The 144,179-nt window shown below is 33.4% G+C and overlaps 6 protein-coding genes and 1 pseudogene across 23 annotated transcripts; 3 read left to right on the top strand and 4 right to left on the bottom strand.

Annotated features, from left to right (window-relative positions):
* Positions 1-12,669: 12,669 nt before the first annotated feature.
* On the bottom strand, positions 12,670-15,795 carry LOC147404426 (peroxidase 51-like). The gene is made up of 4 exons (XM_086440365.1): positions 15,477-15,795; positions 15,189-15,389; positions 14,916-15,081; positions 12,670-13,319 (listed from the first exon to the last, which is right to left on the bottom strand). Exons 1-4 carry the CDS (start codon positions 15,699-15,701, stop codon positions 12,913-12,915), a joined length of 999 nt encoding a protein of 332 aa, XP_086296491.1. The 5' UTR covers positions 15,702-15,795; the 3' UTR covers positions 12,670-12,912.
* Positions 15,796-42,818: 27,023 nt separating this feature from the next.
* Positions 42,819-57,506, top strand: LOC147404425 (Protein kinase superfamily protein). The gene is made up of 7 exons (XM_086440364.1): positions 42,819-43,275; positions 43,560-43,787; positions 44,505-44,840; positions 45,428-45,983; positions 46,147-46,333; positions 46,810-47,176; positions 57,098-57,506. The coding sequence occupies exons 1-7, from the start codon at positions 42,919-42,921 to the stop codon at positions 57,224-57,226; spliced, it is 2,160 nt and encodes a 719-aa protein (XP_086296490.1). The 5' UTR covers positions 42,819-42,918; the 3' UTR covers positions 57,227-57,506.
* Positions 57,507-70,425: 12,919 nt separating this feature from the next.
* Positions 70,426-82,368, top strand: LOC147404424 (chaperone protein dnaJ 10-like). Its single transcript, XM_086440363.1, has 10 exons — positions 70,426-70,707; positions 72,315-72,374; positions 73,151-73,233; positions 73,370-73,529; positions 78,900-79,029; positions 79,741-79,899; positions 80,028-80,206; positions 80,288-80,368; positions 80,732-80,917; positions 81,868-82,368. The coding sequence occupies exons 1-10, from the start codon at positions 70,621-70,623 to the stop codon at positions 81,979-81,981; spliced, it is 1,239 nt and encodes a 412-aa protein (XP_086296489.1). The 5' UTR covers positions 70,426-70,620; the 3' UTR covers positions 81,982-82,368.
* A 13,630-nt stretch (positions 82,369-95,998) lies between these two features.
* Positions 95,999-97,043, bottom strand: LOC147404423 (zinc finger protein ZAT10 pseudogene; annotated as a pseudogene).
* A 16,483-nt stretch (positions 97,044-113,526) lies between these two features.
* LOC147404422 (uncharacterized) lies at positions 113,527-127,691 on the bottom strand. Of its 15 annotated transcripts, none has more exons than XR_015177750.1 (13): positions 126,878-127,685; positions 123,435-123,684; positions 123,039-123,094; positions 122,832-122,962; positions 122,631-122,727; positions 122,370-122,540; positions 120,083-120,138; positions 117,707-117,798; positions 117,524-117,627; positions 117,145-117,435; positions 116,317-116,368; positions 115,381-115,459; positions 113,527-113,773 (listed from the first exon to the last, which is right to left on the bottom strand). XR_015177750.1 is itself a non-coding variant. In XM_086440360.1 (8 exons), the coding sequence occupies exons 4-8, from the start codon at positions 122,693-122,695 to the stop codon at positions 117,577-117,579; spliced, it is 435 nt and encodes a 144-aa protein (XP_086296486.1). In that variant the 5' UTR covers positions 122,696-122,727; positions 122,832-123,094; positions 123,501-123,684; positions 126,878-127,684; the 3' UTR covers positions 117,523-117,576. The 15 variants fall into 15 exon arrangements, 2 of the variants coding, with proteins under 2 accessions (XP_086296486.1, XP_086296488.1); XR_015177748.1 differs by having other exon boundaries at positions 123,497-123,684; XR_015177749.1 differs by having other exon boundaries at positions 123,501-123,684.
* A 4,230-nt stretch (positions 127,692-131,921) lies between these two features.
* On the top strand, positions 131,922-134,788 carry LOC147404421 (uncharacterized). 4 transcript variants are annotated; one of them, XM_086440359.1, is made up of 6 exons: positions 131,922-133,208; positions 133,326-133,577; positions 133,668-133,734; positions 133,843-133,921; positions 134,020-134,385; positions 134,510-134,788. In XM_086440359.1, the coding sequence occupies exons 2-4, from the start codon at positions 133,403-133,405 to the stop codon at positions 133,871-133,873; spliced, it is 273 nt and encodes a 90-aa protein (XP_086296485.1). In that variant the 5' UTR covers positions 131,922-133,208; positions 133,326-133,402; the 3' UTR covers positions 133,874-133,921; positions 134,020-134,385; positions 134,510-134,788. The 4 variants fall into 4 exon arrangements, with proteins under 4 accessions (XP_086296485.1, XP_086296484.1, XP_086296483.1 ...); XM_086440358.1 differs by having other exon boundaries at positions 133,322-133,577; XM_086440357.1 differs by having other exon boundaries at positions 133,319-133,577; positions 134,513-134,788.
* A 798-nt stretch (positions 134,789-135,586) lies between these two features.
* LOC147404420 (L10-interacting MYB domain-containing protein-like) lies at positions 135,587-137,539 on the bottom strand. Its single transcript, XM_086440354.1, has 2 exons — positions 136,374-137,539; positions 135,587-136,293 (listed from the first exon to the last, which is right to left on the bottom strand). Exons 1-2 carry the CDS (start codon positions 136,800-136,802, stop codon positions 135,715-135,717), a joined length of 1,008 nt encoding a protein of 335 aa, XP_086296480.1. The 5' UTR covers positions 136,803-137,539; the 3' UTR covers positions 135,587-135,714.
* Positions 137,540-144,179: the final 6,640 nt, after the last annotated feature.

Genomic DNA, 144,179 nt, shown 5'->3' with positions numbered 1-144,179 from the left:
GCGAGGCGCCACACTCTCAACCATATCTACAAGAGGAATGTATAATTATTATTATTTTTTAATGTTATTCTTAGAGGTTCATTGGTTTGGTGATATAAAATCACTAACGTCTTTGATTTCAAATGGATGATGTGTGTTTCCACATTTGTGTTAGGATATTTTTGGTAAGTGATTCAAACAAAAGAACTAAATTGGGAGTTATAAATAGATGTTATTGTTCATGAAAATGAAGTTCTCTCTAAATGCATTACTAAAAAAAAGGGTTACAACGATGGCAACCATGGTTTAAAATTTTGTTTCATTTCGTAATGTTTCGTACAAAATATTTTGATTTCCTAGCATCCTGAGATGAAACGAGATTGTAATATGAAATATTAGATGTTTTGGTGAATTCTCTTTGAAATCAAAGTAAAAGAAGGAAAGGGAGAAGGAAGGAGAGAAGAAGGAAAGGGATATGGAAGGAGAAAAAGACATATTTTTAGGGCACAAGTTGTAGAGAAGAGAGAGAGAGCAGAAGTTTTAGAGAAGAGAGAGGGAGAGTTATCATAAGATTGTAGATTTGATTTCTCTTTGAGCGGTTGGTTCTTCTTCTTCTGTTTTTTTTTTCTTAATTTTTGGAAGAACTTGAAGGAATCTTTTGATTTTTAATGATGATGTGCCCTTGACCTTGGTCTCCTCTAAAAGACTGAGTTATTTAAACTAAAACCACTCGATTTTGATAAATATTTGGGACAATCTGTGTTTTCAAACTGATTACATTCCCCTTGACGATAGTCTTCTATGAAGACTTCTTTTAAAACCTTAAATTAATTTATCGATTGTTTCGAATGTTTCATGAATATTTCGATTTTTGAAAAAATTGAAACCTTGAATCAAAATGAGATTTTAAACCATGATGGCAACAACCCTCACTATAACAAATAAACTCATCGCTAAAGGTTATAAAGATGGTCAAGTAGCCGTCAGAACAAATGTTTTCGTTGTTTTATTCACTGACGACCAAAATTCAAACAATGTTGCTATACAATTTTTTTGTGAGAAATTATTTTCCTTAGAAAAAAAAATTCGATAATGGTATAGCAATGACTAGTGACCATCTCTATAAGGGTTATAAAAGAATTAGAAAACTTTCTGCTACGACAAGTAGTGGCCGTCGCTATGGATATTTTTTATTCAATTAAAAAAAATTTAATAAAAAACAATTATTTAAAATAATTTTGAACCAGATCATTGTCTCCTTGGTCGACGGATTATCTATCATGGAAATTTGTCATAGGAACTGGATTCGAAAAACATGAAGCATAGCCTAAAATAACTGTAAGAGGAAAAAGTAACAAAAGAGCTTCAACCAAAGGACAAAATCTATAAAAGTGTTGCCCATAAACAGAACGATAGGTTACTTCCTTGGTAGCTCAGAATCCTTAGTTGCATCTCCAAGTGCTCTCTGAACTTCTTTCACAGATGGATTTTCCTAATAAACTTCACCGAATTGTGCATTTAGCGTGACAATATAATGAAGTCAAAGGCAATGCACTGTGTAACCAAGTTAAGCCTTTCAAACTTCATATGAGTAATAAGTAACCAAAAAAAAAAAGGGAAATTTCAATATCACATTCAAAATATTTTATGAATTTGACATATAATTTCACAAATTTCTTTTTGTTAAGCATGCAAATTGTATGACTTTTCAAATCATCTGAGAACGTTCAATCATTTGCAAATTATATCATTTGTTTCAATTATTCCAAGTTCAAATAACTTACACATTTTCACGAAAAACTCAATCTCGTATTTGATAGGTAGCATAATAATAGACTCCATTCTACAATGTAAAACATAACCTTCAGAAAACTGTTGATACTTGTTTTCCAAATAATCAATTTGCCTGCTGAAATCTAAGGTAAGTTTCATCAACCATTCTATGTATTTGTGAAAGAAATTTGATTAAAAAGCCAAAGATAAAATTGCAAGCAAGTCCAAAATTAAATCAATCAATAAAAAACATGGTCCGCATATACCAAGTACTAAATTTCAAAAAGTGGAATGAATTCAACCATTCAAATCAATCTTCCCAATGTCAACAATTGTTGCCCAATCCCATATAATGTTCAGTGTTTCTTAGCTTTTTTTTTTTTTTTTCTTTCTCTCTCTTAATAAAAGTTGGTGATTGAAAAGAAATTTTCATTTTGATGGATGAAAGGGTGAAGGTAAAGTGATTTTTTTATTCAATTAGAGTGATAACTAATCGGGCTCAAATACATGCCACATTCACTTCTATTTAATAACTCGAGACAATCCAGGATTTCAAGTAACTCAAATACTTATAGTCCGTTTGTTATAGATTCCAACTTCTACCTCAGGATTATGTGTCTAGGAGAAGTAGAAGCTCAGAATCTAGGATGCTGTGTCTAGGAGAATATTGTTTGTTACAGAAGCTAACGAAAAAGTAGAAGTAGTAAAGAGAGGTTGAATTGATTATATTATTTAATCGATGAGTTAAGAAGATTTCACCCCCATACGTTTTTTGATTTTGGCTTCTTATAGTGGCTCTTGCACAAAAGCAACCCTAACAAATCTTCTCAAAAATGCAGTTTTGGACATCCCGCAAAAGTTATTGAAGTAGAAGCCATTACCAATAAACATGTTTTTCTTACTTTTTCGGCTCAAAACCACCAAAAAAAGCCGTAACAAACAGACCCTTATAACTCTTTTAAGACAAACGAACAAAGTAATGGTTTAGTATTTAGTAGTGGCAGAGAGTAGAGTTTATAAAGGATTACTAATTGATGAAACAAAGAATTAAGTGGAAATTGGGAAAATTGGGAAGGGAATTTTCATCTAATTAACTTGACAAGAAACCCGTTTTCTGCATCCAGTTTTCATTGGTGAAAAAGAATTACAGTTTAAGACGACCTTCTGATATTTATCCAAAGATAAGAAAACCTATAGATTTAGCCATCTCTCAGATGGTCTATACATGTTGAAATAATATCGATGGTTAAAAAATTCAAAAAAAAAAAATAATTGTAAGCTACAATAAATACAATTATATGCTTCAGGCCCGAATTAAGAACCGTTTTTGGATCAACGCATGTATACAACTACATATGTTTGTAGTTCTATCATTACAAAAGAAATGAAAGATGACCTTTTCACCTCATAAAATTGACTACATACTTTCACGAGAAATACATATATACTAATTGAGCTCCCTAGTTGTTTTTGTTGGATATGCATAATTCTATTAGAAATCAAGAGAGAAAATCAAGATGGCCTAACTAGGCAAAGCCAGATTTTAAAGAAAAAAAATCTAACAATATAGGGATCAAAGTTATAGCTATTGTTGTCCTCTTTGCTCCATGTTTACAAACATCTAATAGAACTCCACAACATTTCATGGCTAATAAAAACATGTTTCTATCATAAAGAATAATCTCCAATTTGAATTCGACAAAAATTTCTAAAGGAAACACTTATAATAATTTAAACACATCTATGCCAAAGAAATAATAATAATAATAATACTAATACTACTATTATTATTACTACTACTACTACTACTACTACTACTACTACTACTGCTGCTGCTGCTGCTAATAAGGGTGAATTACCATTTTGTGAATTGAATTTGACAAATTTACAATTCTGGCACACCGTTCATTTTAATTACCAAAACATGAATGGTAACAAATTCAGAGGTTTTAAAGTGCGTATCTTGCAAATTTAACATTGCAATCAAAACGTTAGTTCGTAAAAATTAGAATTGTGTTACGTTCCCAACATTGGTTTGTACAAACTAGTGTTGCGTTACGCTACGAATGTTAGTTCGTACAAACTAGAATTGCTTTATGCTCTTAACATTAGTTCGTACAAACGAGAGATGCGTTAAAATTCAAATGTTAGTGCATACAAAGTAGATTTTCGTTACGTTCATTAGTTCATACAAACAAAAGTTGCGTTATTCTCCAAATGCTTGATCGTACAACCTAGCGTTGCATTTCCGAAAATTATTTCGTACAAACTGGAGTTACGTTATGACCCAAACTTTAATTCATACAAACTAGAGTTGCGCCACACTCCCATAATCTAAAAAAAGCCAAAATTTGACTGCTCAAGGTGGTTCAATTTCATAAAGTTCGATGGACCAAGGGGTCAAAATTTTCATTGTCAATTTTTTTAAAATTTATAATGGGCCAAAACTTTCAAATTAATAAAGGATCAGAGAAATTCGACAACTTTACACCATCAAATATGTGGAACATCAAGAATTTTGACGGCCCTAGACCATCAAAATTTAGTTTCTAAAATTCATGGGCCTTGGCCCATCAACAGCTTGTTTGAGCCGAATAAGTGGTCACTCAAATGTAGTAACAACAACCGGCCATAACATCAAATAAGAACTATAAGATTTCATTCGAGAGTAGTTTAGAATTTCAATGGCCATGCTGAGGCTATTGTATCGGTTTGTTTTTCAATACTCTTATCGATTACAATGCCTTGTTTATATTATGTATCTTTTTATTGTATACCGATAGATGATGTTTTTTTTTTTTTACTTTGAAAACATTATAGAATTGATTATGTTTTTACATGATATGACTAATAGATTAATGCTCACTGTATCTGTTTTATTGTTTTTGTTTCCATTAGTCTTTTCTCCAATCCTATATTATATCAAAACCTACATTAATTAAATTTTAGTATTATTATGCGTAGCGTGTTGTGACTAAATTTTAGAACGATAGATTTTCTGTTGGGTGACTCCCGTTACTCATCCTACCATTAACCATTTTAGATTTTTCAACTGTCAATGAGTCACTTATTGAGGAGGAGATTTATGAGGTATCTAAGGCTGAGTATGTTGATGAACAACCATCTTTATCAGCTTGAGTTTTCATAGAATTTTAGTAGTTGTTTATGTATTTTTATTTCAAGAGACTTGTGTCAGGGCATTCGTTAAAAGCAATCGTGTAACCTGCGAAAGTGAAACTTTTATTTTAAATTTTCTTTACTTTTTCTCGGAACTAGCAAAATCTAGGTTTAGGAATGTGATCAAAACCTAGAAAGTTTTTTTTATGATCATATTTATTGAGTGAATAATACATAAAATCCCATAAATAGACATAATACGTTGATAGTCTATAATTATTATTGTTTTTTAATAAATTATTAATTTTTGGACTGATTATGTTTATCTACGTGCAATAGGTCAAACTCGCGAGATTCAACAGGATAAACCATGACGAATGAAGAAGTACATTGCAATCCAAGACCCAAGACAAGATTACAGACCAAAATCCAAATGCAATGGGTCCACATGCACCGCGGTGGCGTGAACACCTTGGACGGTGCGATAAAGTTGATAAGATATTTCTCGATATTCGTGCACTATTGAGGCAACGTGATGTGTATCGTAACAAGTTAGGTTTTTGAGTCCTTGTAAAGTACAAAAGTATTCTGAATTCAAGAGAGAAACCCTAATCTGACCTCTATAAATAAGAGGCCAGACAAAAGCTTAAAGAAAATCATCGAATATCTATCTTCTATTAGTTCTTTCATAGCTTTTTAGATCTTAGGTTTACTTTCTATTGGAGCTTTGTAAGTAGAAGTATTCTGCCATATTCAATTCAAGATTAATAAAGGGTAATAATTTTCTTCCCTATTCTCTTATCTTTTATTTTTATTCTATTTTTATTATTCTTGCCATGATCTGTAGTTAGTCCTCCGTTAAAAAAGTCAATGAAGTCCAAGCAAGATCATCTTAGATAATTATTTGTTTCAATTATATTTAAATGTTTTATTATGATACCAATTTTTTAAGTAGTGATCATTGGATAGAATGTTTATTCTCATGATTTTAATAGTTTAATCTTAGATAATTTCAAGTTAAACTATGTTTTGTTAAAGATTCAATAGTTTACCTTTGATTTCATCTTATTAAATATTATCATAGAAATTGAGATTAATAGTTGGATTAATAGATTTCATCTTCCAATCCAATGACATTAGCTTTGTTAATTTGATCAAGATAAAAAGTAAATAAATAAATTGATAGGATAACTTGTTATGGTGGATTTGATTGATCTAATTTTTTACCTTGTAATTCCTATTCTTATTTATTTTAGAGTAGTTTTAATTAAGTTTCCTTTAATATTTTAAAAACCATGATTGATTGTTTTAAATCAAAAGAAAAAAAATTGTTGGATCAACGTTGTCTCTGTAGATCGACCTTTTCTTACCAAGATTTTTAGATATTTTTATTGATAATCTGCATCAAACATTGGTGATTCAAAAGAAATTTTCATTTTGATGGATGAAAGGCCCCAATGAGGATAATGTGATTTTTTAATTCAATTAGAGTGACTACTAATTGGGCTCAAATACATGCTACAGTCACTTCCATTTGATAACTTAAAACAATCCATGATTTCTGAGTAACTCAAATACTTAACTCTTTTAAGACAAGCGAAAAAAAAAAATGGTTTAGAATGTAGTGTTGGCAGGGAAGCATAGTGAGATAATTTGAACGTAGAGTTTATAAATGATTACTAATTGATGAAACAAAGTATTAAGAGGAAATTGGGAGGGTTGGGAAGGTCATTTTCATCTAATTAACCTGATAAGAAACCTATTTACTACATCTAGTTCTCATTGGTGACAAGTGATTATAATTTTAAGACGACCTTCTAATATTTATCCTAAGATAAGAAACCTGCAATTTTACGACGACCTTACATATGTTTGTAGTTCGGTCATAAAAAAAATAATTAAAAAATAAAAAATAAAATAATATAAGATTGAAAGACGACCTTTTCATCTCATAAAATTGACTACATACTTTCATGAGAAATCATGCTAATGAGCTCCCTATTTTTTTTTTATATGCATAATTCTATTGGAAATCAAGATGGCCTAACTAGGCAAAGCTAGATTTTAAAGAAAAAAGCTAACAATATAGGGATCAGTGTTACAGCTGTTGTTGTCCTCTTTGCTCCATCTTTACAAACATCTAATTACCATAACGAAAAATATCCAATTTGAATTCAACATTAATTTCAAAAGGAAGCACTTATAATATTTTAAACACATCGATATCTGATCATTGTAAAAACTTGATGTAGATTGCAGAAATAAAAATTAAAATATGGACTTTGGGTAAGTTGAATTCGTTCCACAGGGACAGTTGGGATTCAGTTAAAATTCGAATTGAAAAACAGATTTTGAAAACAGATTGGTTTTAAAAACAAAACAGAATTGTAGCAAAATAGAAAATGAAAATTAGCAATAGAAAAGAGAGATTGAAACTAGTGAAAAAGGGCGTAGAGAGTTCAAGTCTACCATTGCAAGTCATCCATGATGCTGAATTGTTCTAATTATGATTCAATCCACATAGCAAGTCATTGCTCGTGGATCGGAAGATGATTCAATGTAACTATTGATTGTAACCCAAGAGTATCCATGAAGATCTCTGACTTAGACAAGATTATCCGACTTACGCTTCCATTCATCACAGAGCATAAGTGTCCTTGAACTTATCTAAGTAACACTCATCAAAGCTTGAATTAGAAGTATGAGTTAGATGATCTTATCATAAAGAGATTCACAGAATTAACATGTAAAACAGAAATAAAGAATTAAAACAGCATTGGTAGGATGAACTTGCTCCGGCATCTTTACCTTTCTAAGGAGAGTCTAACCACTCATAGCAAGGGTTATGGATACAGCAATAAGAAAATAAGAAGACAATAGATGGAGAGAAGAATGTAAAATAGAGCTACAGCTTGATTCCCTCTTTGATAGTGTCTCAAGAGAATTACAATAAGAACTAAAGGAAGGAAAAATCAACAAAATCACTCTTGATGTTCTCACTACAATCAAGAGCTCTCTCAAAAGAAAATTACAGAGAATTATAGAGAGAAAATGAGAAAATTAAACATCAAGAGAGGGACCCCTTCTTTGAAATCAACCCTCTAATTTATAACAATCGTAATCGGGTTATTAAGTCAACTTTTCGGATGATTTGATTTGAAAGAACCATTCAGTTACAACGACCAAAGTATCTGGAACATCCTATGTGAATCTCGAGGCAAGATGGCTCTGGATCACCATGGAACACTAAGGAGCCACCGCGAAACGGTGACGTAGCAGCTTTTGCTGCTCATCTTCGACGAAGTTTCTCATTTTTGCTCGCACATTGTAATCGATTTTGTTACGTTGTTTGATAACTTCCACGTGCGTTTTATTTATCTGCATTTTAGCAATAAAATTTTATTAGCTTCATTAATTAGAGAAACAATTTAATTTTGTAATTATTTACAAGGACTAACATTTAAAATGTGATAGAATTTGTGAAATTAGAGTCTCAAAATCACATTATTGGGACCTTATCAATATCAAAGAAAAAATAATAATAATAATAAATAAATAAATAAATAAATAAAAGTAGAAAAAGAAGAAGAAGGGTGAATTATCATTTCATGAATTGAATTTGACAAATTTATGATCCTAGCTCACCGTTCATTTTAATTATCAAAATGTGAACAGTAACGAATTCAAAGGTTTTAAAGTGACTATTTCGCAGGTTTAAAGTGACTATCTCGTAGGTTTAGCGTTACAATCAAAATGTTAGATCGTACTGTAGACACCCAAATTTGACCGAGCCCTCGATGCAAAATGCCCCAAAAATTAGAATGGGTCCTAAAAGCCCAAACTTTCAAAAAATTATTTTTTCTTTCAATAAACAGCCCAGGACTTTACTCAATCCAACCCATTACCATTCCTATTCAACCCACCACCCAAGCCCAATGGATTCAAAACCCAACACCATACCCAACAACCAAGGCCCAACTAATCTACCCAAATCCAACCATCCTATCCAAGCCCAATGGATTAAAAACCCAACACCACACCTAACAACCCAAGCCCAACTAATCTACCACACCAAACAACTAAAGCCCAACATCACAACCAATCACCCATGACTATCAAGGTGTGACATATGTCACCACCTCAACTCACCTCCTTCATCAAATTACCCTCCCATCATCTTTTCTCTAAAAAATTACATCAATCTATCACCTTTCCCTTAACCTGCCATCATCATTCTCTACAAATTCATACATTCACATAGCATATCATTATCATTTCCTACAAACTTATACCTCCCTCTAACCTACCATTATTATTCCCTACAAACTCATATCTCCCCCTATCCTACCATCATCATTCCCTACAAACCCACATCCCTCCTCTCAAATCAAACACTAATTCTTTTTCATCAATTCATCTAAAACTCTAATCTCCACACATCTTGACACATGTCACCATCTTTCCCACCCTCCCAAAATCTAATCATTTACCCTCTTACACAACATATTCTTTTAATCAAAATCCACTCCTCTCAACTCATCACATACTCAATCAATCAACCACTATTTTACACCTCCATTCTTTCAACCAAACATCGTTTATTTCATTCACCTAACACTCAACCCAAATGGGTTGAAAGATCCAACCCATTTGGATTACAAATAACCCATTTAACTCTCTTACATAAATGCCTTCCACCACCCTCAATTTACAAATACTTTTTTTCACAATTCCTAAATCATTCTACTTCATTTTATTTTTTCATCCAATCTACCCCTAAAATAACCTCAAAACTCTTATAATACCCCTCATATTTTCAACTCACAAAAACCTAATGAAAAATTAAGAAAAATATTTTATCACTCTCAACCATCTACTCTCAACTCTCAACTCACTACTAAACTCTCAATTCACTCTTAAGTCAGACATCAATCTCAATATCAAACATCATCTTCTCTCAAACTTCTATTTTCCATTGAAGAAAAGTCAAAGAAAACTCATCACTTTGAATGTCAAAGAAGACCTTAAAACTTCAAAGTGGGTCAAAGGAATACACACCCCCCTTCTCTTTATTTACCATCTATATATCCCTCTTCTACTTTCTCATTCATCTCTTTAATTTCTTTTTTGAAAGCTTCTAAGATGTAATGATCTCCTTCCCTTATCTTTAGTAGATCGAACATCGATTTGGTTGAAAGTATAAGGGTTGTAACCACCTTAAAAACAAAATTGGTATTTAAACCCTTCAAACCGTTTTGAGGCAATTGGCATTCGGATTCTTCTCAATATTAGAATGGACCCGTAACCATAACCAACATTTTTTAAACATACGTAGTTTCTTAGACTAAAGGTTTATAAAGATCATCTCTTTCAATGGGATGATTATATAATCGAATCAAAAGCAAATTCCTACTAAGGGTACAAGTTATCTACACATGGCATTTATTTTATTTTGCATTTTTCTTTAAAAAAATGGTCAAGTTGAGTTGAGGTTATCACCACTTGGTGGGGAGAAAAGGCTGCCTAACACCTTCCCTTTTCTCTAATCGAGCCGTTTACCCTGATCTTAAATTGATTAGTACCTTATCCAAACAAGAGTCACTAAACACTAAAAATGACACTTTTTCTAAAAATGTACATCGGGTGACCATTCACACCATTTTGCAAATATGAATAGTGGTGACTCCAAACCTTCGTAAAAGTGGTATTCGTAATCGAGAATCACGCATCTACACGTACGAACTAGAATTGTGTTACAGTCCCAATGTTGGTTTGTATAAACTAGTGTTGTGTTGCATTACGAACGTTAGTTCGTATAAACTAAAGTTGTATTAGGCTATTAACATTAGTTCGTACAAACGAAAGTTGCATTACAATCCACATGGTAGTGCATACAAAGTAGAGTTTCATTACGCTCCAAATGTCAATTCATCCAAACTAGAGTTGCATTATGTTCCAAAGGCTTGATCGTACAACCTAGTGTTGCTTTTACGCTCCAAAAATAAATTTGTACAACCTACGGTTACACTCCGAACGTTAATTCATACAAACTAGAGTTGTGTTACACTCCAAACGTTAGTTTGTACAAGTTTAAAGTTGTGTTATGCTCTATAAGTTAGTTCGTACAAATTGGAGTTGTGTTACGCTCCGAACATTGGTTTGTATAAACAAGAGTTGTGTTACAATCCAAATGTTAATTCGTAAAAACTAGAGTTGTGTTAAATTCCAAAAGTTAGTCTGTACAAACTAGAGTTGCATTATGCTCCAAGCGTTAGTTCATAAAAACTACAGTTGCATTATGCTCCGAACCTTAGTTCGTGCAAATTAGAGTTGTGTTATTCTCCGAACATTAGTTCTTACAAACAAGAGTTGTGTCACGATTAAATTGTTAGTTCATACAAACTACAGCTGCGTTACGTTTTGAATGCTAGTTCATACATACTAGAGTTGCATTACAATCAAAACATTAGTTCATACATACTAGAGTTTAGTTACGCTCCAAACATTAGTTCATACAAGTTAGAGTTTCGTTAATGCTTGGTTGTAGATCAATTGTCCACGAGTGCAAATTTGATTTCAAGTTCGTTATTTTGCTGATTTTCTATCAATCCATTGCCTACAATCCTAAAACCGAATTCAAAATTGGTCATTTTTGTAGTTTTTTGCCAATTGCCCTTAAAGCCTGAAATCAAATTGACAATATTGTGAGTGACCTATTACCATTCGGTTGCTTACACCTTTGAAAAAAGATTCAGATTGATCAAAGGCCAGCATTGTTCCTTGCTTAAGTTGAGATCAGATTTCAAATTATTTAGGAGCATTGGATTAGGTGCAAACCATGATAGCAAACCTCACTTGGAGCTTATCTAATCTTCGCATGTTGCATTATTGAGTTTCCAGACAAAAAGAGAAAAATGTGTTGGTCGGTTGGGTCATCGATTTGAGTGGATTAGCTGGTGTCGTTTGCTATTATTTCATACTCACCAATTGGATTGAGTCAGCTCGTTGTTGGTTTAGTTAACATTCATGGGGTTCACATGGTTATTTTAGGAATATTTATCCAGGATCGAGGTTGAGTCAGGAAAAAAAAAGAAGAAAAATACGAAACAACCTAAATCAACATTTTTATTATCGACATCAACATATGTTTATTATTAAGTTCAACATTTTCTTATTGTCTAACTCAACAATTTTATCATCAAGATGAACATTTTTTTTAATTTTTGATACAAGAATAAAATTGGCGAACTGAACAATAAAAAATGTTGAACTCAATTATAAAAAAAAATATTGAACTCTACAATAAAAAGTGGTGAACTCAACAATAATAAAAAATGTTAAACTTGACAACAAAAATATTTAACTCGAAGATAAAAATGTTTAATTTGACAATATAAAATGTGAACTCAACACTGTGAATGTGATTCAATTTTTTTTTTTTTTTTGGTTTTTTTCAACATCAATACTGGATAGATCTTGTCAAAACACCCAAAATGTGTATATTATATTTGCGAAATGGATGCTTGAATCAAAAGTTAAACCGAAATCTTAAAAAATCGAAAAATACATCTAAATGTTAAAAATTATGTGTATCATTGCCCATCCGTTATTCCCAGTAAAAAAAATGATCCTATGATTGTAACTTGAGCGTTGGAGGGTGTTTAACAGGTACCACACCAGTGCCTCAATTCGACGGACGGATTTACCATTACCGCAAGCATTGAGGTGTTAAAGATGAATTCAGGTAAATACATCTACAATATTATGTATCAAAAAGACCTATGAGAAAGCACAACACACTTCACAAATATAATTCATTAGGCCCTCACAAACAAACAAGATTGGGCAAAGACATTCAAGTTATTTCTGATGGGACTCAATGCATTGGTACAAATAGGAGTCCATCTGAATTATTACACATGACATAAAACATAAGCTTTCCTTTTCTTTATTCTTATTTTCGCAAATAGTAGAAAAATATCTCTAAAATTTTAGAGTGCCCTCATCGAAAGATTCAATTTTTTTTTTCTTTTTCTTTTATGGTTAATTAAGAACTCCACAATTACGTCGAATGTTTCCTTTTGATCCTGTTTTGACACCAACACGGCCAAGCTTGGTCATGGCACTGATGAATGCTTGTTGAAAGGCAGGAGAGTTCGAAGCCCAGGTATTGACAGTGGGCTTGGACCGAGGATCAGTAAAGAGGACCTGGTCTGATGTGAAAAGGCCCATGCCTTGCTGCAGATTCTTGTAGTACATATTGTCAAATTTCCTTGGAGTGTTGGGATCCATATTAATGGCTATCCTAGGGTCCACATTCTTTGGGCACATCGATTGTAGCTGGGTTGCATAGGCCCGGTTGAGTGTAGGGTCCACTGGATTCGAGCTGCTGAAGTTGTATATACGGTTTGAGAACTTGCCACAGTGAGAAAATCCCAATGTGTGTGCAGCTGAAAAAATAAAAAAAATAAATAAAAGGTTTGAATTAATAATATAGGATTATTTTATAATTTACTACTATTTAGGGCCTTTGTTAAAAATTAGGCGGGGACAGGAAAAGGTCTTAATCAATGGTGCTTATAATCAAATCAATAAAATTTGGTGAAATCTGATGGAAAAGTTTATATTAATTAAATTGACTTTTGGTCTAGGAGATCAGATCAACTAGACAATACACATCTGATAATGGGCCCACAACGTGTTTTCGATAATGGGCTACCAACTCTACTGGCCACCGAGTTGAGTCAAGTCAAAAACTGCCGAGTTGGATTGGATAAATCAAATAAAAATTTTGAAAAAAACCTACAGTGCCCTTATCTTCAACTAGTCAATACCATTGATTTTTCACCACTAAATCAGTCTTTAACGATCTATCTCCTTCAACCTTCATACTTAGAAAATAAGATAGGAATTTATGGGAAATTGAAAAATCATTGATTTTTTTATAAAAGGTGATTTTTTTTTAAGAGATTGTAAGTGATGGATTCAAAATGAGGTTGAATAGATTTAAGAGTATGAACGTGATGAATTTTTTGGTATAAAAATTAAGGGTTTTATTTAAGAGTTCAAAGTTGATAGATTGAAGATGAAGCTGAATATATTTAAGAGCTTAGAGATGATGAATAATTTTATAGAAAAATCTAAGATTATTTTCAAGAGATTGAAGTTGATGGATTGAAAATGAAGTTAAATAGGTTAAAGAATCTGAACTTAACAAAAATAAATAAAATTTCAAGAATTTAAAGATGATGGATTTTTGGGAGAAAAATGAGAGTTTTGCAGGTGGTGTTTATCTTAATGACTTGGCGCATTTTCAGCCAAGACTTCTAAGTTTCCAAGTTGACCTTGCAAGTTGCTTCCAATAAGTTATAGGCCGAGTTACCATGAAATTTAATCGATTCGACTCATCCTAGTTTTGAGTATAGTCTCAATATGCATGTTTCAAAACAAAGCTTAGGATTCATGGAGGGTAAAAAAAAATTGCCTATTTAATGATCCTAACCTTCTTCTTTTTACTTTTTTCTTTTTGGAAAATCAAACGTGGGACTGCAGACAATGAGGGCTGGGATCACCTGAATTTCTAGTCTACCTTATGTTGATGTACACACCAAATTGAGCTTTATTGCTGATTTCTAGCCATTGGATTGGGGTAAACCACCTCATCAAATTAATCTTGATTGGTGATTTACAATCATTGGATTAAAAAGTAACCCCCCAAAAGATTAGGTAGAAATAGTAAGTCAAGCTAAATTTAAGTATGTAGGACCACCAGGCCTTAATCTACAAGGTGGTCCACTGCATTAAGTTCAAAAATCATACTAAATTTTGACGACTATGAGTTTGATGAGGTCTCATAATGTCTCCATTATGATTAAAATCAAAATAAAACATTGATCCCGAAAGATTGAATGTGGACCAAAACAATGTCTTGGGACATAATCTTAAATATCTTGATGATTCTTCTCATGGCCAAGACAATGCTTTGAGACAAGATTTTAAACTTCAATTGCAACTAATCTTATTTAATCTTGTATGTATGTATGTACCTGATAGAGCGATCATGTCAGTTTGAGAGAGGCCATTAGCAGCAAACATGGAATTAAGTTGGTTTAGATTAAAAGTTGGCTTAGGTAACTTCCCATTAACACTTGCAGAGGTTGAGCTCAGCCCATCCAATCTCCCTAACTCCACCGCGTACGATGGTCCGCCGGACTGTGAGCCAAAAAAAAAAAGAAAAATTCCAATTGAAACCATTAGCACACCCTTGTGCAACTTAGAATTCTATGTACCCAAAACAAAATAAAGGACATTAAACCAACCAAAGCAATAACATCTCGCGTTGCCATGGTGAGAATATCAGCACAAGATACTTTATTCGTGCAACCAGCGACAGCATCGACTGCAGCTTTAGCCTTGATCACTGTATCGAATCCATCACCAGCTAACGAAAGATTATCCGGGTGGTCCTTCTCTGCTTGATTGTTAGCTGTAGACGCAATTATAACCGATGCATCACAGCCCTACAACATATAAAATCAACCAAAAATTAAAATTGGCCTAAAATTCATAAATGGCTTTGCGTAATTACACCAGTTTTTTTTTCTCACTTGGACAAAACAATCATGGAAAAAGAGGCGAAGAGTCGCTGGAGCAGTAACAAATGTCTGTTTGAACTTAGTATTAACAACCCCTCTAACAATATTTTCGACGTTGGGGCAGACATTAGCATAGAAATTTTGTTTAAGTTGTGCCGAACTTAAATGAGGAAGGAAGCACACATCGAGAACGAGCAACCATAGGAGTAATCGAACATCGATTCGAAATCGCCCCATTTAAGTGGAATCAATTAAGAAGAAAAAATTGATGATAGAGAAATGAAAGAAAGAAGAACGTAGGATGGCTTAGAATGATTGAGAAAAAAGTAAGGATATATGTACATGAGGGAGTTGGTGTGTGCCAGTTGGATTAGAATCTTTTAAAGAAATGAAAGTGACATGAAAGTGAGGGTTGATTTTGAAAGAAAGGGCGATTTATTGTTTGAAGATGGACCGGTCCATGGCGGCCTGTGTCTTCCACAGTACTGCTCCCCTCGTCGCCTTATCTTCATAATTTAAAATAGGAAAATGCTGACATGACACAAACGGATCTGTGCTGATGAGTTGTTTTAAATTTAAATATATAGTTTTTGAAGTTATAAAATAACTACTAACCTAAATTTTAAAGTATAACTTTAAAAAAATACAACAATTGTCCATCTCCTCTGTCATTATCTTAATCCCCCCATAATGAAAGTATCTCGAGGATGATTTAGTGAAAAAGTTATTTTTTATATAAACTTTCTCAACTCCAAATAATGGAGAGAGTGAGCATATATAATGTTATTTAACCGATATAAATTTCTCTCTAAGATGGAATATAATTGTTATATCAAAATATAAAAATATTTCATATAAAATATTCTTAAAGAATGAATAAAGGGATCGTATCTTGGAGAATTCTCTCTTGAATAGAGATTTGGTGATCCTCAATATGTCGTTTCAAGTTAGACGGTCTTTCAAGAATAACTAACTTGTTTTAAAGGGTAAAAAATTGTGGTGAGTTGAGACCCTTGATAAATATATCTGCAATTTGATTTTTAGATGAGATGAATCAAACATCAAAAACCCAACTTGCAATATTTTCAAACACGAAGTGTTAATCAATTTCAATATACTTGGTTCGTGAATAAAAAACTGGATTAGCTATTATGTAAATGATGCCAAGATTGTCACACCACAAGATAGGAGAGACATCTGCAATACCGAGTTCACGTAGAAGAGACTGAATCTAAGTAAGTTCAACCATAGTGATAACAACTCTATATTTGAATTCAATATTAGACTGGGAGATAGTCGTTCGCTTACAGACAATTCAAAAAATAAGATTTGACTTGAGATAAATGCAAAAATTACTAGTAAATCAATGGTTGTTAGGCTACCAGCCTTGTTAACATTAAAAAAACACTCAAGGTAAAGGAACTTGAAGGATGAAATTGAAGATGATAGTTGGTTGTATGTTTGAAGTAGCGCAGGCATTTAACCTCATTCCAATGATCATCAAAGGGAATCTACATGAATTGGTACACTTTATTGATAGAGAAGATAATGTCGGGATGCCTAAGAGTGAGACATGGGTGGATTTACAGTATGGGCACTTGTGAATTTTTCAAAGTCTAAAGTGTTATGAACTATTGTAACAAATAACGGTGATGAACACAAAAATCCGTCACTATTGCCCCAATAAAAAAAATTTACTCTTATTTTCCCCCACAAAAAATTTTCCTCTTAAGTTGCCCCCACGTTGGCAAAATCTTGGCTCCTCTCCTAAAGTGAGGTGCTGCATATAATGCAGGATTAGAGAACGTAGACCCAAAAAGCTTGGACAGTCTCGCTTGGCTACTTATGGGAGTATTGACCAGTTTGGAACCATCCATTTTAGTGTGTCCTATGTACTTCCATTGAGTGTATGAGCGCATCAATTAGTCTCATTACCAATTTTCCATTTCTCTTCTATCACTTTTCAAGAATACTCCCAACTTTAATGCAGGATTTTGAGGCTCTACATCAAACAAACGACTTGAATAAGAAGAAAAACACAAATTTCCTAGAGATCAATAATGATCTTTTAGGGATTAGTACAATTTTCTCTAGGGAGTAGGGATACATTTATTATTTTCCTTATATTTATATATTGTCTATTTTCCAAAATAAAATTTAAATATAACAAAGAAATCGGCCGATTATTAATGACTCAGATATTCTTGGGTGACAACCAATACCGAGTCTATAAATTGGTGAGTTTGTTCCACGTGATTTTATGAAGAATCAACTTAAGATTCGAAATAGCCCAATCAAGTCTACCAGTTTGGAAATATTCTTCTTAAACTTTGAATTTCAAAGCGCGTGATATAAGTAGTAAAACAACCGGATCGAGACAGATCGACAGGGTGGGAGAGAGGACAGAGGGGCAGTTGCTTTAATTTTAAAATACAAACACATTGGAACGTGACATTCACGTCATGACAACTTCCTGTGGGCTCCCAACCTTACATGCAAAAGAAGATTGTGAAAGAAAACAAACCTAATTCAAATTTAGATAAACTTTGTAGGAAAAAAAAAAAAAAAAGCATTGGATGGACAGGATTAATATGATTGGTAATATCAATAGGTCCCTAATTGTAGGCCCCATTAAGTTTGTTGATGTACATTATTATAGGTTGTATATTTAAACAATAGATTGGTGGGGCCTTTTAAGTTTGACTTGGCTATGATTTTGATTAAGAGGACAAACAATATAAGCGTGTATTAAGATGTTAGACTAAAACAAAAGGTTCTTAATCAATTTCAACAAGACATTTTTTTTCTATATTAGATAATAAATGAAAAAAACATGGAAGATGATTAGTATTTTTTTTTTTTTGTCCGACCTGTACATTATAATTCTTGAATAAAGAATATTATTGAAATATTCAAGCCTCGTCATGTAGGATATCGACGTAAACTATGTAGTTCAATTATTTAAAATTGACATCTAACCATCTCTAAGGTGAAGATACACTTTGATATCTCCTTGACACCCATAGTAAAAAAAATTGGATACGGCTATTAATCGGTGAGGGCTTAGTTTATTTAATTCGGAAAATTTTCGAAAAAAAGATTCGAATAAAAAGGATTATTTTTTTTATCTTTACTTTGAAATACATACATTTTTTACATATGTCAAGAATAAAATTCAAATAAAAAAAATATATCATAATAATTAAAATAATTTTTCTATTGTTAATTGTTGTTTATTGATTGTAAGAAGTATGATCATTTGCCTAATTTATTTCAACAATTTGAACCGTCAATCTCAACAATTTTTTATTTTATGGGTACGAAAAGGAAGAAAGATTTTTCTCAGGTGAAAGGGCATTACGAGAAAGAATTTTATGACATCAAGAAAAAAAGGTGAGGGGGCAATAACAAAAAATGATTTTTTACACGTGGAATTAACAAATTTCACCTGTCTCAATTATACACGTGGGAGACGTCATAGTAGAGTAATTTTAAAAGCAGAAGTAATAGACTTTTTATATTAAACGATGAAATTTCATATTAATAGACTATTAATGTATCAACTCGTTAATCGCAGATCAAATCGACTGATTCTATGAACTTTTACGAATTTTTAGAAACATTTGCCAAATTTTGTGACTATGCTGACACTTGCCATTATTAGTTAATTGTTACTCAACATGTTTGCCCCACGTCCTCTTGTGATAACGATACCTTCTAGGATTTTACACTTGGATTTACCTGAATCAAATTTTCAGGCTGGGGTCACGTTAATTTTATCCAAATTGGAATCGACCCTGAAAGTTCAGGTTCGAGTTCTGTTAGGAATTTTTTACGATATCAAAAATAGAAACCGAACCAAACTTGAAAATCTCGGGTTTTCTTCAAGTATGGGTTAAGTTCCAAAAAAAAATAAAAAATCAGATTTTATATATAATAAGTTTATATTTAAAAATAAAATAAAATAATCTTATATTGATATGTGAAGTTTAACAATTTAAAACTCATCTACTTGGGTTTGGGAGTCGTCACCATTCAAAAAGTTCAAGGTGTAAAAAGGCACTATAAAATAAATTTTGAAAATCTATTTTTTAAAGAGTTTGTGACTCAAATCTGGTCTACCTAGAAGTTAGGGTAAAATAGTTTGATTGTGAGATAAAGAATGAATGTATTAAACACCTCATCACACCCATCAAGTTTATGGTTACATTGTATTTGACCAAAAGGGAAGAAAAATTATTTTTTAGATAATAATGAAAAATACATTTAAGCAGGGATGCATAAGATAAAAGAATGTAAGTGGGTGCAAATGTGTTTTGGATGTGTCCCTAAGGGATTTACTAATTTCATAGCGTTTATAAAAAACTATTTTTTAAAAATTATAGCATTTAAAGAATGGTATAGTTTGTTTTACTAGGACTTTAAAACGCCATCAAGTTGAAGTATTTAATAGCGTTTTGCACATGAAAACATATTAATAAATTTAATTTTATGAAAGCTATAGGTTTTATATATATTTCCTACCTACTTGAAATTTCCAAAATCTGTAAATCCATTAAGTTCATCATGTTACACTCATCCCATATGGAAAGTCACTAATCAACATATAGAAAACAGCCAAATCACAAAATATCCAAGTATTTTCTTCCAAACTATGATTCCAAAGTTAAGGAGGACATGATCATACACAAATTAAAGATGAATTGAATTCTTTCTTCTTAATTTACAAGAATAGGTTGGATTGGATGCAACTTGTACTTAAAAATTTAATCTCGGGTGGAGCCCTTGAGAAGGATGCAAGACTTATCCTATGACATCGTGTTTAAGAAAGAATCTGTTACTAGGGTCTATAACAAACAGAACAACGTCCCTAGAAATTGAGTCTGACTTTGAAGCGGCCAGCCCGTTTCAAATTTCAAAGAAACCCTCTCCATTACAAGACACATGGCATTTTATATGTATTTCATGTCTTATATTTCTTTTAAAATTTTAAATATATCCTTGAACTGCCATGTGGAATTCAATGGAGAGGGTTTCTTCGAAGTTTTGAAGCGGCTGTCCACTTCAAAGTTTTTTCCCTTAAAAGATTGGGTAGCTGAGGACTCTTCACTGACCTTGCGTAGCATACTTCACTTCATATAATCTAATTTAATCTTTGGGTGTCAAAGAAAGAGAAGTCATGCCTAAAATGAAATAAAAGAAAATTGACGCTGATGTGAAAATGAACTGCAATCTAAACGACGAGACAAGCACCTAGAATCAAATTCAACCATGCATCTTAACCAAAATATTTAGTTTCTAAAATATACTATTCAAGCAAAAGAATGGAAAAACATAAAGGATTGAAAAGAAATGACCAAGAAGATAGGGAAATGTTCAGCAACAAACATTTTGGCAAAACATTTTTCAAAATATGGGTTAGAGGTTTTGGAATGGGCTGATTTTTGGTGAGGATGATCTCTACGGTGAGGAGATCATTATCACCAAAAATCAGCCCATTCCAAAACCTCTAACCCATGTTTTGAAAAATGTTTTGCCAAAATGTTTGTCAAAATGTTTGTTGCTGAACGCACCCCATATATATAAACAACCACTCCGGAATTCCACAGGTTTTTAATTTCTCTTTTTCAGACATTTTCACTACCATTAACAAAAATGTTTAAAGAATTGTTTTTACATGACTTATCCGTATGATAATGGTAACGGATGCATGTGGTAGAGCAGAAATTTAATTGGCGTAGAGAATGTTGGTACCAAAATAATCACACTCCTAAAAATTAGTAAAGTTACCGAATCAAGTTAATGGGGCCTGGTTCAACTTGAACCAATACAAGTCGGATCAAATATTTAATACATAGGCCCCTAGGCCGATACAATTAATTTGTACCTCAATGCTAGGTCGTTCAGCCAACTGGGCTCTATGCTACGTGGTTTAACAAACTAGACCGCCGGCCCCTCATCTAAACGTGTTTTATGTTAGGTGGTTCAGCCAATTAAGTCAACCCCTCATCAAAATGTGTCCCTTCACACTAGAAGGTTTGGCCAACATGCCCATTGACCCTTAAGGCACCAGTCACATAGAGATATTTGTCTCTTATATTTCTCGATATTGCTTTGCAATTTTTATCAAGTTAAAACTTATGATCGTCGAAGGTTTCTTGGTCGACCAAAAACTTAGAAGCATCATCGGAGAAGATGACCAAAATTTAGAAGTTTCATCAAAGAAGATGATCGAAACTTAGAAGCTTTGTCAGAGAAGAAGACTCAAGTTGATCATTGCAAACATAAAGTAAATAACTTAAAGAGTCAGACTATCTAGGTGCTTAGGTACAAAAATCTAAAAAATGGAAAGGCATGCAAGCCAAAGAAAAAAAAAGGATCAAGAAGAATCCTTAGTATCATAAGCTCCAGGGGTAGTAACAATAGTAACCCTACGCTCTAAATCAACGTCGTCAACAACAAGAGTAGTAGAAGCTTCTAAAATCTTTTCCACCTCCTCTCATTCCTCTTCAACTCCTTGGGAAACTATAATGTTCCCATCCTCTTCAAATCCTAGCTCGGGCAGAACTCGAGCTCTTTTTTCAGCCTGAGCTTTGTGCATTTGCTCATCAAGTTGTTTGCACATACTCTTATAGCTCATCTATGCTTCCCCCTCTTTCTCTACCATACAACTAAACAATTACCTCTCAAGAGAATTTTTGTAAATCTTCATGTTCTTCAACTCATAAATGACAAATTGAAAGGAATTACTCAAAGAAATCCAAACTTGCTTAAAACGAATCTTCTGAAGATGAAGTGTAACTTCTTCTCGTTCAATAGCTGTCAAATGATCAGTAAGTGTGATCATGTGGGAAGAAGTCTACCAAAGACAAAGAAGATAAGTTAGGAGAATATCTAAAGGATAGAAAAAGGTTTAAAGGAGAAAGTTTACTACAAGAAGATGAGAAAAAGAGGCCTTCCTCTCTTGAAGGTTAAAGTAGATTAATCTTAAAATTGAAAATTATGGTAAAAGTTTTACCCAAGAAGTGGAAGATGACTTGTTTTGAGAGAAAATCAAAGCTTTTTGGTTTCAAGTTGAAGACAGGGGGTAATGAGGTCATTTTGCATTAGTGTTTTGCATAAGATTGAGGTCATTGGTGCATGTGCTGCATTTTGGTGAATATTGGGACACCTATTTTTCTAAAAGAGAATTGATATTGGCACACCAACTTTTGCTAACACCACTCCAAAGTGTGCTAATTCTTTAGTGATTTATATTTGAATTGGGGTAGCGTTACCAAAAGTTGGTGTGGCAATAGAATCTTTCTTTTAAACTGACCACATTGCCCCCATGACTTGGGTCTTCTTTCATAGACTAATAAGAAATTATCTAAATGCGCTTTTCTTCAAACTCTAACAAAAAAAATCCTTCAATTTTCTCCCCAAAATCAGTCATTTCCATACTCTACAACATTACAATTAAATATAATCAACCCCTACCCCCCCCCCCCCCCCCCCGCGCCACGGCCACCGCTAAAATTTTTTTTAATAAACAAACACACCTCCAGAAAAAATTTTGCTCCACACCTAGGTTAAAATAGAGATTATTAAAAAAAAAAAAAAAATTCTGTAAAAGCTTGTGGTGCAACTGGCAAGTAGTGGTCTGCAACTAGTCAGTCCTGTAGAATACTAGAAAACTATTTTTTTTTATGACTATAAATTAATATATTTCTATCGGACTCGTTTGAGTCGATTCATGAGTTTTCGACTTGATGTACTTCTAAGTATAGAACAAAATGTGATTCAGCAATAAAAACACGTTGAGAGAGAGAGAGAAAGAGAGAGAGAGAGATGGGGCAGCTCAGCAGCTGTTTCTGGACTAAACATGGAACGTGACGTTCACGTCATGACTGCTTCTTGTGTGGACTTCCGATCTTTAACAGTACATAAGCCTAACATGCAATGATGCAAAGAACAATATGAGAAAGAAATAGACCTTGTTATCATACACTTCAAAGATGGATGTCAATTAATCTGTACCATCCGATCAATTGGCTATATCATAAATGTTGTGATTATATGATAATTACTTTGATGCACCTGATCTACAATCATTGGATGGATAAGATTATTCGATCAGTGTGATCAATTGGATGATTGGTACGTTGAGCCAGATTGATAGGCCCCACTAAGTTAGTAGCTATACAATGTTTAAGGTTGTATGAGACATACTTAGAAGTGAAACCCAATGGATTGGTAGGGAGTTTGTAGTTTGACTTAGGTGCAGCTTTATAATGGTGACAAATAACAACTGTGTATGTCTAATCTCAGAAGAAAACAAAAACTTCTTAATTAATTTCAAAACGATCTTACTCCCCATAGTAAATTGGAATAAAAAAAGAAGATGCCTGTGACCTTGGTGATTAAAGAATTCAAAACTGTGAGACATTATGAATCTTAAACAAGGGATACTGTAAGAATATCTAAGCCTCCTCGTATATGCAATTTTATTATTATTATATCTTTTTTTTATGCCGGGGTTCCAGATCCATAGCCGGAGCATCAGCAAAGCAACTGACTTATAGTGTACCATATCTTGTTCAAATCCTTCCTTCATATACATACAATACCTCACAAATCACACATATCAGGTAAACAAGAATAAAATTATGTGGGTAGCCAAAGAGGGGGTTTGAACTCAAGACCACTCCTTTTTTGGAGGGATGCTTTGACCATTGCGTCCAACCCTCGTTGGTTTTATTTAAGAGTAGGGATCCAAAACGGTGTCCTGTTCCTAACTAAGGTCAGGTGGCAATCCATTTTATGCCACGTGTCATTTTTGAGGACCCACTAATCGTATGAATATGTAGTCTATCTCTTGGTAAACCTACATATAAAAAATCATAGTGTTTGATAACTTGTATCCATTACATCTAAGCTTTTAAAAAAGAGTTTAAATCCAACGATTAGAAATCATTCTTAAGACAATGCCATTCTCAATGAATGCACATCACCAATTAAACTGATCGTTTGTATGTAGATTCACCGAAAGATGGACCACATATCCATATGGTGAGTGGGTCATAAAAAAAAATGCCATGTGGCATAAAATGGGGTGCCACCTGACCTTGGTTAGGAATGGGGCACATGTTCTGGATCCCTACTCTTTATGTAATCTACTTTGACTTTTTAGTTTAAGTATTTAAAAGTGATATCGACTAGGGATGCATTATATATCTTTGGGCACACGTTTTATTGCTATAATTGGATTATACATTTTGACAGCCAAGATTTTTTTTATTATTATTATATTTTTGTGTCATTTTTCTTGATTTGATGTGAATAACTCTTTCAAAATTTCAATTAATTTTGACATACTTCATTTCAAGAATTTGGACTTTTCATTTAAATTAAGAAGAGTGAGAGAGCTAAATCGTGCTACAAAAAAGTGAAGCTACAGAGGATCCGCTGTCTTTTGGGGAGTGGATCCTCGGTAGCTCCATTTTCCTATAGCACTTCTTCTACAGCCCACAAAACATCACTTTAAAAAAATAATAATAACAATTCAGATCTCTTTTACTCATGCTTTAGATCGGATTTGATGAAAAAAGTTTGTTTTTTTAAAGATGATCCATGACTTTGAAAATGGACGGTCATTGAACCTCCAATTTTTACACTTAACAACCATGTATTATAAATTTTTTGTTTAAATCGTGGCACTCTCTTAATCGTGTAAGAGAGCTACAAAACGCTATAGAAAAGTGGAGCTACAGAGGATCCGCTCTCAATATTTTGACCCAAATCCCTTTTAGTTAATTTTTTAAATTACAAAATGCACTTCTATTAAACTAGGTGGAAAATGCAAACAAACGTGTATCAAAAGGGTTTATTTATAATTTAAAATATTAATTAAAAGATTTTTTTAATATTAAATTGTAAAAATGATATTTTTGGAATTTTAAAAACTAACGAACATGATTATTGGTTTGTGGGTGTAATTTTTTTTATTTATTATCGACCATAACCCTAACCATACTAAGTTTGAAAGTCAAGGTAGGAGAATTTTGTGAGATCCAAATTCGTGTAAACATGGGCCACCCACTAGTAGTTAGTAATAGAGTTCTGATAATATGACTCATCAAGGGGGTGTCATACTCAAATGAGTCCATGACATGGACAAATTCAGGAACTGTAGATTTGTCTGCCTCAGGATACATGGTTCCCTCGGGATACACTTTTTTATAGGGAAGGGAAATTGTGTATTATGAGGCGTTCAGATCTACGGTACCCAAACTTGTCACGTCATTGAATCATTTGAGTATGCCACCCAGCGAGTCTTATTATCATGACTCTTAATATATTAAACAACAATTTAGTTTGTGATGGCGATCATGTTGAGAATAATAATGTACAATTGGTTGGTCTAGAACGTTAGACATTGGGTCTTACGGGATAAAAGTACAAACAAGTAGAAGAATGAAGTATAGAGGGACTATATTGTGTTGACATCTAATATTTAGCTAGATCTCATCAGAACTCCACAACTAAATAGATAGTGAAAATATAAATTAGATTCTTGATAATCTAATTGACACCCTTATTGTAACATGTTATGGGAGAGTGTAATTGTGTATCCCGATGAGTACAGATCTATGGTTCCCGAACATGTCAAGATAGAGGTGTCAGTTGAATATGCCACGTAGGTAAGTTATTAGATTTTACACATTTAAAATCCTAAAATATAACTTTAATATACTTTGATTTTTCCCAATAAAATATAATTTATCACATACCTCAAGCATATTATTCATTCAATGTAAATCAAATTGATGGTACATACCTTGTGCCATTATAAAGTCGTTAATTCAAAACGTTAGAGTTGTGCCTTTTGATCCAAGTGTTTCTCGAAACTTTCAAAACCCCAATCAAATTGATCATTTCTTCTAAACTCATCTTCTCCCTTCTCTCTACATGGATCAGCTAGGTACTAATGATTGATAGATATCACTTTACTAGGACTCTCTTTTTTATGCATTTTCCATAATTAGTTCAATCTATATTCATTGTCAATATGGGGTCATTGATCATTTTTTATAGATAAAGGTTGAGGGCTTAAAGTTATCATTTTAGTAAGTTTCCTATCTATGAATGTCTCTTACTAATTTTAAATAATATTAATTATTCTAACGATATTAAGATTCTTTAATATTGATATCTTTTAGATAGAGTTCTTGTGCAATTAAACTATAAAATCGTGAGGTCAATGGGCCACACGATAAGAGTTTTAATATCAGTCAAATTATCATGATTCTATAAATTATAGACGAAATATATAATTATTGCAATCAAGTTCTTTTTTTCAAATCCTACTTTAAGTTTTCATTTTTTCCTAGGACGTTCGAAACTTCATATTAAAAAAACTTAAAAATACATATTTATGAGAAATAATTAAGAACAACTTTTTTTCAAACGAATTTAAGTGGAAAAAGGAAAAAAATTGGGCCAATTATTTGTTTAATTTTTCAGAATAAAGGCAAGAATGTGGGCCCCCAAATGCAGCATACAACAATAATAAATTTGAAGCCAATCATTGGAGAGATGAATTTAGTTGCTACAATAAAAAAATATTAATGCATTAAAAAAATTTAGGGTTATATACACCTCAGCGTTTTGGTAAATATTTGAGATACCCATGTTTACATACTGATGATATGCCCCTTGACCTTAGTCTTCTCTAATAAATCAATAAAAATTGACTTGAATGACATCGATTTCAATCTACTATTTTCAATTTTGGCTTAACCTGCTGTGGAAAATCCTTAACGTGTATGTCTACCTAAAATTACATTGCCTCCTATTTCTCGTAAAATCCTACTTTCGTATTTTACTTCAATTTTAGGCACACACATGCACATGTGCAAACATTCGCACGTCCACTTACATAGTTGCTCCAAACTCTATAATGTTTGCTTACTTCCCCTTCAAAATAGTTTTAACTGATCCAAATCAACTCACAAAGTCCGTACAAAAGATTATTACAAGAGAGACCGATTCATGTTATGCAAATGTCTGATGAAGCATTGCCTAGGCCCTCGCCTTTTGCACCTTCAATAATAGATCTTGAGAGAGTCTCAGAGACGTTATTAAACCTCTAATGGGGAGGTTATAAGATATATATAATATATATATATATATATATATATATATATATAGGGAAATGTTCAGTTACAAACATTTTGGCAAAACATTTTTCAAAACATGGGTTAGAGATTTTGGAATAGGCTGATTTTTGGTGAGGATGATCTCTACGATGAGGAGATCATCATCACAAAAAATCAGCCCATTCCAAAACTTCTAACCCCATAAAAAATGGTTTACAAAAAATGGATGATCCACGATTTTTCAACTTGTAAACATGGGGCTAGAAGTTTTGGAATGGGCTGATTTTTGGTGAGGATGATCTTCTCACCGAGGAGATCGTGAGGAGATCATCCTCACCAAAAATCAGCCCATTCCAAAACCTCTAACCCATGTTTTGAAAAATGTTTTGTCAAAATGTTTGTTGCTAAACAGGACCTATATATATATAATTTGGTATTTTTATTTGTAGTTTCATTAATTGGTGTGATTAAGAAAAGGAAAAATTACTTAAAGGACCATGATTGTGCGATTTATTTATAAATAATCCCTAAGTTTTGTGTAGTAGTTTGATAAGACATTTAATTAACTTTTTATTTCTTAATGATCCCTCACTATTGGCAAACTCACCACTTTTGTATTTCTTGTCAAATTCACCACTAGTAAAAGCCACCCATTTTCAATTTTCTAATTTTTTCGACTAAAATACATGGAAAGATCTACTAAAAACTTGAGATAATGATTTGTTTAGATTATTTCAACCCAAAAGAACCATTTATGATCGATTTTCATCCAAAAACAAATCCTAATTTTTTACATATATGTTCAAAATATTTGAAAAAACCCTTGAAAATGACTTCTTTTTCCTTCTAAAATCCTTTGTGACAGAATGGAGTCTCTGAAAATCGATTGAGATGCCAAAAGTCCAAATTTTTTTGATGAAAACAATGAGTTGAAATAGTTAGGGCATTCAATCATGAGAAATGTGAAAGACGAGGTCAAGGGATGGTTAAGAATAGAAAAGTTTACTAAATGGAGCATTAAGAGACTGCCCAAAACTTGGGGATTATTTAGAAAAAAAAAGTCCCACCACCTAGAGATGTACAATCGGGTGAACCCAAATCAGACTGAACCGAATTTTCAGCTTCGGTCTGGGTTCTAAGTCCAAAGGTTGAAAACGAACCCAAATCGATGCCGAACCTAGACCGAACCGATTATTTTGGGTAAACGTAACTTATAAACTACAAATAACTATACAACTTATATATAGTTATATTAAAATTTTAATTTTGTAATTATATAAAATATAAATTGTATAACTTATAAATATACGCCTAAATAACTTATAAACTACAAATAACTATATAACTTAGATATATTTATATAAATACTATATTTTTGTAATTATATAAAATCTAAACTATATAACTTATAAACTAAAAATAACTATAAAATAAATATTTATATAACTTATATATATAAATATTTATATTACTTATAAATTTGTAATTATATAAATTATATTACTTATAAATAAGTATATAACTTACACTTATAAATATATCACAAAATAAATAAATTAAAAATTAAACATAACTCTTTTATTGATGAAATTGTAAATTATATTGAATGCATTACATTGAGTATAAAAGTAAAATTGTAAAAATTAAACTAATTACAATTCCAAAATAAGGAGGACTGTATCACAATAGTTTGAATACATCCCAACTAGGTTAACGCCTATTCATTCTATCTATCATATGCAAAACTCAACCCAAATAAATAATAAAAAATTAAATTAAATTTACAATTTCTCTAAGGATTGTTCTAATCATATTTCTTCTTCTTGTTGTCGTTGTTGTTTTCCTCTTTCACCTAACTACTAATCTTTCAAATAAATTAAAGATTCTAATATATTCGGAACTAAACTACTTCTATATTGAGAAATAACCCTTCTACTTATACTAAATACTGATTTTGAAATCATAATGATACAGTAATCGTTACTAAATCACGTGTCATTATAGATAACACGCAATAGTGCATTCTATAACTTTTCCACAATTCCAAAACATTATTATAATTCTCATCCCCAATTTCTATGATATCAGAATCTAAATAACATTTTAATTCGGATATTAAATTACTATTGTTATAAGTGTTCTTGATAAAAGGTTAAGAAACGTAATTTTTAAATCAGAAGATGATGATGCGACATTTTGAGACCTACTAGTAGTATTATTATTTAAACCATACTTACTTTTATAAATGTTAAAAAGTTTAAATAAAATTTTTTTAAAACTTTTTTACATTTCAACTTCAACATCAAGATCACTACTTAAATCAAAAATAAATTCTAAAACCTTAATTTTAAACTAGGGTCCATAATTGCAAAAAATGCTAAGTTATGTAGAAAAGTTTTCAATGTTTATAAAATTTATAATTCTTTTGTATAACATTATTGTTATTCAAATTTAAATTTAGAAATTCTTTAATTTAAGCTAATTGCACACAAAATTCGGTGGATGTAACATATTTTATCTCGAAAAGAATTTTGTAATTTCAATAAAATTTTGACAATAATCACAAATATTAGATGTATTATCCCAATCATTTTCTTCTTATTGTATTTCACTATGTATGTCTTTTAAAAATCATTTTATTGGATTTTTATAATGAACCACGTGTTGTAACATGTAATGGGTGGAATTTCATCGATGTGACGCGTCTAATGATAATCTAATGAGTGGTAAGTCAAATAATACATAATATTCATTAAATTATTTTTGTTTAATATGTGATATTCTTATAATACTAATAATTTTTATAGTATTTTTAAAACAATGAATACCATCTTGAACTATTAAATTTAAAATATGTGGAGCACAACGAACATGTAATAATTCTTTTAAAATTGATTCGTCAAATGAAATATTTTTAAGGTAAGTTGCGGTACTATTATTATTACTAGCATTATCTAATGTAATTGCAAATATTTTATTACTAATTTCATAATCTAATAAAACATCTTGAAAATTTTTAAAAATTATTAAACCGGTATGTTTTGCATTTAATAAAGAAAAAGATATAATTTTTTATGTAAATCCCAATTTTCATCTATAAAATGTGTTGTAACACACATATATGGTATATATTGAATTAAAGTTCATAAATCAGAAATTAAGCATATATTTGCTAAATGTATTTTATAATAAATTTTAATTTCTATTTATTTATTTTTAAATATTTTTATTACATCTCTTTTCAATGTATATCTAAAATGGTTTCAAATTAGGAAAACATATTTTTTTTTTAATTTCTTTATAATTTATTTTTTAATTACTAGAAATGACATTTCTTCCGTAATAAAAAATTTAATGATTTCCTATCGCATTCTTTCAGCATCATATGACCATGTGTTTATTTCGTTAGTGGTTGATCAACTAAGTAGATTTTGAGTAATATCGGATTGTTCTTTTCTTAGAAACGTATTTTTTATGTGTTTATTTATTGTGTTTGTTCTAATAGATATACTACAATAAGCTAAAATTTTACCATAACAATTACATTTAACTTTTTCTATTTTACTTTCATCCTAATTTACACTATATCTATTAATGTAAAATGTTGTCATGTCTCAGATCGAAATCTTTTCAATTTTTTTGGGAGATTAGGATTATGATTAGAAGGTTCCGGCTCATTACCCCCCCCCCCCCCGCCCCCCCATAAGTAAATGAATTAAAATCAAAATTTTGAGGAATATCACAATTTTAAAAATTATCAATATTAATATTTTGAGGACCCATTATATAAAAATTAACACTAAAATTAAAATTAATATAGATTGATTAGACTTCACTTGGAAGTAGAGAAAAAAATATAAAAGGAGAGAAGAAACTATTACTAATAATATTAAGAAAAAAAAATTAAAATCATTATAACTTAATGTCAAAAAAATTGATTTTGATTGGTTAATCGGGTCACGTGTCTATTTGATCGATTGATCTTGCTAGGTAGAAAAAAAATTTAATCACTTGATGATGATTTGATCACTTTGATAATGATTTGGTCTTGATCTTGTCATATAAAAGAATATTGGTCACTTGATGATTAAATTAATTGAGAATAAATCTCAATTTAATAGAGACTTTAGAGAATTTACTATAAAATTATGAAAGTAAATTAAAGAGATAGAGAAAATTTAGAGTAGTGAATAATGGAAATGGTTTTGGGTTAGTTAAAGGAAAAAACCTCAATATTTCCTCTTACCCCTCCCAACGGTTTAAAAGCGGTAATAATTTTATTGGAAGGATGGGTAAAAAAATTTCAATTTTTTTTTCTTTCAAAATTTCAATTTTGGGTTGGTTGTTGAAGGAATGGGAATCGTAAAACTTCAAAAAAAAATTGAATTTTTTTTGAAAATTTTGGATTTTCTGTCCGAGTTCGACTTAGGGTCATGGTCCCGAAACTATATTCAATTAGGGTTCAATCTGGCCTAGGGGTAAAATCAAACTCAAATCGATTTTTCGTGGGTTTGATTCGATCTAAACCCAAACGGGTTCGGTCCTCAAATTCAGTCCGGGTTTCAGGTCACGAGTAAAATGTACATCCTTACCACTGCTAGATCCTTTAAGTAATTTTCGCTTAAAATATTGTTTGGATTAAATTATATTTTAAAAAAAAATAAAAATGGTTAAATCAAATATGGTAAGCGAGTTTATTTTTTGTGTTCAAATTGCCATAGTCGTTTGACATGTGGTGCTAAAAGGCAAAGTCAACAGAGAAAAAATTATCTCTCTTGCCAAATCCTTTGTTGAGAAATTTTAATTTTGAGAATTTAAATCTTAAATAGGATAGTAGAGCCCATATAGATTACCACATTAGTAATCTAATGTTGGAAAAATGTATCGTAAAATTCAGATTTGATTCTTAAATAGAACACAAACAGAAATAAATACGATACTATGCACCTTTATCAATTATTTCAACAAGCAATGATTATTGTTAAGTGTTTGAATGAAACATTAATTGTTTTCTTTTATTATATACTAAGTCTACAAGAGAGCTTGGTCAACCTTTGTTTTTAGTTTTGTTTTATATAAAAACTACTTTATATCCTGGATCTTATAATAATTACTTATTCCATAATTGAACTTTTAATAGAGACATTTTATACATGTTAGAAGCATTTTTGTTACACACATGCCTTTTGTTAAGCTTAATTTTCAATATTCTTTGTTCTTATAAAAAAGGTTTTTTAAGGCATCATAAGAAAAATGAAATTAATTTTTCATAGAGAAGCAAAAAAGCTATAATCTATTTTTCCTCTTCTTATATTATACACAAAAAATATCAGCCTCTTTATTTCGAGTTTTTTTAATCGGATTACAAATCATCATAGAGTTCATTGGGATTTTCTACGACTTTGTTGGTCTAACGAAATCAAGTTGTTGAATCTTGAGAGGTGTTTGCTTGAAGTCTATAACAACTACTGATTTAGTAGAGGAGGGCGATAATCCCCTTTAGGATAACGAGCATAGCTCATGCCTCAACTCTTAATCACTAATTTGATAAGTGCATCTTCTTCTCTTAATTTTTAGATTGCTAAACATATTATTGGATTGCTTCTAGGGAGATTTTATTGTGCTCATTTCTTGTTGAATTAATTGAGAAAGGCGTATAGTATCTTACTTACTTCTGTTTGTGTTCTGTTTAAGAATTAAATTTGAAGTTTTAGATACATTTTTCCAAGAATCTAAAGGTAATTATCTCATATAAAATTTTGGATTAATAAAATATGGATACTCACAGTTCAAACAAGTCTAAAAAACCTAAAATATTTGATGGAAATAATTTTAAGAGGCGAATGCAAAAAATGAAATTTTATCTTACTACCTTAAGTGTGTTCAATTATCTTTCTGAAAAAAAAAAACCTTCTTATAATGAGTATGAACCAACAAAGTCAGACTTAGAACAGAAATGAGAATATGGTGACTACTTTTGTAAGAATGTTCAAGCTATAAATGATGATAAAATAAATAACAAAAGAAAACATTGGCAAGTAAGGGTTGAACCATAGAGACAACATTAATCCAAAGTATTTTTTACTTCCAATCCAATTCAAGTTTATATAACCTGTTAAACCCCGAATTTTTAATTCGTATCTCGAGGAAAAATAAATAGTGGAATTTTAAGAAAATCTAATTTTATAATGTTTCTGATCATTTTTAATGGAATCTGACCTCACCATTAAATTCAAAATGATCGAAAAACATAGTTTAGCCTATAAGCACGCTCAAATGCGAGTCCGAATATTAAAGTTACAAAATCATTGATTACCGGGTCGGACCAGGCTAAAATAGTGATTTTTTGTTAGAGAAAGAATTTTTAAAATTTGATCATACCATTGGGTTCGTAACAAAAAATTATTGAACATGGATTATTTATTTGTCATTTTTGGAGATTAGGAAGTCGAATTATCGTCAAAACGAAAACGACATCAAGTTTATAGGTCATCTCAGGCCAAAAATGTAAATTTTTGATGGAGACATAATTTGTAGAAATTGAATATACCATTAGATTCGGAACGAAAAATTAGGCAAAATAGAGTATTAATTTGTCAGTTTTGAAGTCCGGATGGTCAAGTTATCGTCGATTGAAACAATAGGCGAAATACCGATTTCGTCTCAAAATTTATATAAATAAAATTTTATTTTTTATTTTTATTTTTTTAATCACCGTCTTCCCCAACCTGTCCAAAGCCGCGATAATTAACGAATTCTTTTATTTTTTTAACTGATCTTCAACTTCAGATCTCTTGCAAACGGTTCGTCGTCGACGACCGACGCTGAAGGGAGAAACGTTCGCAGCCTCGACATCTATAAAACTCACCAAACCTTTCTTCATTTCACTTTCTATTTCACCCGATATCGTTAAAAATCAGCCGTATTTGTATACGAAAATTTGGAAACTTTGACCCCGGATTTCGTCCGTTTCGGGGTCAAACCGTCTTCCGTTGCAGAAGGGAGAAATGTCCGTAGTCTCATTCTCTACATAACCCACCCAAATTCCTTCCGTTTTCTCGTCTTTTTCACCCCGTATAGTCAAAAAATCAGTCGTATTTTTATACGGAGATTTCGTAACTTCGACCTCGATTTTCATCCGTTTCGGGGTCAAACCGTCATCAGCCGCAGAAGGGAAAAAGGACGATCACATTGAGATCTTCGAAACCACCAGGTTGATTTTAAAAATCAATCGCTTCAAAGTTCGATCCGTCTCGATTTCCGCGCACACGCTTCGATCCTTTCGCCTGGAGATTGTAAGGAACTCTCAATTTCTATTAGTAATCGTAGATTGTGAAAATTACATTTAAGATTTTATCAGAAAAATTTGGATGTATTTCTAAAATATAGAATTCTTTTGTTATTTAAAAATTCACGCCAGAAATTGCATGTTTGATATGTTTAATTGTATTTTTAACAAATTATATGTGGGTAAAGTATTTTAACGGGTTATTTCCATAAATTAGGTCTTGTACACTGCTCGGACCCCGTTTTGATATGAAATTTGTATTTTTTTCAATATTATTGATAGAAATAAATTCTATAATTGAAAAATGTGATTTAATATTCAATGAACTCATATTGAGTTGATGAATATCAGAATATGGATATTTTATGAAGAGATTGAAAACTGTAAAAATCGGAAAAAGGGAAAAAGGGTATGAAATGGTAAAATGTCAGAGTCACACCCGAGGGGTGATGTCTGCATTTTATGTTGTTGTGTTGTGTGCAGGTTGGTGAACAGATATCCAGGTATAATATTGTTGGTTGCATGTTTATTTAAATTTCTGTTAGCGCGAAGCGCTGTTTACATTTCCGTTATGTTATTTATTTTAGGCTGGGTGGCCACACTTGCATGGTAAGAAACTAGATATATATTCTCAACCTTGTATTGTTAATTTCTCTTTTATTTTCAAATGAAAATAATATATATATATATATATATATATATATTATATATATATATATATATATATGTAACTATTTTGTGAGCTGTTAAAGAGTTTGTGAATGCTTGAAGGGATAATGCATCATATCATCTGGAGTGGTGTACTATCCTGGGATGTACGGTAGGGACCACCAAGCTCATACGTGGTATGGGACGCGTATGAGAGTGGAGTCACAACTAGAATCCGGGATATTCCTCTCTATCTTTACCAGTGAACTTGTAATGTAAAGGTGGTCGTATACGAATGGTTTGTATATTTGGGAATCACATGCACGCCTGATAGGCATAAACGAAGATGATTAGTCAGTGATCACTAACAATCTATAGTAGTCGAACGTTCTGACACATCGAAAAGAGACCCATTGCTTACGGTCACGTCAAACGGCCAACCTGAGCCGGATAAATGGTCAACCAAGTGTGGTAAGTGCAACTATCAGCCACAAAATCAGGAACTAAAAGCCAGAGAGAAATTGTAACATCATGTCCCGACTGAGAGCGATCTAGTCGTGAATCTCAACACTCTAATTCCAATACTCCACCATTGTGTATTATGTATCTGTTGTTTATTTTGATATATAAAATGAAATCCATGTTTATTATTTCCATTTGATCAATTAGATTTGTATAAAAAGATAATGTGATAGTGAGTACTGCTGATCGATGTAATGTGAGTTTTAAAATGTTTAGTTGTTCATCCCTGGCTATATGTACCAGTTAATCGTAGTTTATTCTGTAAAACTTTGATTATTTTAAAATGATTCAGTATGCTTATTCGTTCATATTAGGAGGGGTTATTGGCAGAAATTGTTTGTTTCCTTACTGGGTAACCATTGTTACTCACCATTTCCTTCTCCATTTTTTTAGTTTCAGATCCGAAGTTTGACGAGACAGGTATAGAGCACGAGTGAGAATCATCTGGTGGGTCAGATAGACAGCCAGAGTTCGTCACTTGGTGAGTATTGGGGTTATTACCCCTAGTGGTGTCGATTTATCCGAGAGTATTATACATGTTCTGAGTGTTAGGATTTCTGTTAGAGTGAGGAATTTTGTATAATCCTGTATTCTGGTTATTCTTCCGCACTCTGATCTTTTGTACGTTATTAGACTTATATAGGCTTCCGCTAGTATTATATTTTGTATCTGTATGTAGGATTGCATGTCGTTTATCAGGTGCTGATTAAACGCCTTGGAATGTTAACATAAACAGAGGAGACTATGCCGAAATTTCGAGGTGCCACCTAGTACCTCGAGATCTGACATGGGGATTTGTGTTAGTGTTCGGCGGGGCGCCACATAACCAATTAAAAATAATTTTTGAAATAGATTTATCTAGAATTAACTACTGAAATAAAAACTAAAAAAATATGATAGAGAAGTGTAGATCAATTGGATCCACCTTCACAAGCTTTATCAGTGAATTTTGGTTCTCTATTTATCTCGATCCACTAAATAAAACTAATATTTGTGGATCGAAAAATCAAACAATTATAATATAAACAAGATTAAAAATATGCAATAAATTAGGTCGAGATGATTAGATAAACATTAGTTGTTTTCTGTAAAGTATGGTTCTTCTTAAACTTATCAAAGAAAGATACCATTCGAACTTTGAGAAACATTTAATATCTAACCTAATAATAAATACCTAATACTATCATAATAAAACTATGAAGCCATTACAAGAACAGTAAAACACTAATAAATCTTGTTTCAACTTCCTCAACCAATCTAACAGAGATTTAACCAATAGTCATTGAAAGAAGAATAAAGCAAAAAATAAAATAAAGAAAACATGGAAAGAAAAAAATAGATATTAAAAAGAAAAAAAATGTCTTTATTGCTTCTTGACTTGAAATTGATAAAATCTCCTTACAACTTTTGTAAAACTAAGAAATCAAAAATAAAAACTTAAAATTAAAAGAATAAAAAAAAAGTTGATCTCTAAAGATATGAGAGATCCCCCCAGGGAAATTGGAGATCCTATGCCCTTTAGTCTGGTCTCCTATTTATAGAGAAATCGGATTAGAGTTTATTGGATAATTAGGATTTTAAAAACATTCTGTGATTATAAAAATATTAAAATCCTACTTTAATACGAATGTCTTTCAACCGCCAATCTTCAATACGAATTTCGAGGCTTGATTTTTTTCGTTGACAGCGCCGTTGCCTTTGACTGGCACCATGATAAAATTTTGGTCAATTGACTTGAATTTTGGTCTACAGTCTTGTTTTGAATCCTAGATCACAGTGGTAATTTCGGATTTTCTTGATTTACCTTGAAACTTTGCGAATAATTCCTATTATACGTAAATAATAGTAATTAGTTCTGAAATACATAATTTAATTGAAATTAATGATAAATATAGACTAACCATGCATTATGTCTAATGAGGAAAATTAATGTATAATTTATTGATAAAGTCTATGTAATTAGGATTTTAGAAACGACTTTCTAGACTCTGATTAAAGAATTATATTTTAAATTCTTTGGTATTTCCTTTGTATGATGTTTATTGCGTATGCGATACTACTAAAGAGCTTTGGAAAAAATTGAAAAGAAAATATGATATTGAGGATGCAGGATCAAAGAAATTTGTGGTAAGATGATTTTTAGATTTGAAAATGGAAGATGGAATTTCTATCATGCCATAATTTGAAGATTTGCAAATTATCATACATGAAGTATTTTCCAAACGATACAAACTGTGTGAGAATTTTCAAGTTGCCATGATAATTGAGAAATTACCTCAATTTTGGAAGGAATATAAGAATAATTTCAAATATAAAAAGAAGGAAATGTCTTTAGAAAACTTGATTGTTCGCCTTCGAATAGAAGAAAACAACAGGAAAAATGAGCTCAGAGAGATGTTTTTTGAGCTTAGGTCCAAGATTAATTGGATTGAGGGAAAGATGGAAAAGTTGATTTTCAAGTTGAAAAAGAAGATTAATGATAAGAATAAATATTCTAAGAAATCTTTTAAAAAGATCAAAAGAGATTGTTATGTTTGTGGAAAACCTAGGCATATAACTTGGAATTGTAGAATTCGCAAAACTATTTTAAGACAAGGCCCAGCTTAGGAGAATGTGACAAAAGAAGGAAACTTTTCTATAATTATTTTAGAAGTTAATTTCGTATGTAATGTGAATGACTGATGGGTGGCACTAGGGCCATTAGGCACATCTACGAGACAAAAGTGCATTTACCTCCTACGAAAAAATTGAAGAAGGTGAACAATTGTTTATAGACATTAGATATTCATCATAGAATCTTAATACTATGTTATTTGGACTCACCACCATTCTTTTTCGGGAATGAGTGTGAATAGGCACTTGAAATGATTTTGAATTTTTATTATTATTGTAATTACTCTCATTTATGGAAAAATGCATGATTTACCAAAAATCTAAACTGTATCCTTAAAAGGATTTTGATATCAATGTGAGATATTGAGAATATTTTATAGAAAATGATAACTCATATAGTCTACATTATTTTCATGAGTAGAAATGTTGGCTTAGACTTTTCAAAAAGATTTCACAATAGAGTTTCTTTAGTATTATAACCTTAATGCATGTATGCAATGCTAGAAATTTAGTGTTTCAATCCCAACAAGATGATGACACATTTCTTTATCATTGCCAATTATATATGAGTGGGTGCATAGTTTACAATATGATGCATGGAAGACATTATAGGTGAAAAAAAAAGCTTCAACCCCTACCCTTTTGACCGAAACATAGTCCAACCTATCGAATCCGAGTGAGGTTGTGTATTATATCATAAATACTTTCTATAACATAAAATAAATAAAGAGCTAAGCGTAAAAGATGCAAGTATTTGAAATAAAATACCTAATCTACACCTAATTTGTCTATTGGTGTTCTTAAATGATATTGAGTATTGAAATAAAGAACTTGAAGATTGAGAGTTTTAGCTGAGAGTTGGAGTTTAAGAAGATGAGGATTTTTTATTGAGAATTGAGAGATGGATGAAAGTTCATGAGTTGAGAAAGAGTTAAAGATGTTGAATAGAGATTTTGGTAAAGTTTTAGGTTGAGAGATGAGGCTCCAGAGCATATTTTGCTCATAAGAAATGAGGCTATTTATAAAGTTTTAGAGAACTTTTAAGGATAAAGTGGTCCAATCCTAAAAATAAAGAGAAAAAGCATGGGATTTTTATTGTTTCTTTTAAGATTTTCTATCTTTATGAAGGTAGAATTGAAATTTGTGAGATGAAATCCTAAATTTTTTTTTATCTTTGATTTTTAGAAAATAGATATTAGAGAAAAAATGTATTTTTTGGAGGGTAAGTGTGATGCCTCAAAATTCTAATCTACGATCCGACCCATAACTCGTGAGTCAAGATTTAGATCTGAATATTGAAGGTAAAAAAAATTATAAATTATTTAAGATATAAAAAATATGCACTCTTGTACTTGACTGTTAATGAGATGAAAATATTGAGATTTGTACTCTTATTTTCATAAAAAATCAATAAAATCATTTGCAATCTTATTTCACAAATCTCAAAGCAGATTTGTTGAAATTTATTGTCGATAAGAATAATATTGACGCTTGAGAATATAAATTGTGGATGCTACAACATGACCTTATCTTTTAGATGTCCCAAAGTCCTATCGATACCATCCTTACTTGATATAAGTAGATCAATACAAAATGTGAACTAATGGCAAAATAAAATGAACATTTACGTATCAAGATTACAACCAATTTAATAGTCCATATTGGTAACAAATACCTCTACAAATATTCTAAGTCTCATTGAATCTTAGGTTCTTTAATATGCATGTTGGAAATGTATGTCTGTACAAAGCCATTTACCTTATTTATGTAAATTTTATTAATTAATATACAAATATTCCATAATCATGCATAATTCTTACTATGAGATATTTATGTTTATTTTGATGTGATGAAATAATGCCCTTAGGAAACATTATAAGACAATAGGTACAGAAAGGGTTGTGTACAAGAGACTTGATTTTCTAATTTTTTACTAATTTGAAATGATCACTAAGAATAAGACTGTGAACCTCATTTAAATGGTTGGTACATATGGAGTGTCTAAAAGATATGATGTTAATTTGTAGGCAAAAATAAATTATTTCACCTTAAACTCGTATCTCAAGGTTGAATTCTCTCATGTTTCTTGCAAAAAGTCTACAATGTAGAAGGCTTTCCTAGATTAAGACTTGTTAACGATCAAGTTAGTAGAAAACTAGAAGAGCTAAATTTAAAGTACAAGAAAAATTCTTTACCTGTGTGTTGATATCTTTATTTATAGATTTTCGTAATTCTTCTTGTTTTGGTAACTTTCTTCTAGATAATCTTATGTATATTCGCATATCATGCTTAAATTATGATCTTTCTATCTTTATCTTATTGATTCCATGTAGAATTACCATTTTTCTTGTGCTAATCCTCTTCTAATTTGGTCTAATAGTTTCACTCTAACTATGATCCCATAATCCTTAAGAAACCTTTCATCCAAGGTTCATTCTCCTTCTCTTCCTAATTATGCAATCTTTTCTCAATGAACCAATCTCTCGGCCATGGCATATTCAGTGGTTTGGATTTTCACACATGTCACTTAGGTTGAGTCCCTTTAAGGAGTCGGCTAGAGGGAGGAAATGATGTCTCGACTGAACCTCTCTCTCATCGAATGGTCCTATCTACTTCAAGGATGAGACGTGTGTCCCTTGCCTTAACAATGGCCACGTGGAGGCGTCTAATTGGTCCACACCATCAAATGTAATTATTTCCCCACAATGTTATTGAGTCGGTCGTTGAAATAGTTTACTTCAAACTTACATGTGTATGATTTAAAAAAAAATGACTTAGGAAGTCACTTACATAGTTGTACCATCATTTACAAGATACGTAATAAGAGTGAGATTCTTTATGTTATGAGATTAATACCATCATTCATATCATGCACACCAAATGGGTATATGATCTAATTCTATTGATCATAAGATGGTTAATGAGGTATGATACACCGCTAAGGTTCTCATGTTTCTTATAGCTCAAATAATTAAGGACATCTATGAATGAAGTTGGGCAATTCATTTGGATGACTCCCATAGAGTTAACATGTTCTTGTTAGATGATAAGTAGCTGATTTATTCGGGCACTGTAGTAGGAAATAAATAAGTAGCACGATACTTAAGCTTCTTGTTGAAATTTACTATCAATTAGAGAGATTTTCTTCAATAATAAACACAAATCAATAGATTCTCAAACTTGAAGAGTTCAAAGATTACAAATTAACCATCTAATTGTGTTTTAAGTGATTTACAAAAGAATGATCCACAAAATGTTTTGTATTAGATAATGAATGATTTACTCTTCAAAAATAATAAATTTCCAACAAAGAATCCATTTCCATTCTTGTAAGAAACCATCCAAGATTTACCAAAACTCCCTTGTCCTGATGAAAAGAAGCTGTGTTTGACTTGTTGGTGGAGGGTTTAAGTAATGAAACTTGAAGAAGAAGAAGAAGAAAACATCCAAGATTTTTTTACTTTTTTTAAATAGTGCTAAATATTCAAATGTTACACGTGGGATGATTTGATTTGAAATTATTTTAAAAATATTATTTTCATATATAATTTTTTTCAGGTTATAAATGCAAAAAGAAAGATAGGTTGGTAGGCCCCAATGGGTATAGATATCAAATGTTGCGTGTGAAGTCCTCGCACTAACCTCAGCCAGAAATCTGACAATCATTAGCCAATTTTGGTGGAAAAGCTCAACTGCTGTTCACTTCGTGACATCGGGGGTAATTTTGTAAATTTTGAGATGCTTAATACACGCGTGATAATGTGATTGATTGATCCCTATCTTGTGAACGCTGTGATGTGAGCAAGAAATTTCTCACTTTTGGTTAATCCATACAAAGTGAACCCTCAACCCCACCAATCCAACCAACGTAAGTTGGTTTATAGCCAGAAGAAAAGAAATGCATATAGAGTTGCGATCGAGAACAATGTCCTGTTCCTATAACAACGTTAGATATCTACGTGGCAAATTTTTGTTGGACTTCAAATACATCGGGCTGCGTGCATGGCTTGGTTAAGAGTTCTAGGTGTTTTAAAATCCAATAAAAACATGCCATGTAGACACCTTACCATTATTAAAGGAACGGGACAATGTATTAATTGAATCCTCAGTCCTATATAAGTTTACAAATAATTTTTTATTATTAAAAAAAATAAAAAAATTACATCGCTTGGTGTTCCTTCTCTTGTGTTGTCTTGTCTTCCCTTCTTTCTTCGACTTTGCAGAACCAGTTGTTCTTGTTGTGATGATAACTCTTTCATTATCATCATCGTCATCATCTATTATTCAGTCATCAAAATCAACGGTAACGAGCTCTTCAAGGTCTAAGAGTCACCGTTTGAGGCCTCGGGCAGCAGTTGTTGAGACTCGTCCCGTGCCAGCAGTAAGAGAAAGAAGAGGAAATTATGCCATTCAAGTGCTCGACTCGGAAACAGGAAAGCCAGAGAGAGCTGAGTCTCTCTCTGGCCCTGTCCCTTCTTCTTCTTCAAGTTCCAGAGCACTCGATATGCAGGCCGAAGTCAGAGCCATGGCTCGAGCCGCCAACGCTTCTATCTACAACCCTCAATTTCTCTCTCTCAAGTACGGTTCTCGCCCCATCAAGGTTACCTTTTCTTCTTCAATCGATCAGATTCTCTGCTCTCCGTATTTGTGGTTCTTATTAGATTTACTAATTCAAAAAAAAATGTCAAACAATTTGCAGTATGAAGGAGTAATTTGAGTGAAATTGGTTTATCTATGAACCTAGAATCTCTATTGTAGATCAACCCAAATCCATATTTAGAGTCAATTTTGGTTTCAAGATTGCAAAAGTAGGCAAAAATCTTCTTTGTTGTTGTTGTTTTTTTCTTCTTCTAATTTGCTTGTTTCCTTTGATTTTCTAATTAGGTACTAGGAAGGACCTTGGAGGTCTTGATTGGTTTGGGTGGTTTTGCTTTAAGTTTATTATTGGACAAAAGGAACGGGAAGCTTGATCGCAACAAACGGATTCGAGCTGTGGAGCTGAGGAAGATTCTCACTAGATTGGGACCTACTTTTGTCAAAATTGGACAGGGTTTGTCGACCCGACCCGATCTCTGCCCTTCCGAGTACCTCGAGGAGCTCTCTGAACTACAAGTACTGCATTAATTTGTCCAAAATCCTTGTTTTTTGTGAGCGTAGTGTACTCAGATTATTCATAATTATGTGAATTCTGATTTGGAAAATCCTGTAAAATCTTATGCTGCATTGGCTTTTTCTAATATAGAACAATAAGACTTCTTGAGTTCGGATAAATGGGAAATATGAAGCTTTTTAATTTCATTCGTTTGATAAGAACCTAACCTAAACAGGGCTTAAACCCATAGCTTAGCTTGTTTGACACCTTGCAAAGCAACTTTGAGGTTGTGGGTTTAAGTCCAACTTACCCATCCCATTAAATAAAAAAAATAAAAAAAACTAACTAAAACACCAACAACATTTAGGCTTCTATGGCTTTGTAAGTTAAGCCATTATCTATTTCGGGTTGTAAGCCCCCCACGCGTCTCGGTCGACATCAACAGTGGCCACTCTGTAGCATACCGTTTCAACAGGTTACCCTTTTTGAGACTCAAACACGAGACATTGTGGTGGCTCTAGTACCATTTGATAAGAACCTAACCAATATGCCAAAAGCACCTAGGTGTTAATGGAGTGGAAAGTTAAACCCTTACCTCTTTGGGTTTGTAGCATCTTTCTTGTTTCTTTTAGTGTATTGTGGTAAATTTTGATTAATTTCCTCCATTTTAGTGTCGTTGATATCTGTTTTAGATGCAAAGCTAAGGCAAGTTTCAATGCCGTTTATTTATTGAACAGGATGCTTTGCCGACGTTTCCAGATGAAGAGGCACTTTCATGCATCGAGAAAGAGTTGGGACTGCCTCTTGAATCCATTTTCTCATCCATATCTCCGTCTCCAATTGCTGCTGCGAGTTTAGGCCAAGTTTACAAAGCTTGTTTGAAGTATTCTGGACAGGTTGTTGCTGTAAAGGTTCAAAGGCCTGGAATAGAAGAAGCTATAGGTCTCGACTTTTACTTGATAAGGGGTCTGGGGATTTTCATAAATAAATATGTAGACATAATCACTAGTGATGTTGTGGCTCTTATTGATGAATTTGCACGTAGAGTCTATCAAGAGCTCAACTATGTGCAGGTTAGTTTCTTGGAAAGTGATTCACTTCTATTGTCTCAAGCTTGTATTCCAGTTTTCCAACATCTAGTGTTTTTTTTAGAGAGCTGCTATTGGCACCCCAACTAAAAATAAAGAAAATAAGTAAATGACTGACAATAAGTAATAGTTGGGGTGCCAATAGCAACTCTTTGATTTTTTATGCTAAATTTCTATTTTTCAGGTTTAGGATTTTAAATGAGACTAATTATAATTGTGAACCACAACTGAAATTGTTTGAACGAGTGTTATAATGTTTTGTAATGTCGAGATTATAATTTGAGCCAAACTGATGTAATGTTTGAAGAACATGTTTTAATCTTTAATTGGGATGTGATAAATAATTTAAGAAATTCGGGTTTTATAAGTAAAAGTTGGGCTGCCAGTAGCAGCTCTCTCTCTCTTAAATCTTTGATAAATAATTTCTTGTTGTGTGGGACCATTTCTTTTGGCTTGATTTTAGTGACACTTTGGTGCTTCCAAGTAGTTTGGAACAGTTGCGAGTTGTGCATATTTCTATAAGAATACTTTCTTTCCTTGGTTTGGATTTTAATTGTGACAGGTCTATGCAGGAGGGGCAGAATGCACGGAGGTTTAAAAAACTATATGCCGACAAGGCAGATGTCCTTGTACCAGACATCTTTTGGGATTACACGAGTGCAAAAGTATTGACAATGGATTGGGTGGAGGGTGTTAAACTAAATGAACAAGAAGCCATTGAGAGACAAGGATTGAGGGTTTTGGATTTGGTAAATACCGGTATCCAATGCAGCCTTAGACAACTACTTGAGTATGGATATTTTCATGCAGACCCTCATCCTGGTAATCTCTTAGCAACACCTGAGGGAAAGCTTGCTTTTCTTGATTTCGGGATGATGAGTGAAACCCCAGAAGAAGCAAGGCTTGCAATTATCGGTCATGTTGTTCACATGGTAAATCGAGACTATGAAGCTATGGCAAATGATTACTATGCTTTGGATTTCTTATCACCGGATATAGATGTTTCTCCGATTGTACCAGCACTTCGTAACTTCTTTGATGATGCACTTAATTCAACTGTGAGCGAACTCAACTTCAAAACAATTGTGGATGGCTTGGGTGCCGTTTTATATGAATACCCATTTAATGGTGAGTCCAAATTACTTAAGATATGTCTTGAGTCGAGTTTTCATAACTTTATTTTCTTTAAAAACCCAAAAGGGACAATTGTAAAAATTTATGAGAAACTACGGCCTTTCACATTACTTTCTTATGAAGAATGATATTGGATGGCTCTTCACATTGTTTGCAGTCCCAGCATATTATGCCTTGATATTGAGGTCACTTACCGTACTGGAAGGCTTAGCACTTTATGCCGATCCCAATTTTAAGGTGCTAGCTGCTTCGTATCCGTATTTTGCTAAAAGGCTTCTCACTGATCCAAATCCCTATCTCAGAGATGCTCTTATTGAGTTGCTGTTTAAGGATGGAAGATTCAGGCAAGTTTTTGTTATTGCCAGTATATTATTTTTTGAGAAACATTGTCCTTATTAACTTAGTAAGATTTTAAGCCTTACTAAGGGTCGTTTTGCTCAAATGCATTTCCACATCAGCAATCCAACACCTCAGCTCTCTTAAGTTTCTTCGAAAAACTCAGATCCAAAATTTAATTTTTTTTTCTTTCTTTTGAGCTCGATCCAAGGTTTTGAGAATGGACAGGTACCGAACTTCCACATATAACTCCCAAACTTAAAATTGAAATTCAACGATGAAAAATAACTGTTTTTTTCAAAGTTTTGTCCTCTACAACCCTGATGTATTGGATTATGTTTTTGGATGCCATAAGTTGAGACCAAGGACCCTTAGTGAGGGTGAAAGCCTTACATAGTAAGGCTAGTCAGACTCTTATTTTTTTTCCCATCTGTTTGGTTTGATTAATCCATTAACACATCTGTTGCCCTTTGCCTTGGTGCAGGTGGAATAGGCTTGAAAATCTACTTGTTCAGGGACGCATGGATAAAGATTTCTCTGCTAAAGATGCTTTGCAACCTGTTCTCAAGTTATTATTGGGTCCAGAGGGTGAAGAGCTAAGAATCTTAGTCATTAAGGAGGCTGTCCGAGTTACTGAAGCTATTGTGCTAGGCACTGTCATTGATACTTACAATTATGTCCCAGAGTTTATGAGGACTCTAATTTTTAATGGTAACACAACTGGACCTCTTATGTTGAGTAGCAGTGAAAAGGAAAACATGTTGGGACTTCGAGATCAAGTTCTCAGAATATGGGGGCTTCTGAGAACCTCAGAGAATTTCGATCCATCCATTTTCCAGCCTATTGTAGAGGTAAGAGATATTTCTGGGATTAACTTTTTTTTTTTCTTGATATATATAAAATTCATGCAAACTGAAAGTGCTTAGTATTCAAACTGAAAGAAGTTGAAGTGACCTACCCAGAGATGAGTAAAAAAGAAAAAACCAAATCGCTTCCTTTATTTTTCAGGTTCCTGTGGGAGTAATAATGCAAAGATTGATTAGTTTAGGCACTCATAGTTTAGTTCCTCTTCACCCTTCACTTTTTTCAATCATTTTATCTGATAAATGGATAAGCATGTAATTATTATTCACTTATCATGCCTTATTATGTGAGAGGTAATCCTAAGTTCTCATCAACCTCAATTATTATAATATTATGATATATTTTGAGATAACCCTACAAGCATGCAATAGTAAGTTGTCTAAAAATGGTATCTTCGACTCCATAAAGTTGTATTTTTCTACCACCGACTTATCCTTGCTCTTGGAAATTTCAATGGGATAGATCCTCTTTTGGCATAGTGTGAACTATAGTTTGCGGTCAAGCATACACAAAGAAGACCACATTTGGTTTGGAACAAATTTTACTTGGCTTCACTTCCCTGGGAGCCAGGGTGTCACGACCAAATTGGGTCAAGCTACGAGCAGGTTTGGGCTTCCATAAAGCCCAGTATGACTTGTTTCATATTTTGATGTTTCCTTCAGAAGATGGGTAACAGACATAACATCCTCTTTAAGGAGTGGCACTTACCTATCCCCTCCCCATGACCACACAAGCCATCTCATGGGCATATCTTGGTTCAACCTAGGAGCTTGGGGTGATCCTGCAGGGGGTTGTCTTGAGTTCTTGTGTGCGCTAGAGAACGCCTTGAGACAATGTTAATACGGGAGAAGTTACACTACGACTACGTACCCTTGCTATACGTCATACGTGGGTCTCATGCATGGCATCCTCGGAAGCTCCCTATGGGGGATATTGGTTATCCCGGACCATGAGGGACATGTGTGCTTCATTGCGTGTGCTATGACACAGTCTGACAACCTTGGACCCCGATATGATATGCACCTCATGTATTTCCATGTTGCCACTCTTGTGCCAAAACCCAAGGATCGTGTTGTGGATGTGGGGAACCCTCTGTTTATGTTGCATTTGTGCATGCCATAGAAGCAGTAAAGCATCGTGCCACGTTTAGTACACAAAGGCTTGCGTTAGTTGGGCTGCGAACTCTCGCGCCGCACAGCCCCTCCACTGCTGTTCCGCTATGGCCATGAAACATGGACTAGTAGAGGTAGTTTTTTATAATTATTGTGGTGAAAGTTTGGGCTTTCAATTGATTACAAATAGAATTAGGGGACTTGGTGAACACGATTAAATGGTAGAAGTATAGGTTAGTGGAGAATGACAGACATAATTGATCATATTAGGAAGTTGGAGGTGCCACCCACTTTACTTTCATATGCTTAGAGACAGGATTTGAGATGAATTGATGGATAAATGTGCGTAAAAAAATGATATGTTGAGATGGATGAATGGAGACTCAACTGAGATGTTTTGAGCATGTACAACGGAGACTAATGACGGATATAGTGTGAAAAGAATGTTTGGTGAAAGTTAAATTCTTTAAAAGGGTGAGGGGAAGGCCAAAAGTAAAGTGGATTGAAGTAATAAATATTTGAAGGCATATGCCTTAATAGAGATTATTCTAGATAAAACTAAATGGTAAAACATAGGTCAAAATGGTTGGATAAGGCATTGTAAATGGTGACAATGATGATGGAAACCAACGTTGGATTGCAAAGTTACCTTTGTTGATGTGCAAAGTTGTTGAACTCTTCAGTTTCTAGGTCTTAGTTTGATTGACCTGTTAAATATAGGAAGGATTTATTCTTCTTAGCCATCAAGGAATTGTTTCAATTTGAAAGTGGTTTTTAATCTTCAATTTTTTTTAGCACTAGGTTATGACATTTGATTCATGATGCATGATAATGTTAGCCTACTAAGTGTAGGGAATTCATATTCCTGCTAACATCAACTTTCTTTCACTGCATTAAGATCATAAAACCAAGTAGTTGTTTGTTCAAGTGTCCAATTTTACAGCTTTAGGGAAATCTTTACATTGCAGTCTACCTAAATCTGCAAATAAGTTTTGGGATAAATTTCCAAAATTTAGTATGATCCTCATCTCACTCTTAATCTTCAAAATTGGAAAGGAATGACCATTTTGACATATTACTCCTTTATAGATATATAGTTGTTGTCCAATTCAATCCAAGGAGTCTGATTTAAATTGGGTGTTGAAGGAGGTCATTTGCAAAATGTCTAGGTCAACCTTAAAGTGGCATTCGTCACATAAGTTTGATAATTTTCTGATTGAAATGACAAGATATGCATTAAAATTTCCATGAGACCTTTTTATATCTGGTTACCTTCATTTAGGGAACCTAAATGGCAGGTACAAGTTGATCAACGTTTTAGACCATGTATTTGCTGAGTTAGAGATCTCAACATAGTATTGAACTTCAATTTTGACGTCTAATCACTCATCCTAGAAATGGAAATATTTCAGATAGTGTGCAAATCAATAAATGATGGAAATATAAGAGAATGATAGAAATGTTGAAGAAGTTTTCATTGAAAGTGTAGAAAATGATAAAAACATGCATGAAAACAATACGTCATCAAACCACAACAAACAATAATATGATTTTTGGAAATGAAGATCAAATAATCTTTCCTATACGTTGACATAAGTATCTAAGAGTCTGACACCTAAAATAATTATATGCTTCATGTACATAAGAATAATAATGTTGATTAACTACGAATAAATTAATATAAAAATTACATTTCAAAACGAACAAAATAATATTTACTATATTCTTACATTGTTATATATGTTTTTTTATCTTTTAAAGATGTATGAAAAATTTATTAATATGTTTACCAAATTAGCTCACAAAAGATTGTATGTGCATACTTAAATGTCTATTGTGGTAGAACTTTACTATTAACCAAAATATTTTGTGAAATAAATAGTTATTTCCACTAAAATATATACATCAAGAAACTGTTGATTAAATTTCGCATTGGATCTTGTAGAAATTAAAATATTTCAGTATATTTCGTGGAAATATCTCTAGATTTGATACTATGGGTCTAAATAAAAGTGATGTGAATAGTACCCAGACTTAAATCAAATTCCTAAAATAACTTAATAATAAACTTCTAAAACAAATAAGACTCAAAAAAAGATAAAGAAATAGGCCTATAACTAAAGGCTACTAATTAAAATAAAATAAAATCCTAAAACTAAAATATGACCCAAATAAGTTAAACACATGAACTCTTATATCCTCTTCAATTCTCCCCTAGTAGAAGAAACCTTGTCCTTGAGTTTTGAAATGTACAAGGATGATCATAACAATTTGTGGCTTATCTCTTTTGATAAAGATTCGTCCGTGTGTCTTGATGCTGCGTTGAATTATGAATTCCAAATTGATAATAATTTGTGGGTTATCTCTTTTGATAAAGATTTGTCCGTATGTCTTGATGCTGCGTTGAATTATGAATTCCAAATTGCAATCTTCTATCTTTGAAATACATTAACTTTACTCATCTGAGATGATTAATTCAACTTAAGATATTGATAGTATAGGTACATCATGGACATGAGCTATAAATGTCGTCTCCAAAAGATCTTTAAGATCTTTTGACAAGTTGTCCACTTCATGATCTTGTTTTGTGTTGGTTCAAAAATTGTATGTAACAATCTTTTGAAGTTGATGTTTCATTTGTCTTTTTTTCAACCTAGTCTTGGACTAATGGTGCTGTAGGAATTGACTTACAGAGCAATCTTTTGAGTAGATATTGTTTGTATTAGCTTCACATGGAATATCTTGCTCTGCATCAAAAGTAACCTGTTCACGTGAGATCCAACATTGTCCTAGCACGATAGAACATTCCTCCAGAGGGATCACCTTACAATCATCACTATTGATGAACTTTTCTTGACAAAATTGGATAATAAAATCTCCATAATAATATCCACAAAATCTCTTATCTTAACATTTTGTAAGATCTTCTCAACAAAAGTTGTTTAGATTAGGTTCTCTTCATACTAATCACTACACAATACCTTGGAGGACTTCGTGGAAGGTAAAACAAATCTAGTCTTGTCTTTCAATACTATATTTCTAGGTATTACTTTATTTCAGGTTTAGCTCTGATGCCAAAATTGATGCAGGATGGGGAGGATAGAGAGTGAAATATTGGGGTAGGGAATTTGGTTTGGGATTTGGGCTATATGATAGGGTAAACCCAAAAGGGTTTGGGTTGTGGGGTTCAATTTTGAATTTTTGCGATTACGACCACAATCCCAATGATTATATGTTGAAAGGTAAAATGCAAAGTTTTCCAATTAAAATATTTTTAATAAGATAAAGGAAAATGGTTAAAGGTTGAGGTTTGTGGGTTAAATGTTAAGCATTAAGAGAAAAAGAAATGATTAAGGGTTGAAGGAAAGGGATTTCAAGAATTCAAGAAGTAGAAAATTAAAAAAAAATCTAGAATAGAGATAAAATTAGAAGAAAAAGAGAAGGGACAACAATATAGAACCTTGTAACCACCCCAATGATTTCCATGACATCACCAAGTTAAATGCAACATCCAATTAAGAAAAAATAGGAACTTTCTAAATTTTTTTTATTCCATTCATAAATTATTTGAAATCAATTACAATAGCCATATAATAGTTTAGACTAAAAACTTTAATTTAAAATGACTTAAAAATTGACTCTTTTGACTTTGAGAAGTTAATCTTGTGTAAAGTACCCCATCAATGTTTTGGCAATAACTTCATCAAAACTCATCAGGATCGCAAAATCTTGAGCTCGTTGGATAGGTAATTGAGTAACCTTTCAAACGACACAAAAGTCAATTTAATACATAATACGATAAGTTTTGATCTCTCAAAATAAGGTCTAAATAAAAGTGATGTGAATAGTTCCCGAACTTAAAATCAAATTCCTAAAATAACTTGATGAGAAACTTCTAAAACAAATACGACTCAAAAAAACGAAACAAGCCCATAACTAAAGTAAAATCTTAAAACTACAATATGGCCCTAATAGGTTAGGCCCATGAACTTTGATGATGGCCCCATTACTCCTTCTCTTGACTTGGCCTATCTACTCAGGTTTTTGGGACTCACTAATTTCCCTAATCCCATTACATTTTGCAAAGGGTGATTCGTTAAACGATAAATCTAATTATTATCAAAGAATTTTCTCAAAGATTTGGGTTGGCTATACGAATCATGTTTAGCCAAACCCCAAATTTTTGTTGTCATAATTAGTAAATTCAATACTCAACATTATAGAAATAATAATCTATTGTGATATTTTTGTAATATGAGAGAATCTCTCAAGCCTATCTACTTAGGTTTTTGGGAGTCACCAACTTCCCTAATCCCATTACATTTTACAAAGGTGGTTCGTTAAATGATAGATTTGCTTATCATCAAATCTTTATCCCAAAGATTTGGGTTGGCTAAACGAATCTTCTTCCTACATTCCACTTTGTCCAAAATCACATTAGTCGGTGATAATCTCCTCCCAAGCATGGTTTGACCCACCGAACTTTAACATTGTTGGGCTCTCCCCAAAACTAGGAATACTCATAATCACGGCAAGTTTTTTTTGGGGGGGGGGGGGTGTGAAGGATTACGACTAAAATGTTTGGAGAGTTTGTGAATAGCAACGATTTGATAGATCTTCCTTTAGGCGGGGGGAGTTCCACATGGTCAAACCACTAGGAACATCTGATCCTCAATAGGTTGGATCATTTTCTGGTTTTGTCTAGTTGGGAGGAACATTTTGGAGGAATCATTCAAGAGAAAATCCCAAATCCAGTGTTAGACCATTTCCCCATTACACTGGTGGTAGAGGTGATTCCTTTTCGTTTTGAGATATGTGATTGTTGCACCCGGACTCTAAAGAGCTGGTTCATTTTTGTTGGTTGAGTTATCTTTTGAGGGTAAGCTAGGAGTGGAGTGGTGTTTAGACTCAAATTAAAATAAATTAAGGAGAAACTTAAGTGTTGGACCATGGAATCCTTTGAGGGTGTGGCTGTCAAAAAGAAAGAAGAGTTTGTTGAGCTAGATGATCTTGAGATAAGAGAAGGAAAGGGGAGGAAAGAGCACGTCGGGTGAACCTTAAGGCCATTTTTTAGATATTGGCATTTATGGAGGAGATGATTTGGAAGCAAAAATCAAGGATTAAATGGTTGGTAAAAGGGGACAAAAATACAGGATTATTTCATCGCATGGCTAATTATCATAATCGGGTGAATTACATTTCTTAGTTGAAGATTAATAAGGAGTGGAAGCTGGGAGAAGAAGTGGTGGCCAAGGTAGTGGTAGATTTCTACACGGTTTGTACTCGAAAGAGTTTGATAATAAACCAACTCTTGATCAGCTTCCATTTAATTATATTTCGTTGGAGAAGCATAGATGGTTAAATCGATCATTTGAGTATGAAGAAGTGCTAAGAATAGTTAATAGGATAGCTAGTGATAATACTCTGAGACTGAACAACTTTCTAATGTCCTTCAACGTGTGCTGGGATACTATCAAGGATGACCTATTGGTTATGATGGAGGAGTTTTCCAAAGACATTTTCCTTGACCTTAGGTTGAACTGTACCTTTTTGGCTTTAGTCCCTAAGAAGTTTGGTATGGAAGATATTTATGACTTGAGACCAATAGGCTTGACTATGTAAATTGAAAATTTCTAAAGTACTTGTTACATCGTATGGGTTTTGCAGTGAGATAGGTAAGATGGGTTATGAAGTGTATCTTCATTGTGTTGTTCTCCATCCTGGTTAGTGGATTAACTGTTAATTTCTTGAGGAGTTCGAAGGGTTTGAGAGAAGGTGACCTTTAATTCCGTTCCTCTTTATCTTGGTGGTGGAAGCTTGGGTCAGTTGTTGGGGAAGGTCGTGGCACATGGTAACCTTTCGCTTCCAGAGTCAATCTGAGTGGACTATTGATATCTCATTTAGTTTGCAGAAAACATACTTGTATTTTTGGATTATTCGTCGGGTCAAGAGAAGTTCCTTAGTAGGATTTTATGTTGTTTTGAGGTGATTTAGGTATTCTAGTTAATATTTGTAAAAGTAAGTTCTTTGCAATAGGGAAAACTTCATGGGTTGAGTTGATGGTGTCTTTAGTTTGTTTTCAAGTGAGGATTTTTCCTTTTTATTTGGGATTGCCGTTGGGGACACATTGAACAAAAAGATATTTGGGATCTGATTATTGAAAGGGTTGGGAGTGGGCTAAGCTATTGGAAGGCCAGACATCTTTCTAAAGGAGGGAAAATGATTCTAACTGAGAGCTCTTGGCTAGTATCCCTAACTACTTTCTTTCTCTTTTCTCTATGTTGAGGAATGAAGAGATAAAACTTGATAGGATTTGTAGAGACTTTTTCTGGTGTGATAAGAATTGGAAGAGGTTGTATCATTTGGTGAGTTGGCATAAATCTGTGCTTTTAAGATGTGGGGTGGTTGTGGTTTAAAATATTTGGTTTAATGAATTTAGTGTTGTTAGGGAAATGGTTGTGGAGGTTCGGTATAGTGGAGGATATTAAGTGGTGAAGATTTATTGTTGTGAAGCTTGGGTTAAGAACCTTGCGTGGGGGAGTGGGGATGCTAAAGGCCCTTCTGGTAGTGGGGTTTGGAATGGGATTCTGAAGAGGCTACCTCTTTTCAATAAAAAGGTGAACTTCAAGGTAGGGACAAGAAATAGAATTAGATTTTGGGAGGATTGGTGGTGTGGAGATTCCTCGCTTAAGGATCAATTTCCAAACCTTTATGGGGTGTCTTTAAAGAAAGGTTGTCTTTTATGAGTAGGGGGAGTTGGCTTAGGATTTTGGATTTCGAAGAGCTTTTAATGATTTGGAGATGGGATCTTTGATAGTTTGATTTGAGTATCAAGGATTTTTCGTTCAAGGCTGACTCCAAGGATTGTCAAATTTGGGACAAATCTAGGGATGGTTTCTTCTCAATTTGACTAGTGTATCTTGTCGGGTTTACAGATCGCAACCGTTTTCTTCCTCAATCCTTCATATGGGGAGGCAAGGTTCCTTCTAAGGTGTTTACTTGGTTAACAGTTAGTAGTTACCAAACTTGGACCAAATTATTCGGAAGCTCCTAACTTTTGTTGCCTTTGCAAACAAAATGGAGAAGCAGCTATTCACATTCTCGCTTATTGCTCAGTCGTGCAATAGGTCTGGTTTTATTTTACATCTTTGTTTGGAGTGGCAAGCTCTTTCCCATCATCAAATTGCAGGCTTTTTGAGTCTTGGCTTTCTTGGGGCTTTCCGTTTAGGAAGTCTAAACTCATTATTTGGGGGATTCTTCCTTCTTCCATTTATTGGGGCATTTGGAAGGAAAGAAGCAATGATATCTTTGAAGGGAATGAACAAACCCTGCAGGATCTTATCTTTTCAATCTCGACGTTGTTGTTTTTTGGAGTAAATTGTCCAAGGAATTTAAGGGAATCTTTTTTGAAGACTTTCTTGTAAGATGGGACAGGGTTTGTAATCTTAGTCTGTATTTGGCTCCATTTGGCTCCTAGGATGGTCATCTTGACCTCCCTTATTTCTTCTTTCTCAGTAAAATTTATCATTACTTATCCAAAAAGATAAAAGGAATCATATCTTATGTTATTGAAAGTATGTTCATATCTGCTTCACTACCTTCATCCACATTATTTTTGGGTCTTGCTCTCACTCTTTTAGAAATTTTAACTTGAATATTTCTTCTAATTGGTCTGTAATTGAACATGTCAAAACCATCTCAGTCAGCTTTCCTTTATAGGTTTACTTGATTTATCAATTTATGTTCTATTGACTCTGGAAAATTTGTTAGATGAAATAGCTGCTCAAAACAATGGTGGTGATGTGTTTATTAGGTAAACAGAAATGCATAGCCTAAACTGTGCATTTCGGCATGCATTGGAAGGAAGAAAAAAAAAAAAAAAAAAAGATTTTAAGTACACCCAGGTAGAGTTGGTTGCATTAACAAATTTCACTAAACTCCCCACAATCAGGTAATGCACTTCCCTAGGGTTTAAGTTGTCAACCCCCTAGATGCCATCTAATTTCCCATAGAACCATCCACCTTGAACAATTCTATCTCCCAATGTGTTCCATAACTCTTTAGATGGTTTTTTTCAACCCTTCTCTTTGCACACATGCCTCCAAGAAGATAAGGAGGCCTCAAGAAGATTGTGAAAAGTCCAAGCCTCAAGTTGATTATGATGGTTGTCCATGGACTTCCACTACGTTAATTTCTTTTTCTCCATTTGTTCATGTTCTTCGAAGTGCTTAAATGATGTAAATTGGAGAATGTCTAGGGCCACATAACTTTCTTCCTTTTTTTTCATTCTTAAGGATTTCTTTATGAACGATACTTTTTTATTTTTGGAATGGATACAAGCAATGTTTTTTTAAACGCCAAGGTGTGGGGAAGGGTGCTTCACTAGCCTTAAGCCTGACGCCCAACCCTTAAGGTGTTGGCATAAGCCTTGTGAGGTCACCCATGGTACTTTTTCTCCATTCATCCAGCATAGTTATAATCTTTGACATTAAGCAACTTAATACTTTCATGCATTTTCTCACCCCTATATCTGGGATTAGTGCAAAGATGGCTTTGTATACTCTATAGACAAATTTGCTTTTCCATGCCACACAAGCATGTTCAGGTACACTGATTACGAGAAAGAGGAATTCAAATGTTGTTGGCTTTTGGTTATAATGTAGTTTATGATACCCTTCTGTAAGAAAAAGTGGAAGACAAGCGTCGTTAGCTTTTGATATTATTCTACTATCAAAACATATATTAACTTCGACTTCATTACTATGGCAACGCTAATCTCAAGCATGACATGAGCAGGTCCTTCAAGAACCTGAAGCTCGCAATCTTGGGGGACGCGTTATTGGAGGGATTACACAGCGTCTTGCAGCACGCTTGCTACAACAAGTTCTCAGAGCTCCAACTGCAGGTGCTTCTGCAACTTTGTAGAAGCTGTAAATTGACATTTTAAAGGTGTACATGTAACATCATGCTACAACAGGATAGAAGTGTTTTTAGGTCTGCTCAGCATTCTTTGTTCAATTATTTATAAGAAAGCAAAATTGTCACTTTTGAAACATTGGTGCTTCTGCATCAAGAACATTTCATCCATGCCAGTGGTTTGGACCTCCAGATGTTCTTTTTCTGGATTGGTTATATCAGATACTGAAAAAAAATGTTGAATTTTATGTTACACCAACAAATAATACAAAAATATGTTTCGAGTTCATCTTATTGTGTGCAACAACATATTTATAGAATCCCTTTCATGATTTTAAGTTTCATACCATTTCGGAATATTTCGTTCAAGGTATGCCAGTTTTGGCCTAGACTGGGATGAAACATTGATTTTTTTTGGGAATGTCTCTGCTGAGGTTATCTAAGTTTTTCTCCACACTAAAACATTGCCTCGAGACGAAATTTTAAACTTTGTTCCCTTCATGAACGGGATTGGTATGAACATATATAAATGGGAGGCGTTCTTTTGACAAAATCCTAGACAACATTCTAGACAAAGCATTTTGTCTTATATGGGCTAAAAATTTCAGAATGGGCTGATTTTTTGTGAGGATGATCTCTATGGTGAGAAAATCATCCTCACAAAAAATCAGCCAATTCTGAAATTTCTAACCCTAATTTATAAGATGAAGTATCGTGAACCGTCAATTTTTACCGTTAGTTTGTAACCACTTTTCATGGGGTTAGAAGTTTCAGAATTGGCTGATTTTTTGTAAGGATGATCTACTGACTATAGAGATCATCCTGACAAAAAATCAGTCTCATTCCAAAACTTTTTAGTCATATAAGACAAAATTTTGTCTAGGATTTTGTCAATAGAACGCTGCCCTATATATATATATATATAATGGGTTATCTTCTCTTATGAAAGCTCCACACAGAGTTCTATACTCTGTTTAGATGAATTTTTTGATTCAGCAGGATGGTTAGATTACTTGCTTACCGACTGACAACCTTAGGGATTCTAGATAAATTAGCAGATAAACCAATTCAAAGCATGTATACTGACTTGTTGCAATTTGCAAAAGTTCATGGATTGTAGACTGGTCGATGGTAGGGAAGTATAAAATGAGTGTACCAAGGAATACCCAAGTTGTCTGAATAGAGTGAAATAAAATATAATTGATTGAGATGGTTTGGAGTTTGGACATGTCCATTGAATACAGGAGATGTCAGTTAGGACTGCTTTGGTGAATGCTTTGAACGATTTAACACTATGTACGGCCATGACTAACCAAGATTGATTCTCAAAAAAAAAAAAAAAAAATAGTAACTTCATCACCATCTACGCCTCAACTCAAACTACATATTGTGGTGGGAAACATGGTTTCATCATTCGACCATTGTAGCTTGAGAAATAGAAAATGACTGGAACTCTCACTTGGATTTTTGGAAGTTGATTTGCTTCTGTTATGGATCTTCATATTGTTTCTTACTATCCACATCTATGACATATATGTCATTCTTCTAACCGTTTTAGAGCCTTACTTGCACTAAAGCATTCATTCTCATTGATCATACTATTGGTATTCTTTGTATAGGTTGCAACAGTTTTAAATTTAAATTGGTTGTGCTTGGTTGGGTAAGCTTTGCTTATATTTGAATTTGGGCTCTGCCTAATTGTGTTGTGTTGTCCTTTGAATTACTTGGATTGATACCTTTTTGATTAGATAAGTGCTGGGTATCTTTTGAATTGGGCTCCACCCATTTGTACCAAGCTCAGTTTGTTGGATACGCTCAACTTATCCTTAGAATTTGGGGCTTCACCCATCTACGTAATTTACCTGATGTGCATTCAGTCCATTAGGCCTACTTTTCATTTGAGTTCTATTTTTTTTGGCAATTAATTATTGCATTTAGGGTCTAGTTCTAGTCAAGTTTCGTAGTCTGAATAAGTATGGTAGAGTCTTTCGAGTGGAACTAATTGCACACTTTCTGCGTTCATTTGATATTAGGAGGAGATAGAAGCTCTGGCGGTATGGGTTTTCTAGAGAGAGCCATTTTTTTTTTTTCAGGTTTGGTTGTCCTTGTGTTGGGATGGCTGAATCTTCTTCGGGCTTCCCATGGAGGAATTTTTTAAAGAGAGGATAACTTGATTTCATGTGGTTTGGAGCCTATCTTGATGTTTGTGGTAGTATGAGAATAGCAATATCTGAAGATATCATTGAAATGGAAGCGAAGCAGTGGGAGAACATATTGATTGGCTATGTGCTAGGAAAGTGACCTTATTTTTTAGGTCTAAAGGCTGTGGTATCGAAGATGTAGAAAATTTTAGTGTCATGTCATGTAGGCATCGTGTCTATGGACTTTGGGTACTTTCTTTTCAAATTCAACTCAGAGGAGGATATTGAATCGGTGTTTAACCCCGCGATCGGGTCTATAGGGGGTCGGCCTTTAATTCTGAGAAACATGGAACCCGATATGAAGCTTGCTTGAGATTCTTTTTCCTCAATTCCATTTGGATTAATCATCCACAACTTTCGCTGCCATTTTGGGGGATGGAGTGTCTCAGTTTGATTGGGAGTTCTATCAAAATTCCTTTGCTCATGGATGAGGCAATGGCAAAACTGTTGCATATGCTCATATTTTTATTGAGATAGATATAGACCGTCAGTTTCCTGAAGTTATTATATCTTTGGCTGGGGAGGATGGATTGGTGTATGATTAGAGAGTCGTTTATGAATGGAAGCCGACATCGTGCCAGGGTGTGGTACTTTTGATCCCAGATCAGTTCCCTTGTTTGTAAGTTTAAAAACAATTCTCAAAGAAAATCTGGGTTGTGAAATATAGAAGCACAGTTGAAGATGAAGGTGCTGTTGATGGTGAATGGTTCTTCGTCCTTGATGATGGAAGAGTCTTTTATATCAAGCTCTATTGATGATTCTTTCTCCAAAAAGTAATTCACCAAACTCAAACTCAATGAGAGGAGTAAGTGGAAGTCTAGGAAGAGTTATCAAAGAACTATATCTAAATTGGATAGAATGACAAGATTGAAGGGGATTACCTTGAAGTAGGGGCGTGTTTCTAACCATGTTTAATATGACAATTGGTGTGTAGAATGTACGAGGTTTGAATCATTCTAATAGAAGGAGATTGATCAAAGAATTTATCATGGCTGAGAAAATTAGATTGATCGGTTTGTGTGAAATGAGTGTTGAGATTTCTCGTGCAAATTATATTCGGCATGGGCTTCTTAGAAGATGGAGTTTTTTTGGTAACTATGGGTCTGATCCATATGGTTGTACACAGGTGATGTGTGATTCTATTAATTTTCAGATTGCAAAGTAGTTCGAATCATCTCAAATTGGTCACTGTTGTTGTAATAGGCTCAAAGACAGGCTTGGGTTTTTGGTGTGCTTTTGTGTTCAGAATGTCGAAGTTGAAGGTAATCCTATGTTTAGGGTTGTTTGCAAGTTGAATGTTAGAGCAGCTCATTCTTGCTTGGAACAGGGATAAGTTTGGGAGAGTTGACTCTCTGAAGAAAAAGGCAGAGAAGACTCTTCATGATATTCAAAGAAAGATTCACAAATCTCCTCTTGATTCTAATCTTGTTATCCGGGAAAAGGTCGCCACCTATGAGTTAATCAAGGAATTAGATATTGAAGAATCTTTTCTTCGTCAGAAACGGTTGCAATGGTTAAAGGAGGGTGACAGAAATACTAAGTTATTTTATACGTCAATGGCTTCTAATCAAGTGTCTAATGGGGATATATGAGCTTGTGGATGTGAAAGGTTGACTTTGTGATGAAGGTATGATTGGAGATGTAGCTGTGAGATACTCTGAAGTGTTTTCGATGATCTCTTATTCTCCTTTCCCTTTGATTCCTTTTAAAGTTAGGCTATCTGATTTGCAATCCCAGTTTTTTATCGAGTCATGTATCTTAAGCGGAGATAAAGAATGTGGTTTTCAGTTCCCCAAGAAATAAAACTGTAGGTCTGCATGGTTTTTCTTCGGAGTTGGACATTGTGGGTATGAAAATGGGTGGTTGCTACAGAAACCTATTGGGAATAGGATGGAGCAAATTGTTGAAGTAGTGAATAGCCATGTCACTATCCTACTCCTTTGGTTGAGGATGGTATTGTTTGGACTCTTAGTCTGAAAGGTGAGACTTCAATTTTAGAAGTGCTTGGAATGCTATTCGTTCCAAGTTAGAAAAGGTTGTTTGAAAGGTCATTTATTGAAAAAAAAAAAAGAATCCCAAAACATTCTATCATTGCTAGGTTTGTGGTGAATAGTAGTCTGGCCACAATTGAAAATCTTGTGAAAAGGGGTATGTGTCCAGCTTCAAGAAATTATCTTCACAAGAGTGAATCCGAAGATAATGATGATCTTCTCTTTAGGTGCTTCTTTAGTTGTTTGGAGAGGAGGAAGGTTTTTTGGCTTCTTTTTAAATTAGAAAGCTAATGATGGGTTCTAAAAGAGGGGACGTGAGTTTTATTTCTAATTTCTCTTTTCCATTGGAGGTTAAGCAAGTTCTAAATGTTACTTTTTCAACAATGGTTTTCCGCATTCCACGGGAGAGAAATAAAAGGATATTCGACGAATACAAGAACACAAAACATTCATCTTTAGATGAATTATGGAAGACGTTTGGGCAGCATTTGAAGAGGTGGAAGTGTCTACTGAAAATTTCAGCAAATGCAATGATATTTTTGGGCATTAGGCATGTCGTATCCATTGTTTTCATAAAATTCCAAAGGTCATTTTTTTTTGGGCTGCAGCTAAGGAGTGAGTTCTGAAAATTAATAAGGATGGGTCTTGGTGATAAATGGATCTGCTTACGGATATATTGCCTGTGATGATCAAGGAAATTTCATATTTCAAATAATTCTGGATTTTCTGATATTGTTGCTATTGAGATTGGATGCCATTTTGGATTGGATCATATCATGACAATTTGTTCAGATTCTGAGTAAGTGAATGCATAAGAGGAGAAATTATTTCTTTTGTGAAGTATGTGTTCAATCTAGGTTTGCCAAAGTCAAGCTATCAAGGTTCATCAGTTTTTTTTCCTAGTGAGTTATTATCTATTCTTATGGATGACTAGAGTTTTTCTGTGGCTACAGCACTGTCATCCTATTTGGGGGTTAAAGGGGTAAAAGAAGAAAGACAATAAAGTTATAGGTGTATTGTTAAAAAGGAGTAGAAGGGTAAATGCAATAAAGTTGGAGGGGTATTATTAAAAAAATAGAGGAAAGGACAGTGAATAAAGTTGGAAGGGTATTATTGGAAGCTGGTAAAAGAGAAAATGCAATAAAGTTGATGAGTATTTTTGAGAAAAAGAGAGAAAGTTGAGGTCATGGATTCAAGTCCAGCTTACCCATCAAAAAAAAAAAAAAAATAGAAAGAATGGGAATGAAGTTGAAATTATTTCTTGAGATTCATGGTAGGATTAAATCCCAACTCTTACTTATGTAGGGATTAACATTGGGATGAGAACCATTGTATTTTATTATATAGATTTACCATGTAATGACATTCCATTTTAGCTCCTTTTTTTAGGGCGGGTTTCCTTCAATCCTAGCTTATCTATAAAAGAAAAAGTTATAGGAGAGTTTTTTAAGGTACTTTGCTTTGATTAGAACACGAGAAATAATAGTGTTTATTAAAACATGAACTCTGATCAAGATTCATTTTGGGGGTGGCAGATTTTTATACTAATTGCCAACATAATCTTGCTTTATATGGGCTAGGGATTCACAATGCAGTGCAAAGGGGTCATTACCACCCGTTTAATGTGTCAAAAGGGCCATCCATCCCAATGTTGGCTTGGTAACTATTATTGCATGCGAACTCTGCTAATGCCATGTGGTTCTTTTAAAAAACAGATTCCCCCTTTTCGTTTGTCGATCAGTCTGAGGGTGGAAGGTTGTGTTGAACTTCAATGTTGACCCAAAAGTCTTCTTGAAGCGTTGCCAAAACTGAGACTTGAATTAATCTTTTCGATTGGAGATGATCGATATTAGTACCATATGAAGCTTCACTATCATTGTTAGCCAATCTATCGAGTTTGTATTCTTAAATGGTAGGAAATGAGCGAACTTTGTCAATCTATTTACTATCACCCAGATTGAATCCAGCCTATTACTACTCCTTGGCAGTCCACTTATGAAGTCCATCATAACATGCTCTCATTTCCATTTTAGAATAGGAAGTGGTTAGTTACAACATCCCTACTGATCTTCTATGTTCTACTTTAACCCATTGATAGGTCATACATCAACTTACATACTGGGCGTTTTACTTCTTCATACTTGACCATAAAAAAAAATTCCTCATATCATGATACATCATTGTTCATCCAAAATGATGTCATGAGACTTGTTCCCTTCCAGTATTTTCTTCCATAACTACCAATTTCATGGCATCCTTATCTTATCTCTAAATCGAATGCTTGCATCATCAAGTACTCTCCAATGAGATATGTTTCTTAGCCTTCGAAAAGGATGAAGCACTCAATGTGTCAAAGGGAATCATGGTGATAATGAGAGTTGTGAAAGTTGCATATAATCTCTACATACTTTTGGGTAATACAAAATTGCAATCTTCATGGAGAAATTTTTAGCAAAGATGAAACTCAATTTTGACACTTTAGACTTGACAGTGAAAGAACAATGCAAGAATTACATCAACGACAATTGGTTAATGTTATTGGGACATTCAAGTTAGAGTTTTATAAGTTTAGTTACATAAACTAATTTTTCCTACATATATCTCCAATAATTTAACATTTACAAAATGTATAAACTTATAGAATTTACACAAAAAATTAATATCATTTTCATAAAAAAAAAATAAAAAAATCAATCATTAATCCATTTACATAAATTTTTAAAATTGATTCTAGTGAATTTTCATATTTTGAAAGCGTAAAATAAGCATATTATTATTAATGGTAACAAACACATCTTTTTTTAATATAAGTAACCGAGCAATCATCCATCCATTAATTTCTCATTTGTAGGGTGGAGTTAGGATTTTCTTGTAGTGGGGAAAATTATAATTAATGCCTTAATGGTAAAATTAAATGGTTTTGAAGAGAAAATTCAAAAGTTTTTTATTTAGACTATAAAGGTTGAAGAAAATGGTATTTAAGTCATTTCCAGTTAATCCTATAAGAGAAAGCCCAAGTCAAGGGGTAATGTAATCTTCTAAAAATTGATATGTGTGTGCAAGGATATCTCAAATTAAAGTATAAATGCAAGGGGGAAAAAAAATATTTGAGTGGGGGGCAATTGCACCCACCGGCTCCTTACTAGCTCTAGCCCTATTCATTCAGTTATGTAATTGATTCTTTATTATGTTTATTGTTGAAAAAACTCTTTTAACGATTGCAATTTCATTGATAGTATCAAAGTTAGTTTCACGAGTAAATACACCAATTGATATATAATATTTTTTTTTTATCTCAATTAATTTATCTGCAAAGTTATCAATTATTTGAATTTGTAAAAATTCATTGTTAGAGCACACATTCAATATTTAAGTTTCAAGTTGATTATTAAGTACCATGAGCTCCACTTGTGAAAAATTCTGATAGATAAAATTGAGTAAGAGGAATGAACTTATCATTACTAAAAAGTAGAGAATGAATCACTTAGAAGGGCATGAAGCATTAAAAAATAATTCAATGTTTCCCTTTCGTGAAACAATTATTAAACTCTTGAACGTTGACATTATAAGTGTTTGGCGAAAAACCCCAAAAAGTGATTGATCAAATTATTATTATTAAATGAGGTTCGCTGAGGTGTTTACAAACATAATACACTCCAACCCAATTAATTAAGACAAATGACATTTTCACATGACTAAATATTAAATATTATGTTGGATCTCTAAAATCTAAACCCTACATCTCTCCACTCTTCTTATGCGTCAACGTAATCTAACCCATCCAGTTCCCTCCCAAATACTCCTCAACAAGGAATATTAAAATAAGAATAATGATTTTCTAATTAAAAAGTCTTCACTCGGTCATACTCGGCTGATGTGTCATAGACATGGAATCATAAATACATTTTCTTGGGATATACAAATACAAATTCTTATAAAAGATGTGAAATGTGTATCTAGAGAACAAATCTATGTTCCATGTTTATAACACGTCAGCAGAGTATTCACCGAGTGAAGATTTTCTAATTTGAATATTAGCACTCTATTAATATTTAATAAAGAAAACAAAGACGAAGAAAGGTAAACAAGGAAAGAGATGATGTGGCCATGTGGGCTCGACATTAACGTCAGGAAGATGTGTTTAGTTTAGATCAAACCATGGTTTTAAAATTCATCTTATACCCAGACGTATCACTTGAGTTAATTCAGTATCAGAGTTGAATGAGACCAACTCACAAAATCACTTTTTTGATCGAGATTTAAGATTCAAGTTCAATCTTTTAATTTTTTGAACAAGACGTCTCAAACGTATCGAAAAACTCATCCGATGTAACTTGATATCGGGCTGGACGAGACGAGATGCGAAATCGAAGTCTAAAACCATGGGTAAAACCAACTACTATAGTCTTCTAGAAAGGAAAGAGGAAGACTATAGAGCAGGACTTGAGTTCGATCCACCCATGTAGGAGCAAAGTTCTATGTTCTTTCCAATCTTGACTGTCCGACCATTCTTGATGGTGCCACACATCAAACTCCACTTTGGATTGGTGATTTCTAGCCATGCATGGTGGGACCCTTCGCTGATTGGTGGATCCAAATATTCGACAATTATGGATGAGTGGTGGACCAAAATTTGCTTCTCCCTAGGCGCAACAAATAATCAGGAGTGCCAGCTAAGATTCAATTAAACCATTGACTGACTTAAGAGTAGTTTTTATGTCGATGCCAGGAAATGGCAGGAATTGTATTATATGTTTAACTTTTCTAAAGTTCGAATTACACTTCTCCCTCCATTCAATTGCCACTTTCCTTGAACGTTTGATCTAGCCATTATATGAGTATTTTACCTGATTGGAAATGTGGTTTGATTTGAGAATTGTTTCTTGAAAAATGATGACCTGACTTCCTTTGACACTGTGCTGACATGGTAATGTTTTGAGTATCAAAGACTTTTTAATTTTTGTCATTGTATCTCAAGGAAAAAAGATCTATGATTCTCTCAATACTGCCACATCAGTGCAGTGTTGAAGAAAGTCACTTTAGGACTATACTTTTTTCTTACTTGATTTTTAAGATCCAATGATTCAAAATCACTAATAAACTTAAATTTTAGCTGAAGTAGATCATGCATTCATGGTATCATTCAATGGGTGATCGACTAATTGGAATTGAGACAAAATTGATATCAAAACCAAAAGTAAACCACTACTCTCGTTTACTCCCCTCCTCCTAGTTTCAAACGCCCCATACACTCCTTGACCTCGCAGTTATAGAATCATAAATCTTTTTCTTGTGTATTCTAAGGCAAATGATCTACGGTTCTGTGATGACTTCTGAAAAAAAAAAAAAAAGAGCGTTAAATTATCACGACTCATTATTTTATTTCTTATAAGGAAGATGATATCATATGATTTGATTGAAAATATTATTTCCCCACCAAGGATGAGGCCTCTTTTATCTCTATGATTTTTCAAAAGACTTTTTTTTTTTTTTAATTATTATAAAGAAAATCTTTTTCTTTTAAATTCAATTGTTAATTAAATTTTATTTTCCAAGCATATACTTTTCTATTTATTTTTTTCTCTTTGATTTTTTAATTCTAAGCGTCTATTTGATTGCATAGAAAAATCAAATTCCATTGTTTAATTGTATATGAAAAAGGTTGGGGGTAAAAAATCAAAGAAGAAGAATAAGAAGAGAGAGAGAGAGAGAGAGAGAGAGAGAGAGAGAGAGAGAGAGAGAGAGAAGAGAGAGAGGGAGTAAACAAGAACAGTGGTGGTTAGGGATGCACACGGTTCGGGTTAGGGGAAGTATTGGAATTGAACCGAACTTAATCTATTCTACAAATACTGAACCAAAACCGAATTGCGAATAGAACCAATCCAAACCAACCTGAGTTTGGTTTAGTTCTCGGGTCATCAAAAGTTGTATTTCTACCATCATTTTGTCATATTACACCTTGTTTATTACTTCTTGCAAACATGAAACATCCACACTTCCAAGAACAAATTCAAACAAGAATCTTCTATCAAAAGAAACAAATATCTCACAAAAAAATAAAAAATAAATATGACCATCAACGTATGTTTTATCCATGCCAATCTCAAATGAAAATAAAAATTAGAATTCAATCAAGTAAGCCCCTTTCCACTATCTTCCTTCTTATTCCAATCCATAAGACCTAACTATAGAAAATAGACATTATTAATATTGAAGATCTAAAGTTAAATAGAAGAAAATGAATTTGAAGAGGTATTATATGTTAAATATAATATAAATATATTATATTTAATATAATGAATATTGGTTCAATTTTCGGTTTGGTTTGATTCTCAGACACCTTTGAACCGAGAACCGAATTGAATCAATTGGTTCTTCAAATTTTCAACTAAGAACTGAATTGATTGTCTATAAAATTAAATCAAACCAACCCTAATTGCCCAAATTTAATTCAGTTCTCAATTTTGCCTAATCTAATGTGCACCCCTAGTGGTAGTGGTGGAGAGAGAGAGAGAGAAACACACACACACAAGTGCTTAGTCACGACAACGACGTGAATTATGGTGTCTGAAGGTAGCAGAGAAGAAGAGATTAGGATTTTAATTTGGGAGTGAATTTCATTTACCTATAGGGATATGTGAGAATGAAATCTAACCTTTCTTGAATTTTTGCCCATAGTAGAGTTTGCCTATACCTATGCCACATATATTCTTTTTAGGGTTAAGGGTGTAAAAGATGAAAGACAATAAAGTTTGATGAGTATTATAAGAAAAGGTCGGGAAGAAGAAAGACAATAAAAATGAAAGGGTACTATTGAAAAATAAGGAGAATAAGAAGGATAATAAAGTTGGAGGGATACTATTGAAAAAAAGAAAAAAAAAAGAAGAGAAAATGCATTATATAAATTTGAGGGTTATTCTTGAAAAAAGGTTGAAGAGAAAATGCAATAAAATTGGTGATACATCTAGCAAAAGGGAGAAAAGAAAGTGCTATAAAATTTGGGGGTATATTTGGGAGTTGGATTTGAGTCTTATTCCTATGATTCTTTATAATATCTTGAGTTAATTGGATAAGAGTGGTAAAAGGTTCTTGAGGTTGTAACTAGTTTGGGTTTACCTTAAACCCAGATAATCTTAAAAATTAGAAAGTGCAATAAAATCAAAAGTTGTTTTCAAAATATGTTTTGTTGAGAGATAAATTTTATTATTATTATTATTTTTTTGGGGGGGGGGGGGGATTACCCAAATATATTATATAGATAAGAAAAAAAGGGTGAAGAAGACATACTCCTCCATATTTTGGTGAATATTTGAGGTATTCGTGTTTTCAAACTTATGACTTGCCCTTAATTATGATCTTTTCTCATAAATAAATAAAAATAACATAAATGCGCTATCTTCAACTCCTAAAATTTAATTATTTTAAAGCTCTTAAATTTTTATTGTAAATTATTTTTAATCTATTAAACCTCATATTTAGTTCCTTATCTTCAATCTTGCTTTAGTTTTTAACGATAGTCTTTTATTTTTCTATTCAAGTTTCTATCATCTTTTACTTCAAAAATCTGATCTTATTCATGAGGTTAAAAGGTTGAAGTATGATTAAAAAGATAATAATTTTTTCCTCCCAAAGTTTGAATAAATAGAATCTCAAGAAGATTGAAGATTAAGTTAAAATTTTGAATCATGCTAGAGTGACACAAAGGGACATAAGGGTGACAAAAACTTGTGGTGTCGTGCATATCATAGATGCTTTTTCCGCGAGATACAAGTAAAAAGCATCTACGGTTATGTGCGTGCCACCACATCATTTTTGCATCTTTATATATCTGTTTGTGTCATTCCAGCATTTTCCTAAAATTTTTTGGTCATCAAGAGAAGATCGAAGTCAACTCGCAATATCTCAAGCAAGTGTCTCACATATTCATCTAGACAAGGGCGGAGCTAGTAAGGAGCTGGTGGGGGCAATTGCCCCCATAGAACTTTGAGACACCCCTATATTTTCAACTAATTATATGTCTCATTTGTCCCCACTCCCTCACTTCTCTCCTCATTTGCCCCCACACCCCTCATGTCTCTCTAATTTTTGCCCCCACACTCTCACCTCCCTCCATTCAAGTTCTTCAATTATACAACTAATGATAGTTTGCCCCCATTACAAGAAAATCTTGACTCCACCCCTGCATCTAGGAGATGTATGTATAAAAAGTCGTGTTACACTTCTTGTGTTGCGTTGGACACTAAGTCCAACACTAAGTTGACCTGATAATAAATAAGTAATTATAGATTTATTTTCTCAAGATACAAGTTAAAAATTCAACGGTTCTTTATGCATTGCCAGGTGTTAGAACAGTAAAGCATTTTCCATGTTAAAATGACCTTAGTCGTGTTGAAGTGACATTGGATTTATCGGGATTCTTAAATTTCTGATGTGCATTTTCACATAATCGTAGATGTGTTTCCTCAGCATACAAGTAAAAAAGCTTCTACCTTTACGTGTCCACTTCCACGTCAGAAATGTAAAAATCGCATAAAATCCCCCCCCCCCCCCCCCCCAAAAATAAAGACGTTTGGCTAGGTGAGGCGAAGGAATCTGAAATCTGAAATCGGAAGAAAACAAATGAAGATGCCAACTTCCTTCATATAATCACAAGACATCAAACTTTGATATCGCATAACGCCAAAACCCGCCACATGTAAATAAAAAAACAGGGTTGACTTTTTAATTAGAAAGTCTTCACTTGGTTAATATATGTATGACGTGGTATGGATGTAGCATTATAGATTTTTTTTCATCGGGATACGCAACTGTACATGTTTTATGGGGATTGCTGTGGTATCTCTAGAGGAAAAAGATGTACGGTTGCGACGTCAGCCGAGTATTGATAGAGTGAAGACTTTATAGTTAGGAAATCATTATTGATATATTAAAAAAAAAAAAAAAAAAGAGAGCTATCGACTTGTCGTCATATTTTGACTTCATTCAAGAGCATCAATTTTGATGTTTTTCCTCGAAGGAGCCGGAGCGCGTATGATGTATCCAACGCGGAATCTCCAATACTTCTCTTTTATCGGTCTTGGTCTCTCTTCTCATTCTTCTTGTAAATAGTGATCTTTCTTTCTTCTTCTTCTTCTTCTGTTTTTTCTCTGTTAATTAAGAGAAGAACTCGTGATTTTCTTTGAGTCTCAATTGGATTGAAAGAGGCCTCAAAATGGTGAAAGAAACAGAATATTACGATGTTTTAGGGATCAGTCCCACTGCAACCGAAACTGAGATCAAGAAAGCTTATTATGTCAAGGTATATTGTTTTCTTCTACTCCATCATCATTCATTCAAGTAAAAACACTGAGAGAACAAAGTGTTTTTGTATGTGTTTTATTTTTATTTTTAATACTCTTACTCTGAGGGTGATGGTTACTTGTAATCTTCTTTCTAAATATAGATTATGATCAAAGCTTTATAAAAAAAAAAAAAAAAAAATTTGGGTTCGGTTTATTTGTCTAAATCCATGGTCTCTTATGTGCTAATTCAAGTGTGTTCATATTCACTCTCACTACTTCATTTCTTGTTTCTCTATTGGTATTCTTTGCATATTATCAACAAACATGTGGATTGATTTTCCTTTGGTTTATCATGTATTGAGTTACTCTTAATTATTATTATTATTTTTTTTAACAAATACCCTCTTTTCTAATTTTTTTCTTCTTCTAGTTTTTACTACTCTCAATTAACAAACTTCTTGTTTCATGATTGTTTGACAATCATCTCCATAAGGGGCATAGCTTGTTTTTTTTTTTTGGGTAAACTTGACTTGGAGTAATTTGATCGGGATGCGTATATCATTCCTTAAGTATCTTATGATTTGCATCATTTAGAAGAAAAAGAAGAAGCTGTGGGTGGGATTTTATGAATCATACATGTAGTTTATACATTTAGATCAATAAATTTTTGGGTTTTGGATGAGGTAATTTAATGAATGGTGGGTGTTTTTGGAACAGTTAGTTTTGCCCCTCTTCGTTCAATGAATTGAGAAAGGATTTTGGATTTGGAGTCTGTTGGGTCCGCCTAAACATAGTCACCAAATTCTCCGACTTATTCAAAAAGTCATGACTAAATCGTGACTCTTTCCTTAACCGATGCAATGATGATATCTAGATGGGGGTTTGGTGATTTATTATTTTCATTTAATATGAATTTGGTGATATAATATGAGAATACCACCTAGTATGAACAATTACACAGATTTAAGCCTAGTTTGATTTCTTTCCGATTTTTTCCTGATTTTACTGAATTTTTCCCTTGTGGACTTATTCCCGAATGCCTACTTGGTGACTATGCGCCTACATTAATATTTGTTAGTTGTTGTTCCTTGTTTCCTCCTTCCAAGAAAGGTTGGCCGTAATGCAGTTGAGAATAGGACATTTCTTACTGTCAAACAGAACATTAATTATTAAATTGTGGATGGATGGGTGAAGCCCATCAGTACTTCCCAGTCAAAAATTTACCTCGATAGGAAAATTGAGGAATGTTGTGAAAAAAATTAATGGGTTTTCTTATTCAAGAGGGATAATGGACATAGGTCCACTCACTTCTCTCAATCTTGTCTTTTGTTCTTATAAATCTATATTTCTGTTCCTCCAAATGCTCAGTGCTTGAGAATCTATATCAAGTAGTTTCTTTTCAAAACCTGCAATTTTGAGCTTCACTTTTCTTACATTTTTTTATTTTTTCACTAGTGATTTTTTTTTTTCAAGCAATTTTTTTTGGTATCCATTAATTATATATATTCTGTGAATTTAATCTTTACATGAGTATTATACAAATTGTGCTTTCATTTGGAAGATTGATTTGTGTGACTGTTTAGTTCATGGCATCTTACAGATTACTTTCGTTTGTGTCTTGTAGGCACGGCAGGTCCATCCGGATAAAAATCCAAATGATCCTCTAGCAGCACAAAATTTTCAGGCAAGTCTTGCATTTAAATATCATGAACCCTCATCTTTCCTTCTCTCTATTGCCATTGACAAAATGAATATAAGTTTAGGCTTATACTCAACTGGTTAGTTCTTTATATTAAAGCCATGTTCTCATGTATTTTATTGCAAGCTAACCTACCGATAGAGATAACGATATTTATAAAAATTTTATGGACAGCATGAACTTTATTTTAAAAAGTTCAGTTAGTATTTTAATGCTAGGCTCATGCACTCACACTCCATGCAATCATTACTGGTCTCTTGATTTGATGGGACAAACACCCACCCATGCAGTTGGAATATGTGGCACAAAAGGTTCACACTCCTTCTTGCATGACAAATTGCTGCTCCACCCGATCCCAGCCCTCCTCTTGCTTTCTATCACAAAAGTTGAATTTTGTCTTTCTGTCTGAGAGCTCTCTTATCTTTCTGATAAACAATGTTTTTTTTATTATGTATGCTCGAGTATTCCAGGGACACTTCCTTAAACATTTAATGGCATACAAGGCCTTAATTGAGTACTTCATAGCATTTCAATAATGCACTCAAAAGAAAATATTGTTTTTTTAGAGTAGATTATATTTGTGTTGGAAGCATGTGGAATTGATTTCCCTTTACAATCTTGCATACTGCTATCTATAATGCTATGATTGTCCTTCTCTACAAAAATATTTTAGCTATGGATCTTCTTTTTGGGAGTTCTTGGTTTGACAATAATGAGTTTATTTGGGTGTTAAATTATTACTTAATCTAGGATTGTTTCAGGTCTTGGGGGAGGCTTACCAAGTACTGAGTGATCCAGCACAACGACAAGCATATGATGCTTGTGGGAAATCAGGAATTTCAACGCAAGTTTTCTTTTTCGTTACATATGATAATATTTTTTTTAGGAATGGATTGAGGATGTGGTCTCTTTGTCCCATTTAAAATTGAAATCTAGTTTTCATAATTTGACCCTGTTTTGTGTTGCCTGTCATTTTACAGTGATGCAATCATTGAGCCAGCAGCAATCTTTGCAATGCTATTTGGGAGTGAACTTTTTGAGGAATACATTGGCCAGCTTGCAATGGCATCAATGGCCTCATTGGACATTTTTGCAGAAGGGGAACAATTTGATACTAAAAAGTTACAAGACAAAATGAGGGTATGATTTTCGTGTTCAACTTGCAATTGGAAATCTTCAAATAAGCTTTTTTTTTTTTTTTTTTTTTCAATTTGTCCTACATTACCATATTTTATTGCTAAAAAGTGACAAAAAATGAGGGTACAATATTTTGTAATCTGATTCCAATTGGGAATCTTTAAATAAGCATTGATAATTTAAAGTGCCAAATTACCATATTTTATTGCTGCATTTACTTGAGTTCCATTATTTGAAATCCATTATATCTGTTAAGAGGAAGTTAGTCAAGCTTTGTGATGCACTAATTAATAATTATTAATATTGCGTGCCCTTGCAAGCATTTGAGGTGTTAATTATTTAATTAATTAATTTTTGGATTGGTAAGAAATTTTTTAGAATAGGCTTAAAAAAACACAATGAAAGAATAGTCGCACTGGAATAGCCGACTGAAAGGATGGCTCTAATCCCCAATCAACATAATCCCATCTGAGAAGAAGTTCTTGAAACTGTAATACCGATATTCCATAATGTGAGAAATCCACATATGTAAAAGATTTTTGAGCCTCTCATCATTCTCCTCTTTATTTTCTTATTATTCACATCTGGTTATACACCTGAGTTTTTAATTAAAAATAGATTCATTTAGAAACTAATTTTCCTGATTGCTGTTCAGTGGGAATGTTCATGCCCGAAGAAGATTTGGGACAACTTAGTTGTTTGAGAAAGTAAATCTTTCAATGTAAGCTAAGTTTGCTAAGAGTCGGAGATGAAACTCTAATCACCATACACTCCTAGATTAATAAAAGGTAATTTGGGTACAACCTCCCTAAAGTTCCTCACAAGAACACCCAAAATTTCTTATGTGAACTTTAGTCTAAAAGGTAATATTTATATACATTTATTCAAAATATCCCCCCTTACACTGGTTTTGTTACAATTATATATAAGATTTTTTATTTTATTTTTATAAATCTAACTTAAGGGGTGATAGATTAATCTTCCTTATTCGAATAAAATAATATAAATTTTCTAACATGCTACATCAAATGTGACATTCAATTTAGTGTAGCTATGCCACATGAAATGGCTATTGTCTCAAAATCAGGCCCAGAGTTCAATTCCTTTCTTGGCCTTCTTCATTTGGGGTTCAAAGAATCCATCCAATTTTGGTTAGCCTATCTTGACAAGATCCTCACTCTTGATCATCTTATTAGAAGGGATTTCGTGATGCCAAACTTTTTCTTCTTATGCAAGGCCAGTGGTGAATCCATGGACCACATTCTATTGTCTTACCCTCTTGTCTATCCTCTTTGGCATCAGTTGGGTGGATCATAAATCTGTTTCTGCAGTTTTTCAAAGTTGGGATCTCACTGTGTTCTTAGGGAGGAAGAGAATTCTGTGGAATCTTCTCCCAATTTCAATTTGCTGGGGGATTTGGATGGAAACAAATAAAAGGACTTCTTTCCATGATTTATTTTGGAGCAAGGTCTTTGTTGACTTTAAGGGCGTGTTCTTTGAAGATTTTGTATTTGGATGGGAGTCCTTGTGCTCTTCTTAGGTAGTTTTTGTTTTTGGTTTTCTTGGGTGGTCATCTTGACTGTCTTTGTACTTTTCTTTTTTATTTCAATAAAATTTCTACTAATAATAATAATAAAAAAAAGTGTAGCAATGGCGGTTAATATTTTTTGAACTTGTAATCCACTTTTGTTTATGCTTGAAATGTCATAATTGTCACTTTTCGGTTAGCATAATCTTCTTGGTGAGATCATCCTCATAAAGAATCATCCTTTGACTCATCTCCAAGATGGCCCCATGAGCATCTGTCATTCTGTATGTCAAATAACCATCATTTTATCCCAACCCATGTTTATTTCTCCTTTTCAAATTCAAAAAACTAGTTTGTTGGTTGTATCATCTTCAATACTTACTTTGTAAAGCTTATTACTTTCGATGTATTTAACATTGAAAATCCATTTATAATTATTTGCTGTATTAGACACCAATCCCTATTCATGTCTTAGACACATGCCAGCACCACTTTAACCTTTTTTTTTTTTTTTAAATTTATTCAAATATCTTTCTTTTAGCTTTTATGCTGATTTTGTTATGAGCTGTTGATGTAAATCATCATATTGAATCCATTTTCTATATATTTATACACTTGACATGGAGTATTTCAAAAGTTATAAACCACGTGTTTCTTTATTGAAAAAATCACATAATTCCATATGAGTTTGATCGAAAAGTGCAAAACACCGCCGTTCAGTAACTTCTTCCTTCCTCATGCAGAAGTCAGTCAACTATTTTCTTCACTGTGTGTGTGTTGTTGCTTGTTGATGTCCAGAGGTTAAAAAATGTTCATAATCTGGAGAAAAGGATTCGAACCTTTGCATGTTGGTACCAAAAATTGATGCGTTACTACTTGGCTATAATCCATACAGATTCAGTCCCTGGGAAGAGGGGGAAGGGAGAAGTAGGGCACAAAGAACAAGCTAGTGACTACAAGGGAAGTGGCTGACTGCAGCCTCTGAGTCCAGATTGTAGAAAGCCAAAGTGTGATTTGAACCTCCTTCGTTAAGAAAAGAGAGAGAAGGGAAAGATAGATAACAGAAAGCAATCCTTCGAACCAGCCAACCTACAGAGTTGAACACAACACTGAGACAAAAGTGGCTACCCCTTCTTGAAAGTGCAGTAAGGGACTCGTGTGTAGAGAAGGGCTAGATTGGCTTTCCCGCGAATGTGGTTGTTCATGTAGCTGGGCATATCATCCATCTCATCTAGTCGAGAGAGAAGCTTAATAACCAAAGCGGATCTTAGACGAAGCTATGGAATAGTTGCTTGTGCAGGTTAAGATTATGCCGATGTCGACGGCTAATATGAGAGCCAGGGGATCCTGTGACTCGGGGATAAACCCTTCCTGAGGACCGTTCCTAGACGAGTTCACCATCTGGAGACGGCTAAGAATGTATATTAACGGGAGCTCCAGTTGAAGTTGATATAGGAGCAACTCGTATAAATAAAGAACTTGTCTTAGTCACTTTTAGTAAAAAAAAGGTTTTGAACCAGCGAGCGTAGTTTACGGAGCGAGCCAGGGTGCCAAACCTTGCGAGCCACTTGAATATGCATATATGATTAACTAAGTGAATGAGGATCTTAAAGAGAGGTGCTGCGTTCTTTCCTACAAACTTCCTTATGAGGATTGCCGGTGCCCACGGTCTTTCTTATTACTCTTTGTATGTCTGCTTCTTTAGTACATGTTTCGGTTGCAGTGGTGAGATCGAGAAGGTCTATGTCAATTTAGGCAACTAGTACTCTTATTCCAGCACGTACGACAACCACTTATGCACCTAGAGACTCGGGCAATGTTAATCATTGTTCGTTCTTTCCTAGTGTGTGTTACGTGCAAAGTGATTGCTGAAAGCTACCCTACCTTCCAACTTGCCATGAATCCTAATCTAATGGTCTGAACTTGCCCACCAGAGCAACGTACTAACTTCAAGCCCACTTTCCACCGGCAAGCAATGAGTGAAGGGACTGAATGAGGCGTTAAGTGAGCAAGAGTGGCCAAAAGCAGTAAGGTACTTGCGAGCCTGGGAAATAAGGCAAGCACGCTGAACTGGACCCCCAATAGACAAGATCCTATTGGAAATACCTTTTTTCTTATACTATTTTCTCAATATACAATCTCATGTTATGAAAAAAATAGTAAGGGTTTGCTCATATCGAACTCGAAGTGCTATACTATTATACTATAATACTATTATTACTTATGATGTATTTTATTCATATTCCATATGGCAGAGGTGTACTTTTCTTTTTTTCTTTCAAATTCGAATTAACAACTTTTTAGTGTACTTGAAAGCTTCTATCACAAGTGTATTTCACATTAAATAGGGCTAACTGAGATTTTCACCGTTCCCCTTCTTGAGCACATCGCTTCTACGGTCCACGGCTAAAGGAAGAATCGAGAGCTGGTGCCCGGTTCCTCGGAGCTTCTGAACGTGCCATAAACCGTTCGCTATCAGCTGTCTGAGCAACGCGTTGAGCATGAGGTTGGTGAGACCACGAGACGGTTTCTTTCTTTGTCCCTAGAAAGGAGATCCCAATTGGCACTGGTTGGGTAGTAGATGGCATGTGCAAACACACATGTATTACAAAATTTAGGATTTATGCATGATTAAAATTACTATAAAATTTTATTTTTTTAAAGTTTTTAATAGATAATCTTATATTTTAATATTTTATCATTTAACATATTTTTAGGGTCTTTTTTTATTTTAACATATTAATTGAGCCTATTTTGAAGATAACATAATGAAAAGATATTTATATAATTGTAGAAAACTAAAAACTAAAGTAATAGGGTTACAGGGTCTTGGGATTGTAATTTTATTCATTTTGACGAAGATGACCTTTTTAATAATAAGGTTAAATGTCAATGTGGGGGTATTTTTGGTCTTTCTAATTTTGGTGGCAGCAAACACCCATTTAGCCTTCACTCATATAGTACTAAAGATTTGAGAGAGCTGTCAAATTACTTCAATATTTCAGTTACATTGTTTTCATTTTTCTTACATGTTAGTTGTGTTAATTTACAAGCTTACTTAGTAGTTGGTACCTCGGTATTATCTTTGTTATGAAATATTTAAATTATTTTTTTCATGACCTTTACTACATATAAAAAATTGAAACATTGAACCTTTAGAAGACAGCTGGGGTTGTCGATGATCATCCATTTCTCTTGTTTCTCGATCAATTACTATATTTCTGCTTTTTCTATCTATTTAGGGTGATTAATTCTATATTTCTCTTTGTCAAGAACATCATCTTATTAAGATCTCTTAATCTCCTGCTAGTAATTCTTTATGAATTGAGAAAGTCTGCTTTGTTTGTTTAATCTGGCTTCTTGGCTCTTGCGGATCTGAGGACATATGATATGACGGGGCTAAAGGCAGTACTATCAACTGAGATTAGGATGAACTTTGATGAATAAAACAAGAATTGGTATATATTAGCATTGCTCAACCAAATCATTCCTATTTTCAGACAAAATAGACGACTCGACAAACTATAGTGGCTAGAGAGTCCTGAAAATTCCACGTGAAATTGGAAAATGTCAAAGTGAGCTGTAGCTTATAAATAGGAAGATTAGGAGATAATGGTTGAACAATATTCATTAGTGACTGTTATTTTTTGTTTCCTTCTCACTTCAAATCAAACCTATTATTGTTTCCTTGTCAGCATCTATTAGCATTCCTCATGCCTGTTTTATATTTATTTTCTTGAATCCTACATATTCAGCTTTGTTGCCCTATTGTTCAACAATATTGCCTGTTTTGCAATACTTTGAGTTCCCCCCTTCATGCATTAGAACTTATTTCTTTACTGCAGGCTGTTCAAAAGGAAAGAGAAGAAAAGCTTGCAAAAATACTTAAAGATCGACTCAACCAGTATGTGCAAGGAAACAAAGATGGCTTTGTTAGAAATGCAAAAGCCGAGGTATCAAGGCTTTCCAATGCAGGTATTTAATTATATTTTAACTTTTAGCATTTTTCTTAGTCTTTTGTTTGTCTGCTGGCATATATGGATTCCCCAAATATCTATTTAATATTTGGAGTTCTGAACTTTCAGTTTTAGGTATAAAAGCCGAATTAATTGATGCTAGACATGCACCTAAGCTCTTAGTTTGTTTCTAATATGATTTAGAGAGAAATAATTGGAGCCATTGGAACAACTACTACACTTTTCTCAATTTTTTTCATTTCTAATTGTATTTTTCTTCGTCTTACACTCATCTCAACATCCTCATCTTATTCTACGCCAGATTTATTAACATGTTGGTTCTTGACCACCTAACATTCAGATCCAAGGAGCATATTTTGTCTTATTGTCATCTTAGAAAAATTTCCTTTTAATTTGATTGGTAGGAGTCTGTCACATAGCATTTTAGAAGCACACCTCCACTTTAACCATCCAGCTCTGATTCTATGGGCAACATTTTCCTCTTTCTCTCCATCCTTGTGCATAATAGACCTGGATAATGAAAGTGGTTGTTTTGGGGTATTTTTTTTTTTCATGCTAAGAAATTAGGCATTTAAGTATGTGGAGCTTTAGATTGCCTCCAATCTTCTTAGTTATTTCCTACCTATGCTTGCCACAAAAGTAAATCCAAAACCCTCTTTCTTTCTATATATTATCACTTTTCTGATTTAACCTTGCTGTATTTTTTCAGCGTATGGTGTCGATATGTTGAATACAATTGGTTACATATACGTAAGGCAGGCGGCCAAGGAACTAGGGAAGAAGGTAATATATTTAGGAGTGCCATTCATTGCTGAGTGGTTCAGAAACAAAGGCCACTTTATCAAATCCCAAGTTACGGCTGCGACAGGTATCTGTTGCTTTTGGTTTCTAGGTTTCTGGAATGTTTATGCACATATAGTATTACTAAAGTTTATCCTTCTATGTGTTTCTGAATTGGTTGTCGTGTCGTGTCGTGGGTGGCTATGCCAATGTCAGGTGCCATTGCTTTGATCCAACTACAAGAGGACATGAAACGACAACTCAATGCTGAGGGAAATTATAGTGTGGAAGAGCTTGAAGCATACATGCAAAATCACAAAAAGTTGATGGTTGATTCTTTATGGAAACTTAATGTTGCTGATATTGAAGCCACTCTTTCCCGTGTCTGTCTGATGGTATGTATTTCTTATTTTTTCCATCCCTTTTGATGTTCAACACTTTGCACTCTATCATTATATGTTCCTTGTTGATTGTAGGTTCTTCAAGACAGCAGTGTCAAGAGAGAGGAGCTCCGTGCTCGTGCAAGAGGGTTGAAAATTCTTGGGAAAATCTTTCAGGTTTTTTTCTCCCTCATTTCTGTCTTGGCTGCGGTTATGGGCGCCCACCGTATTAATAATGGCACCCATGAACTATAGGAAACTTAAGTTTTACCATGATTAGAGCACCCCACCTATGTCGACATTTTCATGTCAACATTGAAGGAGGCATGTTGACATGCTTCCAAAAGATTTTTTTAGCCTTTGTCGACAGAACAAAAAACCAGTGGCTGAAATTTTTTGGGGTGCTCAAAACATAGAAATAAGTTAAAAGGATGCCTTACTAAGAACTGGGGTGCCTTTAACACAGACCTTTTGTATTTTACATGGTTTCCTTGACAATTAAATTTTAAATACTTAATTGCGAATGTGATATTAATTTAGGAGGTTAAGTCTAATGGGAGTGGAAGTGAAGTTCCATTCAACACATCAGTTCATAAGCTGAATGGAAGCGAACGGATAAATGATGCTAGTTCTCTGGATTCGTCGCCAAAATCTCCACCTCCGGAACAACCAACTGATGCAACTGTACCTACGGAACAACCAACTGATACAGCTGTTTCCCCCAAGGTACTTTCTTCCCACTTATAGGCTTTTCGATGCTCATCTATGCAAATTGGTTTAAAAGCTCATTGGAGGACTCTAAAAGTACACCAAGGGTTAACTCGGTTTCTATAGAAACTTTAATTTTTTTGATAGGTAAATATTTATTTACTAAAAGAAGTCTCCTAATAATACAACCTAAATCATTGGAAAAAAAGGGCAGCAAATAACAAGCAACAAAACACCTAATCAGATCTCACTAGAACAAAAGATCCTCAAAGACGAATTTGTTTGGATTCCTTAAATATTTTTTCCATAAGAATAAGAGTCGTAAGATTGCAGAAAATCTTTTAATGAAGGGTCCTTCACTTTGAACGCCCTGTTATTCTATTCTAACCAAATTCCCCAACAAATGTTTTTAAGGACCAAAGGATTCTTTTTTTATGAAAGAATTCTTTGGGCTGCCAACTCTAAAAAAATGGTTAAGATTGAATACAAAAAACATCAGGAGATTCTGAATAATGAAAGAAAATGTGCACAAACTCTTTTGCAGAAGAGGAATAGATTAGCAGATGATTGATCAATTACCCACTTGGCCTACAAAGAATTTTTTTTTTTTTTTAAAGAGAGATTCTATTGCCACACCAACTTTTCCTAACGCTACCCCAATTCATATGTGAATCACCAAAGAATTAGCACACATTTTGGGGTGGCGTTAGCAAAAGTTGGTGTACCAATATAAGCTCTCAAACGAAAAAAAAGGCTCAATTGTGAATTTGGAAGAAAATAAAGCTAGATTAGTTAGGTTTCAGCATAAGTACTTGAAACTCTTAAAAATTTAATCAGATAATTAAGATTAGTTGAATTCAATCCATTTAGCTTCGAATTTTTAGAATTTTGATACTTTTAGAGCAATATATTGAAATTATTCTGTATTACTGATTTTTGTTTTCTTTTACAATTGGACCTACTACTAGAGCCCATATGTGAAATCTCCCAAGTTTGGAGGCATTCAGTATAATAACAACATCCTGAAGCCGACAGCCCCAACTGGTGCACAGATGCATTCAACATCACCAGGCAGAGAATGAGGGTTGTGGAAGTTTGATCACATTTGTGTGAATTGTCTTTAGTGTAATCTCGCCTTCGTTGTATTGTTGTTATGGCTTATAGGTGGAAGGGGTTGGTGTTGCTTCTTGGGTGCTTGCTTGGATGCGTATTGGGTTGTGGATATTCAGTTGGAATGCCACCCCATCTCCTCCATATGAACATGCATCGTGTAGAGTACATATATTTAAACAAGAAATATATAGTGAAGAAAGGTCACTGGTATTGTTCAAATCTTGTCACTAGTTAGCCAAGTCTAGGATCTGATGTACTAATTGGAATTGTCTCTTTGTTTTTGGGGGTTATAAGGTTTGGATCTTAGGGTCCACGATTGTATATTTGAGTTTACATGGTGCTTGTGCTTTTCATGATTTTGGTTCTTTTCGATTGCTTGATGCTATTGATTTCAAGTACTGTGCCTTATGACCCTTGAGACTTGTATGTGCAATTCATCCTACCTAGACTTGTTCATTCTGAAAGTCATGAGGAAGAAAAGGTTGCCTTTAAGTGCACCCACCATGTTAATAAGGGCACCCATGAACTATTGAAAACTTAAGTTTTACCATGATTAGAGCACCCTGCCCAGAAGAATTTTTTTGGTGTATGTTGATATGTTCATGTCGACATTACTTGGTCAATGTTGACATAAAAAAAAAAAAAAGTGCGGTGCTGAAATCTATTGGGGTGCTCAAATTATAGAAATAAGTTAAAAGGGTGCCCTTATTAAGAATTGGGGTGCCTTCTACACTGGTCCGGAGAAAATGAACTCGTAAATATGGTCAAAGTATACAGTGTATGGGCACGTAACCATGCAATTAATGCACGTCACAATGAGATTTGCTGCAATATGTGATCGGTCTCACATGAGAAATATCCAAGGTTACTCAGTTGGAATAGTTTGCGAAATATGATAAAGACAACCAACCCTCAGTTCAACACTTCATCCATCGATGCGGTTATGCTAAGTTCAGCAGCCCCTGCATCCTAGTTCATCAACCTGTATTCGCTCACCGAGTTAAGACCCCCAAACAAGTCAAACATCTTCAGACTCAATCCCTCTGATGCTGAAATGCTCTACTGCCAACGATTCTCCACCACAAAGTTCTTCCCTTGCCACATTTACTCAGTCCTTAACAATAAAATCAACCTAGGCCCCTTAGTCGTGGTTCCTTCCAACATGCAGGGGCAGATTTAGAGTGGGGGCTGTGGGGGCACTTGACCCACAAGAGTTTTCAAATTCTATGGATTAATGTGCTATTGAGATGGATTTTAGCCGCGGATAAAGAAATCTGTCACTATTGTCCTAACAATTTTTTTTTCCACTCTTAGATGCCCCCACAACTATTTTTTCCGCTCTTAATTGTCCCCACAAATTTTTTTCTATTCTTGGCTGCCCTCACATGAGCAAAATCCTGGCTCCGCCCCTGCCAACATGTGTGGTTCCAATTCATGGCCAGGCATGAACAAGTTCCTCTCTTATCCAACTGAATCGTGGGCGGTCATAAGTGTTTGGAATTGTAAAGAAGAATTTATGTTGGAGATACGAGATGCGTCATTAGTTTGATGGGCACTTGATATATTGACTCAGATGGTGGATTGGGCGTTGCCATGGTTTTGGTTGAGTGGTTCGCTCATAACTTGGCTCAGGCGTTGGGTGCACTACAGTGGTGACTGAGATGTTGAGTTGTTAGGTCAGGGATTCCACATTGGAAGAGGCTACCATGTGCTGAGGATCTTTGGTCCATAACGCAGCTGGGGAAGGATTACAGTAATGGGACTGTCGACGACTGAACCAAGTCTCCACCTTGGTGTCTCAATTTTTGTTAATGTAAGGGAGTTCTAATGGAAAAAATATATATATAATATAATACAACTATAGTTAAAATATATATAAGAGAGGTAAAAAATATATTTTATTATTTTTTTAATTGGGGATAAATGTCCCCTCAACTATAATTTTGTGTTTGGACAAATGTCTTAATCAACCTACACACTTTTTTGTATTTCCTTTTCACTTTGTCTAATTTTAGTATCTCTCATCTTTTACTCATTTTAATGCATTTTATTTTTTTACCTCTTTAATTTTAATTTTTTTAATAACAATGGTAGGGTCCACTTCTATGGGACTCACTTTATTTTATATATTAATTGTTCACTCTTTCTAATTTTACTATATTTTATCATTTACCTATTTTAATTTATTTTATTGTTTTATATCTTTTACCCATTTAATCTTAAAATTATTTAATAATATCCTTCCAACCTTTTTTTTAAAAACTTTTATCCCTTTAACAATTTAATCATCTCATCAAATTATAGTTTTATAGAATCCACTTTATTTCCTATACACTTCACCCGGTATAATTTTTTTTATATTTTTTGTTTTACCCATTTAATGTTAAAGTTTTTCAATAATATATCTATTTTATTTTTTGCACTTTTACCCCTTTAACCTGAAAGAGGATGTCCGTACCGTTGGCTAGTCAAGTAATAAAATAATTTTTTCTTTTTTAGGTTAAAAAAATGAGGACAAAATTTAAGAGAGAAGGGGATCATAAGATTATAAAATTAAATAAAAAACTTTAGCTTGAGCTTGACTATGGTTCTAAAAAGAGTAGTGATAATTGGACTCTTTTTTTAGGTGCTTTTTGTATGCTTCCCTCACAAAATTATAGATCATTTGCTTTAGGATACACAATGATAACGATAAAGATTTATGGTTATGTGAATTGTCAGGTCAAGAACATACAAAAATGAGCATAAGATTCTTTCAAAAATTGTCTGAGACTATGATGACTCTGTATCACCCATGCAATGTGATTATTATTTTTATTATAAAATAATTAATTTAGTATTTAAATAGCATCTTGTTAATGAGCATCTTATGTTCCACTTATTGTATAAAAAATCAATTATACTTTTTTGAATATAAATATATATTAATAAATGAACTTAAATTAAATGATTTATATCCACTTGCATCAAATCTTTAAATAATGGGTTCTGTTAACATGTGTCTTAAGGGCACACATTAAGTGTATTAGATACTCCTTGAAAATAAGCATTTGAGGATATCTTTAGTAACTAAAACGTTTTTTGAGGGCATTTTTTTTTATCCATAAGGCACATGTTAACAAAACCCTTAAATAATGGGGGATTAGAAGGGCCGGAATATGGAGATTTAAATTCATGGCTAGGTTAGAAACCTTATTAAGACTTTTGGGAGTGCCACATGGAAGTAAAGCAGAGGCGAATCCAAAATCCTTAGAAAAGCTGAGAGACTAACTAAATGTTTGTTAGGCTATCCTATTACTTCTGTATTTTTAAATAGTGGGTTTTACTTACCGTAGCTACTTAATTGGAGGATGTCACATCAGCATCTTCAATTTGGTCAATGGGCGCTAAGTGCTGATGATGTTCCATTGATAATCTGGGTTTCCCTCTGTACAAATGTTGGGCTCGTGGTTACAAATGATGGTTGGTCGATAATATCCATAAGAGTGATAGAAGATTTCGATTCCTAGCAAAATCATTAGCGTTTTTTACTTGCAAAAAAAAAAATGCTTTAGGCTTAATATCTCAAAGGGATTGGCTGTTGAGGGTTGGTATTAAATCAACAATTTTTATTTTTATTTTTTTTATAGAGAGATTTATCGGACAAACTTCATTGTCACATTTTTATGACAAAGTCTCTTGGAGTTCTAAACTCTAAGGGAATTAACCATTATCAAGTTTGTTATTTAATAAATATTGAAGGGGGATCCACATCATTTTTAAAAGATCAAATATTTATAATTATCTCATTTCTTTAAATCAAATACTTATTATATCCTATCACCTCTAAACATCAATGTTCTTTGCTAATTTCATAGGTCAAGCTCCAAAATGTTATTTTATTTATTTATTCTTTTAATCTATGTTCTATGATGAAATCTAAAGGAGTTAAGCCGCTTGATTTTCATTGTGGTTGTGTGTGTCCAACAATAGTTTTGGAAGAGTGAATCGATGTTGAGAATAAAGAGAATATAATAGGTATTTGATTTAAAGAACTGGAATAGTATAAATATTTAGTCTTTTAAAATGACGTGGGTTCATTTCAAGGTTTGTTGAATAACAAACTTGATAAAGATTCCCTTGGGAGTTGACAAAACTCCAAAGAAACTTTTGCAAATAAGAATGCAACAAATTGGTCTACCTGATAAATCTCTTGTTATCTTTTATTAAAATTTAGATGGGTCAGTTTGAAAGAAAACATAGACCATTCTAATATCGGTCAAATGCAAGGGACTAGTCACAATTTTGCATTTTAGAAAGTTCAGTGGGGGGTTATAACCCCCACTCGTCCCTACGTGGCTCCACCCCTAGCTAGAGTCAAAGAAGATAAACCCGTTATCTAAGTCAGAATTTCTACCTAACTCTTACTTATAGTTTGGGTTCATCTTAAGATCGACGTAAGCTTATTTAAAGACACTAACATGCTGCTAGAATAACGTTGTGGGGACATAATTATGTTTGATGGTATGGATCAGTATGACACCTCCATATAGCCACTAAGGCAAGGTAAGGTTGAGTAAGTAGGGACAAACATCTCATACTTGAAGTAGGTAGGCCCATTTGACGAGATTGGCATTTAGTTCAAGTTTGAAGTGTTTAATGGATGAGGTTTAATCAATAATTTACGCCAACTTTCTCAAGTTTGATCTTTGATTGACTTTACTTTTGAGAATTGGTATCTAAAGAACTTCAAAACTCAAGATCTATGGAAAAGAACTTGTCACGCCCCTAAATCCAATACAAATTCCAAGGATTCCTCTACTAGATTTCAAAGTATGATTATCTATCCCAATCAATGTAACGTATAATGAATAGACAATAATTTAATCAACAGATAATATAACCAACTGATTAATAAAGAAAGGAAGTTAATAAATAATTATATCTAAGATCCAACATTAAACCTCAAGACATAGACGACATAATAAATAAAACTACAGACAATGCCTTGACATAAGTTTTTTACATAACAAAAAGGGTATTTCAAACTCTAATACACCTCAAACCGGAGGAGACTGCTGCTTATTGATATACTCATCCTCAAGGACGTCTTCATAACACTTTTCTTTATAAAAAAGGTTCTTCAATAACCGAATAATTTTAAATAGTGAATGGTAGGGTAAGTAATGGGGAGTTACTCAGTAGCAAATTAACTATTCTAACATCTAGTCACAATATACAACATAAAATTACGTTGAACATTTAAATAAATGTAAGTTTTATCATAACATAACATTCGAATAAAGATAAAATATAAAAAAAAAAATTATAAACTATTGTAATAGTCATCTATTTATCAGTTTTATCATCAAAATATTCTATCATGTTTCAGAATTTTTTTTGAAAGTAAAACATCTATCAACATTGCATCATAAAATAAAGAAACGAATATATAATATAAACATGGTGGTGTAGTCGATAAAAGTTGAGAAACATGTTGATATAACTACTTCTACTATGGCAAACTGATACCCCAAACTTAGCCTCCGTGTGGAATCCTACCATTCATATATGATTTTGTAGTCGATTGTTGTTACCGTTCTTGGGTGGCCATTTATCTAGCTTAGAATTGGCCATTGACCAAAGCATTAAGAAATGGGCTAATTACATTGGTAATTTTTTGACGACTATAGACTAATAGTGATCACTAACAAGTCTAAGAGTGAATTTTTTGCATTTAAACTTATCAAGAGGCAATATATGTGAATCTCAACTGTCTCTACACTATACCTAGACCACCTTTACACACAATATTCATCAAGAAATAAGATAAGAAATACCCAGATCTAATAAGTTGTATTACGCTCTAAGATATCTCATACTACTAAAAAGTATATAAATTTAAGTGTTATCCTCGATTGACCCACCGATTTTAAAAATATAGCAACGCATAACTTTTTCTAGGCTTTCTGTAATCATTTACTAGTAAACAAAATAATTTGTTTGATTACATATATACAATTATTATTTTTATAAAAAATACAAGCAATGGTATTGCCCTCCAATCATTTATATCAATGCATATATTCATCTATCAATCCATCCATCATATCTCCACGTGGTCATGAGAACGTGTGAGATATTCATTCAGATATCCATCTATCATATCTCTAGAATCATTATCCCATTAAAGTAAGGGAGAACATAAGTTCTCACTATCCATCGATTAATCATTAATTTTCCTAAATATCTATTAAAGTATATATTTTTTATAAAATATTTGTGATTCAAAGATATCAATCAATTTTGTATGATGGTTTTGGTTGAGTAGAAAAGACTCGAAAATCGCAATAAAATAATAAATAGTTAAAACTGTGAAAATTTGACTAAGTGTTAAAAATTTTATTTTTCAAATTTTTTCAAACATAAAACGGATTTTTGGAAATGAAAATCTTAATAAATGAGATGTGGTCTCATATAATTTTCAGAGCTTAAATCAAAGGGAGGTCAAAGAAAACGATGATTGAAATTTTGTTAAGACCATCAAAGTCCGCATTTTATTCTTGAACCTAAAAAAGTAGATTTTAATCATTGAGATTTGATTTTTAAACAATTTCCATTGTTTCCAAATGGGGGAGGGGGGTATTCCTTTATTTTCATTAAATAACTTATAATAAATGAAAAACTCAAATTAAATACGATATTTACTTAAAGTAAGTGGAAACTTATATTAAATGTGACATTTACTTAAAGTAAATATAAAACTAAAAAAAATATAATGATTTTGGCACAAAAAATATAGCAATTTTAAAAATAACAATTTTGACAATAGCTATTTTGGCATAGAAAAATATAACGATTTTGATGTAGACACCCCATTTTTGCATCCGCCTGATTAATCAACTCGTCAACCCGATTGCAATGATTCCCAATGATGGATGCGTATTCCATTGCTTTATTTTGTTACCAGATGTGTTTCAGAAATCCGGATAAGGTATCTCGAATTGACAAAATCTTAGAAACCACACTACGCTAGAAAAATACGACCCTAGAAACATAGAAATCATCATCTTGCAAACCAAAAAGAAGCTTCACGATAAAAATCACTAAAAATGACCAAATTACCCCTAACCTCAAAACAACCCTAGAGCCTACGTTACGCTTAGGAAAACTCTCTCGAACACATAAAATAACAAATCGGAACCAAATAAATCATTTCACTAATTTTAACAAAATTACGAAAATGCCCCTCATAAAGTTCACAACCATTTCACACAAAATTTCATAAATAACAAAAACTAATATTTCCATTGAATTCCTTATGAAAAATTGATTCTAAAACATCCTAGAACATTAAAAACCGACTTAAAATGTGAAAAGTCCTCTCCGGGGGCAAAACGGTAATTTCACAATTTTCATAATTAAAAAATTCGAAATTAATAAATAAAACATTAAATAATTAAAGTGAAACATTAATGAAATTAATTTAAAAATCTGAAACTAAAAAATCGATCAATCGAACTTTTGGGTAAAATTGTTGAAGGTTCGTGGGATATTTCTTTAAGGACCCCTCCATTTGGGGGTCTAAAGAATTAAAGATATTTTAGAGGGGGGTTCTCCAAAAATTAAAAGTAAATCAAGCAAGACTGAAGTCAAGGTATTAAAGTCAATCAAGTAAGACTGAAGTCAAAATTAAAGTCAATTAAGCAAGACTGAAGTCAAGATATTAAAAGTCAATCAATTAAGACTGAAGTCAAAACATTAAAAGTCAATCAAATAAGACCAAAAGTCATAATAGAACTCTAATTAAATAATAATTCTATCTAATAGAGTTCTAACTTAAAAATAATTCTACCTAAAACAAGTCAAACTAAAACACAACTCTAATTAAAAGATCTCTAATTAAACACTAACTCTATCCAAATCAACCCCTAAAAATATCTATAAATAGAGGTGCTTACACCCTATTTTCGTAAAAAAATCAAAAATCCTAAGAGAAGTAGGTCTAGAAGCTCCCCTAGCCCCCCATAAACCCTAGTTTTGGAGCCCCAACTCCTTACCTAACATCCCCCCTTCAATTTTAGTCTAGAAAACCCCTAAAATCCCTCCAAAAACACCCCTAAATCCGCAACAAACTTGAAGAGTTCAGATTCAAAAATAAGGAGATACCTTGATCTAGGAGATCCGAAGTCAAATCCGGAGACAGAACGACGCAAGGGAGTACAGTACAAGGAGCTCTTTTTGTCAGATCTGAGGAAGCAAAATCCTTGCTATCGGAAAGGTATGAAATTTTTTATTTTTATTTTTATCTAGGTTTTTAGCAATGTGATATATTTGGGAAGTTAGTAGAGACCGGCTTTGGCCGGGCGGGGTTGGTGCCTAACACCTTCCAACCCCGTAACATGATCCCCGAATTCAGATTTTTTATGGTAGATTAGTTCTTGTTATCCATGTTAGAGTCAGTTTGGTTCCTAGACCATAATAACTAGGTGGCGACTCCCAAACCTCAAAGGTCAAAAGTGGATCCGCGCACCCCGCGGATCGAGGACGCTTTCATTTGACCATAGCAAATTTGAAAATAACGAATTTGAAATAGCGAGTTTGGCACAAAAATATATCGATTTTATATATAGCGGTTTTGAAAACGCTATATAACAACTAGACCATTATAGCAGTTTCCAAATCGCTATAATAACGAATCCAAGGGGTGAAACACGTGTTCTTTGGGATTTTCTCTTGGATTTTTCTCAAAAATTTTGTCAAAACTTGTTTCATCATATTTTCTTTCTGAAAAACTTATTAGAAAATATTTAAAAAATTATTTAAAATACCAAACATGCATGATTTAAAGTGAGTCAACCCTAAATAAGAAATCCAATCAAAATACTTTTAATAAATCTATGTTTCTTAAAAATCTAGCAATTAAATGATAGAAGGGAAAACTTCATACATGTTTTATGTCTTTTAAAATGAAATTTCACTAAGAACAACTCCTAAAAATGCTCATTGCTTGAAATTCCAACTTTATCTTCGTTCCCAACTCTTCGGTTCAAATCAAGGATCTCGATGAGGTGAAGTTTTTCCTCTTTTTCATGAACCCTTGGTTTTCTCTCATGGGTGGTCAGATCATTGCTTGAAGGTCTAAGGTTTAGGGTGACCTACGTTGGGGGAGAAAGAAGATAAAGAAAGAGAAATATGATTTTCTCTCTTAAGTTTGATATTTATATAATGCTAGGGCATAATAATAATTAATGTAATTATCTTTTTTGGTTAATAACTTAATGCGAAAGACTTTGTTTTTCATAAATTTATAGTCCATTTTGGCTATTTTTTCGATTCAAATCTAAGGTGTACTCAGAATATTTTGAAATATCTTTTATAAAAAAATCATATTTTGATTAACCACTTATGCACTTTTGTCGATACACTTGCTAATATCTCTTAACTCTTCTCTCCAAATATTTATATAAAATAGTTTCTAAACATTTATTACAAATTCCTAGAGATACACATAATATAATAATCGACCACCTCGAGATACTAAATATATATTTAAGACATTACAAAACTTGGCTCTCAAGACCAAACGTTAGATGCACTTTGACATTGGTAACTATGTGTGGGACTAATTTGTAGAAATGTGGAAGATTTCATTGAAATTTGCCTGTCTTGTAGGTTTTTTATTTTATTTTAAAAACTAAAAACAAAATATAAACTTTTGAAAAAACTTCAGTACATACAAGGGGAACCAGGTCAAGGCACAACCCTACAAACTTGAAGTGTACAATTTGCACATCAAGGTTTTGTTCCCTTCCTAACGAGGCAACATCTAGGTGAAGTGATATATATGTTCAACAGAGTTGTTTGTGTCGCTGAATGGGGTAAACCTCAGAGCCATGAATTTGTTAGGCATCTTCGTTGTAAGGATTTCAATGGTAAATTGGGATTTTTTAATGTCTCTTACCGCATAGGCAACAGTTTAACTGACGTCATAGCCTTATGCTATTTATATCTCTCTCTCTCTCTTTTGATCATCTATCTAACTTCTTCATGTGTTGGCTTTGCTACTTGTCATGTTTGTGTCACATAAGTTATGGTTTTAGTAGATTCGTTTATTTCATTAGGGGTCTTTGATTCACTGGACCCTTCTGGAAGATCTTCTCTCATTTCTTTTCTTGTGGTGGTACCAGAGCGTCTCTTTCTCGATGGTGTGTGTGGACATGGGATTTTGCATCATTTTGAAACATCCCTCCACTTTGGGGTGTTTTGGAGTCGCCACAATTCATTTTCGAAAATAGGTGTGAATGGTCACCCGAAGTTTTTTTTTTTGAAAAAAAACATGTCATTTTGACATTTTGATGACTTTCGTATGGATAGAATACGTTTGGTCCAACCTTTAATTCAAGGTAAGGGGGTCCATTTATGAAGTAGGGAAGGTGTTAGGCACCCTACTCCATCCACCATAGGTGGTAACCTCGGATTCGGTCTTTTATAATAAAGAAGAAAATGAAATTGAAAAACAATTCGATGTGTGCCCTCAAGTGTGAGGGACTTTTGATATCGATTCAAATCATTGAGGGCACCCTTATGAAGAAGGGGCCCTTTGGTGATTTAAATCATCGTGGTGTGTGTAAATGTGTAGAGAAGGAGGGTGAGTAAAGGAGGGAAGTTAGAGGAGGTGTCCTTTATTCAAACCCACATTGACCCAATCTTGATCTTCAAAGATGTCTCCTTGATGAGTCTTCTTTTCTTTTCTTGACTTGTTTGATTGAAGGTTGAGATGAGTTGAGAGTAGAGTAAGAATAGAGAGTTGAGGGTTGAGAGTAGTAAGGTGAGTTGTCTTTTTTAGAGATTTTTTGTCAAATTTTCATTAGGTGTTGTAAGGGAAGAATGGAGGATTTTTATAGAAGTTGGGGAGTTATTTTAAGGGTAAAGTTGGGTGAAATGAAGAAAAATGATAGAATGGTTATAATTTTGAGAAAGAAGTAGGTGTAATTTAGAGGAGATTGGAGGGTATTTAGGGAAAGGGGTTAAATGGGTGAGTTTTGACCCAAATGGGTTGGATCCTACCTAACACATGTGGGTGGAGTGTTTGGTGAGGTGAGTTTAAGATGGTGGTTATGATTAAATGGTATTTGATTTAAGAGAATGGATGATTTAAAGAGGTGGTTGATGATAATTTGGGAGGGTGAGGGAGATGATGTCATATGTCAAAGTGGGTGGAAATGAAGGGTTGAGATGAGTTGATGGGAAATGATGAGTGTTTGATTTGAGAGGATGGGTGTAGGTTTAGATTGTAGATGTAGGTTTTGTAGGGAATGATGATGGTAGATTAGGGGGAGGTATAGGTTATAAGTGTTTGATTTGAGAGAATTGATATGATAGGTTAGAGAGTGTAGGTTGTAAGTATGGGTAGATGATATTTAAAGAAAAGTAATGGGATAGTTAAGGTGATGGGGGGTGGTGGTTGGATGAGAGAGGTGAGATGGGGTGATGACATGTGTCATATCTTGATGATGTTGGGTGATTGGTTGTGATGTTGGATTGGGTTGAGTTGGGTTTGGGTTGAATGATTTGGGCTTGGGTAGAGTGTTTGGTTAGGCTTAGGTTGTTGGTTGAATAGGAATGGATTTGGGTTGAGTTGAATAGGTTTGGATAATGGGTTTAGGCTTATGTTGGATTGAGTTGAGGAGTGTAGAAGGATGGAAAGGGATTTGATCCATGGGTCACGTGAGAGGCCTTGGGCCGTTTATTGAAAATAGGATGACAAAATACGTTGTATTTCTGTAGGTTTAGGCCTCGGAGCCCATTCCAATTTTTATAATTTTTGGGGCATTTTGCATCGAGGGCCCGATCAAATTTGGGTGTCTACAGTGTGCTTCTAAGTGTAGTCTCAAGTTTTCATTCTCTTTGTCCATATTTTCTATCTTTTTTTGCATGTCTTCTCATTATGTTAGCTAATTGAGCAACCAGGAAGTTTTCGTGGGAGGTTGCCTTGTTGGTTTGCCCAAATAGACTTTGTTGAAGTCACCATTGTGTCTAACAAAATCTCTCTATAAATTTCCCATGAACAACGCTAAAGATGTAGAAGTATTTACCTAAACGTACCTCAAACACCTCAATGCTAGCTTTAATGGTGAATCTGTTTACTTCCTCTTAGTTAAGGCATCGATGCGGCACCAACTAAATACCCTTTGATGCTCAAGTTAGTACCAAAGTTGCAAAAAGTAATGATTATGAGTTGAACCACCACATGAAAGTCCTTTCTTGTATGGCATCCTTTTCTATTTATAGGTTAATTTATTTCATTGACCTTTTTCCTTAACACATCAACCCTTTCCTTACTTAAGAGGATTCCCGATGATCCTTTTTTAGATCTTCGGGTTTAGTAAGGGAAAGCCTTAGTAAGAAGAAAAATTTATCCATTTGGAAAGAATGTGATTGATACGATCAACCAATCCTAGATTCTTGGGATACTTTCTTAATCCTATCAGAAGCATAGTTGAGCTTGTCCTGATCATCTGTTTTCCTATTTCAAAAATTGGTCAATTTAGCTTAGTCAAGCTGAGCTGATCTAGACTCCAAGTACCCTGGGGGTTGAATCGTGGTGGAATATAATCCTTCTTGTCCATCCAAGCCCTCTTAAATCTTGCTACATTTAAGGCCAAGATTAGTCCAAATTCTATCTTATATAATTTACACTTATATATAATTATCTATTTTATCTAATACTTATATATTTTTTTCTCATTCAAAAAAATAATATCTACCTTAATGGGCAATCAATGATTATTGGATGTTCCAAAAATGCCATACTTGGAGCCAAAAAGTTTTAAAACTATTTTGTCCAACAGCTATAGTTATCTCTTTTCAGGTCACGAGGATGTATTGCCATGATCTTTTAGGTTCATTGGTCCTAATTTTGCCAACTATGAGAATTGATGACTATGGAGGTGATTTCGGGTCTATCAACTTTGCTCTGCAGCCTTGATGGAATGCTCTTCGTTCTTCCTATCAATTGGTAATACCAGTGTGGTACTTGCCAAAACTCCTCCGACAATTAAGTTAGGTTTGCAGAATAAGAAAACATTATTCAATGCTCTTTATTGTGCTCGCTTGAAATCGAAAAAAGAATAACCCCTTTTCTTTCGATCTTGGTTCTATGTATAGGCTTCTCCCTCAATTCTAAGCTCCGGTTCTACTCTTCTTAATTTAAGATCAGATCATGGAAGATCCCATGAACTGAGAATCTCAACTGAAGTAGAAAAATTCCTTTCTTGGTTCCCTGATTTTTTGGGATTTCTCCTTGCTTTTCGGAGATCAAATCCACTAAACCTATCTTGTTTCCCTTGTTTTGATGTCAGAGCATAAACCCAATTCAATTGTGTCCTATAGTCGAGTAGTGTTATGTTGCATGGCTGATCTGGATACCACTTTCTCGGAGTCCTACCTAGCTCATTTTCTTCTAGTTGGGATTTGGGCACTTGCCTGGCTCAAACCTTGTTACAGTTTTTATCCTTTACAAATGACTATTTATCAATGTAATTTTCTAACATCAAATAATGTTCTCCATCAAACCTTCTGTTAATAGTAGAGAAAAAAAAAACATAATTTCTAGAGATCAATTCTAGGATTTTAGGTAGGAGTATATATATATTTTAGGTACAATTTCTTGGGAATCCATAGGAGGATATTCCATCTCAACCATTAGCTTGATTGAGAACCTCAAACTTCATATTTTTCCACCAAGAGTTAGAACTTTATTGACGATTTTAGGTTCTATCCCTGCGAAAGGCAGGATTAACTTTATTTAATAATATTTTATTATGGTGTAAAATTAATCCCATTTTTCAGAGAGTAAACCGAATATTACCAATTTTACAGGAGTATTATTAAAATACCATTTATTTTAACTTGGGTCATGGGATCAACTACTTTCCTCATGCCTTAACCAACTTAACTAGGTGGCACGTTCTACAGAAACAGAGCACTTGAGCGCTATAAAAATAAACAAAGAATTCAACATTTAAATTTCAAATAAGAAAAAGGTCACAAAGAATGAAGGTTTCTCTATACAAAAGATAAGCCCCCAAAAAATAAAATTAATAAAATTAAAATTAAAACAAAAAACAAAAAAAATAGGGAAATCCACACAAAGAAAGAAAGAGCACATCTAAGCCGGAATCAGGAGACGAGGTTTCTTCAGAGGTAGAGGACTCTCCACCTCCTCTTCACCTATAATCTGACTAATTCGTTCACCAACAACCCCAAATCCCGGCAATAATTCCGGCGAAGCAGGCAAATTCAGGTCAAAATAACGTTGACTTTGACTAGAACCCGCACCATCAGACGAGTTAACTCCACTGTTTCCACCATCATAGTGACATCGTTTGTGTCCACCCAAAGCCTGTCCAGACGAGAACGATTTGTGACAAACGGAACACTCGTGGGTTCTACCACTTGGATTAACGGCTGTGATATTAGTTGTAGAAGTACTGGCGGCGGTGGAGATTGATTGGTCGTCGGACGGTCCAGCGAGTTTTCTGTGGCTGGCTTTGTGTCCACCTAAGGCCTGGTATGATGAGAAGGATTTGTTGCAAACGCTACAATTGTAGCTGTGCTTCAGCGTAGTTGATGGTGGTTGTGGTGGGGAAGGGGAGCTGTGAGTGATGGCGCAGCCACCGCCACGGCCACCGCCTCGAGCGAGCATGATGAGACAGAGAGCGAGATACTCTTCTTCGGTTGGAGGGGTTTCAAGACGAGAACGCTTAGAGCGCTTACGCTTCACCCATGGCTCAAGATAGTGGGAGTCCATGTCTTCGTAAGGGAACGAAGGAGTGGTTGTTGAAGGGGAGTTTAGAGCTTCCAGAGCCATTGACTTTGTAGATCGAACGAGTGAAATTGAGATGGGAGAGTGAGAGAAAGAGAGAGAGAGGATGGTTGAGTAGTTGTGTTTGTTGAGTGTGATTTGGGGGTGTTGTTATAAGGAGCTGAAGAGGAGAGGAAGTTGCGTGAGAAATGGTGAGGAGAAGGAGGTGCGTAGGTCAAGTAAGAAATGAGTGTTGTTGTTCGTAGTGTAGTCGGTCAAGAAAATACAAGTGGAGTAGCGATGACTGAACTCTTGAAGACTGTTTCCAAAGCGGCATAGCTCCAAGTCAAAAGTCAAAACAATCGCGGTATTAGACTCGCCCACGCAGCCCTACTTGTTAAACCACATCTCTACCCCCACTCAACTCGCCACTTGTCACGTCATGGAGTCATTTGAGTATGCCGCCACCTAACGAGTCATAGTATCACGACTCATTATATATAGGTTGACTTCCCAAAATACATGTCGAAAATTGTGAAATTCCCCTTTGAAAGCACTATTCATTTTAATTTTAAAAATGATAAATCTTTTATTTTCAAAATTAAACCATTTTACTTAAGTGGGAGAAAATTTACTATTTTATATAGTGGAATTTTTTTTAGTCATTTACTAAAATTAGGGTAAAAAAATATTGATTATTAATAAAATAGTAAAATTCTCTCCCCCCCCCCCTCCGGTTAGGGAAAATATTTTAAATCCAAAAAAGATAAATAAAAATTAGTAGATTTTTATTTTTTTTTGTAATGAAAATGAATAGTACAAAAATGGGAATTTCTCAAAAAAAAAAGAAAAAAATTTGTCATTTTAGGATTCGAGAATTTCCCCTATTATTTTGTAGAGAACAAAATGTTTTATATATTATTTTTTTGATATTTATAAATCTAATATCTTTTTTAATCTATTTGAGTCTACTCAAGTTTTAAACTTGACTCAACCCAATTGACATGCAATTTGAGTCAAGTTTTCGAGTTTTGAACTATGCATTACAACCCACCCACTATCTCAATGTTTAAGTTAGTTAGGTAGCTAGGTTCTTTATTTTGAAAATATAATTCTTTTGGCTTCGTTTATTTTTCATTTTCTTCTTTGTCAGGTCCTTCCAAATATCCAGGAACCTTCATTGAAGCACATATGCAATTTTACTTGAATGAGTCAGAACGTACATGGAGGGCATCAAGGGGAGTTTACTCTTGTATTCTTCTTTGACTCAATCAAAAATAGATTCAATTGGATCGATCTATTGAAAATTTTTGTTAACATTTTAATTCAATCAAATTTATTCTCGTGTGATTTTTCGATCCTTCGTCAATACTTCGAGAACACCAAAGTAAGAAATCATTTCTTCATGTTGTTATCTTCTTCATACACGTCGATGATGTATGCAAAAGTTTCTCCATTAATTAATAATTATTTTAGATGATGAATGATTAAAGATCTTCTAATAAATTTTAATTAATTACATAATTTCTACTATAGTTCAAAAGGATTTAATTTGTTGGGTAAATTATACTTTGACTCCTATAATTTGGTATAATTCCATTTTGACCTTCTGACATTTTTATAATTTCACTTACCTCCCATTTCACTAATAGGATTAAATTTTAGATGTCATTTTACTATTTTACCTTTTTATTTTATGTTATTTTTTATTTAAAAAAAATATTAAAATAATAATTGACGGAAGGGGGTGATTGAACCCCTATGATAGTTATAAGGGAGGTAAGTGTAATTATCAAAATAATAGAGGGTTAAAATGAAATTATACTAAATTATAGGGGATCAAAGTGTAATTTACTCTAATTTATTTGGAGGTTACTTAGATTAGATGGCATTAGTCAAACAGACCTCCAAGGCTACCAATCTGATTTGGAAACCGTCTTTTATATCGAAAGCGTGTGAAGAAATGCAACACGGCTTACTTTTATTAATATCACAAGAAAAAGCATAAGATAGTTCCAGTGATATTATACATAATAATAGTTGTCTATTAATACATCAATGGGAAATAGAGAAGTCGTGTGGAACACTCTTTTAAGGAATAAGGGACAACTGGCCTCATTCATGTTCGCTCCACCTATTATTGATTGTAAATCATAATATGCTTATCGAATCTAGTACAATTTCAATCTCCCTAACTTCCACCTAGTCGATATAATTGACCGTATACTTGCTTTTCTACAGACATGTTAGTAGAAATTTTAATACAGGCTTGAGCTAGGGCCCAGAACCAAAGCATATGAGTCCCTCCTTTGAGCATGTGTAACGTCCGCACATCACATGCACCAGATATGTGAGAGTGTGTCCTCGTTGGTGGTCCCGAGAAAATATTGCTTATATTGGGTATCAAACTCACAACCTACAGACTCTTATCGCTTATTAGATCTGAAATTGCCATTGACAGGTATATCTTTTGAAGTTTCTTGTAAAATTCAAGCTACATTTGAGAGACATGGGCCAACTCAATATTTGATATTATATCACGTATTTAATTGAGAAACATGCTTCTTGTTGTTTTGCACTCTAGGCTCTTAGTCATGAAATGTTGAAATAATTCCATTTTAAATACTTTCGATCAAGATTTATTTCACGAACTCTACGATCAAGAATAACGCTTTCATGGAAGATGTCACTTAGCAAAGTGGTAAAGACCTTGAGGAGAGTTGATCCCATGACCTAGGTTTAAATCTCGTTGAGCCCATTTTCACCTTCATTAACCACTAACCCCGTACTTTGCCTAGCAAGCCAAAAATAAAAATAAAGGGTTAGGCTTTCATGAGACTTAACTGGTTAACATTGATAATGGACCTAGATTCATTTTATTTATTGCCCCCAGAATCAATTCGAGGACAATTTCCATGAAAGAGGTCCTATGACAAAGAAAATGTTTGCATCCAATTGGGCCAAACATCCACTATAAAAAAAAAAAAAAAGAGTCATGATAATTTGATGCCCCCATTACAAAATCGTAGATCATTTGCCTCGGGATACACAAGAAAAGATTTATGATTTTACTTATCTTGAGGCAAATAATCTACGGTTTTGTGTTGAGTGCGTAAGTTAGAGGGGGGCGTCAGAAAATCATTATTTAAAAAAAAAAGCCACTTGGCTTTTTAAAGGGTGTCAATATAAAAATTGCTATGACTTTCACATTGAAGTTCCTTTATTTCATTGTCAATGCTGAAGAGTTATAGTTGATCAAAAAGGGTAAGATGAAGTGATGGGGGACCAGAGAGGACGCGTTGAGGCATGTTGTTTTAGTCTTCATGGACGCGTAACCGTCCTATACACGGCCCGCTATCATCTCCATCTCTTACGTTGCCACATGGCATTTCTTCTCTACAATCTACTCTAAGGTATCCTATGATTCAAGTTATTTGTTCTAACTTCTAATATACGAATAAGAAAAATGGTTTTATAATTGAACTTTCAAACAAACATCCGTATCAATGCTCATCCATCCATGGATCTTAGGACTTTTGGCCCACTCCTTAATAAATTGACGAACTTAAACCGTTTGATTGGTGTTTTCTATTTGTAGCATTTGAGCATTTTCTATATTCATTTTTGTAATAAATTCAGGGATTCCGACGGTGCTTTCACTACATGAAAACTAGAAAATTCTATAGAAAAAATTGACGGGCCCAGGCCCATGAATTTTGATAGTCTAGGACCGTCGAAATTATTGATGTTCCCAAATTTGATGGTTTAGAACTGTCGAATTTCTCTCATCCTTCATTAATTTGACAGATTTGACCCGTCGAAAAAAAATTTGACAATGAAAATTTCGATGCCAATTTGACCTCTTGGTCCGTCGAATTTTATGAAATTTGACGGCCCACGACCGTCAAATTTGGGCTTTTATCAAATTTTGGCTTTTATCACATTGTGTTTTGCCATCAAGACTTTTGTTTCATGGATTACCTACTGAAGATATTTTGATGCTGAAGTCAAATTATAAATAAAGTGGAGAAATTTTTATATATCAAGAACTTTAACACATTTAATCCAATCCTAGGTCCTAAAGCATCAATTTGATACTCTTTTTTTTTTTCCTATTAGACACATCCATCAAAGATACTTTGATGCTCAAATTAGATTATAAATAAAATGGAGGAATTTTTATATATCAATAACTTTAACATATTTAATCCAATCATCTGCTCTAGAGCACTAATTGATACCTTTTATTTTCCTGCTAGGCAAACAACGATTACCAATTGACGTGAAGGTGTGTTTAACGGATTTTGAACCCTCCCTGATTGTGGGACAAACATTCCACACACCCTACCAACTTAACTAAATTGACACGACGTCCTACCTAGTAAAAGAAGTTTTAATGCTTGAAACTAGATTAATAAATCATTTTTTACTTGGAATCACATGTACAACTTCCAATCTAATTGCCTTTCTCCAATATGAGTTTTATTTTCCATAGCATTTTAAATTCTCTTCTTGATTTTCGATGACACTGAATTTTATTCGTCCTTGATTCTTGCTAGGAGGTAAGAGTCAATGTAGAGCTCTCATTCATCTTGTCATACCTTAGTGACCAGGGTGTGGAGAGGATGCGGGTGCGAGAGTGGGAACGCGGTGGGTGCGCCAAGTTCAAAAAAATCTTACAATATAGAGTGCCTCTAGAGCGTTATATAAATAATATACTCAAATATCAATTTTCCTTGCTTCATTTGCTTATTTATTCCATCACCCCTTACTCTCTATTGAAAAAAAAAATGTAAGCATTAGATTGGTTTATCATTCTTATGCTCACATAACTTTAAAATGTTTTATGCAATCAATTATACAGAATTTAAATTACAAAATAAAGAACGATTATGGGATCTGTTTTTTGATTGATCGATATTAACCAACTAATTATCCAAAGGATTTCAATGCTTGTGGATAACTACCCAGAATTGCCACCATTGCCATTGAATCAATATCTTGCAAATAACGAATCCCCTTTGGTGAAGTTCTTTGATCTCTAGACTTACCTTCTCTGCCTTGATCTTCTTTCTATGGATCCTAACCTTCAATCTCCAAGAGCTCAAATACCTTATCACGGCTTGGACGTGTATACCATATGGGAGTTCTTGAAGTTCTAGATTTTCTTAACTGAAAATCACACACATATAGTGGAGTTGAACCATACTTAACTAGATAGGAGTAGAGGGCCTAGATCATCTCTAAATTAGAAACCAACCCATCAAAGAATTCTAATCTTTTCCAAATAGAGGTTTCCAAAAAATAAATAGAAACTCTCAATTATTCCCTATGTAATTGACTTAATACCATTATGAGAAAATCACAGAATATTTAAATATAAAATCGTGGGTTATAGGCTTAATGGGCCACCCAACAGATCGTAGCTCCAACAAAAAAAATACCTCTTTAACAATTTAGAATTGAAAAGTTTAAGAAAATAATTAAGCACATTTATTCAATGAATTTTGTATTGAAAAATACAATCATGGGTTCACTATTGTTTGTAGCTTTCACATTTTCACTTACTCTATGTTCATGGATCAGTTGTATTTTTTGTACTATTAGTGCAACTTAACTAGTATCACCTGTGTTACCCCACCCTAGTTTGTTATAACAACACAATATCAATTAATAATATTATTTATTAGTTATTCAATGATCAATATATGTTTTAATGATTGAAGTTTCTTCCCTAGTAGAATCACGAGAGTTGAGACGCATAGAGGGGCAATCTTGGAAATCAAGTCAGTTCATTAGGCGTAGCACAACAAATTGTTTAAACTAATTTTAGTAAAAGTACTACTTTACAAATTTCCAAGGTTTTCTAAACAATTCTCCAAAATATTGGAGTAAGGTTGGCGGTGGCACCAACAAAATCAGGGTTTTGCCACCGCTAGTCCTTGGAAGGCAACATATCCCATTGATCATGTTTTGACCCCAAAAGGCTAGTTTCATATAAATTTAATAAAATGATGTATTTTCAAAGGGCATAGAGCCCTAAATGGGTTTTTGGAACCTAATTCCAAAATGCATTTTCAAAATAACGAAGTCTGAGGGACTTGAGGTGATCGTCAAAACTAGTTTTCCAGTCAGTATAGGTGTTAGATTTTCTCCAAAGTAGGTTTTCAAAACTTGAGGTTGAACTGTTGTTATGGGTCGGGAGGTGACCCCATTGATTGTAGTACTTGTTGAGTAACCTCATGGTGCTGAGGCTACAATGGTTTTAGGCCACGTAGGTTGAATGATATTTTTTACCTTGGTAGTGCTAAGCAGGTCTACTATATACGATCGACCCAATCAGATCAACTACCCACAATGGACCCCTATGTGGTCAACCACCATCTGATCAACCCTAATTGGGTCTATTACCTTCTTCGACCCTAAAAATGGACATTACCCACAATCAACCAAAAATTGGGATCGCTAACCACAATCTCAGCCCTGTACTGTCGAACCACAACTTCATGCTGACCAACGTCCAATTCCATGCTGACAAACTACATTTCCATGCTGACCAACATCTAGTCACTTGCTGACGAAGCACAGCTCCGTGCTAACCACCATCCGGTTCTGTGCTGATGAACAACCAGCTCTGTGTTGATCAACATCTTACTCTGTGTCAATGAACATCCAGCTCCATACTAACGAACCACAGCCATGTGTTGACTAACATCCGACTCCAGGCCGATGAACATCCAGCTTCGTGCTGGCAACTACAGCTCTGTGCTGACCAACATCCATCTCCAGTTTTGACTTACCTAGGACTCATATGGTGATCTCGCTTTCGTAGACTACGCGTTCAATTACGATTGGCTCGTTACGTGGACTTCACTCACAAACTAAACACTCGCTGGCTTTCTATCTAGAATCGGATACCCCCTTACTACTTTTAGGACTTCTTGTGAAGGTTGGGTCGACAAGATCGACTGAGTCCGGTATGAGTCAAATCAACTGACGAATCCTAGCTCAGTGTTGACCAACATTCAGCTTCATGTCGATGAACATCAAGCTCCGTATTGATGAACCACAACTTCGTGTTGACTAACATCCAACTCTGTGTTGATGCTACTAGCTCCATGCTGATGAACTTTTCCCTATTTTCAAACTTTTCCAGTTCTATGTTGATGCTAGCCCCACATTGATATCAACTCTATGTTGATGAACATTTTTACAAAATCTTCTTTTTTACAAGTTTTTTCAGTCCTGTACTGATGAACTTTTTTCTTTCTTTCAATACATGTCTAGTGCTGCACTCATGCCAACTCCGTACTGATGCTAGCTCAACATTGATGTAACTTGCTTTTTAGAGAACACACAACCCAGCTCCATGCTGATGTAATCTTATTAAAAAAATTTCCAGTTCCGTGCTGATGTTAACTCTGTGTTAATGAACTTTTTACAAAATCTTCTTATTTTACAAAAATTTTCCAACTCCGTGTTGATGAACATTTTTACAAAATTTTATTTTTTACAAGTTTTTCTAGTCCCGTGCTGATGAACTTTTCTCTTTCTTTCAATATATATCCAATTTCTTTCTGATGTCGGCTTCACGTCGATGCTAGCTCTGCGCTGATGTAACTAGCTTTTTCAAGAGCATACAACCCAGCTCCGTGCTAATGTAATCTTATTCAAAAAAAGAAAAACATTTCGAACTCCGTGTTGATGATAGTTCTGTGCTAATGAATTTTTTACAAAATCTTCTCTTTTACAAATTTTTTTACAGCTTCATACTGATAAAATTGTCTCTTTTTCAAATTTTCTCAACTCCGCACTGATGCCAACTCTGTGTTGATGACCTTATTCTTTTTCAAACTTATCCAGTTCCATGTTGATGAAAACTTTATCTTAATGAACATTTTTACAAACTTTTTCAGTCTCGTGGTGATGAACTTTTCTCTTTATTTCAATACATATCTAGATCCGCATTGATGCCAGCTTTGCGTCGATGTCAGCTCTGCGCTGATGTAACCCGCTCTTTCGATAGCACACAACCTAGCTTCGTGTTGATGCCAACTCTATGCTGATGTAATATTTTTAAAAAAGAAAAAAAATAAAAAACATTTACAATTTCGTGTTGATGTTAGTTATGTGCTAATGAACTTTCTACAAAATCTTTTTTTACAAAGTTTTCCAGATCCATATTGATGAATTCGCTCTTTTTCAATTTTCCCAGCTCCATGCTGATGAACTTATTCTTTTTCAAACTTATTCCGCTTTGTGTAATTGCTTTATTAAGCTCTAAGCTACTCCTCCCGAGGGGGTTGGGGGGGGGGAATCGATCTTTGTTAAGGGAAATGGGGGGTCACCCCTTCCCTCACGACCCGGACCGCTATTCATGCTAGCTCCACACTGATGTAACCCGCTCTTTTGAAAGCACACAACCCAGCTCCATGTTAATGCCAGCTATGTGCTAATCTAATATTATTTAAGAAAGAAAAGCCTTTCCAGCTCCGTGTTGATGTTAGCTTTGTGCTAATGAACATTTTACAAAATTTTCTCTTTTACAAGTTTTTCAAGTCCCGTGCTGATGAACTTTTCTCTATCTTTCAATAGATGTCCAGCTCTGCGCTAATGTCAGTTCCATGTTGATATAACCCTTTCTTTTGAGAGTACACAACCCAGTTATGTGTTTGAAATCACCACTACCCTTTTTCACTAAATAGTAAAAAGGAATCTGACTAGAAAATTGAGATTTTTTTGGAATTGAAAGTTGCCACCTAGTTTAGGCATATGAATCAAAATTAACTCCAAAACGGATCCAGATCGGTTTACGGGCAAGAGATATGGGCAAGGGGTCAAGTTATGGGTTTCGGAAGGTGTCAAGCACCGAGCCCTCCCGATCGAGATGATCAGTCTCTACTATGATCCAAGAAAGTCCTAAGGTCAACGGGTGAAGATTAGAGTCAAACTAGGGGTCCAATCATCATTATTTTGACCGAATTAGCAAATCAAATTCGATAGCTATGATTTCCTCAAAAAGGTTTTATCACTTGAATTTCTAAATTCCATGCATTGAAGTGATTGAAAATGCCTTAATCTTCATAATCAATTTTTCCAAGCTTACGTGGCACAAAGTAATAATAGGTATCCCTTACTCCTCAAAATTGAGTTATGTGGCACAAAGGAGTAATGGGTATCCCTTACTCCTTGAAATTGAGCAAATAAATTCATCAATTTCACAAAGAGAAAAAAGTTAAATTGTTTAGTAACTCATGAAAAATCTGAATTTTAAATCTATCATAAATCCATGCGAAATCAGAATTAAAATTATGAACAACCAATGAAAAATTTTGAATTTTGAAAAAACCTGAATCTTCATAATCAATTTTTTCAAGTTACGTGGCACAAAGGAATAATAAGTATTACTTACTCCTCAAAATTAAGTTATGTGGTACACAGGAATAATGGGCATCCCTCACTCCTCAAAATTGAGTGAATCGATTAATCAATTTCATAAAAAGAACAAAGTTCAATTCATTTACTAACTCATGAAAAATCTGAATTTTAAATCAATCATCAATCCATGAGAAATCGGAATTAAAATGATGAACAACCCATGAAAATTTTGAATTTTGATAGGTTCCTCAACCCACAAAATTTTAATGACCTACTTGAGCGAAATTATTTCTCTATTCATGCCACGTAACTTTCTAGTATTGAATCGATTAATTATTGGGGACTATTTAGATAAAAATTTGAACTCACCTTGTTTGAGACAAATCAAAAGAAGAAAATCGTCCCTAATAGATCAAACATAAAAACAAGATGGTTGTTGTGTATTCCTCCAGAAATTTGAAGACATGAGAGAAAGAGCAATTGAGTGGCGATTAGAGCCTAAATCCTGAATAAGTGTGGCAATGAAAATGGAATTGTGGCTAGACTTGGAGTGTGGATTTCTCTTGAAACCCTCTCCTCCCTTTTCCTTATTCGCTTGAATTCTTCGTGTTCTTATTGATTGTGTATTTGTGTTAGATTTTTAGAGAATGGAAGAGAGAATTGAGGTGAATAATGATTTTAGGTTGAAGGGGTTTGAGATTGTGTTTTTGCATAAGAGTTTGAGAGAGATGATTTGAGAGGTTGATAGTGTGTTTGGGGAGGAGAAGGTGTGTTTGGATTTGTGAGAAGATGGGGTATATATACTCTTCTTCAGTTTGAGGGGTTTCAAGATGAGAATGCTTGGAGCGCTTACACTTCACCCATGGCTCAAGATAGTGGGAGTCCATGTTTTCATAAGGGAATGAAGGAGTTGTTAAATAAATGTTGATTAATATTTATTTAGAATTGATTCAAATAAAATTAATTTAGTTTGTTTTAAAATGATATTTGAAAGTTACTTTATGATTGGTGCATTTTTTTTTGTTAAAGTAAAAGTAAGTTATTTAGAACATTTCTATTGATTAATATCTTTTAACATGGATTGAAGATTGTAAAAATACTTTTTGACTCATTTTTCAAATATTTTGTAAATCCCATATTACTTTCTAAATTTTTTAGAGGGATTTCTAAACTTATAAATAAGATCTATTATCAACTCTTTCTTCATTCCAAAAATTCTCTCCTTGAGAGCTCCTAATGGCCTTTAGCGATATGGAAATATAATAATTCTTATACATATATATATATATATATAATATATATATATATAATATATATATATATATATTATATATATATATATAATATATATATATATATATATATATATATATATAATAAGAAAGAAAAAAGAGAGAGAAAGAGACATCAAAATTTCAAATTTGGATAGGCACCACGAATGACCCAAAAGGTGTCGAAAGGGCCCATAGGGTGCTTAACGAACTTTTTGATCCGAATAGGTACCTAGTGGTTCTAATGGGTTTCATACCTATTGAGTTTCTTAATCCATTTACAAATGGATGTGACTTTTGAAATTGTTCTCTATTTATAAAGATCAATTCTATTAAAAAAATAATTAATTCTAACTTTCTACAAAAAGAGGCATTTATGTATCTGAGATTCTGAGTGACAGATTTTCTCAAAATAGTGCAAATTTTGAGGAAATATACAGTTATGATAAAATTGGACTCTGTTGTATCCTGAAGACAAGTTTACTAGCAACCCATTTGCATCTTTGAGTTCAATCAGAATGGGGACATCTGTTGTTTATAAGAAAACATAGATTACTACGTGCCTCAGAATAGTTTTCTTATTTATTTTCAAGTCCTATTTTTCTAACAGGAGTGGCTGATGAAGGGGAGTTTAGAGCTTCTAGAGCCATTGATTTAGTAGATCGAATAGTGAAATTGAGATGTAGAGTGAGAAGAGAGAGAGGATGGTTGATTAGTTGTGTTTGTTGAGTGAGTTGGGGGGGTAGTTGTTACAAGGAGCTGAAGAGGAGAGGAAGTTTCATGAGAAATGGTGAGGAGGGGATGGGGTGCGTAGGTCAAGTAAGAAATGAGTATAGATTTGTTTAATCGACTTGTTGTTGTTGGAGTGTAGTCGGTCAAGAAAATACAAGTGGAGTAGCGGTGACTGAACTCTTGAAGACTGTTTCCAAAGTGACGTAGCTCCAAGTCAAAACATACAATCGCGCTATTAGACTCGCCCACACAGCCCTACATGTTACACCACATCTCTCCCACTCAACTCGCCATCAGGCCGAGTTGAAAACATTATTCATTTTTATTTCGAAAATCGTAAATATTTTATTTTCAAAATTAAATCATTTTACTTAAGTGGGAGAAAAATTTACTATTTTATGTAGTGCAATTTTTTAGCCATTTACTAAAATAAGAGTCAAAAAAATAGTTATTATTAATAAAATAGTAAAATTTTCCACCAGTTAAGGAAAATCTTTTTAATCCAAAAAAAGATAAATAAAAAATGGCAGATTTATCTTTTTTGTAATTAAAATGAATGGTAAAAAAGTGGGAATTTCTCAAAAAAATTTCCTTTTAGGATTTGAGAATTTCCCCTATTATTTTGTAGAGAACAAGATGTTTTATATATTTAAAAATAAATTCTTTAAATATCTATAAATCTAATATCTTTTTTAATCCACCTGAGTCAACTCAAGTTTTAACTTGACTCAATCCAATTGACACGCAATTTGAGTCCAGTTTTCGGAGTTTTGAACTATGCATTACAGCCCACCCACTTTCTCAATGTTTAGTTAGTTAGGTAGTTATTTTGATTTGGTTCCATTCCAAATTTGTAGAACCAATCACCTGTGATTCGATTCCATTTTGCCACAAATCCGAACCAATTCGAACCATGTGCACCCCTATTGGTGGGTGTTGGAGTTAAAAATTAATGTGTGACTCACAGACCAACACTATTTTAACATGTGGCACTGATGACATAAGCAATAATTAGAGAATTTTTCTCTATCTGGCCCATGGTAAAAAATTGAAATTTCCTAATAAGATCATCTTGTCACATTCAAAAATATGATCCAATACAAAATTGTTCTAGAGGATGAAATTCTATGAATTTCAATAACGAACAAAATTAAAAAAAAAAAAAGTTATTTTTCACCATTGTATTTTAATTTTAAATTTAAGTGCTCAGTAGCCGTCCATTTTCAACACTATTGATCAAGCTCGAATTTTTTATATATATATTTTCAATTTTTTAACCATAAAGTTTTTCATGAAATCTCAAAGATTGTGGTATTCAATTGCCAATATGATAATCCATGTGTCTCCTTGTTTTCACATGCACAAGGGGGACAAAAGAAGTAAGGGTATGTTACCTTCTTTGAAAAAGACGTGAATTGGGAATCTACACGAACAGTGTTATGACATCTTGACCGTTGGGTTTCGAAGCTATTGAGATGCATTGGTTCGGTCAATGGGTTCACACCCATTAATGCTATTGACACCCCAATATTCATATCTTTTGGAAAACGTTGGAAATCCTTTGATACTTATAAAATGAGATGATCAATTTGGATCATTTACTCTATTTTCTTCTTAGGAAATCCTTGTGAGATTCTCGAGTCTAACGACACATCTCATGCGTTTCAAGAACAATACTCTAACACCTTTATCACCGAAAATAGTATAAGGTCTGTGGCCACTTGGCCTTAGCAGCTACGCTGAAACAACCTTTATCTGAAAGCATGGTATAAGGTTCTTTAGGGAAGGTAACTCGACCGTGTGCAGATGCTTTAGGAAGTGTTGATGTTGCTGAACGAGCTTCTCGCTACTTTAGTTCATTGGATTCTCTTCCTTTGTCGGTAAAATAATGTTTTATGGGAGTTATTTTAAATCCCCCTCACATTCGGCTTGTAAAATAAGAGCATACCCTTTGTATTTTTTCCTAGTTCTAATACAAGTTTTTGCTTGAACCCGAAAGTAATTTGCTGTAGTCGACAAAAAAAAAAAAAAAAACAAAAAAGTGCTGGAGTGACTATAAAAGAGTTCAGATCATATGCAACCAATAGCCGTTCATTTTTAAAGACGTGGATTTTCATAAAAAAAACTTAGTTTTTGTCTTTTTTGTTATTTTGAAATTAGATCTAAGTAATGAACAAAGAGGCCGAGATGTTAATTTTTTTTTTTTTAAAACTACCTCTCTCTCAACCTGTTAAAGTTTGAGTTTTTAGGTCTAATTCATTCATCTACCCCTTTTTTTTTGTGGTAATTTTTCATTTTGTTAATAACTTTAATTATAGAAGTTAGAATCATGAACCATTAATTCTCCCTTACATCTAAGGTTAAGTAGTATTTATTTCAATGTTGTGATTGTTTTTAATATTTTTAGTAATTTTTGCTATTTTGAGCAGATTTCATGTTTAATAGGATTAGAAGTCTTTTTTATAAAAGAGGCGGTAATTTCGATCCAAAGATCATCTTCAATTTAATAAAATTTCTCTTTAATTTCTTTTCTAGTGGATTCCAGATTTTATTAGTCTTTTATTGTTTTATGCCACGTCAATCTCTACCTATCATCAAAGACTATAAAATTCCACTTTTCTTTCGTGGTGAAGTTCTTACGAAATTTTAGTAATTTTGTGGTAACCCATGGAAGGTCAAGGGATGTGACACATGCACGCTTACATTTAAGCTTAATAGCATAAGGCATCTTCAATGTTTAAGGAACATGTGCAAGAGCAAACCGCATCGTAGGCATGAGCATTCAGTGGTAAATAAATTTAACTTGGTCTTAGATTCGGACCCGATGCATTTTTAAGATGACTTTGTCGAATTGATGAGATCCCTCAAGGCTTGCTAAATTGATTTTGCAAGTTGATTTCATCGAGTTTTTACGCCGTTGACCTTGAAATACAATTTAGTCAAGTCAAATCGGCCATGTTTTGAATGGACAAAAATGAGGTTTTAGAAACTAGACGCTTCTCTAAACCAGCCACAATCCAATCCATGCAAGGAACTACCCCATAACCCACATACCCCAACTTTGCTCACAACACGGCTTTGATCCCATGCATCCAACCTATTTTGGGATTCGTTGACTCCTAAGAATGACTCATGAAAAACAACACATGATCCGAACCATTGGATTTCGTGTTTAAGAGGTTGGGATCATGTGTGTTTTCTCATGAGTCATTATTAGGATTCAAGGAATCTTGACTATATATATATATATATATATATATATATTTGTATATAGAACTCCATTTTTGCATCTGTCTAATTTGACAATTCGTAACTCTGTTGTAGTGGATTCCTAATGATGAGCACAAAGAATTTGAAAAGTAAAGAGTATCTTTCCTTATTATTTATTTATTTTTGTTTCTAGTCCTTTCATCTCTTTCACTCGTTACGACTCAACATAAAAAATTATGTACGTTTAGGATCGTTACGCATTACACTCGATTTAGCAAGTATGTATGCTTAGGTTTGCTATACATTTCGAAAAAAATAGAGAGTTTGCATTGTTGGAAAAATATGACCTCTAGATTTAGAAATAATCACGTGGGGGCTAAAAGAAATCTCATTCTAAAGTTTATCAAATTTGTAAAAATTAACAAAATGAGAAAAATACCCCTCATAAATTTTGTACCTCCGAAAAGTCTCGAAAGTACCTTCATTGCTTTCAGAATATGATTACAAGTCTAACAAGACCCAAATCTACGAAAATGAAGAAATTTATAAGAAATCACCGAAATGCCTCTCGTTGTCCGACTTTTACATAGAGATCTTAACTCTTAGGAAAATGTGATTGAAAATAAATTATCAACAGATTTACGCGCATCAAAAATCTAAAAAACTCCTACTTAAGAAAATTGAAAATTTCCACATGTAATGATGAAAAATAAATCAAAAATTAACTTCAATTAGACAACCAAATTGAAAATGTTAACTTTAATAAAACAATTGAAAATTTTAACTTTAATGAAGCATTCAAACTGAAAAATAAATTGAAAATTTAACTTCAACTAAACAACCAAGTCAAAAATTTTAAAGCGACCAAATCAACCGTGATCTTCCAATAAAAAAACAATTATTCAAAGTTAAATTAAAATCTGAAAAATCAACCAATCAAATTAACAATTGAAACTTAATCTAAATTTTAATATTGATTAAACATTAAATTAAAATTCTTAAACAAATCAATATTCAAGTTAATCTTAAATCGACCAATTGAATTAAATCTAACATTAAAATTAAAATCAAGCCAAAAACTGAAATTCATCATCCAACCAGTCTACCTAGAACCAGTGAGTCGCAAATTACGTGGGATCACTACCCACGACATTTTACAAGAAATGTGAAGGAGAGGAATTTAAAAAAATTTAAAAATCTTTCAAAATTAGAAATAAATCTAAACGTCCCTACAAGAGATGTGGAAGAGAAAATTTAGGAGAAGAGCAGATAAAAAAAATGGTTAGAAATAAATCCAACGTCGAAGGAATTTTTGAGAAAAGAGGAAACAGAAAATTAGGAAGTAAATAAAAAAGGAAACGAAAATTGTTATAAAGAGGGGTCGTCCAACTCTCTAAAACTCTCGACGTCTTCTCTCACTCTTCACATCCTCCTCTCTCACCATGTTCTCCTTTCTCTCAACCTCCATAGCTCCACGTTCTTCTTGTGCCCTCCCTCCTCTTTTAACACTACCTAGAGCTTTCTACAAAAATAAAAATAAAAAAATACAGCGATAGGGAAGACATAAAGCGAAGAAGAGAGGAGGAGATTTTGGAAGAAGGAAGCCTAAACGTGGGAGTTATTCTTGGCGTTTTGGGACAGAAGCAAAAAAATATATAGGAATTCTGCAAAAGAGAGCAAAATTAAATTAAAAAGAAGAAGAAGAAAGATCGACATCCACCACAACTTCAACATCTTCTTCTTCCTTTCTCTCTCTACTATTTCTCACAGCAAACAACTATCATCAACTTCAATCTCTTCAACTAACGACATCATCCTTAGAATTTGTCCGCATAATAAGGAACGGTTTATAACCGTTCTTAAGTCCATCTAAAACGGTTGAAAGATCGTCTCTCATCGGGGTGTTAATGAGTTCAAACTTGGAAGCAGAATTTGGAAAGGCTAGAAACCGTTCCAAATAAAACAAAACAAAAAAATAGCTTAGACGTCGATTTAAAATCCGATGTCAATGAGATTGATGTCCTAAGTCCTGAGACTTTAGACATTGGTCATAAATCGATATTTAAAGTTTTAAAAAAAACTTAATTTTTAATTTTTTTTTCTAGGCACCTATTAGCCGCGGTCAAAATAGACCAAATAGAGAATATCGAGGTTTTTTATCACATTAATTTATACACAAAGAATTACAATGAGTCATAATTTACAAAATTACCAAGTACTTCTCCATCAATACTCTTAACCAACTATATATGTTTACAAACGCCATCATCAACATCCACTCATAGTAACACCTTTTTCTCTCACCATCATCTTCTTCCTGATCCAAACAGACCATTGGGAGTTGCAAAATCTAGAAAGGAACCGATTTGAATCTGCCCACAACTACACAGTCCAACCAATATAATCAAACCCAATGAGATACTACTTAAAAATAAAGAGCTGTTTCATAGACAAAACAATTCCACCTGTTAGGAGCAGAAAAATGGTCGGACTAAATAAAAACCCAATTTATAATATCGTCAGGACCCGTATACACATAAAGCTACAACGTGTTTTGTCTTATTTGGGAAAAAAGGTTCGTAATGGGCTGATTTTTTGTGAGGATGATCTCTATGGTGAGGAGATCATCCTCACCAAAAATCAGCCCATTCTAAAACTTCTAGCCCCATATTTACAAGTTGAAGAATTATGGACCGTCCATTTTTTGTAAACCACTTTTCATGGGGTTAGAAGTTTTGGAATGGGCTGATTTTTTGCAAGGATGATTCCATCATCATAGAGATCATCCTCACAAAAACTCACACCATTGTGAACATTTTTTCCCATATAAGACAAAACGTGTTGTAACTTTATGTGACCCATATACATATATATATATATATATATATATATATATTATATATATATATATATATATATATATATATATATATATATATGGGTAGCGTTCAATGGCTAACTTTTTGGCAAAACATTTTTCAAAATATGAGTTAGAAGTTTTGGAATGGGCGAGGAGATCATCCTCACCAAAACTCAGCCCATTCCAAAACTTTTAACCCATGTTTACAAGTTGAAAAATCGTGGACCGTCCATTTTTTGTAAACTATTTTTGATGGGGTTAGAAGTTTTGGAATGGGCTGATTTTTTGTGATGATGATCTCCTCACCGTAGAGATCATTCTCACCAAAAATCAACTAATTCCAAAACTTCTAACTCATGTTTTGAAAAATGTTTTGCCAAAAAGTTAGCTATTGAACGGGACCTATATATATATAGGGAAATGTTCAGCACCAAACATTTTGACAAACATTTTGGCAAAACATTTTTCAAAACATGGGTTAGAAGTTTTGGAATGGGCTGATTTTTTGTGAGGATGATCTCTACGGTGAGGAGATCATCATCACCAAAAATCAGCTCATTTAAAAACTTCTAACCCCATCAAAAATGATTTACAAAAAATGGACGGTCCACGATTTTTCAACTTGTAAACATGGGGCTAGAAGTTTTGTAATGGGCTGATTTTTGGTGAGGATGATCTCCTTGTCGTACATTTTTTGTAAATAATTTTGATGGGGTTAGAAGTTTTTAAATGAGCTGATTTTTGGTGATGATGATCTCCTCACCGTAGAGATCATCCTCACAAAAAATCAGCCCATTCCAAAACTTCTAACCCATGTTTTGAAAAATGTTTTACCAAAATGTTTGGTGCTGAACATTTCTCTCTCTCTCTCTCTCTCTCTCTCTCTCTCTCTCTCTCTCTCTCTCTCTCTCTCTCTCTATATATATATATATATATATATATATATATATATATATGAATGCTAAAAGATTTTCTAGAGTTTTAGTTGATACTTCAAACATATAAACGAAGTAAATATTATTTTTCAAAGATTATGTTAGTGCAATTATTCTACACCTTTATCAAAGAATACTCTTCTATTTTGGTCAATCTGTAGAGAAAAAATACGCAAGGTAACACTACCACTTACTTGAGTTCTTGCCGAAGAGCATCAAATAGCTCCCTCTTGGTTTGTTTCTCTGAACCGACTGAACATGCCCAACTCGACTCTGATAAAATATAATTCTAAGGCCGGTGAGTTACAATGTTAAATAACAGAAAAGGATCATAATTTTCATGAATGCCTTGTGTTTTCAATTCAAAATTTTGTTTGTTCAAATCTCATGTGAGAACTATGCCATGAAGTTGAGAATTCTAAATACATAGGTTCTAATATGAAAGTTCCTGTAAAAAAAGGGGAAAAATGTTGCTATGTGAAAGGAAGAAATGCCAATGTATGATTACTTTTGCAACAACTTTCAGATCAAATAATGCTCTTCTTCCGATTTCAATGCTATCCTCCTACAAAGCTTATACCAAAAATGAAAAAAGCTCCACTTGAACAAAAGTATTCAAGGCTTCCCTTTTAGTTTGATGAAGTAGAAGCCTTCCTAATCCTTCGTTGCAGTTTCACGAATGGGAAACTATTCCAAAAAGAGTGAAGTTTTTTAAAGTTTGATCTTGTTTATAGAATTAGTCAAAATTCTGAAAGTGGTATAACCAACACGTGGAATTCTAAATATTATACCTTATCATACTCGCGTGCTTCCCCGATATTGTTGGGTTGTTTTTTCAAGATTAAGTAAACAAACGACAACAGTTCTAATGATTTAGAGGTTCATACAACTAAATTTATAATAATAAAATGAAACTATGCCCAAACTATGATAACATTAGAAGGAAAGACTTCCTCTATGAGTTCTCTAAATAACTTGGAACACACATTTAATCCTCTAAATAAACAAGAATAGACAAGACTCCTACGGGATTGCATCTGAAACATAAAAATAAACAATTCTTAGTATGTTGAGGATTTAGTCTAACATTACCTATAAGTTTTGAGAAAAAAGAGGAAGAAAAACAATACCTGTTATCACTTTAATACTCCTTGGATCATCATTTTCCCTATTTTGTCCGGGCTTGGGACCAGCAGTGTAAAACATTTAATTTTACAATGGCGAAGTTAAAAAGAGGTTAGTTGACAAAAAAAAAAAAAAAAAAAATCAGCTATTAATTAAACAGTATAAGTAAAAAAGTAAAAGTACTTTGTAGATAAATAACCTTGTAGTGAAGAAGAACATTATGCATATGTAAGTGTTCAAGTTCCCAATTCCACTGCTCTAAATGTGCTCAAACAACAAAAAAAGACACACTAATAGAAGAGAAACATTGCAAGTAGTAGTAAAACTTTAGAGGGGTTGTCCAAATACAACCAGTAGTACCACTTAGCATCTAGACATATGCTAAAAGAAGGATAACCAGTTCACATTGCAAGTAGCATATAAAACTATAGCCAAAACTATTGTGAGATAACCCTAATAAAAATTTTCGACCTCACGGTAAATCTCTTAGACTCCCTACAAAACTAGTTCGTTGGGTAAGAGGAGTGTTTGCTATATGAATGATGTTAATAAGAACCTTGACATTGTCTTCACCCAGAGGACACCTATATACAATAGAAGGGGTAGTATCTATAACCGCTTTTCCAATTGCAACAACATTTCTTCCTCAATCCAATAGTTTCTATGGCATTTCTTTTGTAAAAAATCGTGGTTGTGCAATTGAATACAAATCAATTGTTTGGGGTCATGTTTCAATAGACATTCCATCAAATGATTGGGATCTTAAAAGCATATGTTGTAATAAATATTGGTATTATATATATAAATGAATAAGAAAATGTAATAGTATATACCTCTATTTTCTGAATACTTCCACGTACATCCCCAATTTCTTCCCATAAACCTTTCACTTCAACTTTGAATATTCGTTATTTCCTTAGTTTGCTCAATAATTTGCTTATCTTTTCATATAAATATTTCTTTCGCAGTAGCTAACCCGAGAATCCGAGTTTTTGAAATATTAGTCCCAACACCATGAATACATTCCTCTTATCCGGATCAAACACTTTAGTCACGAAATCATTGAGGAGGTCTTCGGAACTATCTTTTTCAGATTGGTTCTTCATGATTTCTTTTATTTTATCCTATAATGTTAAACAAACAAATACATTTATGTAAACTGTATAATTCATATAACATTTCATAAACATAAGTTTAAAATGATGATCATACCAAGAGGCGACAGTACTCGAGCTAGCTTCGTTATCCTTTGAATGCCCTATAATCTACACCTCGGTCCTTGAAGGGGGATCGCTGCCATCTCCCCTTTCCCGTTTCTATACTTGCATAAATTTCAAGGTATTAATTATGAAGGACATAACTCAAAGTAAAATAGTTTCAATGACAATTACTTACCATTCGCTTCTTTAATCTTGCGTGGCCATGTATACCAGTAATATGATAAATGTTCAAGTTGCTCCTGTTTGTTGCATTTCTCTTCCTCATTTCTACAATTTTGGGTGCAACAGTACAATTAACAAATGCGACCTAATTTTCCTGCTTAACATTTTGAGGACAAATTTTCAATCTACCATCCATATTATTATAATAATCAATGTACTTGGTCCTCAACTTAGCCTTGTATTTTCTGAATGTCTTGAACATGCTTCTAAGGGCATTGGTACTTGTAGGATGGACTCTCCCAACATGAGAAATTAAAAAAAAAAAACAAAGATAAATAGTCTCTAAGAAAAAATATATAATAATTAACTAATATTATTTCAATTGTAATATGATATTGCAACTTAAAAGCAGTAATTTCCACATCTCATCCTTCTTTCTAGCTGGCACTAAATGTCAGTCCTTTATAAAAATAATAATGTGAGTATGGACAAACTCTCCACATTGTGTAGAAAACTTTACCAAATGCTCGCTAATCGGTAGAGCATTTGCATTGAAACTAATTCTTATCTTATTATCTGTCGATGAGCTTGCAGATCCTAACCCATACAAAATAGTTAGTATAAAAATAGTAATATTGGACAAGTTGTAGACACCCCATTTTTGCATCCGCCTGATTAATCAACTCGTCAACCCGATCGCAATGGTTCCCAATGATGGATGTTATTTCCATTGCTTTATTTTGTTACCAGAAATGTTTCAGAAATCCGAATGAGGTATCTCGAACTGACAAAACATTAGAAATCACACAACGCTAGGAAAATACGATCCCAGAAACATAGAAATCATCATCTTGCAAACAAAAAGAAGTTTCACGATAAAAATCACTAAAAAATGACCAAATTATCAAAATACCCCTAACATCAAAATATCCTTAGAGCCTACATTACGCTTAGGGAAATCCATTCAAACACATAAAACAACAAATCAAAACCAAATAAATCATTTCGCCAATTTTAAAAGAATTTGACAAAATTACGAAAATGCCCCTCATAAAGTTCATGACCATTTCACACGAAAAATTTCATAAATGATACAAACTAATATTTCCATTGAATTCCTTACGAAAAATCGATTTTAAAACATTAAAAACCAACTTAAAACGTGAAAAGTCCTCTCTGGGGGTAAAACGGTAATTTCACAATTTTCATAATTAAAAATTTTGAAATTAATAAATAAAATATTAAATAATTAAAATGAAATATTAATGAAATTAATTTAAAATTTTAAACTAAAAAAATCGATCAATTGGGTTCTCACAAAAAATTATTAAGGGTTTGTGAGATATTTCTTTAAGGCCCCTCCATTTGGGGGTCCGAAGAATTAAAGATATAATAGAGGAGGGTTCTCTAAAAAATTAAAGTCAACTAAGCAAGACTAAGGTCAAAGTATTAAAGTCAATCAAGGAAGACTAAAGTCAAAATTAAAGTCAATTAACTAAGACTAAAGTCAAAATCTTAAAGTCAATCAAATAAGACCAAAAGTCAAAATCCTAATAGAGTTCTAATTAAATAATAACTCTATCTAATAGAGTTCTAACTAAAACACAACTCCACCTAAAACAATTCTAATTAAAACACAACTCTACTTAAAACAATTCTAACTAAAACACAACTCTAATTAAAAAAATTATAATCAAACACTAATGCTATCTAAATCAACTCTTAAAAAAATCTATAAATAGAGGTCCTCACACCCTATTTTCGTATCAAATCATAAATCCTAAGAGAAATAGATCAAAAAGCCTTCATAGCCTTCCATAAACCCTAGTCTTGGAGTCCCAACTCCTTACCTAACACCCATACTTCAATTTTAGCCTAAAAAACACCTAAAAGTCCTTCAAAAACACCCCAAAACCCATAACAAACTCAAAGAATCCAGATAAAAAAAGAGATACCTTGCCTCGGAGATCAAAAATCCAATCTGGAGACAGAACGAAGCAAGGAGTACAGTATAAGGAGTAGTTTTTGTCGGATCTGAGGGAACAAGGTCTTTGCTATCGGAAAGGTATAATTTCTTACTTTTTTTTATTATCTAGGTTTTTTTAGCAATGTAACTTATTTGAGAAATTAGTAGAGACCGGCTTTGGCCGGGCGGGGTTGGTGCCTAACACCTTCCAACCCCATAACATGATCCCCGAATTCAGTTTTTTTTTCTATTCTAGATTAGTTCTTTATTCGTTTAGAGTCATTGATCGGTTCCTAGACCGTAATAACTAGGTGACGACTCTCAAACCTCAAGGGTCAAAAGCGGATCCGCGCACCCCACGGATCGAGGGCGCTTTCACAACTTAGTGACAATACAATAAAATAATGGAGAAATTAAATTTACCTAATTGTGAGCTCTGAGTACTCGTGCTAGCCATTACAATTGATCTTCCAATTTGCCTATCTATTTAAATAATGAAATCATAAATAAACAAAATAAATTTATCCATGCAAAATCTAGAAAAGTAGAAGATGTGTATCATTTAATTTCTATATCGCATACAACAAACAACTACACAATCATGTCTAAATCATCATCATCATGGTTTTGATCACTTTCATTTACAATATCATCTATATATGTGTTTTTATCAACAATCGAATGAAATATAATAGGATCTTCAAGTACATCCACTTCTTTCGTCAATCCATTACAAAATATGAGGTATTTAGAGGTGGTTTTAAACTGCCACTGATTTCGACTAAACCGCCTCCAATATATTTAAGGGCGGTTTAGTCAAACTGCCCACTATAGTGGCGTCGCTAATTCCTTTTAGTGGCTAATTAAGGGCGGTTTTAATACCGCCTCTAAATAATGATTTAAGGGCATTTTATATATATTTTAGAGGCTATTTGAAAACCGCCTCTAAAGAATATGATTTAAGGGCGGTTCTTATATTTTAGAGGTTATTTGAAAACCGCCTCTAATAATAATAATTTAAGGGCAATTTTAAAACCGCCTCTAAAGACTATAATTTAAGGGCGGTTCTTATACTTTAGAGGCAATTTAAAAACCGCCCCTAATAATAAATTTAGTGTCAAATAACAACAACATTAGAGGTAGTTCAAAACCGTTTCTAATGTTGTAATAAAAATTTAATAAAATATTCATTCCAAAATAAATTCTGCAATTAAATAAAGAAAAAGAGTTGCTATTGGCATCTCAAATTTCACTTATCACATGTTTATAAAAATATGCCACAACCTGTAAATGAATATTTTACTAAACATAAACTACAATCTACCAAACATGCATCTATGAAATCCAAAAACAAAGTACGCATTCACGAATATTTTCACTATAAAAAAAGTGGCAACTCTATGAATTATAAACAAAATAAGTAACACAAACATTGATTGATAGTATTTAAAACCTAATAATTTGTACATGAATATCATATCTTCTAGTCCATCCTTTCTACATTTACTGCATTTGAAGTTGTTAAGTGGATAGCCTAAGCAACTTAAAATAACTAGTTGTTACCTACATAGAGTCGGAAATGTTTGAATCAATGATAAAGGAATAACTAGTTTGTGTGTGTGTCCACTGATTGACAATAAAAGGTACAAGATGTAATCCAACTAAATCAAGGAACCAACAAACATCTACCACATTTAGCCTAAATGTTCAAATCAGGAAAGATAAGGCGTGTTAACAGGTTTGTCTCAAGAACCTGTCCAAGCAAATCAAAACCCAAACATTAACTGGGTCTGAAACATGCAGTTGTAACTAGATAACAAATAAGGAATCAGTCTAGTTAACAAATAAGAATTTTGATGATTAGTATCCAAACCCAATTAGCTGACCATGAATCCTTTAGAATAAGGATTTGATGATGATGATGATATCATCCAAACACAATCCAATTACTAATCAGGCCAAAGCACACACCAACTTGACTAGTCTATCTAGTTCTGATACCTATTGAATACCCTCCAATGAGGACTGATTCATAATAACCGCACTATCAATTAGTTGACACGATATGTTGGGTTTTCACAATGTCATAGCTTTAGAATTGATGAAAGTGAAAGGAATGAGAAAATCTTTCAACAGGGAGATCATTCATTTTCACCAGAAAGGATAGAAAATATTCTTATGAGAAAATACTTTTTGATAAGTTTCCCTTTCTTTTGATACGTAATGATTAGAAAAATACTTATGCATGCATTTCATGAAGGATGGTAAAACGAAGGTTGCCAGAGGTAATGATCGGATACACATTGCAAATGCAGGATTTTGTTCTTTTAATCCTTTTAATAAAATAATTATCTTCAGTAGACAAATTAACTATCAAAAATAATTATTTTATTGTTCTCTCATTAAAAAGATAACCATAGCTGATGGATTGTGGGTCTCCCACTATGAGCCAAAAATATTATAATAACAATAATAATAAAGAAAAAGTGTGATACCGACCAATCCAAACAACATAACAAGATAAATGCAAGATAAGTAGAAGATACCAAAGAAACACACAAATAAATTGCCAAGACTTGAGAAGAGGGCATAGCATGATCTCAAATGAAAAAAAAACCCTGAGCAACCTTGTATGATAACTTCGTATCTGAAAGAAAAAGAAAACACAAAGAATATCTGAACATGGCATGTAGAAAGATGGGACTCATACCTGTTGCTGTTGAAAATTTCCATATCCAGGATAGGCCCCATAAGCATACATGTTTGGATCTTGAGGAGGTTGGGTGTATCCGTAGGATTCATTACTTTCGTTGTATCCATAGTATCCACCACTCCATTGGTTTGGATCTGGTTGCTGCTGAACCCATCCAACAGATGAGTCCTGTAAATATGTCAGACTGGGAACACATATGTACATACACCAAAGCTAACGATAGTAAAATTCATTGAAACTAGGTAGTATTTGAATAACCTGTTTGTTTGAAGGACTACATCCCCATGAAAGTCGAATGTTTTGCCCTCCCAATTGAGTTCCATTCAACATTAGTAAAGCTTCCCCTGCACAAGCTCTGGAGCACCATATATATATCCAAAAAAGTTGTCAAGCTCAGAAAATTTTGATTTTGATACTTCTATATTATAGGGGGCTCTAAAGATATAGAAACTTTATTACCTATTAGCAAATTGGACAAACCCACATCGTTTTCCTACCGGTATTTTCACCTAGCTTAATGCTCCAAATTGGCTAAAAACTTGCCTCAAATGGTCATCGGTAACATTTGCATCCAAACCACCAACAAATATCTACACACAAAATTGTAAGTCATAACCATATGCCACAAAAATCATTCTCAAGCTGAAAATATAACCAAGTACCCACAGTCATATTATTTGGATCACTCTCGTTCTGAGCAGCTGGAGTATTCTGGTAGGAACCTACAAATGAAAAATATCAGCAAAAATAATAATAATAATAATAAATGATGATAACAATATATAGACAAGATAGCACATTGATGGAAGAGAAGATCAATACCTATTGACGTGCCTAAATATTCTCAGACGCAATATGGCTCTAGTCTAGCACAATGTCATGAGTAAAAGAAAATAGATGTCTGATAGACCTAGCCTACCAGGTTATGAGTAATTATCATAATGATTTTGATACTAAGTTGGAAATAGTTGTTACCTACATAGAGTTGGAAATGTTTGAATCGATGATAAATGAATAAAGGATAACTAGCCTAAAAGGAATGGCTACCCTTGTAATTGTTACCTACATAGAGTTGGAAATGTTGGTTTATATGCAAACCGATCACTTCTTTTTAGTGGCATTACCTACATGGAGTTGGAAATGTTGGTTTATTTGCAAACCAATCACTTCTTTTTAGTGGCAGTCCCTCATGCAAGTTGACCTTTGGTTCCCATCCTAGCAACTCCTTAGCCTTCATGATGTCTGGCTTCCTCCGGCAAGGATCATCTGACGTGTTCTCCACAATTTTGATTTTTATCTCCTGATCAATTAGCTGCAAATATATTTTGGAAGTGAGGAGTTCACTGACTTTCACTTTGTAGAATCATTCAATCAATCAATTTATCATAAGTAATAGCAAAATTGAAGGGCCAACAAATTTATTGAAGTAAAAAATATATATATTATAGTGCCAAATAGAATGACTAAGCAAAGTTGTACAAATAAAAATCACACATAATGCCTAGATACCAAACAACAAATATAGATAGGATTCTAAAGATTGTTTTCATTTTACAAAAACTTCAATCCTTATTTGCAATACACATCATATGCCACACACCAAACCTCATCTATTTCGCAAAATAGTGATACACTTTGTACAGCTATTCGACGACTCTCGAAATATCTCAAGAATACCTTAAAGGATATTGTGATAACACCATATCTTAAATTGGTTATGTTCTTAATCAAGACTGATTATCAAACCAGCCAAAATATCTTTTCTGAAGGAGGAGGAATAAATTTATTGAGAAAATGACTGTTTTTTGAAGTTCAAAATGTTACTTTCTTAGGGGAAACATATTAAAATGAGAAAAATACTTCAAATTCTTTCCTCAATTGTCTTTTTCTCTTTTCATTTTTTATTTTTGATCAGTGCAAAGAATTATAGCAAGGGAAAACAATAAAGAAAGATATATACCCTCTAGTGATAGAGATCACTAGAAAAGAAAAATAGAAGGATACAACGGATACAATAATTACACCATGATCAAAGATTCCAATCTAAAAAGAAGTCATCGAAGTGACATCACTTGAAGTCTTCTAAAATAGATAACTTTGTGAAGATGGGCATTTGTAGGTTCCTTGTTATGAAAAATTCATTTATTCATATCAAACTAAAGAATATTCGATACACCCTCCCTTTTTAAGCTAATGCTTTCATGTACCAACACACATCAAACTAAAGAATATTCAATACACCCTCCCTCTTAAAGCTAACGCTTTCGTGTACTAACACATATCAAACTAAACAATATTTGATACACCCTCCCTCTTTAAGCTAATGCTTTCATGTACCAACACACATCAACTAAAGAATATTCGATACACCCTCCCTCTTAAAGCTAACACTTTTGTGTACCAACACATATCAAACTAAAGAATATCCGATACACCCTCCCTCTTTAAGCTAACGCCTTCATGTACCAAAAATAATTCCCCCAATGTCATATTTCTATGATATCAAACCAGCCCATAAAAATAGCATTTGGACATTTAAAATAGTCAAAATAAATAAATAGATAAACAAGTTCACAAACATTGTTCAACATAAGTTCTAATTCATTGATGACTTTGAACAAACATGTAATAAGCATTTTACTTAAAAAGAAAAAAAGAAAGAAGCAAAACTCAAGAGATGCTAAAAATAAAAATGTCAAAAGTTCACTAGTTATCATGAAATCAACACTCAACAATATCTATCAAGTTACTACCTTGCATTAGAATTATCTTTAAATGAAAGATAATAAGAAGTACCTTATTTCTAAATCTAATTCAATTGGATGTGCATGCATGTGTGATTTGCAAGCTTATGAAATTCTTTTTTTTCTTTTTTGTAAAGTGAAATGAGTTGACTAGCAATAATATTGTGCTAAATCTGAAAATTCTATTGTAATTAATTATTAGATCTACCCAACACCTTGCGAAGTTGCATACCAATCTTTTCATAGAACAAATAACAACAATTACCTCATAAGAACACTCTCAATCACATGAAATTCACATATATATAAAAAAATCCGGGTTCTTGTACCAATAAGAAAGTCCCCAAAATCTAACTTTTGATAAATGAAACAATCCTTTAAAAACCCAGATTTTTGTAATAAAATTTATCCCCAAAAGTTTTGTTTTTATGACTCCCATACGAGTACAAAATTTCAGTTTTTCTATATCAAAATCATTCATAAAACATGACCTTAGTTGCATTAAAACATTTCCACATAAACCCAGATTTTTTGGTACCAAAACACATTTCAAAAATCTGTTTTGGAATATAATGACAACTCCCAAATTCAAAAAATTTAGCATCGAGCAGTATAAAAAATCCATATTTTCAACACTAAAATTGATCCTAAAAATTTAGTTTTTGAAATACTAAACCAATCCTATGGATTTGGTTTTACTACGATGAAACCAATAAAAAAACAGTTTTTAGAACACCAAAACCAATCCCAAAAATTATTTATTTTATACGAGCAGTCTCCCAAAATCAGTTTTTCATGACGTCAAACCAACCCCTAAAAACAACTTTTTGACAATAAAAACATTCCCAAAACAAAGCAGTTCTTGTAATGTCAAAGTAGTCTAAAAAACCAGATTCTTAACATCCACACAATAACCCCAATAATCGATTTTTTTTAAGCATAAAATTGGTCCATACACCAAAGCAAATTATAAAATCCAGACCATTTTAGCACTCCAAATGTAGTCTAAAAAAATATTTTCAAGTGTGAAAGTCATTACCAATGATCAATTCTCACACTACAAAAAAAATTCTCCCAATGTCAAATTTCTATGACATCAAACGAGCCCATAAAAATAGCAGTTGGACATTTACAGAAGTCAAAATAAATAAATATATAAATAAGTTCATAAACATGGGTAGCGTTCAAGGGCAAACTTTTTAGCAAACTTTTTGGCAAAACATTTTCAAAACATGGGTTAGAGGTTTTGGAATGGGCGATTTTTGGTGAGGATGATCTTTACGGTGAGTAGATCATCCTCACCAAAAATCAGCCCATTCCAAAACTTCTAACCTATGTTTACCAGCTGAAAAATCGTGGACCGTCCATTTTTTGTAAACTGTTTTTGATGGGTTAGAAGTTTTGGAATGGGCTGATTATTGGTGATGATGATCTCCTCACCGTAGAGATCATCCTCACCAAAAATCAGCCCATTCCAAAACCTCTAACCCATGTTTTGAAAAATGTTTTGCCAAAAAGTTTGCTAAAAAGTTGGCCATTGAACGCCCCCCCATAAACATTATTCAACATAAGTTCTACTTCATTGAGGACTTTCAACAAACATGTAATAAGCATTATACCCAAAAAGAAGCAAAACTCAGGAGATGCTAAAAATAAAAATGTCAAAAATTCACTAGTTATCATGAAATCAACACTTAACAATATCTATCAAGTTACTATTTTTATTAGAATTATCTTTAAATGAAAGATAATAAGAAGTACCTTATTACTCTCTTCTTTCCACAGAATAAATAGATAATAAGATATGTTGTTTTTTCCTTCAAGGTTTCCAGATTGTAAGATCAACTACGAGAGATGAATGCAACCAATACTTTTCTCCTTCTTCTTCTTCTTCTTATTTTTATTGAATTCCAGTAACAATGGCTTCCAAAATACACTAAACCCACGTAGATAAAACAGAGAGAGAGTGTGAGATAGAAAGATTGTTAGGGAAAAAAAGGAAATATATAGTGGAAGTGGGAGAGAGGGAGAGAAGAGAAGAGGAAATGAAGAACTTATCGCCAATTTTGAGAACATGAAGGCGCCAAATTGAAAACGCCTTGATTCTTCATCTCTTTAATGGCGTTATGGAAGAAGGAGCCTCGATTTAGGGTTTCTTAAAATGGTTCACAAAATTGCCATCGATTTCATCAATTTTCACCATTATAAATAGCTTAATCGATTGCAGATTTTGTTTCTTCTTTCTTCAAAGGCTTTCCAACGGAAACGCCTCCCATTCATCAGATTCTCGTCCTTCCTCGAGGGCGTTTCCAATGAAACTGGCCCTAAATTGTTTGTTTGATGACGCTTTGTAGAACCGCCCAAAGAAAAAACCTCTAAAACCCTTTTTTTTTGTAGTAATCATTTTGAGGCCACTAGAACAACGGCCATTTAGGCCTTAGTTGATTTTTTTAGTAGAATACTTGAGTAGCTTGAGATGCAAGAATGAAAGGTTCATTTTCTTCCTTGTCAAATCCTTTCAACTTGTCCATGTTACACAATATCAAATTTATGTCAAGATCAACTTTTCATCATTTAGTCCTATCTTCTAATCTAACCCAATCACAATAAAATATAGTTTGACAAAAATCAGTGTAATCCAAATCAATAGTCTTCCTCACAACTCCGTAATAAGTGGTCTCTTCTTCGTTATAATTTTTATCTTTGGCACTTGCTCTATATTTAGTAATTGCTTTCATGAAGACCCCACTATTTTGTGTCATCTTGTTGATCTCATATTCATTTGGAGTGAATAAAAAATCATTTACACGATATTTATTGTAACTTTTTTACTTTGAAAGTTGGTCCATTTGCTGGTCGCTTCAATATTGCTCACCATCAATATGTTCCAACTACAAAGGATTAAATAATTCGATATTAGTATCATAGTTATAAATAAACATACCACTCTATGTTTTAGAAAAAGTAATAATAATTAAAGTGATTACATCTTTCCTAACCAAGGGATGAAACCTCCATCTTTATCCTTCGACTCAGATCTCTTTTTTTTAGGCCTTTTGTATTGATTGATTTCAAATATGTTTCGTATTTCCTATATTAACAACAAACATATTTCATTGTAATTAAATGTTTATCTAATTATTCAAATTGATAATATTAAGTAAAATTTATCTATTTACTCTTTCTACTCGTAAGCTTTACCATAGCAATGTAGAACCCATCTACATACTTGTTGATATTGTACTTGAGTTAAACATATTTTCTTGCCTTTGCCTAAAGGTCCTTCATCAAATCCTCGTCTAAGAATCTTTTACATATATACTTATGACTTCCTTTTTCACTATTTGGCATGTATTCCATACAATATAAAATAGACTCCTCTATGATATTGGGCTCAACAATACATCTTTCAAGACGTGGAAAATTTTTCACGTATCCTTTATAAGTTTTCATTAACCTATTCAAAAAAATGTCCAATTATGAATATACTTCTCAATTTATGCATGAATTGATAAATCTTTAATAAAATTATAAAATATACCGTTCAAAAGGATACATCCAACGAAATCTAACTGGAGATGCTCAATTAGATGTATCATAAGGTGAATGCTGTTAACAGAAAATGAAGGTGGAAAAAACTTTCCAAAACACACATTGCTTCCATAAGACTGTGTTTGATAGCAATGATATCATCTACTATGACTACCTTTGAGCATAACACATTGAAAAACATACATACCCGTCAAATAGCAATATGTAGTATCTTATGTTTCGAAAATGCATGTTGTATCAACACAGGAAATAATTATTGCATAATTACATGATAGTCATGTGACTTGAGTCCCTTTATTACAAGATTCTTTAGGTTCACATGATGCTTCAATTTGGAACCATACCCTATAAGGACCTTCAAATCATGTAAAGTGTGGCATATAACTCTTTCTCCTTGCGGCTTAGAGTAATGAGAGCTTGGGTTTAACTATTTTTTCATCTATTTCTTTCATCCACAAGTTTTTTCTTATATTCATCATTTTTAGATCATCACGTGCACTTATATTGTCCTTCATTTTTTCTTTGACTTCAAGAATCATCGATAAAAGATGGTCAAAAACATTCTCCTCAATGTGCATGACATTTAGGTTATGACAAACATTAAATTCTTGCCAAAAATATTTATGATGCAATATTAAGTTCTAGTTCGTTGACATAAATGTAAATGATTAATAATTTGTAATTTAAGAAAATTACCTTCCAATATGGTAAATCAAATAGCTTTGATCATCTATACCAAGTTGTTAAATCTTTTGTCTCATCGTCAGAATTTTTTTATTTTTTCCTTTTTGATTTATCGATTTCCATCTTAATACTAACTACTTTCTTCTCAACTTATACACTACTCAACCATTCAAGACATCTGCTATCCTTTACTTTATTATTGAAATGTGTTTTTTGGGTCCTGAATACATGATTAAAAGTAAGGAATTTTCGATGACCCTAATAAGAATATTTCTTACTACTTTTAAGATGTTCAGCAAAAGTTCCCCCAGCACAAATAGGGGCATGCGTACAAACCATGTGTTACACAATTTGATAAACTCCCATATGCAAGAAAGTCATGAATTGCCCACATTAAAATAACTTTTAAATTGAAAGTTGTCTTAGATTGAGAATCATGCGTTGACACCCCATTAGCTCACTACTCATTCAACTCAACAATCAAAGGTTCTAAATAGACATCAATGTTCTTACTTAGTCCTTTCGGCCCTGGTATTAATAATGTCAACATTGAGAATTCTCTTGTCATGTATAGAAAAAGAGGAATATTATAGAATACTATAATCAAGAGCAATCAAACATAGTTCTCTTGAACTAATCAAAGAATAAACCATCAACACTTTGATAAACATTCAATGTTTAACCTAATAATATATGCCTAACACTATCATAATAAAACTATGAAGCCATTACGAGAATAGTAAAAATACTTACAAATCTTGCTCCAACTTCCTCAACTGACCTAACGAAGATTTAGCCAACAGTCATTGCAAGAACAATAAAATAAAAATAAAGTAAAGAGAACATGAAAGAAAGAATAGAGATGAGAGAAAATAAATATCTTTATTATTTTTTGATTTTAAAACTAACAGAGCCTCCATACAACTTTCATAAGACTAAGAAACAAAAAATAAAAACTAATAATACTAATTATCTAAAATCTAGATGCTTTAACTCTTGGTTTGTCTCCTATTTATAGAGAGATCAAATTAGGATTTTTTGTGAAAATTAAGATTTCGAAGACATTTCGTGATTACAAAAAATACTAAAACCTAGTCTATTACGAATGGTGTTCAGCCGCCAAGCTTCAATACGAATTTCGAAGCTTGGCTTTTTGCATTGACCGCATCACTTCCATTGACCATGATGTCGCGGTATAATTTTACTCAATTGACTTGAATTTTAGTCCACGGTCTTGTTTTGGATCCTAGACCATAGTAGTAACTTCGGATTTTTCTGATTCGCCTTGAAACTTTGCGAATATTTTCTGTTACATGTAAATAACAATAATTAGTTCTGAAATACATAATTAAATTGAAATCATTAATAAATATGGACTAACAATGCATTATGTATAATGAAGGAATTTAGTTTGCAATTTATTCGTAAAGTTCATGTAATAAGGTCTCTAGAAACCAGTTTCTAGACTCTGATCAACTATAATCACTTTGACTTAAAATCTCCTTGATTTATCTTATCATCAATCTATTCTTAATAAGTGCTTGTCATTCCATTTTTGTTGATTTAAGAATATTGGCTAATGAACCATGCAATTGTCCTTGCAGGTTACAAAAATTTATATCCCAACTTTGTTATCCATCACTTTGATGTAATCTGGGATGTAGTATGCCTTTCAGATTATTCTCCTTCAATTTGGATTTGAAGATGATGCATCTGTTTTTCTGGATGACACTCCATCTAGCTAATGATTTACTAATTGCGTATTGTCACTCTTTCATCTGCCAGATCTAATGATCTGGTAGTAAGGCTACAGAAGCCTAGAAGAAACTTCAAAATGCATATGAGATACATCTTGTTGTCCACTTTTTATTCTTAGTTGGGTATTTTGTTAAGTTCAGTTTGTCACCATTGACACAATCTAGCTGTTTAACAATGTTTCTGTCATTGTGACATTGATAAAGAAGAACTTGAATGAAAGCAAGGAATTTCATCTCAATATATTTGCTGCAGGTTGTTAGAGTGCACCATGTGGAACTACTTCCATTTATTAAAGAAATGGCTCATATGCTCTTTTTCCGTGGTGTGATTAAGGTAATGAACAAATTTTCTTAAGTAACCAAATGTTCATCCAAGGAATTCAAACCAAGGAAGAAAAACTAGCCTTTATACTCCCATTATTACTAGAATTCAGTTTTAGGAAGGCTTGCTCGAAATCATAATAGCCCATTTATTTGGTGTCACTATCACATAACACCAACTTACTAAGTTGGCACCTTTAGATATATTTGCAATTTTCTCCTCTTTATTTCTTTGTTTCCAAAACCAAATCAAAATTGGGCCATATTGGGTCTAGCATGAGTTGGATCAACTCTAACCCAACCATTGGAACCAATTTGCAATGCAGAAAACTTTTTATTCCCAAAACATAATAAGGTTCAAATGGGTCAGCCTGGAACCAAAACCCATTTATCCTAATAGGGTTAGAAGATTAACCCAAGTTATAATACAAGTATTTAAGCATTTTGATATTCATAATAGCTCTCATACCTTCCATTGATTTTGTAGGTGTGGTTACGAGTTTTGCTATACCTGTGGAGCTAAATGGCGAAACAAGAAAGCTACATGTTCTTGTCCAATTTGGGATGAACGTAACATTCTGCGTGACCCACAACAGCCTAGTTGATTTTGAAGTCAGACAAGGAAGGACAATAGAAATGCGAGCTTTACGGCTAGTTTTGGATTAGGCATATATATATATATATATTTATCTATATATATACACTTAATATTATTTGAGCTAAACTTATTGCATGAATGAATTGTGGGTTGGGAGTTGGGACCAATTACTTGACATATAACTAGAAATTAATTTATATTCCATGACTTACATGTTGTAGGGACATTGCCATTTGAAAGTCATGAAGGCTCTCGTTGAACAAGCAAAGAAACTCACTCTTAGCTCTAGAGCATTCTATAATGATAAGTTCCCTGTATTTGTAGAGATTCTGATAAGCATGTTTGGTTATGAGATGGTGCTACCAATGAATACTGGGGTTGAAGGTGTAGAAACAACCCTAAAATTGGTAAGGAAATGGGATTATGAGAAGAAGAATATTCCTAATGATGAGGTAAGAAGCTATATTCAAAATGGTGTATTTTTTATTGTTAAAACTATGTTTATTTTGATGGAAAATGTCGTTAGTTGTTCTTATGTGCGAATGTCATTTACTTTATAACTAGCTAGTTCAACACTAAACCAAAGGGAATTGAAGTAGGATCTGGAGAACAACTAAAATAAAGAATTGCATAGCAAGTGATAGGGAAATTTAAAATGACAAACATTTCACCATTATGGTTGAGTCAGAACTACTAGATTAAATTGGGCATCCCTAGATATGTACATCATTTCATGATTTCAGTTTTTATTTTATTGCTTTTTGAAATACCGAATCTTTCAATTTATACTATAAATAGAGAAATTAAGATATTCCTATTATATTTCATTGTAGCACTATGGATCAATTTAGTGGAGAAAGCACGCATGTGGTACTTCCTTTGGATGATAATTATGTCAGTTCTGTTTAATTTACTTAAGAGAAATCCAATCTCTTAAGATTGATACTTCCTTAATTTGGATGATAATCGCTTTTGTGCCTAGTAAAGATGACAAGCATTTGATGCACAATATGATCGCAGCAGCAACAATCTTATAAGAGATTTGTATTTTTTTCTTGGAAGAATTATCAAAGGGGTTGTCTTTGTACAGGCCCTCCCTTCTTTGTAATCATCTCCAAAGAGAAATGGTGTGATCAATTCTGTGTCAGATTCTAAGTTTGTGGCTCCAGATGTGGAAATGGTGAGATGCAATCTCCTTTATTTATTTTTATTCTCCTTTGATGATAGATAAATTGGATACTAAATTATTTTCTCTATTTATTTTTCTCTCTTTTTTTGGTGGGGTGGGAGAAGACAGAGATTGTGCCAAAGGAAGAAGAAAAGCTGGAGAAAAATGCAAAGCAGGATGCAGGGGAGGCCAGTTTGGCAAAAAAGATGGATGAGATGGTCCTTGAATCCCAGAAATCCATTGCTTGTTCCCAGAGGATTCCTGATCTACAAATCGATTTAGAGAAGCAGAATAAAGATAGTGTGGGTGGCTCCAACAACCAACAAAATCAGAAACAACAGGAACAACAATCTAGAAATGAGCCAAAATCAGAAAAAGCTGGTAATTCAACATTAATCTCTTATTTTCTGTGCAGCAGAATATGTTATATTTGTTTAATTAGATTGGATTTTTTTTTGTTCTTTACTTCAGTTCAATCCACCTATTTGCCTTTATTAATGACTGTTGCTGGCTGGCTTGGTGGACTTCCTCCTCTCGGGTGTGATATCAATTACCTCATTATATTTGTGTCTTTGTTTACTTGATTATTTGTATATTGGTGCAATTGATCTACTTCATGGCTAAATAACTTGATCTTCGTTTGCAGATGTAGCATAGGTCAAGTTCAACCGCTTTAAGGAATTGTGCCATTGGACGGGAATGCTGATGCTTCTCCTATTTTACAGGTATTTCTAGTTTTTCTACTCAGTCAAGCACATAAACTCCTTAACCATATGGAAGATCTCTAATTGTACCTTTGGGACTTCTTGTTGAAAATTTGAAGCCACCACAATTTCTCCTCTCCCATTTCCTCATTGCTCAAAACATCCACTATCACCAACAATTCACATGGATGAACCCTTTCTGGCCCTTGGCACCTGTTTCTGCATCTCTATATGGTACCAAAGCCTACAATCTCAATGTTGTGCCGCCAATAGAAACTGTAGTTATTAGCAATCAGTCTCAAGGAAGCCATTCTGGGAGGAATTTCAACTCCTCGCAAGACAAAGGACAAATTGAAGTGACTTTTTCAAGAAATGTGGGAAAGGACAAAAGCTCTGTGGCAACGACCAACTTTGTTGGTGTTGTTCAAAGGAAGCAACTTGTTCTTCAGCAAGCGCCACAGTCAGCGGTCGCTGGTAATTTAATGGTATTGTCCTGTTCTCTGGGAGATATTCATTTGTTGACTTACTCGTGCTGAGTTTTCTTTTATTTATTTATTATTATTTTTATTTCAGCTCATCCCTGTTTTTATCTTCCCTATGAACTACCAGCAGGCAGTGGCAACCATTGCAGTGGCTAGCAACCAATCTTGACCTGTAAAATTTGCTTCGGCCACTGCGAGTGTAGTTTCATCAATTGTAGCTAATTCAGCTTCGAGTAGCTCTTCTTCAACAGCAGCAGTGGCAGCCTTGACTGTGAGTTTCAATTACCATAATTTGCCTCCCAATGAACCTCAGTACTTGGCAATATTACAAAACAATGGGTATCCATTCCCTTTTCCCGCACCTGTTGCTGCTCCACCACCTTATAGAGGAGAGTCCCCCCATCCTCAGATGCCCTATCCTTCACAGCTTCAGCAACAACAGCAACAACAACAACAACAATAGCCTCTACAATCTCACTCTCAGCCACAACAAGGGCATCCCAACACAAGCACGTCGAGTGGATCTTCATCATCTCACAAGCATCAACGACTACAAAGTAGTGGCAGTGATGGTGGTATTGGGAACTCTCATAGATTTTCTGTTTCAAAGAACAGGAAACAACAACAACAGCAACCGTCATAGAAGTAGTAGAATCAGTCTATTACAACACTGCCACCTCAACTTTACCAGCTCAGCGCTGATATGCCAATAGATGACAGTCATTAACTGGTGATTGCTGGGTTGTTTTGGGATTGGTTTTCTTTTGGTATAAATTGTTTAGAGAATTTTGAGTATATTCTCTTTAGATGGGACCTTATCTGAAATGGCTAATCTGCCCTGTTTTAGTGTTAAATGCAATTTCATCCTCCCATTAATAAAGCTTTTTATCTATCAAAAAAAAAAAAAAAGCTATGAATGCAGAGCTAATCCCAATTTTTTTTTAAATTATAAATCTAGAAAAATAAATTTTTTTTATATTATAAATCCAGAAAAATGACTGTCTAAAACAGTTGTTTTTCCCGATTGTCTAAAATAGTCATTTTTCCTGACATCTTTGGTCAGTCGCAAATAAAAAACCACTCCTTTTAAGCGACAACTGTTGCGATGGATAGAGCAGTCATTTTATTCAAAAACAATTGTCAAGGGCCATCGTTTTTTGCGCTTTATGACATAGTGAAACCACCATCATAATCCAATAAATCATAAAAAGCATAATCCAACTTAAAATTAGTTTTCAAAAGTTAAAAATCTCATTGTTCTAATCTAACTTAATAATAGTCTTCATACTTAAAACAAAACATAATGTCTCATGAAATTCACTAGAAATGTTATCATACGTAATGCTTCTTCATATATTCAAGCCATCTCACACGTAGTTCAGGTGAATCCAATGCCATCCAAGTCTCCCTTGATTCTCCAGATTTTATGAATAAGTGAGTAGCAAACATGTAGAGATTCCCCCCCTTTTCCAAATTTTGTGTCTCGTTCAATACAGGAATACATTCGCCCACAGATGGTGTGGATGTCCGAGTTACACTGCTAGTTGATCGAAAGGCTAATATTTTTTTATCAACTCGCTCGCCAGTTGTCTCTTTCCGTTGATGTTGAGAAGATTCGTCACCATTATATTTACGTTTTTGTTGACGTTCAAACTCCTCTGTATCAACCCCTTCAATATCTTCCTGCCCAGGTGTTGTATCAATGTGAGATGGTTGTGTTTGAAGTAGGGTGACAGGAACTGATTCCTTATTCTCACATCCATCAGTATGTAGGGGTTCTTCTTCAAATGTCGGATCATAATCAAAAGTTGGATGTCCCACACCTGCCGCAGCAGTTCCACCATATAAAATATCTAGATCGTTAGCATGTGGTAGTGGATTCTTACGAAAGTTAGCAGCATCTGGATTTGCCTGTAATTTAATAAATGTTATTATGTATGTCAAATTAAATAATCATTTGAAATTCAACAGCCAAATGATTTTAAATATACCTGTATAAAATCAGCCCACGTCTCCTCATCTGCAGTGATTGTTTTAGTTACAGGATCCATACCAAACCCAGTATGATTCATAAGCTTCTGCCAAGACAACCATTGGACCTTTGTGTCATTAAAGTGATTCTCCATTTGCTCTTGATCATATCTGATATTAGTTTTATCGAAAAATTCGTCTCTTATATTTTTCCAACCTTCTGTATTGAAGTTCAATGTAGGTCTATTTCCTTTATAAACTTCATCTACGCAAAGTTTGACAAAAACTTTGTGTTGTCCTGGTGACCAGATAACCTTCCCTTTGCCTCGTTCAATAATCTTTGTTTGAGTTCTAATAGGTGGATTTCCCATTCTGCTCCCTTGAATTTTTATTGATTGTGTACCAGCTGGACTTGTCCTAATTATATTCCAAGGTGGTTGACCCCCCATTGCTTCCTATAATTCAACAAATCAAAATTAAATTACTAACATAGTAATCATTTAGTAAGATTTTTAGAATTCTGCAACAATTTCTCTTCTTTTTCATGGATAATTCCTCTAGAACGTGCCACCCATCCATAAAAAAAAAATCAATAATCCGACATTAACAGAGTTACTATTACTGCATGCCATCTATAAGAAAACCCTTTTTTTTTCCTTTGATCATAAAAAATATAAAACAACATCGCAATTCATTGAGAGGAAATAAAAGGATGAAAATATTAGTAATATTCATTTATCACCTTGTATTCCACCACAACAAACTTCTCGAAGGACAAGCTGGCATTATTTGTCTAGTTTGACGCCTTACAAGTTACAAGTACCATAATGGACAACTAGGACCCCAAATTATTGGGACAAGCCTTTGGTGAGGATGACGATCGACAACCACGCCAAAAATTAACTCAGGAGTTGGCTGGAAATATGCCTAGGCTACTTGTAAGCATGTTTACAAACTGTGACATCCTCAATCAACATGGCCAATAAAACTATTAACTTCAATGAAGAATGCATGCATGAACTCTCAAAAATTGACCTTGTATCCTATGAATAGCTAAAATAAGGTGAATAGCAATCCATGGATAAGGCTGAGTTCCATTCAAATGAAATGAATTGACAACACCCTATAAAGGGCTGGCATTGATAGAATGAGCATCCAATTTGAGAAATATCAATTGTTCCACCCAATTCCCCCAATTCCCTGATCATCATCAACTTCCCACAATATGGCCATAAGTTAAAAAGCTAAAAGAGCTTATAAAAAGCTTAGTTTTTTTTTTTTTTTCTGTTTACACCCCTAGTTAGAAGACCTAAGAGCACGATCATGTATAAAATGTCTACATTTCAAATCAAGTGTTGATCTCATTCAAATCTCACTATCTTAAGGTCAACCTACATTATATATTATATGGGGGAAAAGATGGAAGGAAAATAATTCCAATGTTGAGAATCTTTAAGCAATACTATGGTCAAATTTTGTCTGATGTATCCCGGGAAACATTTGCTAACTTCAAATGTTCTACATTTTCATAGAGAGATATTTACGAAAAAGTGATCAACTTTTGACGAATTCATGATTCCAGCTCACTGTTCATTTTAATTACCAAAACGTGAACGATGACGAATTCGGAGGTTTTTAAAGTGACTATTCTGCAAGTTTAAAGTGACAATTTCATGTTAAACCTTCGAAATTGTCACCTTGTTCGAAATTTTTTTAATAATGAAAACGTGATTGTTCACGTTTTGGAAATTAAAATGAACAGTGAACCGGAATCGTAAATAACTCATTTTCAGCTCATGAAATGGTAATTCACCCAATTTATCATTCATAAAAGAAAAAAAAAATAAAAATCTTATGGAAGAACAATTACAATTTGGTTTGAAAGGTTTCTTCCATAACCTATTCCTCTTAGGGAACCAACTACAAAGGAAAGCTTGAGTGCTGGAGAACCTGTTGGATTATTATATACTTAATATATTCTAATTAAAATAAGTTTGTCGCCTTTTTACATATCCAATTTTATAAATATTGGATTGTAATTGTTCAAAACATTGAGGGTAAAATTGGGAATCATTCATGTAGTCTGGTATTGACTCCCAAAATCAAATATAATGGGTTGTTGAACATTCTATATAATTTAAGTAGTATCCACCCAATACTAGAATTATACGATGGGTAAAAAACCTAATATCCCTCTTGATAAATAGGTAGTCGTCCACCCTCTCTACATACAATTATATTCTTGAGATAGAGGCACCCATCGTCAAGCTGTAGGCAAAGTTGAGGTAGTACACCTAAACTTCATAGATCAAGATTGAAGCATTGTTTGTGAATTATTGATAAAGCGATTCCAAGTATTTTATATTTATCATTTATTTTTGGGTTTGTAATTTGTTCAAGATCAAATCCTAGATCCATGCTTATTTGGAAGAACTTTGCAACAATTGATATCAAAGCACAAGAAGAGATTTGTTCTTATTCAAAACATCGATTAAATCTAAGTTAAACTACATTCAAGTTTTTTATATCACATTTTTCATCGCGTTTTTTGATCTCTAACAGATTTTTTGAAACCCTAGATCCATGTTTTTTTATTTATTTTGAAGAATAATAAAGAAATATAAATAATCTTTCAAAAGGGGGTTTATTGGATTTTAGTTTTTTAAGACTATTTATAGTTGTGGACCTTAGATCGACGGTTGCCGGACATTTTTTGGTGGCCGGAGGTATCGTTATATGCCAATGAACAAACATTTCGGTCGGCTAACATGGGTGGTGGCGATGGCTAAGGTGTTTTGGAGTTGTTGTAATGTTCTTGAAGAAGAAGCAGTCTGTTGAGCTTTTTTCTATTTATTTGGGCTTATAAGCCTATTTATTGAGGTCAATGACACTTGACTCAAGTCTTGTGTCTCATATGGTCTGTGTACATATGTGAACAACCGAGTCAACCTTGCTAACTCAAACCAGCCCAACTCATTTGAATCAACCCAACTGTACCAATATAACTAGACCTAGCTAACCTGACCCATTTGGATCAAGTCTGACCCAGTTGACCCGACCCATCTGCATGACCCATTTGGGCCAAACATGACCGGTTCGACCCAAATTGGTTCAGCCAAACTGGTGCAATTGGTTCAAGCATGAACCAACCCATTAACATCCAATTTTTAAACAAACTTTGAAATGTCATAACTAATACGTTTTAACTCTGATTTGGACCAACCGATAGTCCATTTTGAATATTTTTTTCGAAGTCTATTCAATGAAACTATTAAAATAACATTTTGAAACTAATATACATCATTAAAAATCAAAGTCAAGTATGTACCCTTCCTGGAGAATATATCTAGAATTGCTTTCTATTTCATGTCAAATTCTATCATATTGTGCTTTATGAATAGTTTCAGATGTTATTATTGTAAATGTTTATACCCACATTCAAAGAAGAATAATTAGAAAATAAATTTAGATATATTAAGGTATAGGTCTTGCCTATAGGAGTTTAGGAAAACCAATTGACTGGTCGTCCAAGGAACGTAACAGAAGTAGGATAGTAGTATACCTAAAGGTGACCGTTCTATAGAAGTTACGAGTTCTTGAATTTTGAAACTTAGTATCTCACAATGATCACTTTGTGATACTCTTTTGCATGAAATCACTAACTTCTACTTAAATGTGATTTAGGAATATTTGTGTAAATAGAGTGAGTAGAATAGTCACAAGTGTGAAGGGGAGAAAAGGATAACCCTCTTGCCTAAATGTGTGAATAGCTTTTGGATCAAACTGGAACATGAGTGACTAGGTCTATATGTGTATTCCGACACGATTTTAGGGGTATACAACATATTGAAATCTTAGTCTAAAGGTGAGTCTTGATGATGCGATTTGTCTATACCTACAAAGTGGAAAGTTTCACCCTTAATAAAATACTGTGAAACGATTCAACCAAAACCCATGGTACAAAATGAAAGAATTAAATCCTAAAATATCTATAATAATGTTGACCTATCTTATTGCAACTATGGATGGGTCATTAATTCAAAAGAGTCTAGTAGGGATTGAGCATTTTAATATCTCTAATTACTTATCTTAAAGGATGAACATTGACATTTTGCTAGAATGTATAGACTTTGAATTTTGTTCTTTTTGAGGACATGTCATCAACTCCACTTCCAGATTCTTTAGAGTTCATGAGGATCCAATTAGCAAAATGGGAAAATGTTAACAAATTGTTTAAGATGATTATTCAAACTTCTATCAATAAAGCTCTTCGATGTGGTATTTAAATCATAGATACGGTTAAAAACTTTTACCGATTATCAAAAAATAGTTTATGGGATCTAAGAGATCTGTTCAGTATGAACATATGGATCAGTTAATGAACCTAATATATGATGATAATGAAAATGTATGGAAACACATTCTTAAAATGTCCAAGCTTATTATTGGTCTCCGTGAGTATGGCATTACTTTTAAAGATGATATTTTAATTCACACGATAATTTTATCTATGCCTAATTCTTATGACACATTTAAAGTCAATTACAATGCACAAGAAACTAAGTGAGATCTGAATCAACTATTTACCCTTTGTGTCATTGAGGATGCGGAATTGAGAGATTCAAAGGTTGAGCCAGCACATTTGGCAATTCACACAAATAGCAAGAAAAATTTAAAGAATAAGTGCTTCACAAAAAGTGGCAACAAGAACTTTTAGTAAGGAAAAGGATTCAAAAGTTTCAATAATAAATAATAAAAAAACAATCAAAGAAAAAAAAAATAGAGACTGGAAAAGAAGTGGAAAATGAATGCTGGTTCTGCAAGAAGAAATGATAGATGAAGAGGGATTATTTTGTTTATAAGAACTGGTCTTAGAAAAATCCAGGAGGTACTAATTCAGTTCTAGTTTTCCACGAATCCAATTTAATTGATGTTCATTTAAATTCATAGTGGATTGATTCAAGTGCATATATGCATATTTCTCATTCTCTATAGGGATTCGTCAGTAGGAGAAGTCCCAAACCAGATGCTAAACTTTTTCTTGAAAATGCAGAGGCATTACAAGTTGAGGCTGTTGGAGTTTATCGTCTTATTTTAGATACAGGATATTCTTTATTATTAGAAGACATTTTTTTCATTCCGTAATTTAGATGGAACATTATTTCCATTTTTAGATTGGACATTACTAGTTATGGTTTTACATTTCAAGATAATATGATGCACATTTCTGAACATGATGATATTATTAAACATGGTTTATGGTCTAAGTGTTCAAGTTTGTTCGAAAATTCTTCTATTTTATGATATTTAAGATTATGCCATGTTTCCAAGAAAAAATTAGAGTCCTTAGTTAAGTCTAGGCCCTCTAGATTTTTTAGATTTTGATGTTTGTATTGATTGCATTAAGGATAAAATAACTAAGCAATGAAAACTTGAAATTACCAAAGCTATTGATTTGTTATGATTAGTTCATACAGATGTTCGTAGTCTTTTTCCCGATCCTTCTCAAGGTTATCAATGTTATTGCATTACTTCATCGATGATTATTCTAGATTTACCTACTTGCATCTGATCCCCCACAAGGATGAGGCATTAGAAGTTTTCAAAATCTATCAAGCAGAAGTTAAGAAGCAGTTAAAAAAAGATAAAAGTGGAAAGTATTATGAGAAGATGGATAATGATGGTGTAAATCATGGGAAATTTGTAGAATATTTGAGTGAACAAGGAATAGTTCATCATATACCACACCTGGAATGCCTGAGCAAAATGTTGTTAATGAAAAAAGAAATTATACTTATTAAGAAGTTGTTCATAGTATGATGAGTTACTCAAACCTACCAAAAAACTTTTAGGGTGAAGCTTTGAAGATCATAGTATAGATTCTTAATAGAGTTCCCTGTAAAATAATTTCAGAAACTCTTTCAAGTTATAAACTGATAGGAAATCAAATCTTGGCCATCTTTTTGTTTCGTGGTGTCTTGCCGAGGCAAAGTTGTATAATCCAAATCAAACGAAACTTAATTCTCGAACGACGACTTTTCATTACCTTGGATATCTAGAAAGATCGAAGGGTTATAAATTTTTTTTATCTGTCAAGACATATGGAGATTGATGAAACTAATCGTTCTAAATTTCTTAAATATGATCAAAATAGTGGAAGTGAAAAACGAAGAAAGATTATTTTGAAAATAACCATAGTGATCCACCAATGTATTTTTTTTCCGCAACCTCTACCTCATTTGGTGGTTTCACATGTCCATACAGTTGTTACTAAAGAATAGGCATTAGTCCAACCAAAACCCATTCCTCAAGCAGTAGATGTCCCAATTCCACAATCACCTATTCCCATTAGAAGATCTATTCGAGAGCACAAATCTGCTATTATAGATGATTATGAGTTGTATTTTCAGGAAAGAGATGTTATGAATTATGATATAGATGATCTTTCAACATTTAAAAAAGTCATGAACTCAAATGAATTCTGATTTTGACATGAGGGAATGAAAGAAGAATTAAGATCTATGACAAGAATGAAGTATATGAACTAACGACGTTTCTAAAAAATCATAAGATAATATAATGTATATGGGCTTTCAAAACAAAAAAGATTCAGAAGGTAAGCTCAAGAGATTTAAAAAAAAGCTTGTGACAAAGGGTTTTATGCTAAAGTTAGGTATTGACTTCAGTGAGACCTGTTTCCTAGTCTTTTCTAAGGATTCACTAAGAATCATCTTGGCTATAATGGCACACTATGAGTTAGAGTTATATCAGATGGATATAAAACTGAGTTTCTGAATAGTGAACTAGAAGATGAGATTTACATGGCACAACCTAATGGTTTTAAAATTGATAAAAAAGATCATTTTATTTACAAGTTTAAAAGATTAATTTATATCTTGAAACAAACATCAAGATAGTGATACTTAAAATTTGATCAAGTAATGACTAGACACGATTTTAAAAAAGTGTTGTCGACAAGTACATATATATCAAGATGAGTAAGGGTCGATTGATTATTCTTTTGCTCTATGTTAATGATATATTATTGGCAAGTAATGATGTTTGTTTCTTGTATAATACAAAGAATTTTTTGTCAATAAATTTTTACATGAAAGATATAGGGGATGCTTAATATGTTCTAGGGATTAAAAATCATAGAGATAGACAAATTGGGATTTTGGGTGTCACAAAGAGATACATGGAAGCTCCTATGGTAAAAGGAGATATATTCAATCAAGATCAGTATCCTAAGAACAATATTGAGAAACTGGAGGTAGATGCATCAGAGTATGCCCCAACAATCAGTAGTCTTATGTATGCAATGATTTGCATCCAACCTGATATTAGTTATATCGTTAGTATGCTTGGGAGATATCAGCAAAACCCCGATACTGTTCATTAGAAAGTAGGAAAGAAAATACTACGATAATTACAAAGAACAAAAGATTTTACATTAGTATACAAAAATCGAGTGAGATTCAAGTTGTTGGTTATTCTAATTTGGGTCATGTTGGATGTTGTGATAGCTTGAAATCTACTCCAAATTATACTTTTATGCTTGCTCGTGGAGCTATTTCATGGAGAAGCTCAAAACAGACTATCTTAATAGATTCAACCATATATTCAAAATTCATTAGGTGTTACGAAACAACCTGTAGACACCCCAATTTGAACAGGCCCCCACTCGAAAGGGCCCAAAAAATAACAAACTTTCAATAAAATTGACCAACGGGCCACAAGAGCCCGTATCACTCAAATATGGCATTTTGATCGAACCGAAGTCCCTGAGACCTCTTAATGGTCTAGCGAGCTTACCAAAAAGAATT

Source organism: Akebia trifoliata, chromosome 4 (genome assembly GCF_017979445.1).
Source record: "Akebia trifoliata isolate Shusen 1 chromosome 4, ASM1797944v1, whole genome shotgun sequence".
Taxonomy (NCBI): Eukaryota; Viridiplantae; Streptophyta; class Magnoliopsida; order Ranunculales; family Lardizabalaceae; genus Akebia; species Akebia trifoliata.
This window is presented reverse-complemented; position numbering and strand designations above follow the sequence as displayed.

Coding starts and splice junctions, on each gene's coding strand:
- LOC147404420 (XM_086440354.1), bottom strand. CDS start 136,802: ATGGGGGGTCAACCACCTTGGAATATAATTAGGACAAGTCCAGCTGGT. Junction 136,294..136,373: donor CGTGGGCTGATTTTATACAG/GTATATTTAAAA, acceptor ATTAAATTACAG/GCAAATCCAGATGCTGCTAA.
- LOC147404425 (XM_086440364.1), top strand. CDS start 42,919: ATGATAACTCTTTCATTATCATCATCGTCATCATCTATTATTCAGTCA. Junction 43,276..43,559: donor ACGGTTCTCGCCCCATCAAG/GTTACCTTTTCT, acceptor TTTTCTAATTAG/GTACTAGGAAGGACCTTGGA. Junction 47,177..57,097: donor TTTTCCAGCCTATTGTAGAG/GTAAGAGATATT, acceptor TGACATGAGCAG/GTCCTTCAAGAACCTGAAGC.
- LOC147404424 (XM_086440363.1), top strand. CDS start 70,621: ATGGTGAAAGAAACAGAATATTACGATGTTTTAGGGATCAGTCCCACT. Junction 70,708..72,314: donor AGAAAGCTTATTATGTCAAG/GTATATTGTTTT, acceptor TGTGTCTTGTAG/GCACGGCAGGTCCATCCGGA. Junction 80,207..80,287: donor TTTCCCGTGTCTGTCTGATG/GTATGTATTTCT, acceptor TGTTGATTGTAG/GTTCTTCAAGACAGCAGTGT.
- LOC147404421 (XM_086440357.1), top strand. Junction 133,578..133,667: donor GCCAAAATCAGAAAAAGCTG/GTAATTCAACAT, acceptor TCTTTACTTCAG/TTCAATCCACCTATTTGCCT. Junction 133,735..133,842: donor GGTGGACTTCCTCCTCTCGG/GTGTGATATCAA, acceptor CTTCGTTTGCAG/ATGTAGCATAGGTCAAGTTC.
- LOC147404422 (XM_086440360.1), bottom strand. CDS start 122,695: ATGGAACTCAATTGGGAGGGCAAAACATTCGACTTTCATGGGGATGTA. Junction 120,139..122,369: donor GAAATTTTCAACAGCAACAG/GTATGAGTCCCA, acceptor TTAAATAGATAG/GCAAATTGGAAGATCAATTG. Junction 117,799..120,082: donor TACTCAGAGCTCACAATTAG/GTAAATTTAATT, acceptor CCAAAATTGTAG/AAATGAGGAAGAGAAATGCA.
- LOC147404426 (XM_086440365.1), bottom strand. CDS start 15,701: ATGGGGCGATTTCGAATCGATGTTCGATTACTCCTATGGTTGCTCGTT. Junction 15,390..15,476: donor TCCATGATTGTTTTGTCCAA/GTGAGAAAAAAA, acceptor TATATGTTGTAG/GGCTGTGATGCATCGGTTAT. Junction 13,320..14,915: donor TGACATGATCGCTCTATCAG/GTACATACATAC, acceptor TTATTTTTTCAG/CTGCACACACATTGGGATTT.